At 35.2% G+C, this 141,524-nt stretch overlaps 14 protein-coding genes across 23 annotated transcripts in view; 6 read left to right on the top strand and 8 right to left on the bottom strand.

The window, feature by feature from the left end:
- Positions 1–10,231: 10,231 nt before the first annotated feature.
- Positions 10,232–11,719, bottom strand: LOC113750185 (cysteine proteinase inhibitor 4-like). Its single transcript, XM_027294146.1, has 3 exons — positions 11,607–11,719; positions 11,339–11,463; positions 10,232–10,688 (listed from the first exon to the last, which is right to left on the bottom strand). Exons 1-3 carry the CDS (start codon positions 11,659–11,661, stop codon positions 10,389–10,391), a joined length of 480 nt encoding a protein of 159 aa, XP_027149947.1. The 5' UTR covers positions 11,662–11,719; the 3' UTR covers positions 10,232–10,388.
- Positions 11,720–16,929: 5,210 nt separating this feature from the next.
- LOC113750183 (carboxymethylenebutenolidase homolog) lies at positions 16,930–22,064 on the top strand. 3 transcript variants are annotated; one of them, XM_027294144.1, is made up of 3 exons: positions 16,930–17,083; positions 19,528–19,828; positions 21,333–22,064. In XM_027294144.1, exons 1-3 carry the CDS (start codon positions 17,065–17,067, stop codon positions 21,856–21,858), a joined length of 846 nt encoding a protein of 281 aa, XP_027149945.1. In that variant the 5' UTR covers positions 16,930–17,064; the 3' UTR covers positions 21,859–22,064. The 3 variants fall into 3 exon arrangements, with proteins under 3 accessions (XP_027149945.1, XP_027149943.1, XP_027149944.1); XM_027294142.1 differs by lacking the exon at positions 16,930–17,083 and adding an exon at positions 18,199–18,509 and having other exon boundaries at positions 19,491–19,828; XM_027294143.1 differs by lacking the exon at positions 16,930–17,083 and adding an exon at positions 18,200–18,509 and having other exon boundaries at positions 19,539–19,828.
- Positions 22,065–30,629: 8,565 nt separating this feature from the next.
- On the bottom strand, positions 30,630–31,801 carry LOC113750387. Its single transcript, XM_027294366.1, has 3 exons — positions 31,546–31,801; positions 31,272–31,396; positions 30,630–30,884 (listed from the first exon to the last, which is right to left on the bottom strand). Exons 1-3 carry the CDS (start codon positions 31,598–31,600, stop codon positions 30,630–30,632), a joined length of 435 nt encoding a protein of 144 aa, XP_027150167.1. The 5' UTR covers positions 31,601–31,801.
- An 11,229-nt stretch (positions 31,802–43,030) lies between these two features.
- On the bottom strand, positions 43,031–44,694 carry LOC113750184. The gene is made up of 3 exons (XM_027294145.1): positions 44,548–44,694; positions 44,280–44,404; positions 43,031–43,569 (listed from the first exon to the last, which is right to left on the bottom strand). The coding sequence occupies exons 1-3, from the start codon at positions 44,600–44,602 to the stop codon at positions 43,270–43,272; spliced, it is 480 nt and encodes a 159-aa protein (XP_027149946.1). The 5' UTR covers positions 44,603–44,694; the 3' UTR covers positions 43,031–43,269.
- An 11,502-nt stretch (positions 44,695–56,196) lies between these two features.
- On the top strand, positions 56,197–58,674 carry LOC113748653 (transcription termination factor MTERF4, chloroplastic-like). The gene has a single exon (XM_027292163.1). It carries the CDS (start codon positions 56,353–56,355, stop codon positions 57,529–57,531), a length of 1,179 nt encoding a protein of 392 aa, XP_027147964.1. The 5' UTR covers positions 56,197–56,352; the 3' UTR covers positions 57,532–58,674.
- Positions 58,675–61,356: 2,682 nt separating this feature from the next.
- LOC113750574 (protein KRI1 homolog) lies at positions 61,357–65,315 on the bottom strand. Of its 2 annotated transcripts, none has more exons than XM_027294535.1 (2): positions 63,199–65,315; positions 61,357–61,815 (listed from the first exon to the last, which is right to left on the bottom strand). In XM_027294535.1, exon 1 carries the CDS (start codon positions 65,239–65,241, stop codon positions 63,217–63,219), a length of 2,025 nt encoding a protein of 674 aa, XP_027150336.1. In that variant the 5' UTR covers positions 65,242–65,315; the 3' UTR covers positions 61,357–61,815; positions 63,199–63,216. The 2 variants fall into 2 exon arrangements, with proteins under 2 accessions (XP_027150336.1, XP_027150337.1); XM_027294536.1 differs by having other exon boundaries at positions 61,357–61,744.
- A 2,298-nt stretch (positions 65,316–67,613) lies between these two features.
- Positions 67,614–71,580, bottom strand: LOC113748932 (glycylpeptide N-tetradecanoyltransferase 1-like). Its single transcript, XM_027292531.1, has one exon. It carries the CDS (start codon positions 69,354–69,356, stop codon positions 68,058–68,060), a length of 1,299 nt encoding a protein of 432 aa, XP_027148332.1. The 5' UTR covers positions 69,357–71,580; the 3' UTR covers positions 67,614–68,057.
- A 9,010-nt stretch (positions 71,581–80,590) lies between these two features.
- LOC113749497 (E3 ubiquitin-protein ligase RNF170-like) lies at positions 80,591–86,624 on the top strand. Its single transcript, XM_027293254.1, has 5 exons — positions 80,591–80,857; positions 82,713–82,912; positions 85,707–85,808; positions 86,030–86,081; positions 86,171–86,624. Exons 1-5 carry the CDS (start codon positions 80,767–80,769, stop codon positions 86,281–86,283), a joined length of 558 nt encoding a protein of 185 aa, XP_027149055.1. The 5' UTR covers positions 80,591–80,766; the 3' UTR covers positions 86,284–86,624.
- Positions 86,625–88,686: 2,062 nt separating this feature from the next.
- Positions 88,687–95,374, bottom strand: LOC113748612 (DEAD-box ATP-dependent RNA helicase 42-like). Of its 3 annotated transcripts, none has more exons than XR_003464423.1 (3): positions 95,176–95,374; positions 90,595–94,880; positions 88,687–90,218 (listed from the first exon to the last, which is right to left on the bottom strand). XR_003464423.1 is itself a non-coding variant. In XM_027292091.1 (3 exons), exon 3 carries the CDS (start codon positions 94,617–94,619, stop codon positions 91,137–91,139), a length of 3,483 nt encoding a protein of 1,160 aa, XP_027147892.1. In that variant the 5' UTR covers positions 94,620–94,664; positions 94,747–94,880; positions 95,176–95,374; the 3' UTR covers positions 88,687–91,136. The 3 variants fall into 3 exon arrangements, 2 of the variants coding, with proteins under 2 accessions (XP_027147892.1, XP_027147890.1); XM_027292091.1 differs by having other exon boundaries at positions 88,687–94,664; positions 94,747–94,880; XM_027292089.1 differs by having other exon boundaries at positions 88,687–94,664.
- A 4,122-nt stretch (positions 95,375–99,496) lies between these two features.
- Positions 99,497–103,911, bottom strand: LOC113749283 (superoxide dismutase [Fe] 3, chloroplastic). Of its 3 annotated transcripts, none has more exons than XM_027292968.1 (9): positions 103,818–103,911; positions 103,247–103,391; positions 102,702–102,794; positions 101,828–102,019; positions 101,202–101,373; positions 100,316–100,389; positions 100,194–100,220; positions 100,019–100,042; positions 99,497–99,942 (listed from the first exon to the last, which is right to left on the bottom strand). In XM_027292968.1, exons 2-9 carry the CDS (start codon positions 103,343–103,345, stop codon positions 99,817–99,819), a joined length of 807 nt encoding a protein of 268 aa, XP_027148769.1. In that variant the 5' UTR covers positions 103,346–103,391; positions 103,818–103,911; the 3' UTR covers positions 99,497–99,816. The 3 variants fall into 3 exon arrangements, with proteins under 3 accessions (XP_027148769.1, XP_027148770.1, XP_027148771.1); XM_027292969.1 differs by lacking the exon at positions 103,818–103,911 and adding an exon at positions 103,689–103,761; XM_027292970.1 differs by lacking the exon at positions 103,818–103,911 and adding an exon at positions 103,501–103,519.
- A 2,620-nt stretch (positions 103,912–106,531) lies between these two features.
- Positions 106,532–112,413, top strand: LOC113749702 (nuclear cap-binding protein subunit 2). Its single transcript, XM_027293527.1, has 9 exons — positions 106,532–106,716; positions 106,839–106,901; positions 107,129–107,352; positions 108,456–108,594; positions 108,697–108,730; positions 110,276–110,401; positions 111,017–111,070; positions 111,160–111,266; positions 111,990–112,413. The coding sequence occupies exons 2-9, from the start codon at positions 106,884–106,886 to the stop codon at positions 112,062–112,064; spliced, it is 777 nt and encodes a 258-aa protein (XP_027149328.1). The 5' UTR covers positions 106,532–106,716; positions 106,839–106,883; the 3' UTR covers positions 112,065–112,413.
- A 1,139-nt stretch (positions 112,414–113,552) lies between these two features.
- Positions 113,553–127,492, top strand: LOC113748741 (DNA mismatch repair protein MLH1). 3 transcript variants are annotated; one of them, XR_003464454.1, is made up of 17 exons: positions 113,553–113,894; positions 114,917–115,089; positions 115,239–115,311; positions 115,910–116,044; positions 116,146–116,356; positions 116,879–117,027; positions 118,646–118,744; positions 120,270–120,348; positions 120,466–120,598; positions 121,062–121,156; positions 121,246–121,354; positions 122,382–122,547; positions 124,745–124,906; positions 125,981–126,155; positions 126,549–126,709; positions 126,934–127,144; positions 127,258–127,492. XR_003464454.1 is itself a non-coding variant. In XM_027292289.1 (16 exons), the coding sequence occupies exons 1-16, from the start codon at positions 113,619–113,621 to the stop codon at positions 126,976–126,978; spliced, it is 2,235 nt and encodes a 744-aa protein (XP_027148090.1). In that variant the 5' UTR covers positions 113,553–113,618; the 3' UTR covers positions 126,979–127,492. The 3 variants fall into 3 exon arrangements, 2 of the variants coding, with proteins under 2 accessions (XP_027148090.1, XP_027148089.1); XM_027292289.1 differs by having other exon boundaries at positions 126,549–126,703; positions 126,934–127,492; XM_027292288.1 differs by having other exon boundaries at positions 126,934–127,492.
- Positions 127,493–128,881: 1,389 nt separating this feature from the next.
- Positions 128,882–129,847, bottom strand: LOC113750386. Its single transcript, XM_027294365.1, has one exon. The coding sequence runs from the start codon at positions 129,845–129,847 to the stop codon at positions 128,882–128,884; it is 966 nt and encodes a 321-aa protein (XP_027150166.1).
- A 9,012-nt stretch (positions 129,848–138,859) lies between these two features.
- LOC113749843 (putative methylesterase 12, chloroplastic) overlaps positions 138,860–141,524 on the top strand; it is a 5,254-nt gene continuing 2,589 nt past the window's right edge. Inside the window, exons 1-2 of the mRNA XM_027293710.1 lie at positions 138,860–139,433; positions 141,316–141,524. The exon at positions 141,316–141,524 is cut by the window's right edge and continues 31 nt beyond it. Coding sequence (XP_027149511.1) covers positions 139,164–139,433; positions 141,316–141,524 — 479 coding nt within the window. The 5' untranslated portion in view covers positions 138,860–139,163. The remainder of the gene's footprint in view (positions 139,434–141,315) is intronic.

Below are 141,524 nucleotides of genomic sequence, written 5' to 3'. Positions count from 1 at the left end.
CTAACGGTCGTACCTTAGCTATCGATAAATTAAGGAAGGGTTGGTTGTTTAGCGCGTGCGAGACAACTAGAACCAATCTATTAGTAAAGGTTGGAATTATTTTTGCATCGATGATCAGCGCATGAACCATTTCTGAAGTGTACCCTTGGCTAGAGTTTCTCTTAATTATTTCTTTTATTTATTTTCTGCATTTAATTTATTTAGTTAGCATTTAATCCAAAAATCCCCCCATACTTTGAACTCTAGAAGAAACGAATTATCCCCAGTCCCTGTGGATTCGACCCTGCTTATCACTATCTACAGAAATTATATTTTGTTTGAGCAGGTATTTATTATTGCACAGGCTCGACCCCTGTCAATCATGTCCTTCTGTAAACCCCAGACTTTTTTTTTTTTTTTTTGGTCGTCAGTAAGAGAACCCCAAACAATTGAGTTCCCAAAATCAATTAGAATGTCCTTTCAAACAAACAACAAGAATACCAAATCCAACCAATTAATAAAGCAACTACAATATATACTTGGAAGAGGCTTAATCAAATCAAACAATTCAAGAGACCACCTGCCTAAGTAGTAGACAACTAAAAATATAAGATATTGCTTGAGACAATTCAAGAATGTAGAGATTACTTTCTTTTTAAAATTTTTTTTTCTAATAAAGAAGAGATGGGATTTAAGAAGCAAAAAAGTGGGAGAGGAGATGAGAACTCGGGACTTCTAAATCTTGGAGTTTCAATTTCAATTACTAGACAAAGACCTCATCGATGTAGAGATTACTTTCATTTGCAACTCCTTATACTTTCTCAATGTTTATATACAAGCTGTTTATAAGTTAATTTGAATGTCCTAGCTAGCTAGTATGGCCTGAAAATTCATTTTACTTTTTTTTTGTTTTCATTCTCTTTTGTATTCAAACAAATAATTTCACACTGTATCTTATGTGAACTATCTATATGCCGTTTACCAAATTTTTTTAGTTCGCTAAAACCAGTTACAAAGTTTACCTGTACTTTTTTTGGTACTCAAACGTATGAAAATTATGAATTTCCAGAATCAAAATTGGGAAACAAATTGTCTGCTCCCAAACAATCTGTAAAAAACCGATCGACATGTGTGATTTTTTATTTTTTTTTTCACGTAAATGGCACCTTTAATTGATAAGCAAAGAATGCACACAAGCATTCTAACATAATGCAAAACACGTTCTGGTCAGCACAAATCAAAACTATACAGTAGCAACCTAACTACACTTTGATAAAGATTTCTTGTGCAAAATCCCAACTTAAGCTCAGCATCTAGTTTCCTTTTGTATTACACACGTGCAATTTTAATTTTAAGCATTATAAAAATAGTCGTGGAGAAATAAAATCTATGAATGAATTGAGCGGCAATTATTTGGTGCAGTTTAGCAATATGATTTCCAAAACCTGTCAAAACCACCCGAAAAACACGCAAGAGAAAATTTGACTTGAAAGAAAAACCTGTCTAAACGTCTGAATCATGGAACGATGCCTTTTGTAGTGAAGAACGCTTCCCTCTACTGTTTCTGTAAAGTCTGAAACCATGCATGATTACTTGTAGTTTAGAATTTATGAAGATTTCTATGATCATGTCAGGCATTTAAGCCTCCAAAGCACCAATCCGTCGGCATTCACTACTCCTGTAACTGTTTTAGTGCCATGAATTAACTAATAAAACCCCAGATTTCTCTGGGATCCGTCTACATTACTGTCTTGGGAATAAGCAATTTAGCATTGAGGCAAAAATCAATTGTCCGTGCTGTCCCTGTCAAGTCTTCCTTTTTCTGGCCATATCCGAGTCAGTCCACCGTGCAAGGATACAGCTTGCTTTTGCAGTCATTGTACAACCAAAATTTTGTCAAAATAAGAGAAAATGCTGGATAATGTCTTTGAATACTCATCATGATAAGGAAAATACAGCGATTACTGTATTAGATTCATATGGAACTCGTCACGAAATCAAGATACTTAAATGTTCTACTTTTGCGTTGCTTTGTCTTTGATGCATGTAAGTTCAAATTATTTTGGATATAAAAAACAATCAAAACACATTAACCCTTGAGTTTGAAGGCGACCCTAAGTATTTTGGATACTTTATTTTGGATAAAAAGCAATCAAAACAGATAGTACAAAACCTACTCGCCTTTGCCTAAATATCAATTAAAGGGCGACTCTTGAATTTGAAGCTTCGGTTGTTATTTGGATTGGCAATACAAATTCTTGGTGTTCCTTCATGTCAACTGAATGAACAAAACTACAAAATATATATCAGCCAGCCAAGTCACAGTGGAAGATCTCATAAAGCCTGTGTGTGAACATGAACGAATAATTTTGGTAGACTGAATCCAAAATAATTTCACATCAAACACAGGGAATCCAAAAGAATCCTTCTCCTAGATTTATGTTACCCATCAATGAAATTCGATCTACTTTCTGATCCACTATTGAGTGTGCTTCTTAACATGAGCCAACAATTTTGGTGTTTCTTCCTGGATTTCTCATGCCAGCTGAAAATTATATCCTGTTTGCTTGGAGCCACTTCATTTGCAGACTTGGCCTTAAGTTGTTGTGCTGATCCATGCAAATGAAGGTCGCTTAAAGTCTTATATGGTGATGATTAGCTCACATGCGTAACAATTAATATCACAGTGTCTTGAATTTCCACATTTTAAGGATTTATGTTTAAGTAGCGCACGTTTTCCACATGAAGTTTTTCACTCAATAGTGATTTTGAAATGCATTATTTTCAAATGTATACGTTCGACACATTTAGTCAACGATCCTAGTTGCTAGACTTTTTTGAAATATATTGTAAGCATAAATTTCGTTGCTAAAATAAAAGACTAGAAAACTTGCACAAATATTAAATATATTAAATAAAATAATAAGATGGTTACAATCTTTGAAAATTCTTGAATCAAAGATTAATCTCCTGATTCTCTTCAAAAGACTTCAATCGAAGGGTCGAAAATGCTTGTTCTCCGATCAAGAGAGTGTTTTCTATAATTTGGGCATAGAAAATGTCGCGCCCGATGAAAATGATGTTTACAAAAGATGTGGTTTTTCATTTAAAAATAAGTGAAAAAGGGCTAAAAGGGGACTTTAAAGAATGCGACAGTTTGGATCCAAAATTTAGTCAAAAAAAATTTTTTCAAAAAAATAGGAATCGCCACTTGGTATTGAGTTTGGATGTACCAAGTCACCCAAAATGTTTTTAACAAAATTTAAATAAAATAAAAATGAAACTCTTTTCGACAATTCCAGATTTTTGAAAACAAGAAAAAAAAAAGTTCGGGAGTCACGGTTGAAGAAAGGATAGACAAAGGTTCGATTGACTCAAATCTAAGGCACCCTTTCAATCTAGTCTAAACTAGTTGTGAGGTTTAATAAAAAATTATCCTAACCTAACCCTTAAATTTATCACGTTTGGATGTTTCCTACATGGATGCAAATCTAAATTTATAAAAAATATCGAAAGGGACAAAATGTCCATCTAAGGGTTTAATTGATATCAATTGCATTAATTGCGAATGCCAAAATAATCCCTTGAAGGCGTCACGAGTATGCAAAAATGAAATTCAAAGAAAAGAGAATTATATTATATAAATAGGTATAAGTGATTAAGAAAAAAGGGATGCAATATAATGGGTACGGGAGGTAAAAACTCGTGACATAATTTTCTTTTACAGGGATTAACGGGGTATTTAAACTAAAAAGTTATAATCGTCCATTTTCCATGTTTAAAAAGTAATTCTCCTAACTTAGACAAGCAAATGAACTAACTTATTTTATAATTTCTTAAATGAGATGCAATCCTACATGATGTGATTAACACATATAGAGGGTAGGGGATAAAATAATAGAAAATATCATGCAGATGAGAAAAGATCATAAAATAAATAATAAAAAAATATGTATAAAAATGTAATGAATGTCACAGAAAAGATAAATTTAACGCATGAACGATCTAACGATCTAATGTTGGACTAACCCATTTCTAAAATTCCTTACTAGCGTTGAACTAGCATGTAAGCGGAGGGAGAAATCACAACTAACGTTGGACTAATGTAGTGACGTCATGCATTCATAATACATAGTAAAATAAATAAAGGAAAAATTAAAACAAATAAACACGTAAGAGCACGTAACACGTAACACGTAACACGTAATACATAAGTATAATATCTAGATGTAAAAATTCTAAGAAAAGCGAATAAAGCATATAAACACATAAACCACATAAACACACAAAACCTACCTATTACAGCGGGGAGCCTAACTACAATATAAAATGGAGAAATATAATAAAATAAACTTATCTATTCTACTATTACAATAGTAGACCTCATTACAATCTAAAATGGGAAAATATGATAAAATAAACCTGCCTATCCTATCTATTACATTGGTTTATCTAATTACAATTTTTGCAAAATATTACCTATCTATTACAACTTGAGGTATTTAAATACCTCCCAAATAATTATAAAATTAACTAAACAAACATAAGAAAATTTGAATGAACATTTGAATCAAATTGTTGACCTTGGTCGATCAATCCTTGGTTTTGATGATTAACAAACCAATATGTAGATTTGGGTTAATGTTTTTATGTGAGTAATTTGTTAGAACAGATTCTTGTGGCATAAAAGAAGAAGCAAAAACAGGGCACTCATGTCGGACGTCCGAAAGGATGAAGAACATCAAGAAGGAAACTCTGTCGGACGCTCGTGAGGAAGCATCGGACGTCCGGAAGGATCGGACGCACGCATCGGACGCACATCGATCGCATCGGACGTCCGAGAAATTTCGCAAAGATTTGATGACTCTCTGACGACGTTCGGACGCAGGGTTCGGACGTCCGACAGGTGGTTTGGACGCAGGGTTCGGACGTCCGACAGGTGGTTCGGACGTCCGACAGGCCAACGGCTAGTTTTGACAGCATTTAATATTTGACCGTTAGAGAGCCTTTTGAAGCCATTTCTCACCTTCTATAAATACCCCAAAGCACAAGAAGACAAAAGACTTTTGCCAACACAAAATACAAGCTTACAAGTGAGATTTTTTAGTAGAAAGATTCTTTGTTGGTTGTATAAGGGGTTGGGGAAGTTGGGTTGTGAGGTTGCTCAAGTGAAGGTTTCTCTCTAGGAGAAGTAAAACCTTGGTGAAGGTGAACCTATCACTTGAAGTGGTAAAACCTTGGTGAAGGTTGCCTCATTTGTATAAAATAGTTCTTAATTGGGTGAGTGATCTTTCAAGTGTAGGTTGTTGAGGGTTAACTAGAATAGTTGTAAAACTCCTTGGCTCAACCAAAGTGTGTTTGGGGTGAGGAAGGAGTGAGCCTTCACTTGTACATCTTGGTTAGCATCGCCATCAATTGAAGAGGCTATTGGTTTGATATTTGGTTTGCATTTCTTATCCTTTCTCTTTAATTAAGTTTTCTTTATTGTGCTTAAATTTGATATATCTTTGTGCATCATTGTGAATTTGTTTGTACTCATTGGGTTGCACCGGGCACTTACACAAATAAATAACAAAGCATGTAAAAATCTATAAACACATAGGAGCACATAAAAGTACGTAATTGAAATTTAAATGATAATAGGGGTACCTCCCTTTTGAAGTGTTGACTAAGTGGAGTTAAATTACCCTATTTATACTCAAAATGAACAAAACGATCATGGTACCAATTTAATTGGAAATAATAATAATAATAATAAAAGTACTAAATTCATATTAATATGTCAAAACATAAAGAAACTTAAGGAGATCTAAAAGTTACAAGTTGAAAAATTCAAGAGTAACATAATTAGCTATTAAAGAAAAGAAATAATCATAATAGAGAGAGTCAAAAAGTCACTAGGGATTAAATTACAAAATTAGAAAATTTTTTGGAAAAAATACAATTTTTCAAAAGTTTAGGGTCAAAATGGAATCAAGATAAAATTTAGGGGTCAAGATGCAATTAAATTAAGAATCTAAATGAAAGAAATCTTAAATTTTTTGAGTCACAAAAAAATTACTCAAAAGATCAGGAGCTAAAGTGCCAAATTCATTTCTGATTTGGGCAAAACACAACCAAACGAAATTGGGCCATTTGTTTTTATTTGGGCTGGCCCAAAATAAAAATGCAGGCTATTTTCATTAAAGCAAAAGCAAGCCCGAGCGGAAAAAAACCCCAGAGTCGAAACGAAAGCCCGAAAAAAAACTCTAACCCAACTGAAATTAAAGAAGCAAGCCCACCAGAAAATAAAAAACCACCCCAACATTTCTTTCTCTTTTTTTTTTCTTTCTTTTTTCCTCTCTTCTTCTTTTTTTCTTCTCTCTCTGATGAAACTGAAGCGACCGTCTACAATACGACTATAATCTTAGTTTAACAAGAAAACAACAACAAAATGATGAATTAAAACAAAACAGCCCCCTAATTTTGAAAAACCGTTTCTAGCTTTTTAGGTTAAACAAAACTCAAAATTTGAAGAACCAAACATTTTCCGGGCCTTGTGCTAGTTATAACCATCTATCTGAGCAAAACATACACACCAAATTCACTCCTTTAATTCGGTTTTCAGTTAGAACTTTTTTCAACCATCGAGCGTGCATATCAAAATCTCATACTTTTCTTCATAATGTTTCTTCATGACCCATCCCAGAACTTAGTAACCCAACAACGAAAGAAACCAGCAAAGGCAAAAGGAAATTGAACACTGAAACATGGATATAATGTGCTAAACAAAAACAGGAAAAATACCTCAATGTAGGTCGCAATCCCTTGGTTGAAATTTTTTATGCAATTTCAAGTTTTGACTGTATCTTGTTTGCTCCCTTTTGTGTTTGATTTGTGTGTGGGAGTGTTGTTATTGTGGTGAAATTGAGAGGGGGAAGAAAGAGAGAGCCGAGAGAGTTTTCTTCCTTTTTTTTTTTTGGTGTAGTGTGTGATAGTGTTGTGAGTTGAGAGAAAGGGCCGAGAGGGAGAGAGTGAGGTTGGGAGGAAAAATGGAGTGTTTTTTTCTATTGTGTTGTGTTGTTGAGAGAAAAGAGAGAGCCAAGAAAGTCCAAGAAAATGAGTGGAATTTGGTTGATCCAATGCTGGGTTTCTCACCAAATGGGTTTCTCACCAAATGAAAAGAAAGATGCATGGAAAAATAGGGTGCAAAAATGGGTTAACAGTGTACTTGGTGCATGAAAGAGAAATGATTAGGGGGTGATTTTTATCTTCTCTTTTTTTTCTTTCTTTTCTTTTTATTTATTTTTTCTTATTTTTCTTTTCTTAAAACAAACCTATTTAATCACTTTTGTGTCCCTATTTTTTTTTTTGGTTTGTAACACTTACACAATCATGCATTGGAGCATGTTCTCCACATTCCTAATACGTGGTTAAGTTTTTTGATTCCGTCACCAATTTTACTTAACTGGAACATAATTTGTAGTTTAGGGATTTAAGTGTCCCATTTTGAAGTTCAGGGATTGAAGTGAGATTTCGTGTATAGTTTGAGAGGATAAAATGGAATTAACCCTTCCAACTTCTATACAAATTATGGACAAAATGCAAGTAAAAAGTGACAAAAACCTTATTTAATCACTTAAAAGCCTTTTACATCAATTATAGCCAAAATGATCCGTTTTCTTCCTATAATATTATAAAAGTGACTAAAAATAATATAAAATATCATTCTAAAATAGCTCAAATTAGTCACTTATCAGTTAACACGATCAGTGCCCTAATATTTTGGTCGCTCCAGCATCACTTATTTCTGGAACCGTGAGAAAGATACTACTGTTTTGTTTCCAGAGCATATCAAAGTACTTGTCATTTGCTTGTGATGCATATACAAGAAAAAAAAACGGAGAAATCCTGCATAATGAAATACAAGAACAGCAGAAATCAGTTAATTGCCGATGGAACCCAAAGCCCAAAATTAATGCACAAATTTTTCCTTTGAAAAACGCCATAATGAGATCCTTTTTAGAGTACATCTCTTCTTGTTCTGCCGTCCTTTGTGACCATAATTGGTGAAGTTCTTCCTGTTTCTAATGCGAAAACACGTAATAGTACACATACTGAACCTATGGTTGATAAAGTAGGACGGCAGTAGTCGTTTGCTTTCAGTTTTTGGATCTGTTTGCTATAATTTACGACTAATATGGTGCATGGTGGTATGAGATACTTTTAGGATTCTTAAGTCTCTTTATGAAGTATTGATTCAACAATGAAGACTAACTTGGAGAAGCAAACAAGAGTAAAAATAATACCTGAACTATCTACTTATTTGTGCTAGCTATACAAGAGCCCCTTTTTGCCTCAAAGCATCTTAAATTTGGATTCCCAAAAATGCAGACACAGTACTTGCATTTTTAAAGAATCATGAGAATGATGCTGAGATCTCAACCCTCATAAGCATATACCCAAAAATTATCTTAACCGTCCCTGCAAGTAGTTTTGCCTAAGTTTGCATACATGGGATTCTCAAGCTTTGACGTTTTCATGTTGGCATGTAGATGGCTGACACTACCGGATAGAAGTTCGTAACAGAGTATCCTACCATCTTATAACATCCCTAAGAATTTGGTTCATTCCGATGAATATTCTATTTGCAATTGAGCAATGCCCTGAGATTTTAGGATAAATTTGAACATTACTCTGACTTGAAATATTGGGATTTAATGATAGGGTGGTGTGGTTGAATATTATGTCCCAAGAGATTCAAAGAAATTGTGGAGAGAGTTAAGAGAATAGGTTTTAATTCTCAAAAGAGATCATTTATTGCGGAAGTTTATTTGATGGCATCACCAGGAACAAACATGGAAGCTCAAGAGGGAGTTCTACAAGAGATGCGGTTGGTCTGAAGAAGGGGGGCTGGCAGCTTTAATGACTTACCCACTTGAAATCAGAAATGAAGATCAAAGCAGTTATGGATCTTTTGGTGCAAAATATGGGAATTGATCCTTCAGTTTCAGTGAAAAGGCAGCAGATTATTTCTTTTGGCTTGAAGAAGAGAATTGCTCCAAGGTGTTTAGTCAGGTTCGGCTCTCCAGAAAGTTGGCCAACAAGAAACTTGGCTAGCAAAGATGCTGGAATTTCTGGGAAAACTGTTCCTTAAAGATTTGGCAGCTGCCATAAAGAGAAGCTTCTAAACTCTTTCAAGTTACATCAGAAAAAAAAACTGAAAGTTTCAAAGTGACTAGCTTAGATAGAGCTAGTTTCACAATATGTGACGGTTTTCATTGATCAGTTTCGATGGAGTTTCTACTCACATCGAGTCCCCTCCCCCTCCCCCTTAGAATAGGCTAATTTAGGTTATAGGAATTCTATCGTATCGACAAAAAAAAAAAAAAAAAAAGATTTAGATAGAGCAACTACAAACGTACGAGCTAGCTGACATTCATCTTCAAATCTTCATTGATTACCGGTTTCTATAAACTTGGGATGTCCATTATATATCCTCATTTGGCTGCTTCAAACTATCTCTTACACTTTCACCTTCTGTCTAATTTTGTTGTGATCAAAATATTAGAAACTAATTTTGTACAAGAACTAAACATTGAGGACCAATATTACAAACTTAATTATAGGGCAATCAATTGGGCCGGTTTAGCCCGAGTCCGGCCTGTTCAACCCTAAAATATCCTAATGAGCCTTATGTTTAATAAGGTCGGGTAGAGTTTGAGCCTCAACAATATGCTCAAATTAAATATGAATCGAGTTTGAGTCTAATGCTTAAGATCCAACCCATTCATATATATAATTATACAATATATATATATATAATTGCATATTTAATGATATGTACATATATAACTATACATATTATAACATTAAAATATTAATCATTTATATACAAAATTTATAATTATTTTTAAATATTAATATATTATATATAATTATATAGTTAATTATGAGTTTAGATCAAGCCTGATATGAGCTCAAAACTCAGATTAAATGAGGCGCCGAGGTTGAGCCTTCAAATCTAGGCCCGAAGCTGAAAGTCCAAAAGCCCCACTTATTTTTTAAGTCAAATTTGGGCTTGCCAAAACCCAATTCATAAATCGCGATTGTCATCCCTACTCGATTAGCACGTGATAGGATGATTACAAAATGGGTGGCTCCAGGAAGGAAGTGGAAGATCTCTCATCTCTAACTCAGTAGTATATTTGGATTCACTTTAAAACTAATCACGAACGAACGTAGTACGTAGTCGACATACAAAACACAGAGATTGAAACCTGCATGCAATTAATAGAGAAACAAAATACTCACATGTATACAAACTCAAACACAAACAGCTGCTTTTATTTACTGAATATAAAATGCAGCCGTGGGAAGTGCATCCATCGTTTAAAACATCCTCAATTGATCGGGGCAGTAATGCTTGATTAATGCTTATACCAGAGGAGGTACTTCTGACCCAAACAGGTCTCAAGAAACACTGCATAATCGGTATATGTGCCCTTAGAATCCTGAGTTGTAATGATAAGCATATAGAGAGCGCCAATAAGAAGGTTCCACTGCAGGCCGCCAATCACTTGGATGAAAACCAGGCTTGTCCCGGCATTCTCGTTGTGCTTTTCCACTGCAAGTTTTGCGATCGTGATCACGTGAGGGTCAGTTGGGTTCACTGGCTCAGGAAGAGGAATGCCGAGTTGAGCTCGACCCCCACTGCCCATCATGTTGTTCTGTAAGGTGTAAACCCCAAACATTTCTTTTTTAGATAAAAAAAACACACACACACACACAAAAAGAAAATTCATATTAATATGAAACTACATTACAATTTAAGAAAATATAAGAAAATAATAGTAATAAATTGCATAAGCAATTTAAGAATGTACAAACTAAACTACTTTCAATTGCAACTCCTTATACTTTTTCAAAAGTTTCCACACAAGCTTTTTGTAAGTTATTTAAACGTCCTATTATGGCCTCAAAATTCATTCTGCATTCTCTTTTGTATTCAAATAAAGAATTTCACACTATAGCTACTGTTTATGAAATTTTTTTTTTTTTTTGATTTGTCAAAACTAGTCAATGCAAAATGCAAAGTTTACGTGGTACTTTTTCAGTACTCAAATGTATGAAAATTAAGAACTTGCAGAATCAGCATTGGAAAACAAATTGCCTGCTGCTAACGAATCAATTAAAAACTGAAATGCATGTGCGAATTCAATTGTAAGCATTAAAAAAAAAAAAAAAAACTAATAGAGGCCTAAAATCTATGAATAAATTGGGGGGCAATTATTTGGTGTGATTTAGCAATATGATTCCCAAAACCAGTCAAAAAACCACACTCAAAACTCAAAAACAAAAAGGGTCTAGCAAGGCATACAATCATTTTTTTCTTATTGCTCATGTCCATGCCCTTAAATCGCTCAATTGTATTCCATATCGCATCGTCTGCAGTTGCCTTCAATATAGCTTCCATCTCAGGGGACTGGACTCCCTCCGCTTTCACTAATTTCCATCAAGGAACAAAGCCCGTCTTAATCCAAACACCATAAAAACCACTCTTTTATTTAAAAAGGATTTAAACATGCAATGCAAGCGAACTATAAATCTAATGCGTGAATTTTTAAAGAATATGCATAAAATATTACTGTTGGCTGTGATTTCTGAAATGTTGATGTCGTAGTTGGCAACGACAGCAGCCATTTTTTTCCTTAAGGAGCAATAGATTTTTGTAATTGGTTGCGATTGTCGAAGCTTGGTAGCTCTGATCGAGTTAGCACATGAAATAACAAAATAGGCTTCTTGTATTTATAGGCACTCTTTTTTGCACTTAAATGCCCTATATGCCCTTTGTGGGATGGTGGGAATCTAATGATTAATATGTATTTGATTGAAAAGTCATTGTGCATCAGGAAAGGCATCAAGCACCATGTTCTTCTCTTTCTTTTCTTTTCTCTTTTTTTTTTTTGAAAAAAAAAAGAAGAGATAATGCTACTATCATGATAGAGGAGGAAATAGACGTTGAAATGGACGAAACATTGGATGAATCTTGAGCTAATGCGTGGGTAAAATAATGGATTAATTATCCACTTGAGAGGCAGATCTTACTCTCTACAAAGAATAAATGCAATAATTAAGTACTTGTTATCCATTCTATCAAACTTAACCATAAACTATACTTAGGGGTAGTCCGGGTCAAACTGGCCTACTTGGAAATCATGCCATATGTTTAAAAAGTTGCATGGTCACGGTGAAGTGATATGAATATGGCCATTCTACCTGTTAATTTCCGTTGCCAACAAAATTAACGTAAAGTAATGAACTATTGGCCCTAATAACAAAATTTAGTTTGATTGGAATGTAAAACATCCTTACACCATATAAGATTGAGTTTTGGTTAAAGAGGAAGTTGAATTTCAACCACATGGGCTGAGGTATTTTGGGAATTTGGAAAATATGTTACTTTTTCCAAACTTTTGGTACAACTAATTGCAACATGTGTTTGGAAATTTTTACATTAAAATCCCAATGTTTGTACATTTAAAGCTTGCATTTATAGCCACATCTGGGTATTTGTGGAATATGGGCTTATTTTGCGATCATTTGTGCATTTGGTCCAATTTATATAAGCGTGTGTTTTTGTGCAATTACTAAAATGGGGTTATTATGTAATTAAAATAGAGTCACGTTGTTGATAACCTTAGTAATTGCAGTATAACTCCATTTTAATTGTCTGAAACACTCACAATTATGTCAACACCTGCTTTGTCTGAAGTTCAGCTGTTTGAAACAGCTTCTCTACCAGTAATAAAACATTATTTACATTCCAATGGGTATGATGCTGAGTTATTGTCTGAGTATCAGTTATGGCTCTTTCAATTCTTCCTCTTTCACATTCTTCAGTTTTCTCCCTTTTGGATTCCAGGATTGGATTATTTTTTTAGCCTTTACACTCAGCATTTCATAATAGTTTTTAGCGGAAGCTATATTTCCTTAATATTACTTAATCTGTATTGCTATCTTATTTTTATCTCCATTTGCTTGCTCACCACAGACATCTAAAAAATCCTCTTTAATGCACGCGTCAAACATCCCCGCGATGTGCGTGCATTCTCCTCCTGGTTTTTAATAGAACATTATCTAGATAGTACATAAGTTCCATAAACATTTTTCATGACTTTGACTTAATATCAGTTGGCTAGCAAAGGTGTCATTCTCTTGCCCTTTTTACTCGGATGATGGAAGTAATGCCAATTGGTAATCTCAGTTTGTAATATCAGTTACTAAACTTGTCATGTCGTGAGGTGCCTCACTAGAGAGAATCTAATTCTGCCAAAGTTCCACACTTCGGAAGAATTAGATTCTGCCAAAGTGAGCTTAAAAAAAAATAAAAATTCTGCCAAAGTGCAGGATCCTTATCTTCTCTGTCGAATATAAAGCTTTCATGTTTAATGCTTATCTCGAGTCTCATTGGCAATTTTCGATCAGGACATTTTGACTTCAAAGAAAATATGGATCAAGCTGTTATCGATCATTTCTAAACGTCTGTATCATGGAACGATGCCTTTTGTAGTAAAGAACTCTTCCTTCTCCTTTTTCTGTCAAGTCTCAAGCTATGCATGATCACTCGCATGTTCGTGTCAGCCGCTTAAGCCTCCAAAGCACACGATTACACATGAAGTTTTTCAATCAATGGTAGTTTGAAATGCATTATTTTCAAATGGATATGTTCAACACCTTTAGTTAGCGATCCAAGTTGCTTTATTTTTTTAAATTACATTTTTTATTTTGAGAGCGAGAGTTGTCGGAAATAAAAAATGGGGAAGGGGATGGGGTACTTGGTTGCTAAATTAATCGGATTCATGAAGATATAGTTTCTCGAAGATGTATACTAAACAAGGTAGGAATAGGTTTTATTGGAGTTGAAAAATTATGTTTTCGTACATTTTTTTTATAATGTCCAACCCAATGACCAGCCTAATATCCGACACCGGTCGTTGGGCCAAGTTCAAAATACAAATGAATCCAAAGAAATCCGACGTGAAGTCCAAATTTATGATCGGTGCTCATCATGGATCTGCTCGCAGATCTCCAAGGAAATGTGTATAGATCATATTTGAAGCCCAAAACATCCATCAATAAGGACAAATCAGTTCTTGTATAAAACATGAAAGTTGTAATCCTTTAAATTAATTTCCAATGCCCAAGAATCAAGTCATTTGGAGGTCTGGACATTGAGATACACCTAAAATTTTGAGAACTGGTTGGAAAAACATTGCAACACAAATATACTTCTGTAATTTGAATTTTTGATTATGAAAACATGAGAAGTAGACTCTATTATCTCATAAGAATTGTAGATAATTCTCTTAACTTTAAAATAAATCAAGAATCATCTCAATTCGATTTTGATAGCTCAACTTATCACCAAAATATTAAAACATGTAGTGTTGGCCCAATGTCCTGACAATGTCTGGCACCGGTCATTGGGCCAAACTCAAAATACAAAAGAACTGAAGTAGTCCGACGTGAAATCCAAAATGATGATCGGCGCTGGTCATGGATCCACTTGCGGATCTTCAAGCATCCACATTTGGATCATATTTGAAGCCCAAAAACTCCATCAATAAGATCGAATCAACTTTTGCACAAAACATGGAAGTGAACCCTTTGCTTTAACTTTCTAATGCCATAAGAATCAAGTCATTTAGAGGTATAGACGCTGAGATACACCTAAAATACTGATAACTAGTTGGAAGAACATCGCAGCATAAATATGCTTCAGTAATTTGGATTTTTTACTATGAAAACATGAGAAATGGGCTCTAATGTCCCATAAGAATTGTAGATAATTATCTTAACTTCAAAATAAATTAAGAATCACCTCAATTCGATTTTGGTAACTCAACTTATCACCAAATTACTGAAATATGTAGTGTCGTCCCAATGTCTGGTACCGGTCGTTGGGCCAAGCTCAAAATATAAAAGAATCTGAAGAAGTCCGACGTGAAGTCCAAATTGATGATCAGCACCGGGCATGGATCCGCGTGTGGATCATATTTGAAGCCCAAAAACTTCATCAATAAGGTCAAATCAACTCTTGTACAAAACATGAAAGTTGTAATCCTTTGAATTAATTTTTCAATGCCATAAAAATCACGTCATTTGGAGTCGGGACACTGAGATATACCTAAAATACTAGAACTGGTCAAAAGTACATTGCACTGCAAATATGCTTCAATTATTTGGATTTTTTACTATGAAAACATGAGAAGTGGATTCTAATGTCTCATAAGAATTGTAGATAATTCTCTCAAATTTAAAATAAATCAAGAATCATCTCAATATGATTTTAGTAACTCAACTTATCACCAAACTACTGAAATATGTCAATTCTGTCAAATCTCTTTCTCTTAAATTCTTCTTCTTCCATTACTTCTTTGCATCACATTTTTTATTTATTTTCTCTCCAATTGAACTATTCACCTATTAGAACCATATAAGAACAAAATTAACTAGTTTCTACTCAAGATAAAGTTCAAATAACATAATTAACTAACAACTTATGCATATAAATGCACTACATTTTACGCCCCTATCAACGGGTTAAGCAAGTTGGATCGTGTCAACCTATTAATACGTAGGACACGACTTCAAAATCTAGTAGATTGAGTTAGAGGTGACACTTTTTGACTTGAACACAATAACGATACGACATAATCCGTTGCCACCCCAGTTGTAATATTCTTTTAATAGAATTTGTATCAACTTTCTTTTCCTTGTTTGTTAAATAATCACATGAACACTTTATTTTCCTCGAATTTTGTTTTTTTTTTTAGTTTCTTCTTATCTCTGCTGTTACGAGTGTCTAATTTAGTCCGACCTGGACTTATTCACTCGTAACCACAAAATTAGATAAGAAGAAGCCGGAGAAAATAAAATTAGAGAAAAATAAAATTTTCATGTGATTATTTACCAAACAAGGAAAAGAAAGATGATACAAATTCTACCAAATAGTACCTCACAATTTCGATAAAAGAATATTACAACTAATATTGAAAATTTGAAAAAAACCAGACTTCTGGCGAGGATTGCGTGAGAGGGGGTTGGGTGCACTATCCCACATCGAAAGATCGTGCGGTAGTTACTCTGGATTTAAGGTCCATGGGGAGTCCTTCCTGTCATCAATTGGTTGGATGAGGTTTCTCTATGGGTCCCCCTTAGATTATCCTTTGGACCAGTTCGATGCCTTCTGCGTCGTTTGAGTGAGTGGTGTGTGTGTGTTTTCTCTAACATTTGTGAAAGAAAAAAACTAATATTGAAAATTTGAAGGTATTCAATGAATTATGTAAGTAAATGAATGTAATAGGGAAAAAAATACTCCCTCCGTCCCAAAAACTTTGTCTTGCTTTGGGAGTTGAATTTTTTATGTACAGTACTAAGTTTCAGTTTTGTTTTCCGATTTTGCCACTTCAAAATCACTGTTAGAAACAAGAATGTGTGGTTATTAGTGGTCAAGAAGACATGAATGACATGTGAGCCCAAAGCTACCTACAAGAAGTTCAATCTGTCAACAAGAGTGATATTCACACATCACTTCAAATCTTGTGTGTATCTCATGTCTTGCAACTTTTGTTTACCGCAAATGAAAATCAAGGGACCCACTAATAAAAGTAAAGAATGAGGAAATCTTGAAGGATAAAAATTGAAACGAGAAATTTTGTTTTCCATTTTGGGTATATGACATAGGCTCCGTTTGGATTAGCTGTTTTTGGGTTTGTTTTTCAAAAACACCATATTTTGAGAAAAATAAAAAAGGAAAATATGACACTTTCAATTAGACGGAGGGAATAGTAATTAGCATTTGCCCCGTGACTTTTCTTATGGGTTACGGTTCTAACCAAACCGGAATTAGAACTGCAACTGAAGGTTCGCTACCCAGGTTGGAATTCTCTGTCACGAACCGACCCAGGCACGCCCGCCACCCCCCTACTGCAGGAACTGGGGAAAGTTATACATGTCAAAGCAGCAGCAGGGTTTCTACTTGTTGGCTTAGGGTTTATGAATTGAGAATTTGAACGAAGGTTCTATGCTGCATTGGGATTGATGAATACTTCTCAGACATGTATGTTTCTTGAGGTGAACCTTCTAAAATCATTTTCATGTTGCTGATATTTTCTCAAATATGTTTAATTTTGTATGCAATTGTAGAACATTGGCTTATGCAAGAAATTGCTCAATTGACGCCATTTCAATTTTAATACGAGCCCATAAACAAGAACTGCATTTTCTTCAAACCGACCTGCCATTTTCATCATCTTCCATCATAAGAGCTTCAGAAAAGCAGTCAATGGTAGTTTCTTTGACTAGATTAACTCATGTGGGCTGTCTCCAGAAAGAGCCATTTCGGCCTCAAAATATGTTAACTTCAAAACCCCAGAAAATGTTTATCTTAGCGTTGAGAAAATGGTTGGATGGAATTGTTGAGGTGTAAGCCTGTCCAACATCTTTGTTGTAAGCTTAATCTGTCCATGTTTTCCCAGGTAAAAGAGTCTAACCAGCAAACCACTCTCCATTGTTTATAGTCTCTTCGTATGGAGACTCGAAACCTTGAATGAAGCATGATTGTTGCTTGCTATAATTATCTTAATACTCTAGATATATGGTACAGCTGTGGAAGATATCAGTATTACTTTGAGGTTAAAGCTGAGTTAAAGGCATCAATGACTTTGCCACGAAGTTTGTAATGTTTGCATCTGCAGTTTGTGCTTATAATGATAATATGCTTCCCCTAGCTTTATAGGCCTGAACCATCAAGACAGCCAGCAGCAGGAAGAAGAGCAAGTGTTTTCGGTTGGATTGAGATTGAGAAAAAGAGCAGAGTATTCAGATGTATTTATTGCCTCAATCAGAAACCAAAAATTAGTTTTAGATCAACTGAAGTAGTTTTCAGTCAATTTCTCTTCAACAGTAATTTTTCAAGAATTCCAAGTTAGGAACTTGAACTCTTTTCTTCCAAAATACATTTAAAGTTCGTATAATTTTATGCTCTTGAAATCTTTAATTCTTTGTTTCCATTTCCCGGTTATGAAACCTGGAACTTCAAGCAGAGAGGACAAGATTGGAATTCATTGTTTCCATTTCCCGGTAATGAGACCTGGCACCAAAAAGTGACAATATTGAGATATCTAGCTATTTTCCGGGAAACCACAAAAAAAAAGAAGATAATCTGTGGGTTAACACTTAACAACCTCAAGCCTGGCTGCTGACTGGGGCCAAAACTCGATTAATTTTGCACCATAGGAGTCCGTGACCATATCTTCCAAAACGAGATATTTTCATGCACTCACAGCACAGATTAGGATACTTGGTTTGCCAGTTTTTTGTTGTCAGGGCCAGCAGTGGACTACAAAGTGAGAAAGATAATGGGGTGGTCGGGTTCAATCCCCTTGTCATGGGCTCTTCCAACAACTCTTTGCAGCAGCAACTTCTTGTTCAAACAGTCATGCCTGCCTGTTCCAGCATTTGCATCACATGAGCTCCACTTTCCTGTACGTTTTTGTTTCTTTGAGTTTAATGGCCTTGATTTTGCAAATACCAGTTTATAACTGCTTCGGGTCATTGTTTTTAACTTCTAAGGAGAAGTTACTGATCTAAGAGCTTGATAGTACTTAATTTAAGAAAATTTCCCAGCTAAACGACTAAGATCACTACAAGGCAATCCCTCATGTGTTAGCTAACTAAATCTGATCTTCTTTCAGTTTTTTTAACTTAGTTTCTGTTTATTAGAGTTTGGAGCACTCTATTATCCAACTTCAAGCAGCCATGTCTTTACTATTCTTAGAACTATCAAGTTAAGGGTGGCCTACATTTGTTGTTTAGCTGCGAATGATCAAGCTATAAGCAAACTTAAAAAGTATAAATATAACAGGTGAACCAGAATTATGAACCCCAAATAGTGAGAAACCTGAAGAATGAGCTGGAATTGGATCAGATGTCTGTGTAATGTTAATAAGGTTAGATCGAAGCATTTCAGTTTTGGTCCAAGACGTTGTCCTGTTCTGGTTCTTATCCAGGATACTGACAGTGCTTTAGATACACATAATGTTGCCAGAGACTAACGACAAAGTTGGTCTATCATAGGATAGATTGAGCCAGTTGGCTACTAAATTGATGAGAAAAATAAGTAAAATTGATTTTGGGTACCCATAAAATAAGAACGGTTATATGGAATAACAAGCTGATTCTCATTTGCTTAATTACCCACAATTTAACTAGAGCCTAGAAACTGTCAATAGTTTTATATCAAATTCTCTCCAGATGAAGTGAACTTTCATATGCTTTTACACTTTGTTTGGTAAACTACCTATGCATATCTCTAGTTTTGCTTTTTCCTCTCGAACTCTTAGTCATGCCAGGGTGTCACAAGAGTACTAGTAAACATCATTTTGCTGTATCAATTGACAAAAGCGTTTTTGTTTGCAATTGTAATTGGCATCTGTCTCTGTGATTATGCTGGACCTTTGCATAAGATCAATGAAGAGGCAAATTCTGACTATGAAGTTTCAGTTATCGTCCAGAGGAGCAGTATAAATTGTTTGAGGTCCTTCTGGCTTTCTAGAACGAACAAGAACAGTAGAATATGTGCCAGTCAATTCAAAGTGGAAGATATCACAGAAGATGAGACATGTGAACTTGTGAATGGGGTGGAGCTCTCGATTGGAGAGGGAGATGATGCGATTAATGCTTATCTGTGCACGGCAGTGAAGAATAATAATGGAACTGGCATTTTGCTCTTGTCTGACGTATTTGGTTTTGAAGATTCAGCCACAAGAGATTTTGCGTACCTTGTTGCTTGCAATGGTTACAAGTAAGTTGTATGAACTTTTGGTAATTTTCACTCCTCTCACAAATAATAAGCTTATGTGAAGTTGAGGACAAGACTGTATTACTATACTTCCACTCCCTGCACAAGAGCAAATTTCTGTGGATTCTGCAAGAACATTTGACAATAGGCACTTCTTATAAAGCTACCTCTGCTTGTTTTTTTCGCATCAGTGTTAAGACAGCTATAATCATCTGAGGAACTGAAGCTTCTTCAGTTTCTCTAGAATTTCAATTTTTTAACGTTAAATAAAATAAGCTCAAGGCTATACTTTTCCACTCTTGAATATTGGTAATTACTATAAACAATCTGAGCTGAATATAAACAGACTATTTTAGCTGCAAAATGTATACCTATACTAACAGTTGTAGCATATAATCTGGCCATTCAGTTAAAATATCCATATAAAGGTATGTTGTTCTCTTACTTTAGTGATGTATAATAAGTTTAAATGACAATGGTTTATTGGTTGTGCTTGGAATTGGATTATTGGTTTGCTTGATGCGTGAACTTGGAAGTATTCATGGACGGCTCCAGATCCTTTACATCTATAGGCCAATTGTATCAGTTGTTTATGGTACCCGTTGCATACGTTGACATATTATATTGTGCTTTTCTCAGTTATTTACCCCTTTGAGCTTATGCATTGCTGCTAATTAGTGACTTGACTGAAACTAGATTTTGTCATGGAGTAGTAGTTGACATGGTACTCCCTTCTGTAAGTTGCAGTAACACTACTTCAATTTAACTTCACCCAAAACAAGATCTCACTTGTAAGCATTTCCTCAGTCTAACTCAATGAGTGACAGACCTTCAATACGTGTATGACAGTTTCATACGCCATACGCAAACTTCCCAAGGACACAAGTCATACTGAGTAAGACCCCTTAATCTAGTGTTCGGGTGGCCATGCCAGTTTCCACTCTCTGTAATATACTCCTCTCTAGTGAACCTCAACATATAAAGATGCAAGAGCTGACAGGTTGCTCAAAAAAAATGTTTTGGAAAAGAATAATTGTATCAAACAGTTGATATAGGTAGATGATTCACACTTCAGAAAGTCTGGTAATCATGAAATCATGAACACCTGAAAGCAAAACATGGAATTCTCTGCAGTATTAGTCACATACTGGTTGTTTATATGTATACTCTGTTATAGGTTATTGGTGGAATTAGGCTTATGTGTTCCTTTGTGTTTTTCTTTGAGTTGTTAACTTGGAACCTGCCTTATATGTTGCTACCTCCAGGGCTATTAACGATTTTTTACTTACCCGAAAAAAGAAAAAGAAAATCAAAATAAGAAAAAACAAATACACAAGTAATCAACAATACTACTTGGTAATCATGCCTTCTTGCTTTTTATTGCCAAAAATGTACTTGTACACATCTCTGTAGAAATGTTTGCTTGACATGGTGAGTTCTGTTCTGAGTGCATTTAGATTCCTTTGCTGATAAGATTTTTTGCTGCTGCCTTGTGAACATTTTGCAGTGTTCTGGTACCAGACCTTTTTCGCGGGGATCCATGGACCAAAGAGAGGCCTAAAGCTCTCTTTGAAGAATGGCGTGCTAGACAAAATCCGGAACATATTGCAAAAGACATTTTTATCTCAGCAGATTGGATGGTCAATGAATTTGTTGCTGCAGGAATCACAAAGAAACTGGGCATCATTGGATTCTGTTTTGGAGGTGGCCAAGTGATAGATATTCTTGCACATGACCAGGGTGGCTGCTTTGGCGTTGGGGTCTCATTGTATGGAACAGGAGTTAGTGCCTCAGCTGCAGCTAATATAAGGGTACCAGTGCTGTTTATTGCAGGTGACAATGACCCACTATGTCCAGTGGACAATTTAAAAGATATTGGGAAAGAAATCGAGCACCAAAAAATAGCAGTCTTTCAGGGAAGAGGCCATGGTTTTGTCCACAGGCCTGAGTCTCCTGAAGAAGATGAAGATGCAGAGAAGGCATTTGTCATTATGAGAAATTGGCTGCATGATGGTTTGGCCATAGAAACATAATAAGAGAATGTTTAATTTGTTTCTACTTTTACAATTGTCATATAATGCTTTTAAATAGAATCTATAGTTTGTGCTTACACAAGTGTGTGACAAAAATACATTCTCTCTATAGGTGTAGCTAGGTGAAGCTACACCTCACTGGTGAGGCCTAGCCTTGTAAATATAACTATGCTTTTGAGTTATGTTGGAAGGTGTTGAAGTATGAATCAGTTGCGACTATCAGTGCTAAAGAAATATCAACCATCTGCTTTGATGCATGTAGTAACTGCAGATTCTGTTCGTCCAGTTACTGTTTCAGGAGCTACAAAATGATTTTGGTGGCTGGTGGATCAAAAATGATTGGAGCATGCTTGCACAGCTGCAATGTCACCGTTAGCTGAATAGCTAATTTGAGCTCCAATATCTGGTAAGTAGCTCGTCAGTTAAGGTAAATATTCGAGGAGGATTTGGTCTAATGACTAAAGTTGAGATTCTAAGAATTAACGTCTCTGGGTTTAAATCTCCCTTCCCTCATCTCCCCATCCCGCTTCTTAATTCTCGTTCCTCCCCTTCTTTAACCCCAAAAGAAAAACTAAAATGCTGCTTGGTTAAGGAGTAACAAATACAGGTACTTAATGTAGGATGCAATGCGGGATGGTATTATAGGGTCATGAAATTCTAAACAATCGAGAAAGTCGAAATGACAGAAGTTTCTTACGAGTTCTTTGTAAGTTTCAATTACTGTGGGTTAGTCCTATCTAGGATAAATGAAGGTTTGGACGATATTGTGAAAGTAAATTAAAACAATAATGTTAATTAAGACTGCCATTCGGATTACTTTCTTTAATTAATGTTGATCTTACTAGCGTTATATTGAAACTAAACCCCTTTATTCTTTATCCATTAAATGCCAATGAATACGCTTTACACATCTGTCCTCCATTTCTTCTATTGTAAGGGAGGCAACAATTGAAACTTAGGCAAAATATTACCCAACTATAGGGATGTTTTACAAAATTGAGGCGTAGGGGGCAATTGCCCACCCTCATTATAACATAGCTCCTTATAGCCAACACTTCACGATCATTAACCGGTAATCTTTTTATGGTTACAGTTGGTAGATTCACATATACAATTAATTTGTCCGTGTATTAATTAAATTCATATTAACAGTATTACCAACATGTATAAATGAATTGCATATGTACTTAAAGGGTCTGTCTAACGAGTGTCCTAAGATATATGTCAGGGGTTATATTTTTTGAAAATGTAAGATTAATTAGAAAAAGTAAATAAATATAAAGGAGGATACGTAAGATTAAAGAGAAAAAATATACAAATGTAAGGGAGCCTAATAATTGTTAGTATATGCATATATATATATATATATATGATTGTTAAATGAATATTAGTTGTGTTAACGAGTGTCAATGAACACTCGTAAGAAAAACCCGTACTTAAATTTCAAGAGTTTTTAATCACTATTCATGGCTAGAAAACCGAATGGCGAATGAGTTCAACATATATTTTCCATTAGTATTGACCACAAGATTTTGTTTTCTTCTTGATTGCTTGAACGATTTGTGTATTGTATTTAATCTCATGATCTCTGCTCCACTGTAAATCAAACAAAGCATATAGTAGGAGACAAGTTTTACCATGATCCAATGGGACATAAATGGAGGACTGCCAATAGGATTGCAGTAGCTCAAATATGGCCTGCTTGACCCAAACAAAAGCCGGTTTGCCCTTAGTTGAACTTGGATCTGAAGCCACACCACCTGGGCTTTGTTTTGTTCAGAAGGTCCACCCTGTGTGTAGTATGATGCAATCTATTATAACATAAAATATTAATAATTTAAATATAAATGTATGATAATTTAGCATTATTAAGCATATATCATAATTAAATATGTATTTATTTAGAAGCTTGGACTAAGTCCAATTTGAGCTGAAAACTAGCGTGAAAATGTAAGTTGAGTTTCCCACTTTGACCCAAATTCAAAAGCTCAAAAGTTCAAAAATTTTATTTATCTTGTGAACCGAGTTTAAACTTGTTAAAGTTCAACTTATTAAGCTCAATTGACAGCACTGCTACGAAGATCTATCAATTCCTTTTGTTACAGTTTAAATATAACGGACCATCATTGCTTGCATGTCAGAAGTGCATCCATCGTTTAAAACATCCATGCGTGCATATAATCAAAGCACAGCATAGACACCACATAATTAAAAGTACTTAATAGAGTACATTAGTCATCCTCAATTGATCAGGGTAGTAATGCTTTTTTTTTTTTTTGTCGCAATGATAGAATTTCTATAACCCAATCTAATCTAATATAGGGGGAAGGGGAGGAGGACTCGATGTAAGTAAAGATTCCATCGAAAATGACAAATTAAGGTCGTCACATATTGTGACAATTTTTTGGTAGAAGATAAGAGTCGAACCCTTGACCTCCCACACACCACCGGACCAAAGGCCCAGTGGCAATACTCCAGTAATGCTTGATTAATGCTTATACCAGAAGAGGTACTTCTGACCCAAAAAGGTCTCAAGAAACACTGCATAATCGGTATATGTGCCCTTAGAATCCTGAGTTGTAAGGACAAGGGTATAGAGGAAGCAGCGGATTATAAGTTTGAGTCCTCTCACTATAGTAGAGGCTTTCTCACTCTAAAGTAGTTGTGCTCTCTCTTGGGTTAAGAGCCCTCTCACCTTTTTGGTGGGAAGTCAGCACTTTTCAAAATTTTCAAATTACCACATTCCCGCAAATCTAAATCTAAGAAACCTTTGATCAATAATCACCCATGAGGGTGTTGGATTCAAGGTTGATGAAACGTAGATCAGTTACAGCTAGTCTGTGCATGAAGGGTAGAAGGTCAAGCGCCACAACCCGCTGGTTTGTTTTGCTAATGCCTGGACAAAAGAGAGTCAGTGTTCTTTCTTTCCCTTGTCGTTTGTATGCGGTACAAGTGAGCAGAGATCACTTATCATCTTTATTTGTCTAATCTCATTGTTGGAACCTGTTTTCTGTTTAGCTATTTGGTCCACTCTTCTCTTTTTATTTTTTGGGTCCCATTGCTGTCTGTTTTGCGTTTGGTTTTCCTGAGTGTGGGTGTCTTTTACCACTTGGTATTGCTGGATTTTACCATGGAGGGAGATTTGACAGAGCTCCTACAGAAATTTTCCCTGGAAGGGAATGAGCTGCTAGGACCTACGTTGGAGCTAGAGGACTTTCATACGGGGGTGAGAGCTTGTGAGAATAGCTTCATTGGTAGAGTTATAGGAGAAAAAATTATTAATTTCACTGGAATTAAAAACTTTGTGGCTGTGGCCTGGGGGTACCCCAGGAATCTGTCTGTGGTGGAACTGGGACCTAACGTGTTCCAGTTCAATGTGCAGAATCCTGATGATCAGAAAAGAATTGTAGAGGGAGGGCCTTGGGTTATAGACAATCAGATGTTAGTCTTGAAAAGATGGGTAGAAGGTATAGAAGAGGACTACAAAGCCTTTATGATAGCACCTCTGTGGGTGCAACTCTGGAACTTACCAGTTCACTGGCTTTCTAAGGAGGTTGGAAGAAAGATAGGAGGAGTTTTTCTTGAAGTTAGAGAGGTCTTAGTCCCACAGTCTGGAGGCAAGGAGGGTAGACATTTGAAAGTGCTAGCTTTGGTCGATCTATCTAAACCTCTTCTCAGAGGTACCGTGGTCAGGAATGCAGGAGCTGGAAAATGGATAGCTTTCAAATACGAAAGATGTCCGGATTTCTGCTATAATTGTGGGATTGTAGGACACAGTGAGAGGTCCTGCAAAGAAAAGCGATGCTTAGGAGATAACAATGCTGAGAACCAGTACGGTCCTTGGTTGAGAGCAGGGAACAATAGGTCTTCACCTCAGGGAAAAATGGGGAGGTCGACAGAGGGTAGTGATAAACGCTACTGGACCTTTAGGAATGGGGAATTGGTCGAACAGGAAAATATTAGGTTACAAAATCAGAAGCATCTTGTAGGTGATCTTAAGTCCTCTGGTAATCGAAGTGGTAGTAACCAGGAGCGGGAAACAGAAGGGGCTGATACTAGATCAGAGCTGGATGTAGGAACCTCAACTAGAGAGGAGGTAGATAAGGCAGGGCCACCTGTTAGGATGGAAAGACAAATGAATGTTGATACAGAGGACCTTGTTCTCACCACCTCTATCCAAAGGGGGGAAGGAATCCAGACTTGTAGTGTAGCGGAAAAGATGGAGGAGGATGGAGAGGTGGCAGTGCACATCCAAAACCTGGAACCTGAGGTTAGGGAGAAAGAGTCAGGGGTTTTAGTTCTCCATCAGGATTCTCTAGGAGATGACAAGGCGGGAGGGGTGATAGAAAGGCAATACAGAAGATCTTTCAGGAAATTAAAGCCTCCGGCCAAAACTAGAAAACCTTTACAAGTGTTAAATGGAAATGACTCCTCTCAGGTTAGAGCTGGATAAAGGAAGATGTTGATTAGAGATGAACCGATGGAGGAAGTACAACAGGAAGCAACTCAAAGGAAAAAAACAAAGCCTATGTTGGAGCTATATTCTGAAGAGGCTAGGGGAGAGGAGGAGGGGTCCTTCCTTAATGGGACCCCCAGGTGCAAATGAGAGTTGTGGTGTGGAATTGTCAAGGGGTGGGGAGTCCCTTGACAGTTCCCAGTCTGAGGGAGGTTAACAACCTCTCCTCCCCAAGTCTGATCTTCTTAAGCGAGACTAAGAACAGGAATAATGTGATAAATAGAATAGCTAGAAATCTAAGGTTGGATCATAATGTGACTGTGGAAGCTATGCATAGGGCAGGTGGAATGGCTTTGTTCTGGACTAAGGAAACACAAATTGTTGAGGTAAACACTACAGCTTTCACGATAGAAGCCAAATTGGAAGATAATGAGTCTCGGGCTACTTGGTGGTTTATTGGAGTTTATGCCAGTTGTGACCAGAGAATTAGGAAGGAACAATGGAGAGTGTTAACTGATAGGAGCAGATTGTGGGGATCCAGATTCTTAATCACAGGTGACTTTAATGATATTTTGTCTAATGATGAAAAATGGGGGGGAGCGTATAGGGAGGAGAGAAGTTTTAGGGACTTTAGAGAATTCATAGATTGTAATAGATTAGTGGATATAGGTTTTGATGGTCACCCTTGGACGTGGAGTAACCACTGGGATAACGAAGGTGAAGTCCGACAAAGGCTTGATAGATGTCTAGGTAGTGTGGAGTGGTTTCAAGAGTATGAGAAAGCAAGGTGCCAACACATTGATACTCTAGCTTCTGATCACTCTATCCTTTTGCTAGATACTAATCCAGGGATTGGAAGAAAGAAGAAGAGGTTTTATTTTGATAAGAGATGGCTCCACAAAGAGGGAATTCAAAAAGTGGTGGAGCAGGCTTGGAATAAGGAGGAACAGGGTTCTAAAATGTTCAAAGTAACTAGGAAGATTAGAAATTGCAGAATCGAACTTTTGAAGTGGAAAAATAAAGTCCAATCTAACTCTAGGAGCAATATTAATGATCTTAAGCAAGAACTGGAGAGAGTTAGGAACTCAGATTCTGATAAGAGAAACGGGGAGTTAAAGGTAATTAAGAAGCAGCTGGCCGAAGCTTACAAGGAGGAAGAAATTTTTTGGAGTCAAAAGGCTAGAATCAGTTGGCTGCGGGAAGGGGATAAAAATACTAAGTATTTTCACTCTTATGTCAAGGGGAGGAGAGTGAGTAATAATTTGAGCAAAATACAAAGAGAGGATGGGTCTTGGACTCACAATGAGGATGAGGTAGTGACTGAAATTGCTGATTACTTTAAGGAGCTGTTCACGAGTGGAGGGAGAGGTGAAATGACAGAAATTTTATCTGGTATCCCACACTCAATCACTCAGGAGATGAATGATAATCTGATCAAGGAAGTCCTCGAGGTTGAAATCCATGAGGCACTGTTCTCTATGAATCCAGAAAAAGCACCAGGTCATGATGGAATGACTCCAATGTTTTTTCAGAAATTCTGGAGCTCCATTAAGAAAGATATCATACCAGCAGTCAAAGCTTTTTTCCACTCAGGTCACATGCTTAAATCTGTGAACCATACTGTCATATCTCTCATTCCCAAAACTCTGCATCCAATCAATTTGAAAAATTACAGGCCAATCAGTCTTTGTAGTGTGATCTACAAAATCATATCCAAAATCTTGGCCAATAGATTGAAGACTGTTCTGGATACCTGCATAAGCAAAACTCAATCTGCTTTTATTCCTGATAGACAGATTTTGGATAATGTGATTATTGCTCATGAGTATATGCATTACCTAAAAAACAAAAGACAGGGGAAAGAAGGCTATATGGCAATCAAATTGGACATGGCAAAGGCCTACGATAGGGTGGAGTGGCACTTTCTGCTTGCTATGATGGAACAAATGGGATTCTGTGATACGTGGATTAAATGGATCCATAGCTGCCTGAAGACAGTGAGCTACTCCTTCAATTGTAATGGTGAAGTCAAAGGTTACGTGTCCCCAGAGAGGGGTATCAGGCAGGGGGACCCTTTGTCCCCTTACCTGTTTTTAATCTGTTCAGAAGGCTTTTCTAACCTGTTGAGAAGAGCAGAGGAAAGCAAAAGAATTGAAGGTCTAAAGATCAGCAGGCAAGGTCCAGTTCTTACTCACCTCTTTTTTGCTGATGATTCTATCATCTTTTGTAAAGCAAATAAGGAAGTAGCCGGGGAGATTATGAAAGTCTTGAAAGTATATGAAAACTCCTCAGGGCAGTTAGTTAATCTGGACAAATCTGCTGTGTTCTTTAGCAAAAACATGATCAGCGAGAAGAAGGGAGAAATCTGTCAAGCTCTTGGAGGAATGCGAGAGGCAACACAAGGCAAATATTTGGGGCTCCCAATGGTTGTCTCAAGAACTAAAGAACAAATTTTTGGCTTTGTGAGGGACAATATAAGGAAAAGATTCCAGAACTGGAAAAACAGATTTTTGAGCCCAGCTGGTAAAGAAGTATTGCTGAAGGCAGTTGCAATGGCTATGCCTACGTACGTTATGTCATGTTTTAAGCTGCCAAAAAGATTGTGTAAAGATGTCTGTGCCTTAATGGCCAAGTTTTGGTGGGGAGAATCTAATGGCAAGAACAAAATACACTGGATTTCTTGGGAAAGAATGGCTTTGGAAAAAAAGGCAGGAGGTCTAGGATTCAAGGATCTTGAAGCTTTCAATCAAGCTCTGCTAGGAAAGCAAGTATGGAGGTTAATTACTAGACCAAATCTGTTGGTGACCAAAGTGTTAAAAGCTAAGTATTTTCCAAAGGAGTTTATCTTACATTGCAGTCCCACCAAAAATGCATCCTGGTTTTGGCAAGGCTTAATGGGAGCAAGAAGCCTGATCAATGAAGGACTGATTAGGAGGATAGGGAATGGGCGTAGTACAAACATCTGGGAACATAAGTGGATTCCAGATACAACTACAGGTAGGCCGACTACAGGTCAAAGGAACATTGGTGGGCTGGAAAAGGTGGAAGAGCTCATAAGTCATCAAAGATGGAACAGGAATATCATCTTCAGAAATTTTAACAGCCATGATGCGCACAAAATTCTAGCTATTCCCTTGAGTCTTTCAGAGAGGGAGGATAGCTTTTATTGGCAACCAAAGGCGGGAGGGCAATACACTGTCAACTCGGGCTACAATCTCCTGATGAAGCAAAACAGAAAAAGAAAAACGGGCAGCCCGGATGGAGCTAGCTCCAGTTATGCAGAAGGTAGCCCTCAAGTTATTCAAATGTGGAACACTCTGTGGAATTTAAATATTAAGCACAAGATCAAGTTCTTCATTTGGAAATGCATTCAAGGAGCTCTGCCAGTGAAGGAAGCTGTGAAGAGGAGAACGGGCCAGGGTGATCCTACTTGTACAATTTGTGGAACTTCAGAGGAAACAGTAGAACACCTCCTGTTAACCTGTCCTCATTCGATGAACATTTGGAAGGCAGCTCCTATTCAGTGGGATGGGGCAAAGGATCAACAAGGGAATTTCAAGAGATGGTGGCTAAGGATTTCAGAAGCAAGGCATAGACCAGAGGGGTTGGAACATATTGGTTTAACTGCTAACATCCTGTGGCAGGTGTGGAAAGGAAGAAATAAGAGGGAATTCGAGAAGTCAGATATAGTTACACCTTTCAAAACAATAGCAAGTGCACACAAGGATTGGATGGAACAGCTGCAGGAAGAGGGCACGAAAGGTGGAAAGAGCTCAGAAGAAACAGTCCCTGGACAAGATTTGCAAGATCAGAACTATACAAACGAGGGAGCTGTGATAATGGAAATAGAAACAACAAAGAAAAAAGGACAGCACAATGTTGGGATAGGAGTCACAGTTAAGGAATATGCAAGGAATAGAATGACAGGGTGGATAATGAATGAGATCAGTCTGGGAAACAAAGTCCTAGATGATGCACTAGCTCTGAAATTGGCCTTGTGCAAAGCTGTGCATCGAAACTGGAGTAAGGTTAAGCTGAAGTTCTGTAACAAGGAGCTGTGGCGACAAATCAAACAGCAGAGCCCTGCGAACATTAAGATGGCAACAGTACTGGAAGACATCTCTAAATTACAGAGGTTGTTTTGCATGTGCTCTTTTGACTTGTGTAGACAAGAACATATGTTAGTTAGCAAAAAACTAAGTGATGATGCTTTAGGCGTTATTGTTGATGAGGAAAGACTGTTTCCTCAGTGTTCTTAGAACACTTTCTTGTATAGCTTCTCTCGAGCCGTTGCTCGTATATGTACTCTTTCTCATTAAAGCAATGAAAATATCCTATCGTTTCGGAAAAAACAAAAAAAAAAAAGGACAAGGGTATAGAGAGTGCCAATAACAATTTTCCACTGCAGGCCTCCATTCACTTGGATGAAAACCAGGCTTGTCCCGGCATTCTCGTTTTGCTTTTCCACTGCAAATTTTGCGCTCGTGATCACGTGAGGGTCAGCTGGGTTCACTGGCTCTGGAACAGGAATGCCGAGTTGAGCTAGACCACCACTGGCCATCATGTTGTTCTGTAAAGTGTAAACCCCAAACATTTCTTATTTAGTTAAAAAAAAAAAAACACAAAATTGGATTTCTTTTCAAACAAACAGCCAGAAAACTAAATTCAACCAATTAATATGAAACTACATTACAATTTAAGAAAATAATAGTAATAAATTGCATAAGCAATTTAAGAATGTACAAACTAAACTACTTTCAATTGCAACTCCTTTTACTTTTTCAAAAGTTTCCATACAAGCTTTTTGTAAGGTCCTATTATGGCCTCAAAATTCATTCTGCTTCCTTATTCATTCTTGTTTGTATTCAAATAAAGAATTTGGTGTAGTTTAGTAATATAATTCCCAAAACCACAAGCAAAACTCGAAGAAAAAAAAAATAGGTCTGGCAAGGCATACAATCATTTTCTCCTGAGTGCTCATGTCCATGCCTTTGAATCCCTCGATTGTTTTCCATATCGTGTCGTCTGAAAGTGCCTTCAATATAGCTTCCATCTCAGGGGACTGGACTCCCTCCGCTTTCACTAATTTCCATCAAGGAACAAAGCCCGTCTTAATATCCAAACAGCATAAAAACCACTCTTTTATTTAAAAAGAATATAAACGTACATGCAATGCAAGCGAACTATAAATCTAATGCGTGAATTTGTAAAGAATATGTATAGAATATTACTGTTGGCTGTGATTTCAGAAATGTTGATGTTGTAGTTGGCTCCGACGGCGGCCATTTTTTCCTTAGCACGCGAGCAAGACTGGCAATAGATTTTTGTAATTGGTTGCGACTGTCTGAGTTTAGCACATGAAATAACAAAACAGACTCCTTGTATTTATAGGCACTTAAATGCCCTTTGTGGGAATCTAATGATTAATATGTATTTGATTGAAAAGTCATTGTGCATCGGGAAAGGCATCAAGCACCATGTTCTTCTCTTTCTTTTCTTTTCTCTTTTTTTTTTTTTTTTTTTTTTTTTTGCTACTATCATGATAGAGGAGGAAATAGACGTTGAAAGGGACAAAACATGGGATGAATCTTGAGATAATGCGTGGGGAAAGTAATGGATTAATTAGTCCAGGTCTAACAGGCCTACTTGGAAATCATGCAATATGTTTAAAAAGCTGCATGGTCACGGTGAAGTGATGGCCAGTGATATGAATATGGCCATTCTACAGGTTAATTTTCGTTTCCAACAAAAAATTAACGTAAAGTAATGAACTATTGGCCCTAATAACAAAATTTAGTTTGATAGAACGTTATCTAGAATTCTAGATGGTACATAAGTTCCGTAACATATAGAGCCCGCAAACGCAATTGCTGGTGGAGAAATAGATTTTGGGGTGCAAGGGATTATCTCTCATGGGGATCTGTGTCCGTTGGATTGATTGATGAATCCATCTGAGGGTTGTCAAGCTCTGTGCCTTATCGATTTCTTATCCGGTCGCGGCCATCGATTGCTTTAACTGGTCTTATTGTAGGCCACGTAGGATTATGGCGGACAAACAACTGGGGATTGGGAAAATATCTCTCCCCCTTTCTTCCTTACTCGTATCAGGGACCTTGCTGCCATGAGCAAAGAGGATAGCGCGTGTATTTTTATTATGGCCCATGTTAGGCACGAAAGTAAAATCTTCAATTCTGCTTAGTTTTACACGTTAAACATGTGTATTTACTCTACCACTTGTGTGAAAAGCGGAAAAAGAGAAACCCCACCTTTTCTTGTTTTGCCTATGCAGAACATATTCCGAGTTCCAAAAGCAAATACCTAATCAAAACAATCCCATTCTATTTGCGAATAGGTAACTCACAGCTTTATGTGTTACAATCCACACTTTGTCCGTTTTGTGGTGAAAATTCACAAGTGCGTATAAATTTGATGGGCTCTTATATTCATGACGAGTAAATGTACATTTAGTTGAAAAGCAACGAAATTGTTGGGAGGGTAACTGAGCATCAAGCAACTGGAATGGCATCTGAGTTCCTTTTATAAGGTACCTTGCATTTGACTTCAAAGAAAATATGGATCAAGCTGTTATCGATCATTTCTAAACGTCTGTATCAAGCTGGAACGATGCCTTTTGTAGTAAAGAACTCTTCCATCTCCTGTTTCTGTCAAGTCTCATGCTATGCATGATTACTCGTATGTTCGTGTCAGCCACTTAAGCCTCCAAAGCACACGATTTCACATGAAGTTTTTCAATCAATGGTAGTTTTGAAATGCATTATTTTCAAATGGATGTGTTCAACACCTTTAGTAAGGGATCCAAGTTGCTTTATTTTTTAAAATTACATATTTTATGTTGAGAGCGAGAGTGGTGGGAAATAAGAAATGGGGAAGGGGATGGGGTACTTGGTTGCTAAATTAATCGGATTCATGAAGATATATTTTCTTGAAGATGTATACTAAACAAGGTAAGAATAGATTTTATTGGAGTTGAAAAATTACATTTTCGCACATTTTTTTGATAATGTCCGACCCAATGACCAGCCTAATACCCGACACCAGTCGTTGGGCCAAGTTCAAAATACAAAAGAATATGAAGAAATCCGACGTGAAATCCAAATTTATGATCGGTGCTCATCATGGATCTGCTCACGGATCTCCTAGGAACCACGCATAGATCATATTTGAAGCCCAAAACATCCATCAATAACGCCGAATCAGTTCTTGTATAAAACATAAAAGTTGTAACCCTTTAAATTAGCTTTCCAATGCCCAAGAATCAAGTCATTTGGAGGCTTGGACATTAAGATACACCTAAAATATTGAGAACTGGTCGGAAGAACATTGCAGCACAAATATACTTTAGTAATTTGAATTTTTTACTATGAAAACATGAGAAGTAGACTCTAATATCTCAAAAGAATTGTAGATAATTCTCTTAATTTTAAAATAAATCAAGAATCATCTCAATCCAATTTTGATAACTCAACTTATCACCAAAATACTAAAACATGTAGTGTAGGCCCAATGTCCTAACAATGTCCGGCGCCGGCCATTGAGCCAAACTCAAAATACAAAAGAACTGAAGAAGTCCGACATGAAATCCAAAATTGATGATCGGCGCCGGTCATGGATCCACTTGTGGATCTTCAAGCATCCACATTTGGATCATATTTGAAGCCCAAAAACTCCATCAATAAGATCGAATCAACTTTTGCACAAAACATGAAAGTGAACTCTTTGAATTAACTTTCCAATGCCGCAAGAATCAAGTCATTTAGAGGTCTAGACGTCGAGATACACCTAAAATACTGAGAACTGGTTGGAAGAAAGTCGCAGCATAAATATACTTTAGTAATTTGGATTTTTTACTATGAAAACATGAGAAATTGGCTCTAATGTCTCATAAGAATTGTAGATAATTATCTTAACTTCAAAATAAATTAATAATCATCCCAATTCGATTGTGGGAACTCAAATTATCACCAAAATACTGAAATATGTAGTGTCATCCCAATGTCTGGTACCAGTCATTGGGCCAAGATCAAAATATAAAAGAATCTGAAGAAGTCCGACGTGAAGTCCAAATTGATGGTTGGTGCCGATCATGGATCCGCATGTGGATCATATTTGAAGCCCAAAATCTCCATCAATAAGGACAAATCAGCTCTTGTACAAAACATGAAAGTTAAAATCCTTTGAATTAATTTTTCAATGCCATAAAAATCACGTCATTTGGAGTCGGGACACTGAGATATACCTAAAATACTAAAACTGGTCAAAGGTACATTGCACTGCAAATATGCTTCAATTATTTGGATTTTTTACTATGAAAACATGAGAAGTGGATTCTAATGTCTCATAAGAATTGTAGATAATTCTCTCAAATTTAAAATAAATCAAGAATCGTCTCAATATGATTTTAGTAACTCAACTTATCACCAAAATACTGAAATATGTCAATTCTGTCAAATCTCTTTCTCTTAAATTCTTCTTCTTCCATTACTTCTTTGCATCATGTTTTTTATTTATTTTCTCTCCAATTGAACTATTCACCTATCAGAACCATATAAGAACAAAATTAACTAGTTTCTACTCAAGATAAAGTTCAAATAACATAGTTAACTAACAACTTATACATATAAATGCACTACATTTTACGCCCTATCAACGAGTTAAGCAAGTTGGATCGTGTCAACCTATTAATAAGTAGGACACGACTTCAAAATCTAGTAGATTGAGTTAGAGGTGACACTTTTTGACTTGAACACAATAACGATACGACATAATCCGTTGCCACCCTAGTTGTAATATTCTTTTTATAGAATTTGTATCAACTTTCTTTTCCTTGTTTGTTAAATAATCACGTGAACACTTTATTTTCCTCGAATTTTGTTTTTTTTAGTTTCTTCTTATCTCTGCTGTTACAAGTGTCTAATTTAGTTCGACCTGGACTTATTCACTCGTAACCACAAAATTAGATAAGAAGAAGCTGAAGAAAATAAAATTAGAGAAAAATAAAATTTTCATGTGATTATTTAACAAACAAGGAAAAGAAAGATGATACAAATTCTACCAAATAGCACCTCACAATTTCGATAAAAGAATATTACAACTAATATTGAAAATTTGAAGGTATTCAATGAATTATATAAGTACATGAATGCAATAGGGAAAAAAATAGTAATTAGCATTTGCTCCATGACTTTTCTTGTTTTTTTTGTTGGGGGGGGGGGGGGGGGCGGTGTTGGGTGCGGTTCTAACCAAACCGGAATTAGAACTGCGACTCAAGGTTCGCTACCAGGTTGGAATTCTCTGTCACGAACCAACCCAGGCACGGCCGCCACCCCCCTACTGCAGGAACTGGGGAAAGTTATACATGTCAAAGCTGCAGCAGGGTTTCTACTTGTTGGCTTAGGGTTTATGAATTGAGAATTTGAACGAAGGTTCTATGCTGCATTGGGATTGATGAATACTTCTCAGACATGTATGGTTCTTGAGGTGAACCTTCTAAAATCATTTTCATGTTGCTGATATTTTCTCAAATATGTTTAATTTCGTATGCAACTGTAGGACATTGGCTTATGCAAGAAATTGCTCAATTGACAATTTTAATACGATTCCATAAACAAGAACTGCATTTTCTTCAAACCGACCTGCCATTTTCATCATCTTCCATCATAAGAACTTCAGAAAAGCAGTCAATGGTAGTTTCTTTGACTAGATTAACTCATGTGGGCTGTCTCCAGAAAGAGCCCATTTCGCCTCAAAATATGTTAACTTCAAAACCCCAGAAAATGCAGTCTCAACAGTTGCATTATGATGCTCAAATCTCTACCCTTATTTATGGGCGTCCACAAATTCTCTCAGCCAACCCTGACAAGACATTTTCGCCCAAGTTGGAACTTTTGCAATCTGTTGGATTCTCAAGCTTTGACATTCGTAAGTTGGCATGTGGTTCGCCGAAAATAGTTCATAGAAGCTTGGGAAACCGTCTAATTCCAGTTTATAATTTCCTAAAAAACTCACTCCATTCCGATGAAGATGTTGTGCTTGCTGTTAAGCAATACTCGCAGGTTCTACAGCTTGACGTAGAAAATACTATGGCACCTAATATTCAGATTCTGCGAGGCATTGGTGTGGGCGAATCTCATATTCTCTTTTGTTTGAAATGTGCACCGCGAGTATTAGGCAGTAGGCCTGACAGATTCAAAGAAAATGTAGAATGCATTCCGCGCTGTATGTTGGGCCAGCGTTGGCATCAGAAAGTAAAAACCACATCTCATTTCTGTCAGCTTGAGGAAGACTCTTATTCCCCGTTGTTCAGGTGTTCAAGTTCTGCTGTCGAAATATATTAATTTGTGAAATCTGTACAAAATAATTTTAAACCAATGTAGGAAGTAATTATATTATTGAGAATAGTTGAAACTGATCAACAAATTTCTGCAAACGCACAGAGTTGATTGTAATAATAAAATCATCTAGAGTGTTCCAGGGATTGAACCAACAGGGACGAGTTAATTTTATCTAATTTAATTATTATCGAAAAACAATAAATTTCAAAAGATTTATTTTTTTACTAATTAAAGAAGAAAATAGATAACCAAATCAAATAAATAAAGATGAGAAAACAATTGAAAAAGACTAGGGATCCAGATTTAGATCCAGAATTAGAATAAATTATTTAGTTAATTTCTTAACAAGCCAAAAATATATCACGCAATGGTACATTAGATTATCTCTTGATATATCTAAATTAAATTCCACATCTCTCTCGAGATCATAAGTATTTAATTAAATCCTTAAGATCGTAGGTAATATAATTATATTATACAAACCCTAACCCATTCTAATGATTATACTAAGTATGTTTACCTATCTAGTGCATAATTGTATATCCCTTTTTAGTTCAATACAAATCCTAAGAGAATGTCTATGGTGGACAATTAGAAACATGTAATTAAACCAAAGTAGATAAATTAAGGCAAAAATCAAGAAATTAACTAGAATAAATATTCCAATCTTTTTCATAAAACCCTATCGTAGAATGAAATTAGTTCAACATATTCATAATTAAAACCAAGAATTCAATAAACAACAACAATATAGGAGAATAAATTAAAGAAAACTTCTCAATCGGTCTAGTTTCAATTTCCATGTTGGTTGCTTCTTGAATTTTTTCACCTCTTCTTCTTGATATCTCAAGAAAAATATGTAAAAAAGACGAACTAAAGTTTAGCCTAGCGTTTTTTGTTTTACCTAAAAACGATGTAGAATACCCCTATTGATAGTTCCATGAAGATGCATCCTAAACAAGATAGAATTACGCTTTATTGGAACTGAAAAATCATGTTTTCCTGCATTTTTTCAATGAATACCTGCTCAAAGTCTGGCATCTAGCATTAGGATTAGAGAAACTCCAACATGAAGACCAAATGCACAATCGGCGCCGGTTATTACCGATCTGTGAGCTGATCTCTATGGAACCGCGTGTGAAACCTTTTTGAAGTCCAATACTAAATGAAAGAGGCCGAATCAGTTTTCGCATTAAACATAAAAGTTGTTACTCTTTGAACTACCTTTCCAATGCCATAAGAATCATATAATTTGGAGGTTTGGATGCTGAGATATACCTAAAAAACTGAGAACTGTTAGAAGAGCACCACAGCAAAAATACAGTTTAGTAGTTTGGACTTTTGGCTACGAAAACTTGAGAACTGGACTATAATATAGCATAAGAATTGTAAATCATTCTCTTAGTTTAAAATTGAAGCAAGAATCATCCCAATTTGATTTTTGTAATTCAAGTTATTACCAAACTAATGAAATATCTCATTCCTGTCCATCCCTTTCCTCCTCATTTCTTCTTCTTCCATTACTTCTTCGTGCCACGTTTTTAGTCCATTTTCTATGCCATTAAACTCTTCATCTATTAGAACAATATAAAAGCAAAATTGAGTGGTTTCTATTCAAATAAAACTCAAATAACATGGTTGGCCAGCAACTTATACATAAAAATGTACTAGTACAAATTACATTTTATCAAAAACCAATTAATGCTTAGATCTTGTATATTAATCTTTATGACTATTAAAAATTTAAAATGTAAATGTGAATATCAAACAAAACTGATTCAAAATCTATAATCGAGAAACACAATAAAATGAGAATAGGCTAGTACCAACGCTAGCACTCATACTCTAACATTATGAAAATATTATGAAAATAGCACTCATACTCTAATACAAAGATAAAAGATTGCAAAATGTAACAGAGTAATGCACGATAACTAAATTATGATTTCAAACTACCTTAAAAAGAAAATCGAATTAATGAGATATATATAAGACCATTTACATACATACATACACACAAATATAATACATACATATATACATGCATGCATACATACATACATATATACATATGTATATACATATATATATGTATATATATATATAAGGTAATGCTAATTAAAGGGGTCTCCTCAAAACCTTTTTTGCCCTAGTAAACTTCCGTTATGTTTTTTCTTGCTACGGCGGGAATACATGCCAATCCCCCCCCTTTTTTTAATCCCCAGTGAAAGCTCCTAGCCCAATCCCCCTTTACTCGTTAACCTGGCCAAGCCAACACGAGTTCCTTTCCTTTACCAGTTTTTGGAGAGCACAAAATCACATATTGGATATGAAGACTCGTGTAGCAATACAAAAGTGTGTAAACTATAAAAACGAGTCAAGGTGGATAGGCTTACCCAATGAGAAATTGTCATCCCAGGCAATCTAATTGGGATGCCCCGGGCCTCACATGTCACGGAGCAACTCGATCACTGGATTAGCCAGGTTCCTTCATTCACTTTCCACTCTTCTTGAGACCCTTAGCCCTCGAACTCTAACAGAATTGAAAAGAATCCCTGCCCTTATTGGAAAGACCTGGTTGGAAATGGACATACTAAGAAGTTGTGGTCTGTCTCTCTATTATCCCAAGCTCGATTTCGTGGAAAGACTATATTGATGAAGCTATGGGTTGTGTTCTGGGTCAACGTGATGAATCAGGAAAGAAAGAGCAAGCTATTTATTATCCACTTGTTCAGTCCATCCTCGGTTTTCGTTAGCAGGAGTTCCCCTTTGTTTATTTAGGGATTCCAATTGACAGGGCACTGGAGCCTGAGTTGGTCTTGATGTCCTAGAGTAGCGAAACCACAAGTGAGTGAAGAGGCGCTATCCGGAACCCACGGGGACAATCCGCTTCGATTGGGCCTTGCAGGCAGACAGGCATGGGGCGTATTCTACCCTTGCTGACTGAATTCATTCTATTGAAGCGTCACTCCATTCCCTCGCTTCTGGTCTTCCCACATGCAACTGGTATGCGGTAAGACAAGTCTTCATTCTACGTGGGTTAGAATATGCTCTTCCTTATGTTAGCAAGAAGGATGAATTCTTTCCCTTCACTAGGGTCTGTATGCTAAGTCTAATGTCAGCTCAATGGGTATACAGTCTACTGCTTCTGGCGACGGTATACTCTATAAAACACTATAGGAGTCTAAGAGGAAGAGTAGCTCGGACTAACTCCTTGCTGGTTTGGCGGGGACAAGGTAGGCTTATAGGGCTGGTTACTATCCCAATCCTTCCAAAAGCTCGATCCTGAAATGAAATATCATAAAAGAAGAAAGAGAGCTTTAGAAGCAGCCAATCTTTTCTTTATGCCCAAACAATCCCTTGCCAGTTCGAATCCTCTAACCATGCCGGTACCAACTTTATCTCTTAACTTTCCTTCGGATAGACTAAGGCACCTTCTCTTATTACGGGATGCTGGGTAAAGCTTCTACGAGAACTTCCCCGAAAAAAAAATTGTGTATTAAAATTATAATTCTTCTCTTCTTCCCCTCATTTATATTTTGTACATTATGTGTGCATACTTATTCAAATACAACTAATTTAAGAAATAGTTTCTTTTAGACTCAAGGATGGTATTTTGCTAATTTGAAGTATTTTAGGGTTTTTATACAAGGATTTGGGTACACATTTGCAATAAATATATAATTCAATTCACATTTTATTTCATTTTAAAACCATAACAATGCTTATTTGAAACCTAAGGGACCATATTGATTGAAATTCTAAAAGTATTTAGGGGCCAATAAAAAATTAAATTTTTTTGTCTAACACCAATTTGATTTTAGTGGTTAATTATTGTGATTCATCATGAGATGCCCAAAATTTGCATAAAATCAAAAATTTCAAGGATCAAATTTATTGTGATCAAAATATTAGAAACTATTTTGTTGGCACAAAAAAACATGCATACGCTCAATAGAAGCAATTGACACATATAAAAATATGCGGCAAGATAGAAACAATAAACACACAAACATATACTCAATAATTTTATTAACTCAAAACTCAACAATAAGATTATCAAATCATAGATTTTCGCTTACGACAACTCACAACTTTTAACTTAGAGCATTTCCCTCTATCTCACAACTTAACTCAACTCAACTCTTCAAGTAACAATGTACTAGACTATTAGCATTTATAGACTGCAATACTTCCTAAACAAACACAATTATAAATCGAAACTTATTTGAAAACTAATTTGAGATTTCCTAATATAATATGGACACTAAATAAACAGGACACCAAAACAAAATACTAAAAGAATTAGAAAATAAACAAATAGAATAGCTTAATTTAATTCCATTATTGTATATTTTAAACTAAACTCGCTATTAGCTCAAGTAACATCTCGAACTTGAATCTCCATGAAAAACTCATTGCTGTATAAACAATGTGGAACACCAACTTACAATTCATTTTTAATTTCATCTTCTCCCATGATAGTGGCCGAAACTTATACTTCTAAAACAATTTCTTGGCCTAATCTCCTTTGTCAAAAATTCAAACATATTTACCCACTTCTCATTGCATACTTCATAATTTGATTCCTTTATATCACCAAGAAAATCTCCCAACACCACAAAATCAAGAATTTCACCAACAAAATTTTCAACACCACCACAATCTTACTTTGTTTGGTTCACATTGAAAACGACATCAATTTTAGCACTATCACAATTTTCAACTAAATCATCCAGTCCATAATTGATCTCAACCAATTCCAACGTTTGATTTTCTTTTTCAAATAATTCATCAACGCCCACAAAATTAAGAATTTCTTCATTGCCATAATTTTCAATCACATCTTTGATCTAACAAATGATCTCTATATGCACTTAAAATTTTTGCAACTTCTTTTTCCCTGCCTCATCAAAACAATTCTTTTTCTTCTTTATTGTCACAAATTTCTTCTCTACCATAACCACAACAAGATTTCATCAAAAATTTTCAAGCCTCACTTTTCATCTTTGTATGTATGAATTTTTTAACTACATGCAATTGGACTTTTGTAGTGAGATAATGGAATGCCTTGTGATCCAACTGTTTATTTCTCTCTAATTTTTTAACTACTATTCCATCCCTTCTGCGGTTCCGTGAATCCTATCTGGACAATATGCTAAATTCCGATAGCTTGAAAAAAAAAATCTTCATCATCCAATTCCAAACCTCAAATTCATTTTTACTATCAAAGATAAAAATTGCACAATGTTGTAAATAACATAGATTTATATTTGAGTTTCACGAACAAGCCCTAGAATCAAAGTCTAGGAAACTAATACCACTTTGTTGGCATAAAAAACACACACACCGGAAGCAATTTTGACACATAATAATATGTCGGAATAGGAGGAGACATACAAACAAATACTCAATAATTTTATCAACTCAAAACCAACAATAAGAATATCAAATCATAGTTTTTCACTTATAACAACTCACAACTCTCAACTAGAGCCTTTTGCTATATCTCACAACTTGACACAACTCAACTCTTCAAGTAAAATTGTACTAGACTATTAGTATGTATAGACTACAAAACTTTCTAAACAAATACAATTGTAAATCAAAATTTATTTGGAAACTGATGTGAGATTTCTAACTGATACGGAAACTAAATAAACAGGACACCAAAACAAGAAACTAAAAGCATTAGGAAATAAACCAATAGAATAACTTAGTTTCATTCCATCATATTTTTGTACAGGAACTAAATGTTGAGGGCCAATATTACGCTTCTACCCTATTTATAATACAATCAATTTGTCTGTGTATACAACTGAATTCATACTACCATCATTACCAGTATCGCCAACATCTATAAATGAGTTGCATATGCGTTTGACTTCAAGAGTTCTTAGTCGCTATTCAGTATTCACAGTTGAAAAACCGAAAGGTGAATGAATTCCGACATATACTTTTCCTTAATATTGACCATAGCATTTTGTTTTCTTCTTGATTGCTTGAACGATTTGTGTGGACTCTCAAAATCTCTACTCCATTGAAAATCAAATAAAAATTAGGAAATAAGTATTATAATCCAATGGTACGTAGAGCTATCAATTTTATTGTCACATCTTAAAGATAACGGACCATTATTTGCTCATATCTATCAATTTTAAGCTTAATTAGCACATGATAGGATGATGACAAAAGGAATGGTTTTAGGATGTAGAAGATAAGTCAACCTTTCATTTTGTTTTCTGTAAGTAACATTTACTTAGAAGACTTTAAAAGTAATCATGAGCATAGTACGTTTCGACGTGCAAAAGACAGAGATTGTAACCTGCATGCAATTAATGGAGGAACAAGATACTCACATGTATACAAACTGAAACATAAATGGCTGTTTTTATTTATTGAATATGGTGCATTTTTGCTGGTACAAGTGCACCTTTTAACATAGTAGTACAGCCGTGGGGGAGATGCATGCTTGTCAGCAATACATCCATAGTTTTAAACGTCCATACACATACTCAAACCACACCATAGACACCATATAATTAAAAGTACTTAACAGAGTACATTGGTCATCCTCAGCTGAAGAGTGGCAGCGAAGCTTGATTAATGCTTATACCAGAAGAGGTACTTCTGACCCAAAAAGGTCTCAAAAACCACTGCATAATCGGTATATGTGCCCTTAGAATCCTGAGTTGCAAGGACAAGGATATAGAGAGTGCCAATAACAATTTTCCACTGCAGGCCGCCATTCACGCGGTTGAAAACCAGTTTTGTCCCATGCTTGTCGTTGTACTTTGCCACTGCAAATTTTGCGACCGAGATCACGTGAGGGTCAGTTGGGTTCACTGGCGTTGGAAGAGGAACACCGACTTGAGGTAGGTGACCACCGGCCACCATGTTGTTCTGTACAGTGTAAACCCCAAACATTTTCTTTTTTAGTTACAAAAAAGATTGAGTTTATAAAATTAATTGGAATCCTTTTCAAACAAACAACCAGAAAACTAAATTTAATCAATTAATATGAAACTACATTGCGCGAAAGAAACTTAATCAATCAATTCAAGAGACCGCCTACCTTTGTAGACAACTAGAAATATAAATAATAATAATAATAATATAATAATAATAAATTCGTACAAAATTCGTTCGACTTAAAATTCATTCCAAACAAGTTTTTTTGTAAGTTATTTAATCGTCCTGTTATGGCCTCAAAATTCATTCTACTTCCTTATTCATTCTTTTTTGTATTCAAATAAAGAATTTAGCACTATCGCTACTGTATATGAATTTTTTTTTTTTGATTTGTCAAAACTAGTCAATGCAAAATGCAAAGTTTACGTGGTACTTTTTCAGTACTCAAATGTATGAAAATTAAGAATTTACAGAATGGTTATTGCGAAACAAATTGCCTGCTCCTAAAGAATGAATTAAAAACCGATATGCATGTGCGATTTTAATTGTAAGCATTCAAAATAAATACCAGTAATAATAGATATAAAACCTATGAATAAATTGAAGGGCAATTATTTGGTGTAGTTTAGTAATATAATTCCCAAAACCAGTCAAAACCACATGCAAAACTCGAAGGAAAAAATAGGTCTAACTAGTCATACAATCATTTTCTCCTGAGTGCTCATGTCCTTGCCCTTGAATCCCTCGATTGTTTTCCATATCGTGTCGTCTGAAAGTGCCTTCACTATAGCTTCTATCTCAGGGGACTGGACTCCCTCCGCTTTCACTAATTTCCATCAAGGAACAAAGCCCGTTTTAATCCAAACAGCATAAAAACCACTCTTTCATTTAAAAAGGATATAAACATGCGATGCAATCGAACTATAAATCTAATGCGTGAATTTTTAAAGAATATGTATAGAATATTACTGTTGGCTGTGATTTCAGTAATGTTGATGTGGGGGTTGGCAACGACGGCGGCCATTTTTTCCTTAAGGAGCTAGGACGCGAGCAAGACTGGCAATAGATTTTGTAATTGGTTGCGACTGTCGAAGCTTGGTAGCTCTGAGTTTAGCACATGAAATAACAAAACAGACTCCTTGTATTTATAGGCACTCTTTTTTGCACTTAAATGCCCTATATGCCCTTTGTGGGATGGTGGGAATCTCATTATGAATATGTATTTGATTGAAAAGTCATTGTGCATCAGGAAAGGTATCAAGCACTATGTTCTTCTCTTTCTTCTTCTTTTTTTTTTGGAAAACCCAAAAAAAAAAAAGGATAATGCTACTATCATGATAGAGGAGGAAAGAGACGTCGAAATGGACGAATCAAGGAGATGAATTTTGAGCTAATACGTGGGGAAAATAATGAATTGATTAGCCGCTTGAGAGGCAGCTCTTACTCTCAACAAAGAATAAATGCAATAATTAAGTACTTGTTATCCATTCTATCAAACTTAACCATAAAATATACTTGAGGGGTAGTCCATGTCTAACAGGCCTACTTGGAAATCATTTATAGTAGAACATTAATTGTCTAGCAGGTATATGAATTCCAAAAAGACTTTTCATGTCTTTGAATTAATATCAGTTAGTACTTAGTAGAGGTGTCTTTCTCTGCCCTTTTTACTCGGATGATGGAAGTAATCAAGTAATGCCAATTACTAATCTCAGTTGGCAATATCAGTTACCAAACTTGTCATTTCTTAAGGTTGAGAATCTAATTCTGCCAAAGTGCAGGATCCTTATCTTCCCTGTCGAATCAAAAGCTTTCACGTTTAACGCTTATCTCGACTCTCCTTGGCAATTTTCGATCTGTAGGGCATAAACTTGATAAGATACCGTTCCCTTTTGACTTGAAAGAAAATGCGGATCAACTGTTATCCATCATTTCTGAACCTCTGTACCATGGAACGATGCCTTTGTAGTAAAGAACGCTTCCCTCTCCTGTTTCTGTGAAGTCTCAAGCCATGCATGATTACTTCTGATTTTGAATATATGGAAATTTCTATGTCCTTGTGAGCCATTTAAGCCTCCAAAGCACCTACCCATCGGCATTCACTGCCCCTGTAACTGTTTTAGTGCCATGAATTAACTAATAAGACCCCAGGTTTCTCTGGGATCCGTCTAACATTATTGTCTTGGGAATAAGCAAGTAAGCATTGAGGCAAAAATCAGCAAAGTATCCGTGTGTCCCTGTTAGGTCTTCCTTTTTTCTAGCCATATCCGAGTCAGTCCACCGTGCAGGGATGCAGCTTGCTTTTGCAGTCATTGTACAACCAAAATTTTGTAAAAATAAGAGAAAATGCTGGATAATGTCGTTGGATACTCATCATGATAAAGAAAATACAGAGATTACTGCATTAGATTCATATTGAACTCGTCAAGAAAACAAGATACTTTAATGTTCTACTTTTGCGTTGCTTTGTCCTTGATGCACGTATCTACAAAGTATTTTGGATATAAAAACAAGGGATAATTTCAGAAAACTCCCCTGATGTTTCTAAAGTTACATTGATCTCCCCTGACAGTGTGTTGGGGCTCATCACTTACCTAAAATACGGTGAATTTACTTGTATACCTTGAGCCATTAAGGTTGTTAACAAATGAATTTAGGGACAAAATAACATTAGATCAACAAATTTGAGAGTAACTAATTAAACTAGATTAAAAGATGAAGGTAAATAGATGGAGTAACTAATTAAACTTGAACATGATGTTGTTTGTGATACTAATTCTATCCTCATCTTCTACAACGCTACCCAAAATTGCGAAACATTTCTTTAGTTGATGCTCAAATCTCAGATCCAAGGAAATTAGACTTTCAAAAGATGACAATAAAAATTTCTATATTGATGAAAATTTAGAACAAATTATTGTACAGGCGTCATAGCAAGTTGTAATATAAGTGTTTTTCTATCAAGGAAAAAGTTCAAATTTGACATGAAAAGTGAGGATTCTTCGTTAAGATAAATAGTTTAATAAGTAGGAGAGAATGTATTAAACAGAGAAGTATTTAACAATCAAAAACCATTTATAATTGTCATCAGCATAAGGAACAAATTAAATATAGTACTAGTATCCAATTTTCATCTACAAAATGCATATTTTGTGCAACTTTTGGCATTGAGTTTAAAGGATTTGACTCCTACTTAAATTCTTTGAATTATAATATATAATGAAGATCAAATTTATTCATGAACCATTTCTCATTCTAAGTTGTATGCAAGAACCTCAATATAAATACACGAACTTTTTTCTATTTGATTAATATTTTAGTCTCATAATTTTGAATTTTTTGTACCATTATTCACAAAAAATTTTCAGATTAACTTACTTTCATGGATATAATATCAATTGTACACTCATAGTGATTCATTGGTTTAATCGCCTAAACATATATGCAACTATGTATAACCAATTGATATTATCAAATTGCTGCTCCAGTATTGAATATGCTAGCCTATATCTCAGGCAATTCTCTTTGCACTCATCTGAAATATTATAGACAATGTAGTATACATTATTCTAACTATTGATAGTACATAATTTTAACTAAAATTACACTTTATGTGATTATAATTATAAAAGGATTGTATTATGTGATGGCATACCAAGAAATTGTATTTTCAACTTTGTACTCTTTTTTATCTGATTTTATTTGTAATCATCCAATAATTTATATTTACTATTTAATTATTTGAGGTGCTATTAATATATGATTAAACAACTAATATCAACTCAGACACCCAACATTACCTCACATCCTGTTATAGGATAACATTCCTTTCTTTTAGTAATACAACTTCATGAAAAGCACTTTTTTATAAAATTATCATCTTTCCACTCAAAACACTTTTTTGATGCCACTTTTTCTGACATAGGCTAAATCTCTTACCAAAACACTAAGCTTAGGGGAGGTTAGAGTAATTTTAGAAATCTTAGGGGAGGCCAGTGAGACTGTTAGAAATCACATGGTTGGTTTCCGAAACTATCCCTAAAAACAATCAAAAAAACATTGGACGACCTAGGGTTTGAAGGGCGAGCCTAAGTACTTTGGATACTTTTATTTTGGATAAAAATCAATCAGAACAGATAGAAGACAATCTACTTGCCCTTTGCCTAAATATCAATTGAATGGCGATTCTTGAACTTGAAACTTCGGTTGTTATTTAGATGGCAACACAAATTCTTGGTGTTCCTTCATGTCCACTGAATGAGCAAAAGTACAATATCAGCAAGTCACAGTGGAAGATGTCATAAAGCCTGTGTTTGAACATGAGCGAATAATTTTGGTAGATTGAATCCAAAATAATTTCATATCAAACACAGGGAATCCAAAAGCGTCCTTCTTCTAGATTTATGTTACCTATCGATGGGAATCAATCTACTTTCTGATCCTCCATTGAGTGTGCTTTTGAACACGAGCCAATAATTTGGTTGTTTCTTCCTCCATTTCTCATCCAAGCTGAAAATTGGATCTTGTTCGCTTGAAGCTATTTCATTTGCAGATTTGACCTTATGTTTTTGCGGTGATCTGTGCAAATGAAGGTGGCTTAAAGTCTTGTGCAGCGATGATCAGCTCACATGCGTACCAATTAATATTACAATGTCGTGAATTTCCACATTTTAGGGACTTGTAGTTAAGTAGCAGACGATTCCACATGAAGTTTTTCACTCAATAATAAATTTCAATTGCATTACTTTCAAATGGATATGCTCAACACTTTCAGTAACGATCCTAGTAGCTTTGATTTGTTTTGAAGTACATTTTTTTAGAGAAAGAGGGGGGGAAGTAAGAGATGGGGAAGGGAATGGGGCAGTTGGTTGCTAGTTTAACATTTAACAGGATTCGTGAACTTGAATGAGTGAACTATCAAGTTGAACATGAGCTGATCATGGGCAAGTATCATTTTGGTTGTGCTACGTCAATTTTTTGTGGAGGTAAACAGTAAACATTGTGACTTCTGCTTTTTTATCAGAACCTGCTGCTAATCAAAGCTATACTACAGGGACCAGTTACTCTCATTTTACACTATATTATTCTTAGTATCGTCAAAGGAAGATAATAAAATAGCCAACTATGCATACCAATCTGGAAAACACTGGATAACCTGTATTAGAAAATATATAAAACAGAAACAGACATGGCAATTGGCAACGAAGTGCTAGAAAATTCATCTAGGAGACCAAGAGTCCACTGATTATTTTCCTATTCGGTGTCCCATCACGGTCCTAGATTTCGCCAGACTTGTGACTAACTGCACCTTATACGTAGCACGATTTGCCCATCTGTTTCCTGTAGTCACTCAATAAAGGCCTTCCATGTAGGAGTTCATGATGAATTGCAGATGTTTTCCCAAATCCCAACACCTTTAGTCTTCCGACTGCTAGGGGATTCTACCCTCCCCAGTGCTGTGTGATCTACGCTTTTCGGCCCTTAACATGAAGACTTGAAGACACATGACATATTAGCTGCATCAGAGAATAGAAATTAGCCAAAAAGAAACAATTGATAGAATTACAATTGTGCAGTTTTATTTATGGTTCACCTATCTATTTGACAGGCAAACACAAAATTGTGAAGTTATGCACGACAATTGCTATATTGGATAAACTATCTCTGCCTTGAACTTGGTAACATGAAGAAGTCGAACCAAATGAATGAGAAATCAACTAGACTACTTGATTATCACACTTTTTGTAAGCTGATGAATGTTCTTGCAGGTGTCATATTTTCCCGAGATTACTGCAACTCTTTTGCTTAACCTTACTGGACCACTTGATTATCTCAGTTACTAAAAGCTTTTCCTGTTTTGAGATTCCTCACTAACGAGAATCTAATTCTGCGGGATGACAAATGCATGCCAAAGTGCGGGATTCCCTGGCGAATCTTAATCTTTCATGTTGAATGCTTATCCCGAGTCTCCTTGGCAATTTTCGGTTAGGGCATAAACTTGATAAGATGCCCACTTTGACTTGAAAGTTGATATGGTCATTTCTAAATGTCTGCATAGTGAAACGATGCCTTTTGTAGTAAAAGAACCCTTCCCTCTCCTCCTGTCAATTACTAGTTGCAATTTTGAATCTATTATTATTTCTATGATCGCGTCTGCCGTTTAGGCCTCCAAAGCAAAGACCCACACGCATTCAGTGCTTCGGTAATGGGAGAGGGACAGTATACCAAATAACAATGGTCAATGTAGAGGTGTCAAAATGGGTGATTTGCGAGTAATCGGTATAAGTGAATCAATTCATTTATATCCATTTAAATAGATTGGTATAAATGTGTAAATAAAAAAATGAATTGGGTAACCCAATTATCCATTTATAACCTATTTATTTTAACTTTTTATAAACTCGTTTAAATTCATTTTTGCAAACTAAATTATCAATTGATACCACCTTTTGCACGCATCATTAGTTTTAAATATTTATTTATAATGTTCAATAAGCCTAATTATCAATTTTTTTCCATCTGTACTCTATATCGTAAAATTACATATTATTTAATAATTGAACAATAAGAATATAAATATTTGAAGTAAGTACTATAAAAGTTAACATAAAAACTTAATCCAAAAATTTTGAACCCCTAGCATTTTTTCGTATGTAAATTTAAATTTTCATTTTGAAAAGGTAGGAAAAGAGGCTAAAATTTGTCATAAATTGGTAATGCTAAAAAATGAACAATTTAACAAACTAAGAAAAAATAAAATGATAAGATAAAACCAACAAATAATAATAATAATGAAACAAAAGTATTTAATATCATGACAAAATGAAGAATTTGAAAAAAAAAGGTGGGGGAAGAGAGGAGACTTGGAGGAAAACAATTCTAAATGGGTTAATTGGGTTTGATGGGTTACCCAATAAGCTAAAAAATGAACAATTTAACAAACTAAGATAAAATAAAATGATAAGATAAAACCAACAAATAATAATAATAATGAACGACACATGTGTAAATTTTAAATTTTAAATTTGAATTCTGATTAATTATAATGGATTTAATGATGATAGCGTATATACTTATATAGAAAATTAATTCTTATAATTTACCATGCACTTTGTACAACTTTGTAAAAAAGATGTTATATTCAAGTACAAATTTTACAATTTGAATTTTGATATTGTTGGTAAATTATTGGTCTTCCATTAATGGTTACTGACAAAAAATCTCCTTAAGGTTTGGTCAAAGTTGCAGTTTATCCCTCAACATTTATTTCTTCTCATTTTACCCCTTATTTTATTCCAAACCATGAAGTTGACCATTTAAATATTTGAATGGATAGAAATGCCTTTTTACGTAGTTTATAAGGAAAGACCCCCATAAGATTATTTGGATGTTCAAATTAAAATATCTTATTTTTACCATTAAATATTTTTTTAATTTGTTGGATAAAATAAATTGAAATGTTAATATTCTTTTTTTGGCCTAGAATCGTCTTGTATGTGATTCCTTTAAGTGAGTAGTTATAAGTATTTATTTTATATATTTTTAATGTATTTTATTACTTGATTTTGGATATGTTTTAATCATTATAAGAACTAAAAAAATTAGGTTTCTAGTTGAATTTTGTATTTTGTATTTAATTCGTATGTTTTAATGACTCAATCATCAATTGGAGTGAAACAAAAAAAAATTAGATAATTCTTGATAATTTGAAATAGTTTCCAAATAAAAATAAAGTGTACAAGTGAAGAATTACAATGCACACAAAGAAAAGAGCCAAATAAGAATCCGGCACTGGTTCCGTAGTGGAGCCTCACTAATCCATGGCAGGCAACTTTTCAAGAGAAGAACGGAGGATCAACCTAGCTCAGCACGGTACAGCCGAATCGTCGTCAGAAAGTGCGGTTCAACTTGTACAATTTGCTCCATAATTTCTTTTAGCTGAAGAATTGAAGCTCTAAAATGCTCTTTTAGGACCAATTTTCTCTCCACATAAACACATCTAAGCAAGAATCAAGAGAACATGGGGAGCGAAAGAATAACACTACTAAATGTAGAACTCAATTAGTTTCTCAGTCTTTAGTTTAGGCTAGTGTAGAATAATTTAAGTTTAGTTAGTTCATCCTCTCTTGTGTATTAACTAAATAAGGATGAAGTTGGAGGATGAAAAAGCCAATGAAGGAGCTCATGTGACAAAGATTTTTTCCCTTCCTAACTCTTTATATTTTGTAATTGATTCCAAGTTTAGTTATTATATAAGTTTGGATTTTGTATTCATTATGTATTTCTATATTTATGTCTGGAGTTATGGATGAATTTTCTATAATTAGTTATAATATTTTACTTGATTATTTGATACTATTATTTTGAATAAGTTATTTAACATTTTTATTTTTATGATCATGATTAATTAGCTATTAATAGTTGTAATTTCAAGATGTTAAGTTTGCAATAAAAATTGAAATTTAACATTAGTTCAAGAAAGTGATAAATCTACCGAATATACTCACGAAAAAAAGGGATGTACCTTTATGATCTTAATAATTTGTTCCATGTAATTTTATATAATTTAATAAACTTTAACTAGTTATACTTGTACACGTATGGACCAAGTTATACTTGTACATTCAATTAGTGTGCACAAAAAAAACTTGCGCATGTAACGTAAAATCGCATCAGGAAAATATTATTTGAACTCCACTTTTTATTAATTGCACTCCCATTATTTGTTTTGTTATAAAATCTAGCAAATAAAAATTATATAATAAAAATGATATTGGGAGTGTGATTAACAAAAAGTGGAATGCAACAACATTTCCCAAATACTAATTGTACCTACCTTTGGTCCTGTCTGAAAGCTTTTGGATAGCTGAAATAGTTCCAAATGCAATTATCATTAGTGTTCATGTAGCGTTGGCTCTTTCCCGCAATGGTTGTGCCGTTTGATTTCATTTTCATTCCATTGTTAGCAAATTAAATCAATGTCCAAATGGATTAACTCTTGCTTAGGGCAACAAACAAATTGTGCCGCTCACGAGCTGCTCGAGTTCGGTCTAGTCGAGTTCGAGGTCAAAAATACTCAATTCGTTAACTCGCAAGTCGACTCAATTATATTTTTTTAATATTAAAATTATATATATATCCCTAATTTTTTATTATTTGTTAAGAATAATTATTATTTTATTCATTTTTAAAAATAAAATAATTATTTTTTTTAATCTCAATCTCGTACCATTGAGAGCTCGTCGAATTCGAGTTTCATAAAACTAAATTGAGACTCTACTCGATCAGGCCAAAGTTCGACTCGATTCGACTTATTTACACCCCTACTCTTGCTTTAGGCACCGTTTGTTTTGAGGGAATGGGGAGAAAAGGAAAGAAAGAAAATGGAGGGATAAGATTTTTTTATGTTCGGGTTGGTTTTTGGGAAGGGAAAGGAAAGGATTGGGAGGGAAAGAGAGGGATAAAATTTAGTTATTTTTTTATCATCTTGCTTTCTGTCTAAAAATGGGTCGAAACTGAGGGAAATGACACCAAAATTAATGAAAATTTTTGAAATTTTCTTAAAAACTTATTATGTATTTATAAATTAGACTTTTAAATTGTAGATAAAAACATAACTAACGTGCGATAATTTCTTATCCTTTCCTTTCGTAATCCAAACGAGATGATGGATTCAACTTTCTACTACTCTCCTTTTTTTTTTCTTTTTCACTAGAGTCCTCTCATTTACCTTCCTTCAATCCAAACGGTGTCTTAATGTTTCTAGAATTACTTGCGTTGGTATGCTATGACGCATAAAACCTAAAATAAATACCTTCCATTAGCTTATTCTTCAAAGTGATTTGTTTGGGATGTAGTTGACATAGCATTTGGAACTCACGAGTATGTGTGAGACATTGGAAATTTTCCCAAAATGAGGCAAAGCTAACAAGTGTTTGCATGTTCTCCATCTGGATTGTGGGAATCTAAGGAGAAAGAAAAGAAAGAAATTTGAGGGATTAATTTTTTTTGGTTTGGAATGATTTTTGAGGAGGGGAAGGGATAAAAGTTATTTTGTTGAATTATGGCTCTGCTTGGATTTGATTATATTTTAAAAACTGAGTTTTCAAATAAAATATCACAGTAATACACAAATAAAAATAACTCCAAAAACACCAATCCACATGAAAACGACTCAAAAATAAAAATAAAATAAAATAAAATGAAAATAAAAAAATAATTTTACTACTTTTTTTTCTTCCACCACACAATACCACCCATCACCGCCATCCCCTCGCTCCTCTTCTCTTCTCTCTTTTTTCTCTCTCTTTCTCTCCCTCCCTCTTTCTCCCTCTTTCTCCCTTTCCCTCCTCTCACATCTCGTCCCCTCCCCTCCCCATCCTTCCCTTCCCCTATGTCAAAAACCCCCTCCCCTCCCCCTCCACTTTCAATTGCAACAAACTTCTGATCAAACTAGTCACAACTAGAGGCAACCAGATTCAAATCTGGTTGCAATTGGTCAGAAACTGGTCACAGCCCTTTGGTCATGATTGGTCATGGAAGGGAAGAAGGAGGAGGAAGGTGCTGACAGGAGAGGATAGATAGGGGAGAGGAGGAGGAAAGAAGGGAAGAAGAGAAGAAAGATGGAGAGAAAGGAGAGACAAGGAAGGAGGGGATGGTGGCGGTGGTAGCGTGGGTGGTGGTTGATAGTGGTTGTGAGTGGTGTAAATTTTTAAAATTATCTAAAAAGTTTTATATTCTAAAAATACCCCCAACATACATCCCAAAAACACTTCCATTAACATCCTAATACATTTACAGTAAAAGTTGTTCAAATACAATGTTACAGTAAAATTTTTGAAAAATAGCTAATCCATATTTCCCTCCAAAAGTAGATAGAAACAAAAAGAAAGGGTGCCAAATCTAATAAATAATTTTAATTTTTTAAAAATTAAAATTTTTTCCCATCCTTTTTGGTTAACTAACACTTCATCTTTTCCTCCTTAACCCAAACAAAATTTCAACATTTCTTTTATTTTCTTTCCATATGTAATCCAAATAGAATGGATGGAAATTACTTTTCTCAGCTCTCCTTTCCTTTCATTTTTTTTTTTTTTTGCTATCCTTTCCTTTCCTTTCCCTTCCTTTCCTTCAATCCAAACAATAGGGAATTGATTTATTCCCTGGATGAAAAATCTAATATAAATTAATCTAATCTAATCTAACAACTAGCCGAATCTAATTTAATAATATTGTCAAGGTGTGAATAAGTTGTTACTCTGGTGTTTCATCATTTTTGCATTTTATCGCTAACTAAGAGTCTACAACTTACACATAGCTTACATATATGTGTTTATGATTGGACAATGATGTAAAATATTGCACGCCCCCTGATGAGATACAAGAAGAAACCAAAGAAAATAAAATTAGAAGAAAAATAAAATTTTCATGTCATTATTAACCAATGAGGAAAAATGATGGTATAAATCCTATCAAAGAGTACCCTGCAATTAATATTAAAGAATATTGCAAGGTACTCTTTGAATTATTATTAGGGTAATGTTATTTGCACTTTCCATATGTTATTTGCGCTCTCAGTATTTTATTTTTATTTTGATAAGACCATATTACCCCCTCCCTAATTTCATCTCCTTGTCTATGAGTTAATTTTACTAGATTTTCTCTTACATTCTAAAGCCAATTAATTATTCCATTACACATTAAAATGACTAATTTAAAATTGTCACTAATATGTATTATGTATTTTTCTACAAAACTTCACAAAATTATATGCTGCCAAAGATCAATCTAACAATGTAATATGAACAGACTCCAAACTTCAAATCAAAAAAATAAATATAAAAAAAAATCCCTTGCGTCCAAGATGACCAGAAATTGAGTGTAACTACAATATCTCATAAATAGAACACTAATACTTCAAAAAGTCTACTAAGAATAACTCATATAGCCATCATAGAGGGAGTGAAACTTTCTAATATATTTCAACTAAAACATAACAGCATCTAGTATCCAAATGATGCAATGGAACCTCAATTGTGCTCATCAAAAATCTGCAAAATTGAAATTGAAATAAGAATATGAAAAATATTTAAAAAAACAATTACAAAGATTTAGAAAAGGAGAAGCAAAAGTTAAATTTTTTTAACCTTTTGAACACATACGACAATTGTGTCCAACTTTCTTGCATATGAACACAAGATAGGATAGGAAAAGAAATTAGGGTAGGAGTAACATGGTTTCATCAAGATAAAAATGAGTTAGTGAGAGTGTAAATAATATAAGAGGAGTGTAAATAACATTATCCTTACTATTAAAGAATTAATATCAAAGAGTACCCTGCAATATAAAGAATATTGCAACTAATATTAAAAATTTTAGGGTACTCAATGAATTATGTTAAGTAAATGAATGCAATAGGAGCAAATATAGTAGTAATTGGCACTTGCCGGGCCCCATGACTTTTTTTATTTTTTATTTTTTTGGTTATGGTTCGAACCAAACCGGAATTAGAACTGCGACTCAACCCGGTTGGAATTCTGCGTCACGAACCGACCACCTCCAGACCCGCCAAACCACCCATTTGCAGGATTTGGGCAAAGTTACACGTCAAAGCAGAAGCAGGGTTTTTACTTGTTGGCTTAGGATTGATGAGTTGAGTATTTGAACGAAGGTTCTCTGCTGGATTGGAATTGACGAAATACTTCTCAGGGATATATATGTTTCTTGAGGTGAGCCTTCCGAAATCATTTTCATCTTGTTGGTATTTTCTTAACTATGTTCAATTTTGTATGCTATTGTAGAATATTGGCTTATGCAAGAAATTGCTCAATTGATGCCGTTTCAAGTTTAATACGAGCCCATAAACAAGAACTGCATTTTCTTCAAACCCACCAGCCATTTTCATCATCTTCCATCGTAAAAACTTCAGAAAAGCGGTCAACAGTAGTTTCTTACTTGATTAACTCTTGTGGGCTGTCTCCAGAAAGAGCCATTTCGGCCTCAAAATATGTTAACTTCAAAGCCCCAGAAAATGCAGACTCAGTAGTTGCATTTTTCAAGAAGCACCATTTTACTGATGTTCAAATCTCAACTCTTATTTATGGCCGCCCACAAATTCTCTCAGCCAACCCTGACAAGACCATTTTGCCCAAGTTGGAATTTTTGCAATCTGTTGGGTTCTCAAGCTTTGACATTCCCAAGTTGGTATGTGCATCGCCGAGAATACTTCATAGAAGCTTGAGAAATCGTCTAATCCCAGTTTATAATTTCCTCAAAAACCTGCTCCATTCCAGTGAAGATGTTGTGGTTGCTGTTAAGCAATACCCAGAGGTTCTACAGCTTGACATAGAGAATACTGTGGCACCTAATATTCAGATTCTGCGAGACATTGGTGTGGGCAAATCTCATATTCTGTTTTGTTTAAAATGTGCACCGCGTGTATTAGGCAGTAGTCCTGACAGATTCAAGGAAATTGTAGAGAGAGTTAAGAAAATGGGTTTTAATCCTCAAAGACAAAGCTTTGTTCAGGGAGTTAATGTGATAGGGAGAACAGCTTCTTCAACTTGGAAACGCAAAGTTGAGGTCTATAAGAAATGTGGTTGGACTGAGGAAGAGGTGCTGGTAGCTTTCAGGAAGTTTCCGCGTTGTATGTTGGCATCAGAAAGTAAGATCTTAGGAGCAATGGACTTTTTGGTACGAGAAATGGGATTCAATCCTTCAATTTTTGCAAATAGACCACATCTCATTTCTGTCAGCTTGAGGAAGACACTTATTCCCAGGTGTTCAGTTGTTCAAGTTCTGCTCTCAAAAGGTTTGGTAGACAAGAACTTTAGCCTGCAACTGTTGCTGGAATGCCCAGAAAATCAATTTCTTAAGAGGTTTATCATACCCCACAAAGAGGGAGCTCCTGAGCTGTTGAACTTATATCAGGAAAAACTGAAAATTCCAAATTGACTGGCGTAAAGCGTGCAAGTAGACTGGGCAAGAGAGGTAACATGATTAATCATCTTTAGTCATTGGTTGATTCTTAAACTTGTCATGCTGACTGTACGTGTGACCTCTTTCAACAGTTTCTAGTCACACGTGGTCAATTTCATCTATTTGCTTTTTTGCAACTGATCCAAATTTTGAGGTGTTTTTGATGTCTGCTATGATCCATTATAGGTTCTTCTTGATAGTTCATTTCACCCCTTATGCGTATGAACAAGATATCTCGGCTTCTGTTTTTTATCGTCATATATTAGTCTTTGGCTTTCTGGTTTGCTTAGAAGGGATTGTACTAATATGTCAAATAAGCAAACTGAAGACTTGGATATTTTGCAGCTGTCTTGAATCTGTCCTGTCTCTCCTATGTTGTGCCAAGCAGATGCTTCTATTAAAACAGTTTTCTTATATACGTATGATCACGCAAAATAGGAATTTCTGATTCATTGATCAAACATCAATATTTATATTAGCAGAAATATCTCTTTTCAGCTTCTAAAAGGATATCATTTGCTCTGTTGAGAAAGTTAAGACGATTATTGCCCGAATATTTGGTTAGTCCTGCATCACTTATTTCTGGAACCATGAGAAGGACCTACATTTTTGTATGAAGAGCATACCAAAATAGTTGTGAGGAGCTTATGATATGATGCATATACAAGTAAAAAGAGTGGAAAAATCTTGCATAATGAAAATGAAATACCAGTACAGCAGAAATCAGTTAAATGCAGATGGAACCCAAGCCCATAGTTAATGCACAAACTTATCCTCACGAAGAATGCTGTAATGAAATCTTTTTTAGAGTACATCTCTTCTTGTTCCACTGTCCTTTGTGACCATAATTGGTAAAGTTCTAATTTTCCTGTTTATGATGCAAAAAACACTTAATAGTACACATACCGAGCCTGTGGTTGATAAAAGAGGATGGCAGTAATTGTTTGCTTTCTGTTTTTGGATCTGTTTGCTATAATTTAAGACTAATATACTGCATGACAGTATGAGACGCTTTTAGGATTTAAGTCTTTTTGAGGTATTGATTGAACAATGAAAACTGACTTGAAAAAGTAAACAAGAATGTCAAAATAATACGTGAACTATATATTTATTTGTGCTAGCTGCGCAAAATCATTCTAAACCATTATAGGAAGTAAATATAGGGAATAATTATCAGCTAGAGCTGATGTTTGGTAGAACCTATATTTTATTTTTTTTTTAACTATTAAAAATCTAAATTCTAAATGCAAGAGCAAACTAGAATATCACACAAAATTGATTGTCCAAAATCACATAGATTCAGAATCTATAATTGGGTAAATAATCAAACAGAACAGACTAGCACCCTGATACTAACACTGTAAGTGCTATAAAGGCACTAGGTAAGAGATTCGTTATAAAACAAACCACACTCTTATCGGCTATGCCGACAAGAAGGGGTCACAGAAGCAGGGTTTTAGTTCTTCTGTGAACAAAGGTTGTTGAGAACTCAGACGAATGTTCTATTTTGGATGGAGATTCAGGTCAGAATTTTTCTTGAATTTTATCTTTGGTGAATACAACATCTTTTGTTAGCTATGTTTGGTTTTTTGTGCAATAAAGCATTGAATTAAGCAAGAAACTGCTCTGCTCGCAAGATTAATCACTGCTGCAATTTTTTGAAATCCACTGGTCATTTTCATCATCATGTTTAAAGAATACTCCGAATAACCCCTCAATGGTAGCTTCTTACTTGATAAAGTCATGTGGGCTCTCGCCAGAAAGAGTCCTTTTCACCTCAAAGCATCTCAAATTTGGAATTCTCAAAGATGCAGATGCAATACTTGCATTTTTAAAGAATCATGAAATTAGTGATGCTGAGATCTCAAACCCTGTAAGGACATACCGAGAAATTCTCTTAACCAACCCTGCAATTACTTTTTACCCCAGTTTGCATCTATGGGATTCTCAAGCTTTGACAATTTCAAGTTGGCCTGTAGATAGCTGACACTACCACATAGTAGTTTGTAACAATGTATCCTACCAGCTCATAACATCCTTAAGAATTTGGTTCATTCCGATGAATATTCTATTAGCAATTAAGCAATGCCCTGAGGTTTTAGGATAAATTTGAACATTATTCTGGCACGAAACATTTGGATGATAGTGGTGTGATTGAATATTATGTCCCAAGAGATTCAAAAAAAATTGTGGAGAGAATCAAGAGAATAGGTTTTAATCCTCAAAAGAGAACATTTCTTGAGGGAGTTTATTTGATGGCATCACCAGCAACAAGAACATGGAAACACAAGATGGAGCGGTTGGTCTGAGGAAGAAGGGCTGGCAGCTTTAATGACTTATCCACTTGAAATCAGAAATGAAGATCAAAGCAGTTATGGATCTTCTGGTGCAAAAGATGGGATTTGATCCTTCCGTTTCAGTGAAAAAGCTGCAGATTATTTCTTTTAGCTTGAAGAAGAGAATTATCCCAAGGTGTTTAGTGAGGTTCTTTTAGCAAAGATGCTGGAACTTCTGGAAAAATTGTTCCTTGAAGATTTTTGCTGCGCTGCCATAAGGAGGAAGCTTCTGAACTCTTTCAAGCTGTATCAGGAAAAACTGAAAGTTTCAAAGTGACTAGCATAGATAGAACAACTAAAACGTGTGAATAAGCTGAAATCCATCTTCAGATCTTCATTGATTACTGGTTTCTATAATCTTGGGATGTCCATTATATATCTTCATTTGGCTGCTTCAAACTGTCTTCGACACTTTCATCTTCTGCTCTTTTCTTGCGTCCACGTTCTCTGGACTATATCCTCAACTAGTGTGTATTCTGCAAATTTACTGGCAGATAAATTTAGTGATCATTGTACCCCTTTACTTTGGTATCTGGTACTAGTTTGGGTAAAGAAGTATGTTCCTACGCATTTTATATTTTATTGTCGGCCTCTAATTAAAAATGACTAAATGCTATGAAAATGAAGACGAAGAAGAAGATGAAGAAGAAGACTAAACACTAAAGATAGATTTAAGTTCTACGGAGATTAATTGTGTTGTGCTTCTTGTTAAACGGCAAATGGAAGCTTAGATCATTTGCTATGGTGCTGTTGTTTTATTGCAATGACTTGAGGACTGGCTTAGCATGCATGCCTTAGTCGGTTAGTCCTAGGAAAGCCACTGCACTGCAGGGGGGGATGCGTAAATGCACTTGACAGGTCATCACTGTTTGCAGGAATCAATTGTTGGATTTTTTTTCAAAGGGTAGCATTTGCAGCCATGGCTCATGTATCTCGTCTGTCAGAAATCAGATGGTTAGTTCTCTTAGTGCTGGCACAGGTTACAAATGCGTATCAAGAAAACGTAGTCAAATAAGGAAAAATGAATTTGGAATCATTCCTGTTGCGGAATCAAGTCGGCTATGCTATCTTCATACTAAAGAAACCTCTTGATTGCATATGTCCCATGGTTCTAAAATCTAGATCGTGTGAGTTGGTAGTTTTGAATACTTTGTAACAGCTTCTCATTCTCCTAGAGCACGATGACACGGGAAGAGGGTAGACAAGTTTCTCTTAATCCAACTTTGCTTTAGTCCTTTCTCGGTTCATTAACGTCCTCTGGTTTAGGACGGAAGTTAGTGCAAACAACTTCCAATAATTCTGTTGTGAGAATTTAATCTTCTACCACTTAATCAAGAGCTATCTTTGTGCTAAAAACGTGTCTTCTTTTTTCCCACTTCTTGTAAAACGAATGAATCGAACTGCAGATTCTTGGCTCATTTTACCGAGTTGGGCTCATCGGTTGACCTACATTCATTAAATCCAATTATAAAAAGATTTTGTCTTTGAAAGTACAAAATATGATCGTGCAAACCAGACTCGATGTAGAAAACAGCACAAAACCGGATAATGTAATAAGAGAAAAGTATATATGATACAATTAACAACTAGTCAAAACTCCTGCCAATCTCCCTAATAAATTTTTAAAAAATAAAATAAAATCGATTAGCTCATTGGATTGCCTCGCAGATCAAGATTAATTAGCAGTTTTCAGCTCTTCTAACCAAAAGATTGACCATTGATGAAGGAGAAGAAAAGAAGTCAAGCATTTCACTCCCCTCAGGGTCACATCTCACTGCCTGTCTTCTCATAACATCCTTGTTTCGGCGGAAGCAGTTCCATGCCTACACCAATCCAAAACTCAAATCCAAGGCCTGCAAAATCAGCGTATGTTGCCAATTTCTTACCATCCTGGGGCAAAATTCATCTAGGAGACAATAAGTGCCTGCATATATTAAAGCTCAATTTCATTCAATGAAAACCAACTGCTCAGTACTATTTTGACTAGTTAGAACATTTAAAAAATTCTCCGACAGACTTGTACGTAACAGAATTAATAAATCAACAGACAAGAAGGCAACCTGAATCTTAACAACATAGTGTAATCTAACCTTGGGCTGCTTCCTGCATGTATATGTAATATATGTAACATCCATAGGACAAGCAAACTTAAGAACCAAAATATAATATTATTTAGGAGGCCCCTTCGTTGCAGAGAGTAAATTTCTTCTTTTTTTCAGCAGCTGGACAAAAAATTTTCAACATGGTAAATCTAAAACACATCTCTAAGCCATTCTCTGGGGCAATTATCCACATTTCCTCTCTCTTGGCATGTCAAAACCAGCTTAAACATCAGCGGGTTTCCTTTTTCAATACATATCCTGATAAAAGTTTATTGAGATATGCACTTCTCTACTAAGACGAACATAACACTAGTAAAACAATTGTCTGAAACACATCACATCTAGTATACAATGTCTAAGAAGGTTCTTTAGTGAAATTTTGGTAAAACAGTACAGGAACAACAAGCTGAAATGGAAACTCATCACAAGATTCATTCCTCAAAAGAAATCACGTACAACTAACTATTTTATCATTAAGGAAATGGAAACCACGTTAAAGCATCAGAAAGGTTGAAAGAAAGGTCAAAGGCCCAAGAGCTAAGCTATCCATTTGAAATTTGACAGGGCGAGGATACAAGGATATACATATAACTGATAAAGTTCAAGAGATACCCAAGAGGTACTGCTGCAAATTCACAAAAACAAGCGTAGAGAAAGGTTGAATTGTACTATTGACCACAGTAATATTTTCTTTCCCACTTCATATATTGCTTCTATCACACAACACAGTTCCAGCTTATAAGGAAAAGTACAATCTTTTCCTCCTATCTGGAGTTAACATCTTCTAAATATCTGGGTGAAAGTTTGGGTTGGAACTATGACACCTTTCCATGTCATGAAGGAAAGGAAAATTTGCAGCAGAAAAGCAAATTTGAACCTGTCTTGCTTTGTCCCAGTTTACAAAGACAAATACTCCTATCTGGATTTTACATCTTCTAAATTTTTAGGTAGAAGTTGGAAGCATTGGAACTATGGCACTTTTCCAAGTCAAGAAAGAAAGGAAAATTTGCAGCAAAAAGCAAATTTGACGTAACTGTCGTTTTTATATTCACTACTTTAAAAGACAAAAAATAGAAACTGACAGCAAACAGGTTAAATCTATCATGTCAAGAAATGAATGAAGAATTACAAGAAGTTGACTGCAAGCAGCACGATATACGGGTCAAAAGAAAAATAAATAATTCAATAAACAATAGTCTCATTACCTCCTTAATAAAAACTGCCTAAGCTACATCCTGCACGCTGGACTTCTTTTTACTTTTTGTTTTCGAGGGGATTTTCCCATATGCCATAAGCCTTGAGTGAGACAATTTCAGTTCAGCTTGACGATGCCTTCTCTTACTACGACGTGACAGTTTGCTTGTATCACCATTGGATTCTGCAGGCCATGGTTTCTCACTCTCAGCAGAACTCAACGCAGAATTTACGTTTCTACTGTCACTCAACAACTTATGATTTTTTGGTACAGTTGATACATTTGCTTTAACTTCCTTGATCCTCTGCCTCTGCTGATATGCCTTAATTCGAGGAACCTTCCATTCCTTTTCACGGTATGGAGCCAGCTTCTTAATAGGAACGTACTGATTCAGCTCCTTATTATCCATTATAAGAATTTCCTCCGGATTAAGTCCATATCTATTAGGAGGAACCTCTCTATAATGGAATTTAGTCTTCAAATCACCTATTGTGTCTTCATAGTCCAACTTATAATACTCCTCCAAAAACTCATCTCTCAATGCCTTTTCCACCTCAGAGGCATGACGCTTCCGTTTTTTCTTCCGCTTTCCATCTTCAGGCCTTACATCTTCTTCATCACTTTGCTCATGATTGTCTCCACTTTCTGTCTTGAGCTGTAAAATTCTTTCCCTGGTAGATAAGAAGCCATTGCAGGCATTTCTTATATCATCCCAACCTTCGGGAAGTCCAAGCAACTCATCTTCTTTGGCAAAATCTGGCTTTTCAAACTCATTATTATCTTCACCATGATCACTTCCAAACTCAGGGTCAACATCATCTGCTTTATAATAGCCATCATCAAATGCTTCTTTCATCTTTTTATCATACTCATCCGGATTAAATTCCTCCTCCAAGTCATCCTCATCCAACAACCAAGCCCCATCGTCCCCAATACCAGCAGCCTCCCTTAACTTCCTAAGCTTCTCCATCATCTCCTTCTTCTTGACATTCTTCAGGTGCTTCAACTCCTCTCTCCTCTCAAACTCTGCCTGTGCCATCCTCTCCTCCTTCCTCAATCTTTGCACCTTCCTTGCATTCGTCTTTTTTCTCACTGACCCCTCCACTACTCTCGAATGACCCATCACCCTATCCCCTGCATTTTCCTCGAACCTAAAATTATAATCCCTCTCATAGTCCTCTTGCCTCTCAATCTCCTCTTCATCCTCTGAAACACCCAACCCCTCCTCATCACCCACCCCCTTCTTATGATCACCATTCCCAACCCACATCCTATTCCTAAAATAATCCTTCAAAAACATCATATCCTCGTCCAACTTCTCATCCCCACCAAAATACTCGTCCAACTTCTCTCCAAACCCAACATCCTCCTCACTCTCCTCGTCTTCACCATCCCTTTTCCTCTTCTCAATCAAAAACTCTTCTCCATCATCCCCCTCCTCAGCCTCTGCGTCCTCCACTGCCTGCAAAAACGCCTTCCTCAGCTCCTCTTGCTCCTCCGCATAGCTCTTGACCACCTTCTTATCCACATTATCCTTTTCCTCATCATCATCATCATCAAACTCCGGCCCCTCCTCAATCAACTGCTTCGACGCCACATCTTTCAAATACATTGGCTTCTTTTTCTCCTTCCTTTTACCATCTTTTTTCAACTTATTTCCCTTTTCTTCACTTCCACTATTTCCATTTCCATCATTATCATTATCATCATCTTCCTCATTTTCAGAATCCAATTCAGATTGAAATAATTTAGCTTCTTTATCTTTCAAAATAGGGTCTTTATTTCTAACTCGAATTAAAGCATCAAAAAATTCTAAATCTTTTTTCTTACTCAGGTTAGCATTCTCCTCCTCCTCCTCTTGTTCAGATGAAGACTCTTCGGAATCTGACTCCGAATCAATGACCCCTTTCTTCTTGAGCTCCTCGAGTCGCTGCAAATCCTCCCGCTTCTTATTATGCTCATAACGCCGGGCGAACTCCTGGTTGATTTCGATTCTGTTTAGCTTCTCATCGTCCTCGCTGGAGCTGTCGCTGTCGAATAATTTCAACCCCATTTGTTCCCTCGGAATATTAGGGGTTTGATTTCTGAATGTCAGCTGCTGGTGCTTATGAATTAGGGTTTTGGGAAATCAATACTAGTACTAGTATAAAAAAGGGCAGTTGGCTTATGAGCAGTCATGGTGCCCATAGGGGACCATAGGGGACCATGACTAGGTGGCTAAATTTGGAATTTCACCTTAACATTGTATAGTTTGAGTTGGGCTTGTGATACGTTACTTTTGTTGCCTTATTACATGGAAGCAATTGGAGGCTTACCCATTTATTTTAATTTTTTGTAAACTCATTTAAATTCATTTTTACAAACTAAGTTATCAATTTATACTACTCTTTGCATTCATTATTAGTTTTAAATATTTACTTATAATGTTCAATAAGCCTGATTATCAATTTTTTTCATCTGTACTCTATGTCGCAAAATTACATACTATTTGATAATTGAACAATAAGTATATAAAAATTTGAACTAAGTACTATAAAAAGTTAAGATAAAAATTTAATTCAAAAATTTTGAACTCCTAGCATTTTTTTCATGTGTAAATTTAAAATTTCATTTTGAAAAGGTAGGAAAATAGGCTAAAACTTTGTCATAAATTGGTAATGCTAAAAAATGAGCAAGTTAACAAACTAAGAGAAAATAAAATGATAAAATAAAATCAACAAATAATAATAATAATAATGAAACAAAGTAGTTAATATCATGAGAAAATGAAGAATCTGAAAAAAAAAAAAAGAGGTGGAGGAAGAGAGGAGGCTTGGGAGAAGACAATTCTAAATGATTTAATTGGATTTGACAAGTTATCCGATAAAATTAAATGGGTATTATTGGGTAACTCATTTTATACTCATATGCAAAAACTTAAGATACCCATATCCATCTATTCATAGTCGGTTATGGGTAAATTTAGTTAAATAGGTTTGTTTGTCATCTATAGTTTTGCAATAGTTGTTGACATTAGTTTTCTACCATGCAACCACCTATTTTTATTAATGTAAATAGTGCTTTTGTCTACAGCTCTTTGTATAAGTTTTCTATCCTGTAATGACCAATTTTTTGTAATGTACAGATTGCTACAAAATAATGTACCTACGTATCCTGTACTACAACACTTTCATCATCAAATTCGCACACACCCACTCTTAACTCCACACACACAACTAACAACTTCACAAAAAACTAGGCACCTTTATGCATTGCATGAGACACAAATAAACTAGTAGAAAACAAAAGACGGACTTGTCGAACTATTGGAGTCGGGTCATTGTATCTAGGAGACGAGGGAAGTCACGGAGAGTGTTTGGATATCTTATTTTTTCAAATAATATTTTGCCTATATTATAAACATATTTTTTAATCCATCTTTTAATTATTTTTTTATTTTATATACATCACATCACAAAAAGTGATACAGTAATCATTTCAAATAATAATCTATCCAAACATTTTTCGTGTCAAGGACAACGATTCTAGAAGCGATTATTGCTGCTGTTTAGAACTCAAGAATCACGTCTACTAAAATATACAACCAAATTTTGACTTGCGAGTCTTCATTTGAAATTTTGGATTCATATTCGAATTCGAACTTCAATCTTATACACGAACTTAAAATTTTTGCTCGATTTCGATTTAATATAGTATTCGATAGGTTCGAACTTGAATCGAAAGGTCAAAAAATTTTATTTTTATATTAATTTATTAATAATACATGTATAATCCTTATATAACAAAATAATAAATCTATATATTTGTATAAAACATAAATATATATATTTAAAATATTTTAAAAAATTATTTGACCCTTGACAATTCTAAACAAGCCAAATATGCATAAATTCGAATTCGATTCAAAACTTTAGTCAAATTTTAATTCTTGTTCGAGTTTGAATTCGAGCTCGTCAAGAATCGAATTTATATTGAGCTCTTAACAAATCAAGCCCTAACTACTTATTAAAGATTCGATTCGTTTACGTCCCACCTCCCCCAAATCTATTTTCTATTTGCTTTTAAAGGTTAGCTCCTTAATTACTTGATGTACAACACCATAGGACTATCTATTTAAAATTTGTTTAGAACTGATCCTTCTAGGAGCATTAACCTTTAAAAAATGTTTTAAGAATAATTGTGAAATGAATACAATTTCCTCTCTTTCTTGGAGTTAGATATCAGGTGCTTCATGCCCAGAACCACCTCAAGACCGCGAAAATTGTATAAACTTGTCATCATCTCGAAATGCCAAAGTGCCCATGCATGTGAAGCAGGTAAAGCTCGACAGAGTTATGAGCCATTCCGAGTTCGAACTTGGAATAACTTGTCAAAAAGTACAATCATTAGGTGTATCACTTGCCTCAACAGCAACTAGGAGCTATCTTATACCGTAACTCTTTTATCATATCTGAGCAGTTCTTCATTGGCCCAATTTTAAGGTCTAAAACTCAGCACAAACAGAAGCAGAAACTCTACGTTTCGGGATCTTAAAGTAGTTGATCACAAGAAAATTGCTGCTCATGAATGGACTCAAACAACAAAAAAGCTTGAGCAACAGAAATCCAATGTCAAATTGGTAACTTAAAAGCCAAGAATGCAGCCTCTTTCCACAGTTCCAACAGGCACAAGATACAAAAATATCCAGAAAACTTGGGCACCATGACGCTGAGTCCAAAATTTAACTCTCCTACTTCCAAATCAATTTTCCTTTCCATGCAAAAACAGGATTTAAAAGCACATTGATGCAGCCTAAGAAATAGAAAAACCGACACTCGGTAACAAGAATGCTTCGTCTGAGAATGATAGAAGCAAACATGCATGCTCAAACTACAAGAGCACTAGCCCAAGTTCTGACGGTCGCAGCACACGTCTTATTCGGTAGTTGTACAGATAGTAATGCAGTTTCCCGTCACCTGGGCCAAATTTCAGTTCCTTCAAGAAAGTCTCATTATGCATGACATCCAAAGCATTGAAAACATCAAAATCTTTCTGCTTAGCCACAATGAGAGCATCGTTCATCAGCTGGGTTAACGGAGTCTTTGTAGACACATTGTAATAAGAATAAGCAGCCTTTAGTGCAGTGTAATTCTGGCTACCTAATATAGAAGAGGGAAGAGTGTAAAAGCTGCAGAAGTCAGTGATCTCGTGAGTCTCTGGGCTTTCAACCAGGAAACTATCCACAACATTCTCCTTTGGAAGAAGCCAGTGCTCTACATCGTTTTCATCAAAGTCTGGCGAAACAACAAATTGCCTCAAGTAATTTCGAAGTAAACGAGTAACTGCAGGAACATCATGAGGCTCCATCTTCCTGAAACCAGGTGTGGCTGTTTGATCCGGCAACTTGTACAACTTAATAGTGCGGCTCATTGTCATCCTTGCACCAAGCCTAGAAAATCCTACATCAATAAGCTTCTTTGGGTTCAAAGATCTATGCCAATATTGGCAAATTGTTATGGGCGTAGGAATAACCACACCAGCAGTATAGGCTGCCTGCCAGATATTCTCCAAGTGAACCCTCCTTGTTACTTCTTTGATCATTACAGGAGCAAGCCTTTTCGACCTAAGTTTCTTATGGACGCAAAGAAAATTGATTTCTGCCATGTTTACAATAGTTTCACGAACCCGGATCCTTGCAGGAACCCCAGTTATAAAAGCAACCATCCTTTTTGAACTCTTCGCTCTCACTCCAATGTGCCAGCTCCTGAAATAACCTGGAGGGCGAAGTGCCCATTGAAGAAACTCTTTTGAGTAGTTGAACCTGAACATGTTCTCATCATCCTCAACATAGTTAGAAGTTAAGAGATTATACACCTCATTACACATCTCTTCAGAGTCCATATCGCAGGTAATCCACTCATATTGACTTGGAAGATTATAAGGCTCTTGTTTGACCTCAGACAGGGGAGTTGGAGCCTCAATTGGGCCTTCAGGAAGGTTTGTATCCCCAAGATCTTTGAGTTGCCCCACTGGTTGCGTTTCCCAAAACTTATGCCTCTTTGCAAGGGAAAGGGATTCTTGGACTTTTCGTGCCAGGGAATCCATTGATATCTCTAACTCATTCTTAGGAGTTATATTTGCATCAGAAGTAGGTTTAGGGTTCTCAGTTGGCTTATCATTGTCATCCATTTCAACGAACTTCAATGAGGTTCTGAAAAGGAAATGTAGTTTAAAAAAAAAAATCAAACACGGTCAAACTTTAAAAAACAAGTGAATTCATCCAGTGTTAATGGTTAATAGCACCCTCATAACAATTTAAATTTTGGTCATTGTTTTCTTCCATGTTACCTGGACTTGGAATTCACCCCAAGCGCACCCGTGTCGACACGATATGACAGGGGCACATGTACGGAATCCGTACCCGATATGGTCAAAAATTTTTGGATACATTGACTGTTGCGAGATTTGTGAGATCCAATGTTGATGGCAGAGGAGGAGGAGAGATGGACAAGAAGTCTCGTGAGATGGGAAGAGAGTGGAAGAGGAAGAATGGTTGCTCTGCGGAGGAGAAAGAAAGGAGAAAGCTGCTATAAATTTGAAAAGAAAAATACTCATGAAACCTGCTGTATTTTCACTTCATCTGTACAGGCTGCTGATTCTCTCTCACTGAAGGAAGATACGGAATTGTGGTAAAGATGGTGTTTAAGAGTAAAAGTGGCTCTGTTAATTTGAGAAGAGATGTTCTGTTTTGATTCGTTTGAACCCACTGTAAATGAGGTGATGACAGCTCTAAATGAGGGATGAGGAAGATAGGGTTTGACAATGATAGTTATTTTGCAACTAAAACGCTGTATTTTGACTTTACTATCCTTTTGAACAAGTGACTTAATTTCTTTACAATTTTACCCTTTTTAATATAAATTCAGCCCCTCACACTTAAAAAATTTTACCCTTCTCTAACCAAGCTTATGGTTCTTTTCAAACTAGTTGCACACTTCATTGAAATTTTTATTAAAATACGCTTTATATATCATTGTACATAAATTTTAGAATGATTTATTTCTAAAGATCTTATCCATCTACAAGTTTAAGAAGCGCACCCCTGCACCCATACCTAAAATTGGTCACATATCCCTGGATCCTATAATTTTTAAATATGCGAATCCGACACTTCAGCATGCACCAGTATCTGACACCAATACCCAAGTCCATATAACATAGATTTTCTTTTGAATAGATGTATATAATGCAGAGCCAAATTTTAGAAAAGGAAAGCAAGTCTTAATTTGTTCACAACCATATTGATTCATTAGCATGCTTAATAATGCATCCATCACCAAAATGTCTAACACAGAAATGAGTAATGACTATTCATATGAACTAGTCAACAGAAACCACATCTCCAGATTCCTTGTCCAGGCTACTCGCTCAATACTTCAAGGTATAATCATGTAATCCATGATTGCATTTGACAAGACGCATCCCTCTCTTTCCCTTTTATCTCTTCTTTTTCTCTTTGTTTGGGGTGGAGTGCTCTAGGCAGTAGGGCTCCTTTGAAATTAAGGCACTTAGGCATAAATAATGCATTAGATACAACATATAGTCATCAAACAAATTTTAGCTGATTAAGCTTTGCTAACCTATCATATGAACAACTAATTCTGTAAGTCTCAAAAAATAAGTAGTACCAGCTATTTGTCTAGAGCTGTACTAAAAAGGCTACCACGTAAGATGAACACCAACAAGATAGGCATCTTTCACCTTTATCTCCCTAGAAGGTAAATCACATACTGATACCACAAGCAAACTCTACTCCAACCAATTGTCAAGTTTATGGTCAATGGCAGAAAAGGAGAAGTATCTTAACCAGCAAACAGAACTGATTAAATATCAGAAATGTAATAGAGAGTATGTACTCCTATTTCTTATCATAGCAATTAAAGAATCTAGGCACAGTAAATTGCAAAGGCCTTATGGAGCTTAATGCAATGCTTAAAGTGGAGTGCTGGTCAGTTGAAACAAAGCGCAGAGTTGCTTATGCCGTAAATTATTTTCAACTAATGCCATAATGCACCAGTATGCTGTGAATTTGTAATTACATAGCCCTACATGAAAGCTTATATCTTCAAAGGAATAAAACACTACATCAAAGTACTTTCAACCCAAAAAAATCTTATTTATTTTATCATGCCTTCAATGACAATTCCACAATTTCTATAAAATCATACGCCTCACATACGGAATAACATTAAAAATGAGGACCAGCAAAAGTTTGACAAAGATCTTTCTTTTCATCATATCTTTAATAAAGCAACAACGAGAACATGAACCTTGTTATTGATATCTTAAAGCATTACACACAGCAAATCACAACCTCCATTGCAGTTATCATGATGTTCAGAAATTTTGAATCGAAAAGACTCTTAAAAAGGAATTATATATATATATAGTAAAATTTGAGATATCCAATATTGCAAAACTGGGAAGCACAAGAAAATAAACATAAAATAAAATTTTCACATTATTTCCTTTATTGAAAACCATTTGAACATCAACTTTTAGAGGTAAGAACTTCTGTATCTAAAAGAAATCTATTCAGGACATCTGGAAATCTAATGAAGTTTGTAGGTCTACTAAAATCAAGAATAGATGTACATAAATGTAGTCAATCCACAAATAGAAATATAATAACACCACATAAACACTTGGAGTAGGCAGCCATTAATACTTACATCTCATAAATGAATAACTGACGCTCTCATATCCCAAAATCACTTTACTACAAGAATGTTCCACATGATCTGCTAACCTTACACAAATTCCATGGTACAAAAGCACTTTCTACCAGCTCAGATTGTGAGCATCAATAGCATAACACACATTTCATAGCATAACTTCAACAAATCCAAGGAAATGTTAATCTTACTAATATATATGCTAAATCCCAGTCTTTAAGTTAGCAACTGACTTCATTCAAATAAGAGCTAAATGCCGCGACTGAATTGCAACTGAACAGTTTCTCAAAAAATCTTTGAACCATCTTTAGACTTTCAGCATTAGACCTCAAAATAAAGCAATATAAATTCAATCCTAGTAAAGTATATGACATCTAAAATCATGAACAGCGAAATCTGGTAGAAATTGAATCCAATACCGGATTAAAGAACAAATTACCTCCAATTCAATATACAATTTAAAATTTGAGGAAATTAGGTGATTAAACAATTTATCTATCGCAAAATCAGAAATTTTACCTTCTCCCGGGCTTCAGCTGACAACTCCACTCCCCAAATCACAATCGACTCTGAGATTTAAATCAAGAGAGGTTTTAAATGGAATTACGCAATTTCGGAGAAAGTGTTAACAGAAAATGCCACGAGTTTTAATAATAGCTATGCTTAAGCCGGAAATTAGGCCTTAATTAGGGTAAGAGATAGAAGAAGGCAGGAATAGGGACAGTTAAAGACGGCGAATTTTGGCCAAGGGGCTTACCGGCGCCGGCGAGGTGATCGATCTCTCTCCGAACCAAGTTGACGGCAATGACGAGGATCGAGAGTTTAGGGTTGTTCTTTATTTTATTTTATTACTCCCAACCGCTCAGTCTCACACTCTTTCTCCCAGCCCTCTTAGTTTGGATTTCTAGGTCAAAGGAGAGTCAAAAATATATCCAGCATTGACCCTTTTCTTTTCTTTTTTTTTTTTGGATAGCAAAGTCAATAAAAAAAAAAAGGGATAATTTCAGAAACCTCCCCTGAGGTTTCTAACGATTTCACTAAGCTCCCTCAAGGTTTTTAATATTACACTTACTTCCCTTGATGATAGAAAATGACTATAATAACCTTCATAATTTTTCGAAAGACAAGCCATTGATAAAAAAAGGAAAAGATAACAGAAAAATGAAAAAAGGAAAACAATTCTTCTTGCTAGGCTATATATTGTTGCCAAACTGTTTCAGTCATGACCATTAAATTGTAACCTTCTATCACTCAAACATGCTAATCAAGGTAGATGTCTCCTTCCTTATTGTTATCCTGCGGGCTATCACCATCCCTATCACCTTTTTGAAAGTGTCTCTTGAATTCTTGATCTCCAAATGCTAATTTAAAACTTGTAATTCTTTTTTATTTTGCCACCCTACTCATTAAAACCTTAATAATTCTATTTGTAAATTGAAATAGAATGGAAATCTAAAATTTTCACACAGAAAACCCATTAAAAGTGGAGATCTAAAATTTTCACATAGAAAACCCATTAAAAGCCGTTACCTCACTAATCTTATTGCCATGCTACTGTTGTTGATGATGATGGAAGCAATCATCACTGCCAACAATCTAATTGTTCATATCATAGAGCACAAAAAAGTTACTGGATTACGAGAAAGTATAATTTGGTAGACTATACTAAACTACTACCCCAAACTTGCACTTTGTTGATATTTTTCTTGGTTCCTCTTAATAGACATCAAACTTGTTCTCAATAAAATTGTGTTAATTTTGAGAAAAAAAATGTGGGCTGATTTAGATGACCAACCCAAATGCTGAGAGTAGAGGTTAGAAGAATTTTTGAAACCGAGAGCTTGGCCGTTTGAGTGGGGAAAAGGTAAGGATTGTGAGTTTGATGATTAATGACTTGGTAGATAATATATGGAAGAAATCTATAGAGAGGTAAAAATTGTAAAGGTAAAAATCACGACAGTAGATTTTGGCATCTAAAACAGAGTTTGTTCAGAAGAAAAAGAAGTGACAAGTGTTTGAAAGTTTGGGTGGATGTAGAAAACCATTGGGATGAAAAACATCAAAACATTGGCTAAACAATAAAACTCATAATTTTGGTAGTGTACAAGTGCATTCTTGACTTTTAAAAATTTTTAATGATTATTCATATTAAGAAAATTTAGCTGAGGGCAAATTTGGGCATTCATATAACTTTTTTGGTATTACATCATGAAGGTGAAACCCAAACCTACGTTTTAGGGGAGGTATATGTAATTTTCAAAATATGAGGGGAACTGTCTGAAATCATTAGAAACCTCAAGGAAGGTTTCTAAAATTATCCCATAAAAAAATATAAGTGACAGGTGTCAACTTCAATTAATTATATAATTCAAGCTTTTAAAGAGTCAAATTAAACCGAATGTCTTTTATAGTTACCGGTTATCCCTACTCATGCATTTGCATAGGCACTTTTTCATGCTCGAAAATTTTTACTTTTTTGAACAAAAATTGTTATAAAAGAACCAAAAATGCTATTTTATAAAATTTAATATAATTATTGTAATGCAAATATTGAAATTAAATAGATTAAAATTAGTTAATTTATAACAATTTAATAATTAGTTTAGGGTAGAGGGATGAATGGGGTGAAATCCAAACATATGTTCTAGGGGAGGTATGTGTAATTTTCAAAATGTGAGAGGAACTGTCTGAAATCATTAGAAACCTCAAGGGAGGTTTCTAAAATTATCCCATAAAAAATATATAAGTGACAGGTGTCAACTTCAATTAATTATATAATTCAAGCTTTTAATGAGTCAAATTAAACCCAATGTATTTTATAGTTTTCCGGTTATCCCTACTCATGCATTTGTATAGGCACTTTTCATGCTCGAAAATTTTTACTTTTTTGAACAAAAATTATTATAAAAGAACCAAAAGTGCTATTTTATAAAATTTAATATAATTATTGTAATGCAAATATTGAAATTAAATAGATTAAAAATAGTTAATTTATAACAATTTAATAATTTGTTTAGGGTAGAGGGGTGAAGGGGGTAATATGAGAGAGGGAGTGTAAATAAGAGATCTCGATTATACCAAAAAAAAACTTAACAATTAGTTTTTTTTCTCATTGATAGGTTTAAGAAACAAATCCTATGCTTGGCAGTTAGCAGTTTGGGATAGAATCTTATATTGTAATTCAATTATGTTTGTTATAATTAATGGTGGTAAGTCAACTATGAGTGAAGGAGATATATTAGAAAATAAGTGTAATTAAATATTTGATTCTTTTACTACTAAAAAGAATTTTGGAAAGCAAACTAATAGATGATGAACTTATTATTTTCTAAAATTATTGAAAACTAAAATATAAAGGAAAAATAATTTGGGAGAACTTTTACAACCCCATGTTTATATGATATTACTTTGGCCTAAATAGAATTTAAATGGAGAGAGCATAAAAATTAATAGAAAATTTTAGGAAAGAATTATTGTTTATACAATTTTAATGGACTTGATATATATGTATATGAATTTTTTGAAGGTGAAGGTCATTCTTTGTCTAAATTTTAGTAATGGCAATAAATACTCAAATAAATAATAGGAATAGAGAACGTGGTTGAAGATGATTAGAAAAGAAAAGATATGAGTTGATTGATAAAAAAAAGAAATTATATTTAATACAAGGATTAATTACATTTACTTCCCCTGAAGTTCGATCATATTACCAATCAAGCCCTATTGTTTAGCCAAATAATAATGAGTAAATCTTATACACACTTACAATGTATACACTTTAACTATTGAATCCATGACACGTATGCAAAAAGTTGGATTTGAAATTTAATTTTTGCATAATTTCTACACAATGTATACACTAGTGTAGAAAAGATTAATCCAATAACAAATACCTCCCTATGAATAACTTCCGCTAGAAATTTAAAACGGTGCCACTGAAATGACCAATGGCCCAAAAGTGAAAACGATGTAGATTGCATATAGCATCATCTACTACTTATCTTCTAGTTTCTCTTCTATTTTTAGTTTTCATCTTTTTTGGGAAGCATTCAACCATGGCGTCAACCAACGTCCAGGCCGCAATGCTCCACTATCACGTGACTTCGTCGGCAACTACTGTGTCTGCCACCAGCTGCCACTGATCAGTAGCGGAATATATAGTAAAATTTATACTTTGGATCTAAATTTTTGCTTAGATTACAACTTGAATTTTGCTTGTGCCTTACCACGGTCTATTTTTATTTATTGTGAATTCACACAAATATGAGTAATTTAAATATGAAAATTAACAACAATCCTACATGTTCATTCATATTAACTTTAAAAAATTAATGTATTCTAAATGTTCAATTATTCTAAATTAATGTTATATATCAAATAACGTATCCCATATCAAAAACTTGGTAGATATTATTCTTTTATAAATATTATTTTAGATAATTTAAATTTTTATAATGATCATAAATCTAGAACTATATATTCATATTTAATTAAGTAGAAAGATCCAGCAAATATTTAATTTCCAACAATATTGGTAATTCCGTCTGTGTAACAGTTAATTTTCTTTTTTACACTAAATTATTTCAAAATTAAGGGAAGAAATGATGAATAATTTGTATACTAATCAACGATATGGTAGTGAAAGAAAGTAATTTATAGAATATGTAAGATTTTAATAATTGTGATTTGAAAAAGGTTTTACTATAATTATATGTGATAATTTGATAGAAAGCAGATATCATTAAAATAAGATTAGTTATTTTTTAAATTTATTTTAAAATTAGGGATAATTTTTAAACATATAATATAATATTCAATATGAGTAAAATCCAAATGACCCATAACCCGTTAATTATTGCAAAACAATCCTGATGAAACTGGGAACACAGAAAACCCAACAAACTAGTAAGAAACTGTCAAAGACTCAAAAAATCAGGAGCCAAAGATTTGAAAAATCAAAACCCATTTCATCAATTTAGGGTCCATAAATTCCTAAGATTTCCAGTTAGAAAATTGTCATAGTGCCTGTAGCATCTAGAATGAACTGCCAAATAGTTGGAAAAGCAAAGTTAGAAACATTTCTAGAATTGAACTGAAAAAAAAAAAGAAAAAAACTCTTGTACAAGCAAAAGCCATTTATGAGCTCTTTTAAGTATATATTTCCCAGTGAACTTTGACAAGAAAATATTATAAGGTATAAAGCTATCATGATCCTCAACTAGAATTTAGAATAAACAATTAAAATATCGAAAATAAAACTAGTGAACCTCAAACCAAACTAGAGCATAACAAGGCGCACCATGAGGACTCAAAGGTCTTGAATCTTTTTAAAGCCACAAGATGAATTTTCCCATTTAAATTGTAAAGGATTTTATTATCTTGAATTATTAACTGGGAAGAAAGAGCAAAAGGAACAAATGGTCTCCACACCATATTCAATTAAATTGGGTTTCTAATTGCATGAGAAAGAAGGATTAATATGCGGGGATTTTCACAAGGTTTAGCTTCTTTTCAAATTATTTTTTTCCTAGTTGATAAAGGCTGGCTCAATTAAGTCAACGTTCATGTTTGTCTAATTGGTGCATAATAGCCAATGGTTAAAAAATTCCGAGTGCTAGTTTTTCTAAGAAGTGAAGTTCAATTTTTTTTTAAAAAAAGGGTCTAATTAATGGGGGAGCAACAAATATAAGTGTGTCGATATTATAAATTGTTTTTTTTTAAATAAAATATCATAATTTCATTAAAATCTGCACTAATGGCTGAATTACATTATCAAGCATAGTCAGATATTAAATAACAGATCTAAAAAAAGGATACTCCGGATCTGAAGAATAATAAAAATTACATTATAAAACTCTAAATTTAAAAAATGAGATAAAATAATTCTAACTCCATGAACATTTGTGCATGCTTTCAATCGTCAGATCTGCTGATTAACTGCTTCAAGTCCCGATATTATGATGAGATCTGCCGAATAGATCGAAAAAATTCCAAATATAATAATCAAAATATGAAAAAATTTAGATCTAATAAAAGAAAATTAAAAAAAATTATTAAAAAATCTTACTAGGATTCCCGAGGAGAGAATAAAACTTTCACTAAAAAATTTAAGAGAGAAGAAAACTCTCATTAGATAACCCTAAGAAAAGAAAAAAACTCTCACTAAAAAACTCTAAAAAAGATTTTATTTATACAAATGAAAAAAAAAACTTATAAAGAGGGCTCCTCCCATGGAGAAAGATAGAAAAATCTGATTCTAATCTCTTTCCCATGAGAGAGTTGAAAGGAGTTTTAGTTAGAAAAATTTTTCTAGAGAGGAGGAAGAAAAATAGGAGGAGAAACTTATATAAATTGTTCATACTAACAAGTGTTTCGTATACACCGATTCAAATAATATATATGTTTATTATTATCTAAGTCCATATCTATATCTAAATATATTGTATATAAACTATGAACACCTTTATGGCATTAAAATTTTATGCCATTTTATGCAATGTAAAATTGTAAATGTTCTTCTTCCAATTAGAATTTAACTTCTCTAATACTCCCGTCCTCTTCTTTCTCTCAATGACATTTAATATAAATGAATTCCTTCAAACTTGTACTACTACTATGCACATTGTGTAAAAATATATTCACACACTTAGTTTATGCCAAAAGCGCACTAATATGGAGTAATTTGTGACTAAAGGTATAGTTATTTCATTCTTGATGCAAATGTATTATACTTGTCATCACTATATATTAAATTGTGAAATCCAATTTCACAAAGAACTTAGGAAACAAAAACTTATTCGGGATAGAGATAGAATCCATTATACTAAAAGATCAAAAGGATGGGCTTCAGTAAGGGGGGGTCGAGATTGAGCTTCAACCTAAGACTATAATTTCATAAACATATTTCTCAATCACATATTTAGTGCTTAGCTCACATACATTAAATATATTAAATTCCTGCTGCAGTATGCTTTTTTATTTATAAAAACTCCAAAAAAAAAAAGCAATTCAAACAATTTTTTTTTGATAAATCTTTTATGTACTGTCTACATTAGCAGGTCTAAATGCATAACATATATACAAATTTTATAAATTTGATGTTCAAATTCAAATTCAAATGACTTCGTTTTTATCTAACCCTATCAATATACACACTGACGAAATAGGAAAGATTAATCATTTTTTTTAATAAAAACTCTAAAAACAAGTTTTTGGATTGTAATTTTTTGCCAAAAACTTATTTGCTTGTATTACAAACAGATTTTTTAACTCACTTTTTTATTTTCTTAATCACCTTTTTATCTTATATAGGGCTGTATACGAGTCGAGTCGTTCGCGAGCAACTTGATCAATATTGATCTCGAGTCGAATTCGAGTTAACCAAGTCGAACTTGAATTCAAAGATACTCAACTCGTTAGCTCACGAACCGACTCGGTTATATATATATACATATATATATATTAATAGTGAAATTACATATGTATTCCTAATATTTTGTTATTTATTAAGAAAAATATTATTTATTCATTTTTTTAAAAATAAAAATTTTGTTAGTTTTTTAACTTCAAACTAGAGGTCGAACTTGATAAAATTAAATCGATACTCGAGTTGATTAGGCCAAAGTTCAACATCATATCATAAAAAGTACTTCAATACTTATTTCAAATAGTATTCCAAATAATCTCCTATCCAAACAGCCTCTATTTAGGACCTAAAATTCTAGACTAGACCCACTAATTAATATAAAGGGATAATTTCAGAAACCTCCCCTGATTTTTTTGACTATTTCACTAACCTCCTTCCAAATTTTAAAAATTACACTAACCTCCCTTGAGGTTTATTATCTGGAAACATTTAGGTCCAACCAACAATTAAAAAGTGATATTATGAGAGAGAAAATAATATAATTTTACCATTGCCTCTCTTCTACTAAATTGTTTAATTAATGTAACACTAGCCTAAACATTAAAGAAAACATTAAAATTTGCTATTTATTATCAGGGATTAAATCACATATGGCATCAAAAATAGTATATCATTCTATATATTTCACTTAATGTAAGATCCAAAATGCTATTTTTAGTTACAAACTCATTATCAAATATGATCAACAAGAAATTATCAAAAAAATATGTAGTCAAAATATTACAAAGAGTGAACTTTAATATCATAGAAATCTCAGCAATTAATCTTAATATGCTGACAAGGATATTTATGACGTTAAAATTTGTTCTCTGTAATATTTTGATTGCAAATTTTTTTGATTATTTATTGTTGATCATATTTGGCAATGGGTATGCAATTGAAAAGAGTAATTTGGATCTTGTATTAAGTGAAAAATATTAAAAAAACTATATATATATATATGATTTGATTCCTAATGATAAACAAAAAATTTTAGTGTGTTTTAATATGTGGTTTGGTATTAAATTAATTAAATAATGTAATAGATGAGGGCTATGATGTAATCATATTATTTTCTCTCTCGCAATATCACATTTTAATTTTTGATTTGACCTTAATGTTACAAAATAATTAACTTCAAGGGAGGGTAGTGCAATTTTCAAAATTTGTAGGGAAGCTAGTGAAATAGTTAAAAATTTCAAGGGAGATTTCTGAAATTATCCCTTATATAAATTCTTATGAACGAAGTAAAGTGCCTGAAAAAAAAAACAAATAAAAGAAGTGAAGTCTCCCAGAAAAGGACATTGGCAGTCTTGCGGGAAAACAAAAGTCACCAGAGAAAACTGAATTCTTGTTAGCTCAGCAGTTAAGCATGTTTATGAAAATACAGACATTATTCAATAAGAAATAGAGAGATCAGATTTTTGTATAGTAGTAATAGTTGTCAAAAGAAAGATTGATGGACGGGCCGCCGGAGAATGATTTCTGCTCAATATGTCACGGCAATTTCCATCTCCCTTCCCAAGCTAATTGCTCTCACTGGTTTTGCAGTAAGTGAGACCAACCCTTTTCTTGGTTTTCCTTTTTCTCAAATGGGTTCGGCTTATTTTTCCTTTTTCGTCAGGGAAAGTAGAAATGGAGATTAATGGGAAAAAGAATGGATTTTGCATGGAGATTTTCTTGATTGATGAATTAGTAGTCATGATTAATGATTGTGATGGATGTTGTTCTTTCTTTCTTTTGTACAAGTGTTTTATTTGATAATTTGGTTATGTATGGGATAGTCCATTAACCGATTAAGGTTGGCCTCAGAAGGATTCTGAAAGTGGAGGTGACCTAAACTAGTGGATTATGTAGTCGTATTTTGCATAGAAAGATTGTTGTCCTTAGGATCCCACATGGGTGCTGCCACCTTAATTGCGAATTGAGTAGCGTATCTGGTTCTATAATCCACATGTTGAGGGAAGGCTTTTTTAGAGCCTTCTTGTACTTCTCCATTTGGTGTAATATTGGTTTGGTTGAATATTATGGTGACATTGCCTAAGTAATTTTCCCGACAGTCATGTCTTGGAGATATGAGAACTATGCCACTCGCCCAACACAGTTGTAGGTAAAGACTCAAAGGTAATACATCCTGGGGCTGCATAATATCAAAATGAATTTTGCTTTTGGGATATCTAGGGCTGAAGCATAGAACAATATTGACCATATACCCAGCGGCAACTTACTTGGTGCCAGTAGAAGATGAAAGGTCAATAGAATGAACCTTGTGAGAATGATTTGTGTTCAATCTGCATATTTCCACATGTATAGATGCATATATGTTGTACATCTCTTCATATATCCACCTTTCCAATTTCTTATAATCTGAAAATGTTTATATTGTGCATAGATGCATTTTAAGAAAATAAGTATATCAATTGCTGAATTGAATTTGGTTTGGAGTACAAATCATATGATACACATAAAGTTCTCATATCATTTGATGGGAACAATTGATAGCTAACCTCAATGACAGAAAGATTATCTGTATTATGTACATTTTAGGTTTCCGGCATGCCTACATACCAAAATAGTACTTTGAAACTCATCATACAGCTGATATAGCAACCGTGGCCCTGGCATTTGCTGGACCTAGAAGTGCAAAATTTAAGGGTGGCTACCTAATTGGGGATTATTTGAACAAGTAAATTGACCACTAGATAATTCCAGTTATAAGAAGACTTTTCAATGGCAATTCTCCTTTTAAACCTTTCCTCCTTCTACTCTTCTGCTAGTCTTATCCTTGATTTATATCTTGCCCCAGCATTTGACCATTTCAGAAATAGAGGCAAGTTTCTTGCAGTTAAAAAATAAGCTGCTGTCTTTGTAATACTCAGGTTGTGGGGGTAAAAATGATATAAAATTTCACAAGTAATTATATGAAACATTCTAAATTCTTTTGGATGCAGTAATATCTTCATGCTACATGGCTATGTTAAGGACTGCATTTTAATGTACATGCATTCTAAAGAAAGTTTCTGTATGGATCTTAAAAAGATATTAACTGGTTTTTTCTTACTCTAAGAATTACGTGGTCTAGACTAACATCAGAAACTTTTCAGTGTTAGCTTTCTTTTCATTTGGTTAATTCTTTCATGTTGGTATTATAATTTAAGGTCATTAGTACTGTTAATCTTCTAATGGGATAGGAACTACATTCCCATTGGGTTTTGTGTTTGGATTATCATCAAACGTGCTAGCAATATTTGGGTCATGTCTTTATGAAGTCAGGTGAAAAATGAAATGTACCAGACCCTTGTGGTCTAACATGGTTAGGGAGACTTGATGCAAATTCCACTTAAGCCCTTTTGTTAAATAGTTAAGTATAATGTGATATGTTGAAAAATGCACTCTTTTTCTCAGCGAATTGCATATTACAAGTTTGGAATCATGGACCTGCTCTTCAGCCATGCAAATGTCCTTTATGTCGCCGTCAGATTACATTGTTGATTCCTAGTGAGGCATCATCAAGGCTGCGGCACAATGCTGAGGTATCAGAGATTCTGCAAAAGGTGGAAACTTATAACCGTCTATTTAGTGAGCGCTCAAATGATCTCGTCCAGGTATGTGTTTGTGTTCAGTGCATTCCTGAAGCCTGCAATTTGAAACTTTGAGCTACTTCTAGAAGATGGAAACTTTTTTATTTCAGTACAAGAACACATCCATATGTTATATTTTTTTGCCTGATGTTTTCTTATTCTTTGGATGCGTTCATGCAATTGTATTTACTTTCTGCTAGCATTCTGGATGGTAAACCTTGGTATTTCATTCTTGTGTGCTGCCAATCCTTTTCTTACTGGGAACTGATGTACGGTACTGCTAAAAAAAGGTTTTTTTTTAATCTGTTTTGAATCACTTTACACTTCCATTGCCTTTGCTTCCAAGTGTGGAATATTAATTTCTTTTAACATTGTTTTACCAGATCTTGTATGAGTACATTTGTGCACAATATTTGAATTGTGCATTTTGTTTCTTTATTTCTTTTCTGTTATCCATGGATGGCTGCATTTTGCATGGTTTGCTTTAGTAGTTAAAATGGTTAAGAGAGCTACTGCTGCTGTTGTTAATCAGCAATGAGATTCAAGTTATTTTGTTTGCTCTCTCTCTCTCTCTCTCTCTCTCTCTTTGTGTGTGGCAGAAGTGTAGCATAATTTTCCGCATTCGCAAAAAATTACGCTCTTGGTGATATTTTAGATCTGATTGGCTGGATGCTTTTTTGAGATTTTGTTCAATCCCTTAAGTTATTACCTCTTATAGACTATTGAGGTCAAAAAATTGCAAAACCCACTCCAATTGACTTTGGCTTCTTCCTTTGTACAAGAACCTAAATGAACTTCTACATGCACACACAGAATGAGACATCGTCAGGCATACGTGTATGAGTTCTTTTTATTATGTTATCACTGTTTATCTTTCTGAATTGATTTTCTTACTTATATGGATAGAAAATTGAAGTTGAACTTTAGAACATGTTTTTAAATCTTTTCTGACAAACACCTGTAAGTTTACCGATCGAATGTTAAGTTTGGGTGACTTGCTTGATTGGTTCATGCCTCGTAGGAAAACCACTAGTTATGGAAGCAGTCATGGGAAAATGTTGCTTAATTGTACATCGTCCTTGAGAGCATATAAAGATGACTTATGACCTAAGAATGTAAGGCTAATTTGTTATGAAGGGGAGATAGACCTTATGAGCTTTTGTGTCAATTAGGAGGCGAAACTGTTGGGTATAGGACAAGCAGCTGAACCTTTTGCATGCTTAAGGTTCCTAATAAGCCAGCGATTTGACATGGTGTAAAGTGGCAAACTATGGGTCCTAATCTCACCATCACTCATGATTCTGCTGCCATGCTTGCCCCACTTAGAGATAGATGGATTTATAGACGTATGGGGTAACGAATATGTTAAAATGTCATTGGAAAGAAAATCAAATTATACTCCTGAGGCTGAGCTTCCAAGTAGCTTTGTCAATAACTAAACCAGATTGTACATGTTATCAAGCCTTTCCTAACTGTCTGATTATCCTTTTTCTCTTGGGATTTGAGTTCACATCAAGCATTCTGAATCTAAACTTATATTTTAAGGCATTTTTTTTTAGAGTGAAACAGCTTTAGGGGAATTTTGGTAAAGTCTTCCACATATCTATAGAAGTTAGAATGGACACCATAGACATGGAAACTTGTATAAAAGTTTATTAGATTTCTAAAGACTCCATTAATGTGATAAATAGGGTTGAACTGGGCCACCTACGGGTGCTTATTAGCTAAAATTTGAATTAAATGCTTTTTTTATGGTAATAAATTTGGATATTAAGCTGCATGAATCTGGTTTTTGCATCTGTTCATGCTGTATGAAAACAGTAGACAATTGCATTATGCATCTTTGTCTGAATGCATTTCTTTCAAGTTATTTTATTCTCACCTTTTCAGAATATGTTTTAACCTTTCTGCTTTATTCTGTCAACTTTCTAACACTTTCAATCTGTAACTCTTGTCTATCACCAACTAGTTGCTTTTTGCTTCCATAGTTATTGTATTTTGTTCAAAGGGGAAGTATCAAGCATGTCATATGCAATGAGATAGCCTACTAGACATATTTTAGGGAATGCGTGGCCCTTAGAGATTCAATTGTAGAAAGAGGATTTATGTATTTCATCTTAGATAATGTGATAAAAATTTAGCTAAGTTGCATTTCATTACCCACTTTGGCTGGGGCTTTAGTTCTCTTGTTTGAAAAGATAAAGTTTTAGGTGAGTTGCATTATTGTGTATGGGATTTCGATTCTCTTGCTTCGAAATAATTAAATTGTCCATTTCTAAAATTTGACCTCAGTTTTGTTTTTATCCATGTTCCCAATTTTCCTTTATAGACCATCTTGTGACTACTGGGTGATATCTGCATAAATAGCTTTTGATCTGTAATTAATAATTTCTTATTAATTGTTATTCAAATGCTTTGAAAAGTCAACTAAATTCTGTAGTACCAAAAATTGAGATAGGAGTAGATGTGATGCTCCTGCAATGCTGAACTTTGGCATCACCTTATACATGCTGTGTTTGTCATTCCTTCTCCACGAGGACTCCTTTTACAGGTCTTATAATCTGTTGACCTGTATTCTTTTTTGTAAAAGGTCTTGTAGTTTAGGACTTGAAAGTGATATTTTGGTAGTTTCCCTGAAATTATTTGTTCATCTTTTTCCCCTAAAAACATTCGCAGTATTTCTGAACATAACATGAGAAAGTCTTATCTTTAAGCCTGGTTCATCTAAAGTGATATCGTTTGGATTTATATAAGAGATGTAAAAGACAATTAACCTTGTGGTGAAAGTTGATGGATGATCCCTTTTTTTTTTTGGCAGAGAATGCAAGACTTACCTTTCCTTCTAAGGAGGTTGTTACGAGATATAATGGATCCTCAAAGATCTCTTCCACTAGTCATCAGGGCACGGGTCTATTTGGCAGTTAAGTCAGATAACACACACACACACACATCCTGTTTCCTGTAGTATGAATGCTACTTACCTGCAAATGCAGCCCACACACCCACACACAAGCATATTATCTTGTAACTATATTTCTTGGTCTAGGCCACGTGATTGCCCGCAGAATCCTAGATTTTTTATGGATTTTGAATGAAAATCTTCTGTCATGGACAATTTATTATAGTTTTCTGTATATGCAGGCCGTGCTAAGTACTATCTATGTTCTAAGTCCAGTGGATATTATCCCAGAAGGTATTTTGCAATCTTGATTTTGTTTTGCTTACCGTTGAGTAATATTTGGTTTATCACACGTTGCTTCAACATATTTACTCTCTTCACAGGGGTTTTGGGTATAATAGGGCTTCTGGATGATCTTATCATATTGTTCATCTGTTTTCTGCATGTTGCTGCCCTTTACCGCTCTGTCCTGGTTAACCGCCACGGGGGTTCTTAAGTTTTATCCCAGTTGGAATGGAAGTATTTGTGGAATGATACAGTCAGGCAAAAAATCATGTAGTGTAAATTATTCCTTGCAATTCATTGTTGCATTTGCTGTTTCTTCTGGTGGATCAAATTGTCAAGCATGAGAGGAAAATAGTTTGATTAGAAGTTTTTCTAAAGTTCTTATCTCAAAATCTCATCTAAGCAGCATCTATTTTCTGACTTTTTCCCTTGAAATTGGGAGCTGGGAAAAAGTGTGTTATATGGTACGTTCTAGTACTGGTTGTCTCTGTAGGCATTGATAATATTCTTTTTCATCTTTTTTGGCTCTATTTAGAGTGGCTGATTCCCTTCTTTTTTTTTTAAATTTTCTATTATATATTGCTATTTTGAGACTGTTGGATTTAATTTTTTTACTCAGTTAATAGTTACTAAATCTTAAGGAAACAAAAAGAACTAAAACATGATATTTATAAAGGAGAAATAATAATATAATAAAATGTGGGATAGAGAGTTGCACAGAAGATCCGTTGCGCTTTTAACCCCTAGTATTTTTTGTGTGTAAATTTAAAATTTCATTTTGAAAACGTAGAAAAGGAGACTAAAATTTATCATAAATTGGTAATGCTGAAAAATGAGCAAGTTTACAAACAACGAGAAAATAAAATGATAAGATAAAATCAATAAATTAAAATAATAATTAAAATAAAAGTAGTTAACATCATGGCAAAATGAAGAATTTGAGGAAAAAAATTAAGTAGGACATCATGACAAAATGACTATATTCTCTTTTATTAAGAGAATAATTGAGGTGAAAAAAAAAGAAAAGCACCAAATAATTCTTGTCTCTTCCACCAAGAATGATGATAATTTTCAGCAGCACCTTTTGACAAATCTAGGTATGTTTTTTGCTGTGCATAGGGAAAGGAGAGATTAAATAATGATTGACTAACTTATGAACTTGAAATTGGATACCAAGAAAATACAAATGAAAATATGACAGAAAAATCTCTAAATGTATAGTCATTCTTTATCTTTAAATTGAAAACTAGCCAACAGATTTTCCTACCTTTTTATGAGGTTCTCCACTTTTTGTTGATGTTACGTTTGGTCAAAGGTAGTGAAGAAATTAGGATACAACTGTTGAAAACAATTTTAAATGGATTAATTAAATTTGATAAGTTATCCGATTATATCAATTTATTAAATAAATATTATTGAATAACCCATTTATACTAATATTTCAATAATATTCATAAACTTAAGGTATTCATACCCAATTATTCATAGACGGATGCGAGTAAATTTAGTTCAATAGATTTGTTTGACACCGATTTGGGAAACATTCAAAACCACCAATTTGCAAGCAAACTGCAATGGAGAGGGGTAGGAACGGTTCTTGAACTGTGTAAGAGTTTTTCAACAGATTGTAATTCATTATTCATTGCTTGTATATTTTTGTGATAGATATGTTATATTTAACTACTGTTCATATGAGTTTACACGTGCTAGTTGCGTAACTTGTGTTAGAGTGGTGGCTTGCACATGTTAGTTGTGTTAGAGTTACATACATGATATGTTTTTTCAACTGTTTGCATTGTTCGCAAAATTTGATCTGTGAATGTTTCTTTCTGGACGGTTGTCAGTGCCGCTTGTCCAATCAGCAAACCCATCCTCCTGGCACCTTTTATGGCTGACATCCATAGAGGATTATGTGGACTCAGCCCATCCCCAAACTACTGTGGACTCAGCCCATCCCCAACGTTTTATTTTAAGAAGATAATTGGTGACCCGCCTCCCCTTTCCAAAAGGAACAGACTGAATCCATGGCTGAGAGAGAGGAAAGACGAAGCACAGCTTCTCCAGAAGCAATTATATGATCAAAGCGGACAAAAAACGCAGCACTCAACATCATCAAAGCTTCATAGCATGCTCAAATATTTTCATCATCCGGGTTCCGTACAAACCCGTTTGACTAGCGGAATTGGGATTAGGACCGGTGGAGGAGGGAAACGCATCCTCTACCAGTTGCCCGGCAATAGGATTGTGTCAAATACTTCAAAAATAAAAAGGAACACGAAAAATTACCTTCCACGAGTACTTAAAAACAGAAAAATTTGCGCACACATGCATATTTATATCGAAATACTTCTCACGTAAACTGACGACATTTCCGCTGAGAGATTATGGCATCGTCACAACCTTTTGCTTCCCGTAGGAAAAGCAATGAATTTTCTATGTTCTGACAAGGTAAGCCCCTAGCCATAGCTTTTTATGTTTTTCACTAGCACCTTTGATGCATATATCAGAATTACTTCGATGCGTTCGTTATTCCTTGACCAAGTGACTACTCCAGGTTATCTACGAAAAAACATTGCAAAGTAATTCTAACAAACAATAAGGAAGAAGTTGCACGTTCATCAGTAAAACTATTTAAAAAGCAGTAATTTCTTAGTGCGAGTAAATAAACAAAGCACAAATGAATGAATAACAGCAATCTGTAAATTCCTTTTGCCTCCAGCAACCCTAATCATTGATTTTTAGAGGCAGCAATTTTTTTTTTTTTTTGGTAAATCTAAGCCCTTCTAAGCTTCTTGTGCTTTTCTGACTGAATCAGCTCCTTGACGTCCTACTGAGCCATCCTTCAAACCTCCTAGTGCTTTTCTGAATGAATCAGCTCCCTTGGTGCCTATTGAGCCATCCTAACCCGATAATCTGCACTTAGCTCCACCTTCTCGCCCAGCACTTCCCTTTGCTTTGTCCGGATGCAAAACTATTTACCCTTAGCAATATTGTTCAACCAGCTGACAAGACGAACATCAGCAAATACAATATACAAAATACCTAAAGAATCTCTTGATCATAGATCACAGCTCATATTGATCAAAACAGATAGCTACATAAAGAAAAATTCAGATACATGTCAGAAAATCATGGCACAATGGAGAAAAGGTTATTTGTTGGTCATCCATAAATAGTAGCAACAGAGACCAATTTCACCAAGAAACATCAAGAGACCACTCCACTCCCTTGAATTCCAATTCTATTAAGCCCTTTGTCCTTTTCAGCTTGTCACAAAAACAATTGTCCAATTAAGAATCAGAGGTCATTCATCACCAAATTTCTCCTTACTCCAATAAACATCAAGAGAACACTACCTTGAATACCAATTTTATTTAGGCCTTCTCCTTTTCAACTTATCACAAATATTCCATAAAGAATCCTAGATTATTCATCACTACACTCTACAAATACCCTCCTTTTGCTTCTTTTCCGAAGTTGTCTCGCATACTTGCATCTCCAAGAAATAACAAGACGTTCAAATCATAGGTTGTTATACGTTGACACAAAGTACCTGTGTAAAATGCATTTCTTCTAGTCAACGAGACTAATAATCATGTGATGTAGAAGTCACAAACTGTACAAGAAAAAAGGGAAAAAATGACAGAGTGTTAAAGATCATAGAACTATCAAGACGAAAAGTGCTACTACAAAACAACAATAAAATGTTAGAAAAGGACTCCACTTTTTGATCTGGCTGCATAAAACTTAGCATCAAGTTGCCAGCCTAGTCTTTCCTCGAATTGACTCTAGCCAAGCTTTAATCAATAACTCCTCATGAAATTGCTACTCTTGTCATAAAAGTCTATGATTCACCAACACGTCTATCACTCTCAAAAAGCTCTCAAGATTGAAAGCCTAGAAATCAAGAATTTATTCAAACAAAGCTCCTCCTATTGCTGAAAACCATATAGCTACAAAATAGAAGTCAAAATATGGAGATATATTCCTTTTCAACAACAACAAGCATATTCTCCCATCATCAAAGCTTGAAAACGTTTCCAATTATCATTCAGCAGCAATGCTCATATCTTTTTCCTATTACACTACAAGCAAAGGCTTGGCTATACGTGAGAGGGGAAAAAGTTCCACTTGCAATAGAGGTTCCTGTTTCAAATAATTGAAAATGTTAGCAGAGAGGAATAAATTAATATCCATGTCACAAAAGAAGAATAGACAAATTGATGCGGTTGCCGAAATTTGGTAAAAAGATTCCTTCACAGCATAACTTTAAACACAATCATAACAAAAGCATTGGTAATGTACAACCTTAAGCCTGCACAAGAGTCAAGAATTCAAGAAAGTCAACACAAAGTTAATGAAAAGACAGAAGTTAACCGAAAAGTTAAAAAAGAAGACGAAGAAGAAGAAGATAACTGAAGAAGCAGTAAATTTGGCATAAAACTAAATTTGAAAAAGAGATGTAAAATTCAAACTTATAAATAGAAAGGCTGTGCACAAACTGATTGCTCCATATACAGACCTAAAAGGCTCATAGAATCTTCAACTGTCACTTAATTTTAACTGCCATCTTGCACATTTGTCATGATCCCAGATCATCCCAATCTTGATCCTTGCAGCTTCCCAAATTAATAGCGTAACACCATTTACCTGTTGATAATTCTTAATCTTTCCTTGCTGTGCCAGCATAAAGTGAAACCAACAGAAGGATCACGAATAATTTTTGAATGTCAATAAATAAAGCAATTGTATAATTGACAGAACCAAGATTTTAAGTGCAAGCTCATTTAACAATAAAATGCAGAACATTGTTATAAGTGCAAGTCAAATTTCTGATTCTACCCCCTTTAACCTGCATTTTCCTTCCACAAATAAGAACGGAAACAACACATTGTGAGGTCTTATAAGAAATGTCTGAAAGCAAATGATTAAACAACAAATATACCCCATAAAAAAATTAAGAAGTGTTTCACATATTAGATCAATTATGCAGCCAAAGAAATATTTTGCACCCATAACTGTGGACAGATAAGAAAAAAATTCAGCATCCCGAGACTAACTTCATCAGACAACCGAGTATTTTCCTGGTTGGGCTGAACCAGGAAGGGAAGATGCTTGCATTGTGATCTCCTCCAAGACATGTTTCAGTTCAGCTTTTGCCCTTTTGACAGATTGCTCAGTAGGGCCTTCAATGAAAAGAAACAGTTTCCTTTCGCCTGGACCTGGTGTCTTGCCAGGCGGGAAGAATTGCCCCCTAGTTGTGATGGCAGCTCCAGTCCAATCAGAAATTGGGGACAAAGTTTCCTTGTGTGTCACCTTCCAACGAGCATTTTGGGGGAAGTCATTTATCTCCAGCTCAGCTTCATAATGTTCAGGCATGGCATCAGCTTGAATCTTTGCAAAGGTATGCTTCAAGTTCATAGCAGCAGCCAGTGCTGCGGCCCTGGCTGCACCATCATTGGGCCCACTCCCAGGGACTACTGAAGTAACAGATGGAATGTTTGCGAGGATGCTAGGAAGAGAAACAGGTAATCCACCAATCTGGGAAGTTGGGATCGGTGTTGGCACACTTGTCTTAGTCGCAGCAGCAAGGGCAGCAGCTTGGGCGAGGACAGCTTGCTGAGAGATGTCACCACCTGCCTTTCGAACACCTTCTTCATCATCTGAATCAGATTTATCTTCATCAAACCCGTATTCTTTTGCCTGTGCTTTCTTGGCAGCTTTCCTGACTTCATCTTCCTCTTCATTAAACTTAAATCCACTACCCCCATAACCTGTTCCATGGGCTTGCTCAAGTCCCTGATTCACCTTTGCCATGAAACCATCAGCAAGAGCTTTCAAATCATCAGGTACAACTTGCTCAGAAAGTTCCAAAGCTTTGACAAGATCTGGTGCATATCTTGCATCGTCTTCTGATATAAATGTTATAGCACAGCCTTTTCGACCAGCTCGACCAGTTCGCCCAACACGATGAACATAATCCTCATAATGGTTTGGAACATCAAAATTAATCACCAGTTCAAGCTCCTTTACATCTAAACCCCTAGCAGCAACACTTGTTGCAATCAACAAGTTGCATACATTACTCTTGAAATCTGCTATGGTGGATTCACGATCTGTTTGATCCTTTGCCCCATGAAGAGATAAGCAAGGGTAACCATGCTTGAGCAAGTCTCTAAACAATGCATCACATTTCTCCTGTGAGTGGACAAAAATCAAAATCTTTCCTTTCTCATACCATTCACCTAGAATTTCTAGAAGTCGAAGGAACCTATCACTTTCAGGTCTCACCTCCACCAGTTGAGCTATATCTTTGTTGACAACACTTCTCCCACCGACCTGGATTTCAACAGGTTTGTTCAATACTTTACGAGCCAGTATTTCCACTTGGCGGGGAAAAGTAGCAGAAAAAAGTACTGTTTGTCGATCTGGTCGTGTATTTTGGACGATCTTTGAAATTTGAGGTTCAAAGCCCATATCAAACATCCTGTCAGCTTCATCCATGACCAAATAAGTGACCCGACGCAGATTCGTTATTTTACCGGCACTTGTACAAAGAATGTCAATCATCCTACCTGGAGTGCAAACAACAATCTCTGCCCCTCGTTTCAATTGGCTAATCTGTTGGGCAACACCAGAACCACCATAAACAGGTACACAACTGAGCCCCAATCCCTTAGAAAACTTCTTGATGTCACTATGAATTTGTTGGACAAGCTCTCTGGTTGGTGCCAATACGAGTCCAATAGGCCCATCTCCTGAATTCAGTGGAGGCTGATCCTTAATATGCCTCAACATTGGCAGCACAAATGCTAAAGTTTTGCCAGATCCCGTCTTCGCTATGCCGATGCAGTCTCTGCCACTCATAATGATGGGCAGTGCTTGAGCCTGAATAGGCATGGGCTTTTCATAGTTCAGCTTTTTTATTGTTTCCAAGATTTTATTTCCTAACCCAGTCTGATGCCAGGTTTTAACAGGCTTGGGAACATCCTTTCCGTGTATCTTCAATTCCAGCTCTTTCCTGTAAGTAGCTACTTCCTCAAAAGTCATTTTTGCAATCTCCTTCACCTCAATATAGAAGTTCTTTCGAAATGAAGCATAGTTAATTTTAGAATGATCGACAACTCCAAGTTTCTCTGCTTTAGTTTTCTTTACCCTTTTCATGAATTCTGCATCATCTTCATCCTCCAGGGGATCCTCCTCATTTTCAATAACGCCGTAATCTGAATCAGAATCTTCGCCTGAAATGATCCTTCCCATAGACTTATTCACACCTTTGTTAGGCTGTTCTCCGTTGCCTCTGCCATTTTTCTCCTTCAAACCGGTATCCATGTCTTCAGATGCAGGAGGCTCAGAATGAAGCCTCTCAACTTCAGGCAAGACCATAGAGTTCATAAAAGCATCCAAGGGATCAATCTCTTCATCATCCATGCTACCTCCAACACCATTCTCAGCTGCAGATATGACATGCTCATTCTCAGAATCAACAGCCATGCTACCTCCATCCCCATCCATGGTCTTGCCACCTCCATCCACACTCATATCAGCATCTTCTTTTCCCTCAGATGGAGCTTCTTCATCATCAGATTCCCCTTCCAGGGTCCAAGCCTTGCCAGACTTGGGTTCTTCTACATTAGCTGCAACTCCCAGTACTTCTCTCTCAGATTCCTCCCTTTTTCTTCTTAATTCTTGCCATTCCTGAACTCTCCTCCTCCGCTTTTCCATCTCCTCATCCAATTTCCTCTGTTCTTCAGCAAGATCTTCTTCTCGTGTGTTCTCTTTCTTATCCACAAAGTCTTCCTCCTCCATTTTCTGGGGACTACTAACTTCAACCTCATCCCTGTGCTTGCTGCTTTTGCTACTCTGTTCACGATCCCTGTCCTTATGGTCATCATCTCTTCTCCGCCTCTTTCTGTCACGGTCCCTGACACCATTTTCATCACTACTATAATCCCTATCTGCTTCACGACGCTTCTCCTTTTCTCTGATTCTCTCCCTCTCCTTCTCCCTCTCTCTCTCCTTCCTATCCTTCTCTCTTTCTCGATCCCTCTCCCTTCTCTCCCTCTCCCTCTCCCTTTCCCTATCTCTTTCTCTCTCCCTCTCTCTTTCTTCACGCTCTCTCTCCCTCTCCTTTGCCCTTTCTCGCTCCCTTTCCTTTGCTCTCTCTCGCTCCTTTTCTTCCTTCTCCCTGTCAACTTCTCTGTCTTCCTTGTCTCTACCCTTGTCTCTAGCTCTTTCAGCATCCCGACCAGTAGTCCTCTCCTTTTCCCTGTCCTTCTCTTTGTGCCGATCCTTGTGTCTCTCCCTGTCCCTATCCCTATCCCTATATTTGTCATCACTACTCCTCTCCCTCTCAGAGTGACGGCTCTCCCGCTCCTTTTTTTCCTTTCTATCAGAAGATGAACGGTGGAGGTCCCTGACCCTGTCCTTGGACCTCTCCCCATTCCTCTCTTTGTCACGGTCCCTATCCTCTCTGTCACGGTGACTCCTCTTCAGTGACTCCTTCTCTGAACCTTCCTTCCTTGATTTCTGCTTAACATCATCCATGATGACACCAACACCAATTCGTAGCAAAATCCTAATTTCTCAAAACTGTCCACAGAAAATAGACTCATTAGATAACTTGAAACAAGAATATTCACCGTAAACATCTTAATTATCACAGCAGGGCTACCAGATAATCTGGAAGCCATTATGTAGAAAATTTCTTTAAAAATAAAAGTAAATAATATTCCAATCAAATCCAGTTCCATAAGGCGTTCGACAGAATGCCCAAAAAAGTTCTATTGGGAACATTATTCAGAAATCCTGTCAAAGAAGAAAAAAACATTAATCAGATACCTATACAAGTTCTCTGTTCAGCACAAACCCTAATTCTATATAAATCCCTAATTCCCAATAAATCCAAAACAGACAGTAATCAAAAAATAAACCCTAGCTCTGAATCAAATAACTTACTATATAAATCAGCAAACCTCAAATAAGTATATATATACATACACATGCGTCAAATCAGAATACATACATAAGCATGCGTCAAATCGAAAATCCTAATGCGAAATTTAGATAAAATGGAAATAGAAAAGGGGAAAATTAGGCATACCTTAGATTGGAGAGCGAAAAAATGGATTAGTACAAAATCTGAAACCAGGGCGGCTTTTTTAATATCTAAATTCGGTAAAGAAGCTAGAATCCGAGAAGAATATGGGATTTAATTGAAAAAAATGCCGAATTTTCGAATTGTAGAAACGAGTGGAAGGCAGCAGCGAGGGCAATTAATTCTTAAGAGGAAAAACAAAGAGCGATAGCTGTATTATGTTTTCGGGCAGGCGGGCGACGGCCTACCCGGGTGAACGAGCGCGTGGTGTTTTATTCTGTCATTTTTTCTTTTTTCCAAAAGTTTTTTTTTTATTATTATTTTTAAATGGCCCAACGTAACTTAACCCTTACAAAAAAAAAAAGAAGTTAAACATTATTGGCCAAACAAATAGTAGTAGATAAAATTATCTCGTATATTTTTTGAAAAATTTTCTTTTTTTTTTTGTTTTCTCATTTTGTTGCTTGTCTAGGAACCTATGTCGACAACGCTGAACTAGAAAAAAAAAGAAAATAGGATTTTGGCAGCTCCAAAAGTGAAAGTAACAAACAAAATGACACTTTTGGTATTACATAAAGTATAATAATAATAATAATAATTCATACTTTATTTATATATAGTTAGATGTATTTTAGGGAGCTGTGTGTTCTAGACTTTTCATTTTTCTCATTATAAATGTTTGCAAGTCTCTCTATTATGTGAATTTTTGCAAACAAAAAAAAAATATATTCTCTATTTAATAAGATTCTAGGAAATGGACACTGTCTTTCTTGAGTTCCCATATGAGGTTAATAGAAATTCGCCCTTTATAAGTTGAAATAAGAGTTGTATGATTTTGATTAAATACACCTACTACATGTTGAAAAGTTTTAGTATGTTGAGAAAAAAAAATGAAATTATTATGTTCTACATACTACTAATTCATAAAACATTTAAAAAGATGTTATATGATTAATCAAAAATGTAAAAGGATTTGGTGAGGTAGAATATTATATGGATGTTTAAATCATACAAATAGGTGTAAAATAAGGAGTGAAGTGGGAATATCATTATTGGCTTATACAATTCATGCTGTTAAATCTTGGCAAAATATTTAGAGATAACTATTATGGACAAAGAAACTATTATGCTGTTAAATCTTGATTTTTGTATTTATATGACTTTAAACCTAGTGAACGGCTTTTGAAAATGAGATTATTTTGTATGAGATGTTGGGACTGATTTGAGGAAAATAATGAAGCCATTAATGGCTGGAAAATAGGTAAACACAAGGGATATGCTGCCCGAAACTTTACTTGAAGGCTAGTTGGATTTACTTGTGACTTGAGCGAAGGGTTTTAGGGTTATTCATATCTTTGATACCAACCGCTACCTTTTACTCCAAAATCACATTTGTTATTTCTTTGCACTGGTAGCTAATTTGATCAGGCACACGACTTATAGTTAAGTCTTATTTATGCATTTCGTGTACTGGATTCGTGAAAGTGGGAACCATAATTGTTTCACCTTGGTTATTTTAGGGTTTCTTGGTGATTAAAGCTCTATTTTGGGGCAAAAACTTTTGAAGTATCTGTACTGAAACCGGTGAGTGTACCACTCCCCTCACTTGTTGTTTAACTCGGTTTCTATACATGCAATATGTGATATGAACGTCTGAACTATCTGTTTATTTTGTTTGAGACGAGGGTGTACTTTATCACACTCGTTCTCTTGTCTGTTCATATGCTAATTTTTGGTGCAAATCGGAATCTGTTGTCTGTTTCTGTATCTGTTATCTGTATCTGTATCCGTTCTGATGTTGTTTGGAAGCTGGTATCCAATGACTTTTCTGTGACCTCTGAGCTCAACACCTGTGGCTAGTTACTCGAGTCGGGCCGGCAAGGGTCTGGTCGATTAGATAACGAACCACGGTAGTCTGTTTTGGGATCTTTGGGTATTGAGACCCTTGATTCTGGTATACTCGAATATTACCATTTCTGTACTGTTTGGATTTCGGGCCCGGTAGGTGTATGTTTGGTGGACGGAAATTGGTGTAAAGTGGGATCTACGGATATGTTGGTTCTATTTACGTTGACGGAGAGTCAACGGGTTTGGATCAAGTACTGCAGATGGAAATTGGCTCCTGAGAGCCACCCGTATCCTTTCTATTTAAGATGTTTGTTCATATCCTTATTTGATATGCATATGTGACTAATTGAATATGAAATGTCATGTTTTAAATTGCTATTATTTTGGTACCTCATTGAGCGTAAGTTCACCCCCTTCCCGTTATTTTGTTTTCCTTACAGGATTCCATGTTTTGAAACCAAGATTTTGGGAGAAAAGAGTTGAGCTAGTTGTAGGACTTCTCTTGTTATTTGCTTATGCTCCTCTGTAACTGAAATCCTAATTGTACTTTGTGTAGCGTGAATACTTTGACTTGTATTTTGGTTTATTTGTTCAAGACTTCAATGTAAATATATGTATAAGTATTTAATCGACGTCCCGTACTTCCGTATGGTTTGGTAAGCTCTGTTTTAACTTTTGGTGGTCTCCGGTGGTTTGTTTTCGTTGGGTTCCCGCGCGTACTATTGGATTTGTGTGTATCGACTCCGTAGTCCTGGCGAGAGTTGGGCAGGCGGTCCGCCGAACCCTTTGGTTCGCTTTAGGGTAAGATGGGGCTGTCACACAAACGAGTCAAGTTTAATTAAGTAACTCGCGAGCTTGTTCGGTCAAAACTCGAGTTCGAGTTCATATTAACCAAATTTGAGTTCAACCTATTTGACAAGTCGAGTTCAAGTAGCTCGAGTTAATTGACAAGTCGAGTTCGAGTTTAATATGTGAAATTCGAAAGCTCGTCGAGTTTAATCGAACTTCAAATATATATGTTTTTAAAAAAAATTTATTTATTAGCATGATATATCTATTTTATCCCTTATTTAAAATTATATAAAATATAAATTTATATTTCTTAAATTCGATTAGCCTTGATTAAGTTCGATTGGCTCGATAAACATGAGGTCGAGTACTGTAAAATAAAATCGAGTTCGAGCTTACGTTTAATTTTCAAGAGCTCGACGAGTTTAAACTTGAGTTCGAAGTCAAGTTTTTTAACTCGAGTCCAACTACTCGAATTCGACTCGACTCGATTACACTCCTAAATTTAATATTATCATAATCACAAAGGCAATAAAATAGATCAGAAACAGACAACACTTCGTTGCCAAAAGAAAAAAAACCCAAGCTGAAATAGTGAAGCTACATAACCATATATTTATCGAGCAAAACTGCATTCCCTTTTCAAAGAAATAGGTGAATAACTAAGAGAAATGTGCAATTCAAGGCATTTCAAGCATTAAAGATAACAAAACACAATTTTACATATCTTCCGTACAGCAAGCCTATGAACATTTCCTGTCCTACCGTACAACATCTTACAACCAATGAAAATATACGGAAAAGTGAAATTGCCAACTGAATGCACATTAGACTACAACATTCTTTCCCACTCAATAATACATACAGTACACGCAGATATTTTTTTTATCTAAAGCTGAGAAACTCAGACTTTTGAATTAATAAACCTAAATCCCCAAACAACCTTCAAAAGCCGGCAACTTTTGAAGGCGTCCAGGGGACTTATTAATCCAGAAACCCAACCCCCCCATTACGATGTGGGATAGGAAACCTCACAGGGTGCCCCGCTGCTAAGAAAAAACCCCCACAGTACACGCAGATATTAGGTAAGGAAGAATCTAAAAGCTCTTAATGTATACTGTAGAGTATCTGTTCATACCAAGCCCGGTGGATGCTAGCTGACACATTTGCCGTCACAAGAAGCGTGTGGAATGAAGGGCTTGTTATTGGTCTTGTCTATAATTTGCACTTTTGAACACATTGCTGCACTTGTCATTGAAGCTCCTAACTAAATTCAAGAAGTGATATACTCATGAAATACCAATAATAAGTGCAAATTTCCATGCACTGCATCTTCAAATTTTACATAGAACAAAGACTATTAAACAAAGTTAATCGGTCCATATGCAAAATTTTCACGCATTGCATTTTGGAATCAACTTCTTCATGCTTCTTGGGGGGCGGGGTCTCGGGTGCAGTGGGAATTAGTCAGGGTGAATCCCGGATACCCCACTGTATTGACAAAAAAAAAAAAAAAACTTCTTCATGCTTCTTCTTTTGCCATTGTTACTGCCTCTGTTGTTTTTTTTTTTTTTTTAAACCTTCATTCCTCTAGAGAAAGTTTGGAAGAAAAAAAGGAGCTTGTTTCATGATGCAAAACCAACATCTTGGAACAGTCTAATGATGCATAAGATGAAACTGCTATATGTAATAAGAGAAGCAAAGAATAAATGGGATACAGAATAAGAAAAATGAATTCTTATGGAACATCACCACATCAGAGCATCTATTACTCAACAGAAGGACTACAACGCTTTTATCTAAGCAAAGCAAAATCTGAAAATGCTCGTCAAAAGGGTCATTTTCCCCTTGGCGACTTTTCAGGAAGCCCAGATTGTCGCTTGGTTGTGACTATCTTCGTGTGATCAAACAATCCAGTGCATATAGAGAATTGCCAAAACCACTTGTTCCAATATCCTCCTTATAGCATATGAGAGCAGTTAAGACTCGTTCAAAGATATGTGAAGAATCTCATGCAACAGGAATCTTCGGTTCGCCTAAATTTACAAAGGCTTGTGCACGAGCCATGCGAGCCATTGCCGCATTCCAAGATACAAGGTGGTTCATAAATACATTCGCATATTTGGCTTTGTCATTCTGCCAGAAGGAAATCCTGGAAGATTAATTGATTGCAAATACTCTTAATTAACGGTCAGACTGAAGCATGGCATACCTTATAATCCAAATAATAAGCATGCTGCAAAATAGGAAAAGATCTCATCAGTCTTTTTAGTAATGCTAAAAATATTTAACACTTCTCATGTTTAACCTTGTCTACTCAGCTGTGCATGTGCACCAATGCTGTATGTGTGTGCTTGATTTGAGACAAAGAGTCATTATCAGCTTACCTCCCACATGTCCAAATTGAGGATAGGCTGCAAAATAAAAGGCAAATAAAACATTAAGGCCAAGACTATACCCCTGCATACAAAAGAATAGACAATGTACACAGAAGTTCAATTTTTCTTACAATATCATTCCACACAAGAGGGTTGACAGCATTTGATGTTTTGACAATTGCAAGGCGTTTCTCTTCTCTTTTCACTAGAAAAACAGAAGGAAAAGAATTAGAAAATCCAATAGAAATTATGCCTATATATACAATAGCTATCACTCTTTGGTTTACGTTCACATATTCCATGTTCCATGACAACACTAATCATTCAAAAGATTCAAGAGAAAATTGGGGCAACAAGCAGGGAATGAATAGTTATTGGTCCATCTTTTTGATGGATTTTGAGTCTATTTCTTTTTCAAAAATAGGGAGTACAACTTAAGAGCATAATAGGAGTTAAGACGACATGATTGTATCTTGACTTGAAAACTATCAAATCATTACTAGTGGGGGTTTACGACAGAGTATAGTTGATATTGATGCATCTATATAACCCAGATTTTCTACATTTACTTGTCGGACCATCCACTGGTGTTCAACTAATCACAAGAAGAATTTAAGAGTTTCTATGCAGTAAATTAAAAAACAAGAGACAACATCGGTGACAATTTAATTACACAAGATCCAGGAACCAGAGATAGGACTTTTAGATACCCTTTTATCTTTCTACATAATGCACCGCAAAGTGTTCGTATCAACATGAGCAGCAAGATGCGGTCAAAGTCAAGTTTTTTTTTTTTATGAGCTTGTTAAACAACACATGGCATAGCAATCAAAAGCTTTAAAATGTTCATCCCAGGATAATGATTGTAAATTAAAAACAGAGGATGCAAAATCAAAGTGTGAGTGAAACTGTTGCAGAATTTGTCAAGTCACTGCCCTGTGGTTGATAAACACTTGGTAAAGTAACTCAAATCTCAAACTACAATATGCCTTTCAATCTACTCTAGAAAGAACTTACAAACAAGCCAAACCCAGCCAGATCCAAATAACTTTAGAGCTGCATCTATAAACTTCTCTCTGAAATTGGTAAAAGAACCGAAATCTTTTTCAATCTGCTGAAGTAGACCCAATATTGGAGAGCTAACTCCACCTGGTTGCATGGATTCCCAAAAGAAATCGTGATTCCAGACCTGAAAGTGAGGGTCAAAAACATGGATGTCACAACTCATTTTGTTAAATCAAATTATAAGAATAGATGGATGTGAAAAATAAAATGGCCAAACAAGATAGTACTCAAACCAGGAAAATCAAATTTATTAGCGAAAATAATTTTGACTAGAAGGGATGTTGGAATTCTTGGGGGTAGCCTATCCTAATAATACTCTCAATCAAGCATTCTAAACTTTAGAGTCTTGACAGGCAGCATCTTGTGCATTCATCCTGGTATAATTGCACCGAATGGAAAAAAGGAAAAAGAAAACCCTAATTTCTCACATTAGGAACAAACATATGGAGAAACAAAGAGACATGGGAGGGGTGAATGCACATTGTTCTCCAAGGGTAAGATTTAAGTGAGCAAGAGGAGCAAAAGAAGAAAAAAAATGTTTGAACACCGCTGCAGGAGACTCTTGCTGTCTTCCATACCTGGGCAGCATTGTTGAATTCAGGCAATGGGTTTCCGTTATTGTAAGTCACTTTAACAAGTTCTTCCAAAGTACAACCATACAATAAATCATTCTTCGCAAGCTGTTTATTCAAAGCATCGACGTAACCACCATGATGCTCTCCCCAATGCATCTCAAGTGTTCTTTGGCTCATATATGGTTCTAGTGCATCCTAAACCAAAAATTGGAAAATAATTCTCAATATTTAAGTCAAAATGCTGAATGAAATCATTTAACAACATCAAAAATCAAAATATCCTTTACAAATAAATGAAGAACATGACCAAGTAACATCTCAATGAGTTCAGTATGGTGTGACCAAAGACCACTTGAAGATCACATTGACCACTCATAGACCTTTTAATTTTATTTTATTTTGAGCAATCACACGTGGACTTATTCTTGTTCTTCAATTCATGATACTTCCATTTCAAAAAACAAAAGGATATAGTAGGCAGCAAGAAGGAAGAAGCCAAGATATCAACTGGCCTAAAAATTGCTGGCAGGATGTATTTAAAATTCACTGATGTGCATCCAATTCAGTGCAAACAAAAGAGTCATTACTGGGATCTAGTGTTTCCCCAAGAGCATGAGTAGAACAGTTATCTACCAATAATTATATGGAGTAACTTTCGAAAGAGTGATTATTAGGCCTATAAGTATACAACATGACAATTACTGTGTCAAAAAATTATTGAACAAACTATAGAAAATTAATGAAAAGTGTCACACACCTTCCAAGAAAAGAAATATAAGCATATTGACCGATTTTATCTTTCATAATCAATGCGAAGAACGGAGAAAGCTTGTGATACCATCTTTCATAATCAATGCAAAGAACACAGAAAGCTCACAAGCTTGTAGGGCGGGCTTCTTAACCCATAATAAGCAAGAACTTTTGATGCTCTATGATTCTTCTGATACAAGTTCGTCCTCTGCCTCCCATTCTGTATGAGGAAACACAATCAGCTTGACATGTTTGCCCTCAAAGAATCTGTCAAGAACACTATAAACTGCGCAACAAATTGTGAAAAAGTGAACATAACTTCTTCAACCAATTCATGGCTGTAAAAGCCTCTCTTTTCTTCAGTAGTTGCATAAAGAATAAATACTTGTCAAGCACATGGGATAAAAAACTTTGAATCTATCGCATGTATGTAATCATTCTACTTGGACAAATTTGCCCATATGCTGTCAGATAAAGGGGGCAAATGAAACCATTCTACTCCACATCATATAGATTTCCTTGCTCCTGAATCTTAATGAATTTTAATGGATATTCTTTTGATACTGGCCTTGATTGAGCAACCATTTTTTTTCTCCAATACTAAAATGTTAACAAAAGAAACTATTCAAGATTAAAAAGAGAACCAATGCCCAGAACAGAGACGAGACCTACCAGATAATGATGCTTGTTGGGCCTATTTAAAGGATTCAATGCCTCAGTAGTTTTTGGAACGAGATTAGAGCCTGAGCTGCAAAAGGCAGACCAACTCATTTCGACCAGCAGCAATTTCCTCTGGCACCCTCTCAACAAATCATCACTGCAAACACAAACCAAATTAAGAAATCAATCAATCACGAGCAATAAGAAAGCAAAAAGAAAAACTAAGCTGAATTTTTAACTTCTCTACTAGACATTTTATCAAATACCTTGTAAGCTAACACAAGCACATAAACATGCGTCAAGTCAGAGTACATGCATAAACAAACTTCAAATAAATATATATACATACGCATGCGTCAAATCATAATACATAGAAGAAGATAAGCATGCGTCAAATCGAAAACCAAATGCGAAATTTAGATAAAAGAAAAAACAAAGGGAAAATTAGGCATACCGAGATTGGAGAGCATAATCAAACACAAACCAAACTAAGAAATCAATCAATCACAAGATATAAGAAAGTACAAAAAAGAAAAGCTAAGCAGAATTTTTAACATTCTTTGCTTGACATTTTATCAAATACCTTGTAAGCTAACACAAAATTCAATGTAAATGTGTACTTGAATGTGGAGCCAAGATAATTATCTCTATCATCTTATCTTTTTATCGACTTTCATTTCTTTATTCAAATTTTCACTTATTAACTGCAGTTACTTTTCTTAACCGATTTAACCAAATGTGGTGTTGGTGGAATTGAGAGCATTAAATTGGGTTGAAAAGACATTTAGGTCCCCATAGCGTAACAAGATCGAAACATTTCTCCTTTTTTCCCCTTTGACAATGCATAACATAAGCCGACACTTAAATTTCCTTCATCTTTCCTTGAATTCTATAATCTATCTTTCCAACTTCATACTTGGAATCAAACTCGGGGATTAAACCCATCTTATCTTTTTTTTTTTTCTTTTTAGTTTAGAAGCTCCAAATTTATAAAAGGAAAGAGGAAAGGGGAGGGCATGAGAGTCAAATTATGAACCTTACAATCACTTTAATATTCCTACCAATTAACTTGGATCTTGAGGATAATCTTGTCTTTAGATCTAAGGACCTATATTCCTATGTCTTTTAACATGCCAGGTCATCTAGGTTGGCTTTCAGAAAATCACTTTTACAAAATGCATCACTCATGTGTAGGGATGCATTCGAGTCGAGTCGAACTCAAGTAATACACTACTCAAGTTCGACTCAAGATAAAATAACTAAACTCAAGATCGAGTTCGAGCTTGTCAAACTTTTAGAATTCAAGTTTGAGTTTGAACTCGACTTCAATTTACATTACGCGAGCTCGAATTCAAACTCGACTTCAATTTACATTACTCGAGTTCGAATTCGAACTCGAATTTAATTAAATATAACCAATTTAAATCAAGCTCAATCGAGTCTATTGGAGCTTAATCAAGTCTAATCAAGTTCACGTAATAAAAATTAATTATTTTACATATAATTTTAAATAAAGGATATTATTGACATTTCACATTAATAAATATAAAAATATATATTATAAAAAGTTGGATTAGACTCGTTGAGCCTTCGAGTGCAAAGTATTGAAGTTCGAACTCGATTCGCTACTTTTATCAAGTAGCTCGAACTCGAACCAAGCTGCTGACTGAGTGGCTTGCGAGCTCGAATCAAGTCACTCGATCCAGCATCAACCCTACTCATATAGTGGTGCTCCCCTAACTGGAGTTGGTTTTTAAAGATCATGTGAGTAAAATATTCAGTATTCACTAATTAATATCTGAATTTAGAATTTGAGATCTTGTCCATATAACATTTTCCCAAATATTTATCGATATTATTCTTGATTGTTGGATATTTTCTCTTCAGTATCAAAGATATTTCTAGTTTGATTTTTTTTTTCTGAATTTTTTAATTCTTTTTTCACTTCCAGAGAAAGAAAATTTTGTTTAAGCAATTTTCTCAACACAACTCTTCCACTTTTGTTGATTCGAGATTAACTTTGTCATTGTATTTATCTAGTACGCGAAAAGGGAGGTCTTTGCAATTAACAAGACCTTAGGCTTAGTTTTGGAGTTTAGGATAGAAAAGAAAAGAAGAGAAACTTAAGTTATTATGAGATAAGAGAAAAGATTGATACGTTGTTTGAGAGTTTTGAGAATTAGTAAAATAATTTTAGAAATGAAAGTCATTAAATATTTGTTTAAAACCTTTTTATGACAAAATATATTGACTAGATTTCTCAAAGTTTTCTTCCATTTCCGTCCAATTTGGAAGGAAAAGTTTTGACTACATTTCATTGGGTTAATCACATTTAATCCCCTTTTCTCAGTTTACCCCACAACCTTTAATTTTGCTCACTTAATCCCCTAGAGGACAAAATTATCCTTGCATTATTTTGACTTTTTATTTACCTTGTTTTCCTTTCTTTTTCTCTTTCTTCTTTATTTAATTCTTCATCTTTCCCACAAAAATCTCCATTTTAATGATTGAAATTAAAAAAGAAAAATTACAGAGATCTATCTTCTTCTTAAATGATTAAAAAAAATATTCAAATCACTTTTCTAAAATAATTTTTTTTTCAATTCTTTTAATTTTGGATTTTCCTCTTTCCTTTATAGTTTTTCATTTTATTCTCAAAAAAATATCATAAGATTAAATTGTTTTCCTTTCTTTTATTTCTTTTTTTTTTCTTCTCTCTTTCATCATTCCCAATAGAAAATTCCATTTCAACGAAAATTTTTGTTTTGAGTTTGTAATTGCATATTTCTGGGTGAAGGTTTAAAAGCCATCAAAAACTAATTTTGATTTTTTGTATGATGCCACGTGTCACAAATTTCAATTGATGATTATTAATCAGGTCACAATTTTATCTTAAGATATTTTCTTGGGAATAAAATGAGAAACTAGAAAGGAAAGAGGAAAACCTAAAATTAAAAGAATTGAAAGGCTAAAAAAATTGTATTTTAGGAAAGTGATTTGAATATTTTTTTAATCATTTAAGGAGAAGATAGATCTCTGCAATTTTTCTTTTTTAATTTCAATCATTAAAGTGAAAATTTTTGTGGAAAAGAGGAAGAATTAAATAAAGAAGAAAGAGAAAAAGAAATAAAAGAAAAGAAAACAAGGTGAATAAAAATTCAAAATTATGCAAGGACAATTTTGTCCTATAGGGTTAAGTGAGCAAAATTAAAGGCTAGATGGTAAATTGAGAAATGGGGTATACTTGAGGGGATTAAATGTGATTAACCCCATTTCATTCTCTTGAATCCGCCCATTTCCTTTCTTTTCTTTCTGCTAAAAACTACTTTCTGCTAACAAACAAAGAAAACTACTTTCTCTTCTTTCCCTTTGTTTTCTGTCCAAATCCTCAACTCCCAAGCGAAGCGACGTCAGTCAGAAGAACTACTGCAAAACCCTTTTCTTTCGTTTGACCTCAGGGCTCCAAACCGACTAACTCCCAAGTACGTTTGATCTCTGCTTTACTTTTCATTTTTCAATCTTTTCCTTTCGATTTCGACGAGAAAAGCGTTGAAATTTTGTAATTTCTGAGTGGAAAAATGTTAATTTCATGATAATATTCCAGCGTCGAGGTTGATTCTCGTTGATTCCTTCATCGACGGCCCGGAACATGGCTTCTCTCTTCAAGGTAAAAATCAATCTCTAATTAGTTATCGTAATTAAAGGGTTTTTATCCAAGCATTATCAGCTGTAATTAGTTATGCGAATTAAATTGATTTTGTGCAGTTTTAGGTTCTCTTTAGTATGTTTTTTCTGCTTGTGGTTTGAATTATTTTTAGTACTACAATGGATAGTTGTGGTTGAGGTTTGTTGTTAAAGCTGGTTTCTGTTTTTGGGGGTTTGATTGTTGTTTAGGATCTTAGCAAGCTTTCGCAGTACAGAGACCGGAGGTTTACGGGGTCACAGGAAGAATTCGAGCAAGCATTGCTGAAGTCGACCACGGTTTATATTGGGAACATGTCGTTTTACACGACTGAGGAGCAGGTTTATGAGTTGTTCTCACGTGCAGGAGAAATTAAGAGGATAGTCATGGGTTTGGATAAGAATTCTAAAACTCCATGTGGTTTCTGCTTTGTCATGTACGGTCCAATATTTTGCATTGCATTTCCTTATGCATGGTTTTGTTGTAATTTTCTTGTTTGGTTGATTTATGCTTGTAATTTCCTGCTTCTTGTTGAAATAAAGGTGGCATTTTGATGCTTATAATTGTATACCCCTGAGATTCATAATTTTTTGGATGCCTTGTGTTGAGCTTTATCTTGCTTGAGTTTACATTATGGTTACCAGATTCCATTTTTTTCCCTAATTGAGCTTTTGAAATTATTGTCTTCTATTTATTAAAATTCAAGCAATGTTGTTTTTCCTTTCTGCGGCAAAATTATTTTCTCTTTTCCTTGGCTTTATAGAAAAGGATGTTAGGGATAGAGAAGCCAAGAAAATGAGGGGTATTGCTTCTAGGTGGCCTAATTAATGTGCGATAGAGGAAGGAATGCTTCTAATTTGGGGACTATTGGTTGAGGTCAGACTTCCAAGTCATCAAAAGGGCTATACATTGTTTTCTTCTCCGTTAATTATTTTCACCTTTTTCCGGCAATGTGTTTTGTCGAGAATTTATGGTCTTACCATAATTCTGGAGATACAATGGTTAATGCTGTTTTCACTTCAATTGCTTACTGTTTCTAAATAAACGAAAATAAATGAAACAAAGTATGATTCATGAGAAGCAAGAGGACAAGTGCTTAATTATAGATGAGTAGTCAAATTGGTGCTTTTGGATTATTCATTGCTATAAATGTGTCTCTGTTTATGACACTTGGAATTATTGATTTGATAGTTGATGGTTGAAGCCTGGTAGACTATGCATTCGGCAAAGCAAGTACAATACTAAATTTACCCACACAACAGTCAGTTCTTTGATTCTGTCCATAAGGTTATGTTCATTGATGGTGATGTTTGGAATTGGTAATGCTAATTTTGAACTTGTAGTTCATTCACATTGGTTTGGTGTCTGTGCCTCCATTGAAATACAGTTTATTTGGATTTTTGAAAACTTTATCTCTTTTTAAGATGTGAACATTGTAGTTTTGATTATCTTTGGTCAGCAATAATGTTCCCCCGGTGCAAGGAAAAAGAAAAGATTAATGTGGTCATATTCTAAATACCCAAAACTTGCACTCTCCAGGTTCTACTCCAGAGAAGATGCTGAAGACTCTGTTAAATACATAAGTGGGACAATTCTTGATGATCGACCTATTCGTGTAGATTTTGATTGGGGTTTTCAAGAAGGAAGGCAGTGGGGCCGTGGCCGAAGTGGTGGGCAAGTAATATGCTGCCCGCCTCTTCTCCTATGTGCTTCTTTAAACTCTTTTATTTGATGAGATTCCTTGAATCTGCGTTAATGTCATTATTATTCTCTTTCTCAGGTACGGGATGAATATCGTACTGATTATGATCCAGATATCCTTTCAATTTTCCTTTATCCTTATTTATTTTTTGTCCCAATAGGTTTAACTATTGTAAGCCTGGCATGCTGAAGGTACGTTGTGTGCTTTTACCTTGAATTTTTCTTTTCTGCTGTAATCCAGTTTACCTGTCAATCATGTCTTGGAAAGCTACAGATTTGTCTGGAATAGATCAAGTATTACCTCTCCATCAAAAAAGAAAGCTAATACAGAAAAAGGAAGAAGAGAAGGAAAGAGTTCAAAATTGTACAAGTTATGACTCATTGCCAGGATAGTCTCATGATCCCTGGATTGGTGCTTTCTGGTTAAAGTCTAGGACACCAAATCTGGAGTCTCTTCTCTTGAACCTAATAATAACAAGTTTTTAATTTCCCCTGGTGTCATGTCATAGTGTGAAGGCACTCTGTAGAGTTGCAAAGAATCAATTGATCATATCCTTGGAAAAATTATGAAGAATCTAAATTAGCATGTTTATTAGTAATAAAAACTGTCTATTGAGGTAAGAAGGTATTTTTAAGTACTTTTCCCCTTTTTTTCCTTTGAGATACTGCAACTTATTAGACTGAAGGAAAGTTATTCAGACATGTATAGAGGAAAAGTTGAACAGGCTTCAAGTTCTAAGATATGGCCGAAATATTCATATAAGGGTTATCGTTTGGTATTTCTTATTGTGAGTGGGCCAGCATTGCCGATTTTGCTAATTTCATTGAAGGTTTTATCTGTCTATGTCAAGGATGATAATGTTTTTGCAATCATCCCCCGAGTTTGTGGTCCTCTTTGATCTCTACATATTTACTTTTGTTTCCAGTCTCTTGGTATTGAAGGGTCACTTTCGAGGTGGACAAATGGTTGATAAGTTCAATAGCCTGGCCTTTTTCTGGCTGGAGATCATGTACATATGTTGTTTTTTTCTGCCCTTCTATCTTAGGTGAGATTCTAATGTTTTCAGTGGACAAACAATTGCAAAACTTGCCTTGATAAGTTTGACTAGCACTTCAGTATCATAAATGTGAAGCAATGTAGCTGTGACGTGGTTTATCTCTGGCTCCTTTTGTGTGCTTATAAAATTCGTATCATATACCTTATGGAGAGACACTTGTTTTGTGCCGTTTTTGATTAGAATGTCTTGATGGGAAACATTCATTGTGCTTTTACCTTCAGATTTAAAATATATGCATATTCTGGCTCGTTGATTTGGTGATTTTTGTTAGATGTTGTGATTTAAAATTGCCTACCACGCAAATAATGTCTTTGCTTATTCTAAAGCAACGCTGGCCTTTTAATTATTAGTCATTTATTCTATTCATTCCATCGCTGAGGCTTCTCCTTTTGTCTCCGTTAACTTCCCATTAACTGGTAATGCAGTCATAATGCATTTATTGATGTCTATGAAGTCTGTAGCCTTATGTGGATTTAGCTGAATCATAATAATTGTGGTGTTTTATATATAGTATTGCAGCTCAGTGTACTTTGATTAGGTAAACCCTCTCATTTGACAAGCCTATTTTTTGCATATCCAAATACCCTTAACTAGCAGTACCTAGAGGCGGTTATGGAAAATTGGTTCAGAGAGAGTTGGAGGCACAAAGACAGCTGGTGGACTACAATGCAGGATCGATAGGCGCAGGATCGCTAAGCTCTTTTCCACCTGTCATGCCACCTCAATGTAAGTTAGGAGTAATTTACATGCTTTGCTTTTCTCTTTCAGCTGGTAGATACCTGATCTATGTTGGTTTGTTATACAGAACTGATTCATATGACATGTTCAATCTACAAGAGTTCTCTTGATTGTGGAATTCATCCATTCAGTAATCATCTCAAATCTGAACTAAAAAGCAAGCAAGTATACTTGAAAGGTTTTTCTTTGAAGATGATATAATTCAGTTGAAGAGCTATTAATTCTAAATGAGTTCTTTAGTGTATAAAGATTTCGTAATAAGTAGTGCCTATTATCTATGGCATTTTGAATTTCATTTAAGACATTTAATTATGACGTTCCCTTGTTCTTCTTTGGTATCTAGTGAAATTGCTTCTGAATTTATTTTATTGTTTAGTCATAAGCATTCATCTTTTCTAAGCAAAATGGGAGGCTGGATTTAACTATGAAATTAGTGCTAATACAAAACTTTCGTTGATCTGATATCAGAAAGAAAGCCCTTTATCTTCTAATATATGAAGTATGAATGCACTTGATTCCTAATAGCTTGACCAATGAGAATTTTGTTGATTTCCCTGTCCGTTTCCTGTAATTGTATTGTTGCTAACCTTTTAACTCCTGTAGATGGTAGGCATGGTGGACACCAGGGTTATGGGGGTTCTCATCGACATGGTCGAGGTAGCATTCTTGGACAATAGTTTTTGCTTCCTGCTAAGATCGATAGCTATATTCGTAATGATTTTTGTCTTTGTTTTTTTCTGGAGAAGATTACCATCGCAAGCGATATCGTGAAGATGACCGTCGTGGACCAGAGTTTTCAAAGAGAAATTTTGACCATGAATCTAGGAGAGGTTCTGATCATGACTCTAGACCGGTAAACTTTTCTTTTCTTTTTATTTTTCCTATTGTTATTTTCAATTTTAGATTTTTAATCACTTTGTTTCTTTAAGAATGAAGACATTCTACAAATACGTGTGGAATGTGTGCTCAAATATTATGATAAGAGGAGGTCATCCTTTGTATCAAAACAACCAGCAGTTTTAATTATCTAAGTTACTAGCGTATCCTGCAGAAGATCTAACCAAATGGTGTTGAACTTCATAACCTTGATCCTTATTGTTCTGGTTATAGGACATTTTTCAACAAGTAGTGTGGTTTTTCCTCTCGAATCTCAGTGGTTAAAGCAGACTTCTACGTTTTCTTATGCTTTTAGTGCTTAAACATTAGGCACTGCGCCCCACATTATCAGTTGGCTTTTGTTTTAGGCTTTGTTTTCTCTTCCGTGCTTTCACACTTGTAAGTTTTATTCTTGGATTGGTAAGATTTAGGAAGATTAGAACCAAATCAGTAAGTTACGCTATACCGTGATCACTTTAGCGGCATTAGATCAGTGTTTAGATAAATAACTTTCAGCATCATAGATCCTCTGGAAGTAGAGAGGCCAAGTCTACTGGAGCTTTAATTGCTTTTGATGTGTGATATCAGTGGGGTCTTATGGGTGGAGCAGATATCGTCGTTGTAACTTCGTCTTCAGTTGAACATTTGCTCCTGTAAGTATCCTTTCTATGAAACATCTGATGTTCATCTACTGCTGCAGGAAAAGAATCCCCGGTTTCGTGAGAGTGGTGATTCCGATGATGATGAGGATGAAGATCGAAAGCGACGGCATTAATTAGTTCAAGTCAGAAATGTAAAATCTGGTTGCTCTTAAAACTTTGTACTGCAATCATACAATTCTGAAGTAGATGAATAGCTAAATAGGACATTTCTCTTGTTATCTTATCTTGTGAGGGGTAACCTGGAAGAAATTGCTAGCGTGTAGCTCCAACTGTACACTCTTTAGCGTGCGTTCATTCCTACCTGCAGATAGAGAACGATGAAAGAAGGAAAAAGAGAGAGCCCTTGTATTCCTACCCTCTTCCTTTGCTTTTTTGATTGCCTTGTGATTTCGTACTGGAAAAAAAACAACTATTTATAGCTCAAACAGGAACGGCCACGTCCAGTTTAAATTGGATCTGCTATTGATAGTTGCTTCCAACTGAAAGTTAACAGCAATGTTCCAGATCAGTGCAACCATACTAAGGAAAGCGACTGCCAACTTTTCTAAACTCCTACAGCACTCAAAAGGGCCAAAACTCCCAACGGAGAAGGGATGTAGAGCCTTGACTCCTGACTTTAAAGAGTCGCCTTCTGGATTTCAAACACTGAAATAAATCGATCATCCCCAGTGTTTATGTTTATTGAGTCCAAAGTGTCTTGCAAAGTAGCTGTAACGAGAAATTTTGTTAATATTTGACAAATGAGTCTTGAAAATCCTTAATGGACTGTATTACCTATCTCTCGTAAATCCTATTATTGTGCAATTCCTCCTTGAAACCTTTGGAATGCATAATCTGCTTGATATGATTGCATTCCTAAATCAAACACAAATTATTATTTAAACTAGATTTGCATAATACATGTCTACTTGTAGGTCACAAATTTCAGTAACTAATAACCGCAGCATAAAAGTGACATTGAGTAATTTTATAACCGTCACTTTGTCAACATGAGTAATCTATTAACTCTCACTTCGTCGACAATATTTTTATACGAGTAAATTTTTATTTTTATACGAGTAAATTTTATATACACTGTCAGTGTATACATTATTACGATTGGATGGATGACATATCAGCAAATTTTAATTTTAAATTTCAAATTCAAATTTTATACATGTGTCATATATTTAATGGTAATGCAAACAGAAATGACTGTAAAGCCTGTATTGGGGAGGAGGTTCAGTTTAATAAGAAAGAAGAGAGAATTCGGTATATCACCATCTTAATTATGACTGAATCTTCTCGCGATAAATGAAGCCGTGTCCAAGCGACAGCAGAAGGGTAACTCACAATTGACCCGAATCCTGCTATCCAGGCGACAGCAGAAGGGTAACTCACAATTGCAAGCTCACAATGTATATAAAATTAATCCAATATTAACGAAACAGTAATTGTCTATGAACTGAATAGAAATGCTACGAATTATGTAGTCGGGCCTTGCAAACAACCCCGGCCCCGTCCACGCACTGTATAAAAGCCGCAAGGCCGATATAACAGCTCCAAAGCCTTTGGCTCCAAAGCCTTTGGCGCCAACTTTACCAAACTCCAAACTAAGGATAGTCCCCAAAAAAAAAAAAATTCACGGGGGAAGCTATTGACGAATTCTTCAGTCCTCGGAGGAGGCCATGGAAGCGGGAAGCGCTGAAACCGAACAACCTCTAGAAATGGAAGTTGAAGAAGAAGAGGTTGCTCCAATTTATAAAGAGCCGCCGAAAATTAAGCTACTGGAGGAGTCGGTAGTTAACAGAATCGCCGCCGGAGAGGTTGTTCAGAGGCCGGTGTCCGCCGTGAAAGAGCTCGTCGAGAATAGCTTGGATGCTGACTCCACATCTATCTCCGTCGTCGTCAAGGACGGTGGACTCAAACTCATTCAAGTTTCCGATGACGGACACGGCATCCGAGTAAATTCCAGCTCCTTCATTATTAAGCCCTAATAGCTGTAATTGTATTTAAAGATGCTTTCTATTCAGACGTAGGAAGTTTCTTTCATTTGATTAACTTGGCTATAATTGTAGTAAGTGTTTTAACGATTGCTGCTTAGAACACCAAAGAACAGAAATTATGAAGGGAAAGGTGTGGTATGGATGTTCGTGAAAAGTTTGTGAGGGTAAAAATGGCCAACTTTGATCAATTATCAGAAGAAGAAGTCAATGAAATGGAAAAGGACTGGTTGCATTGGGTTTGGGCCAAGTTTTGAAGGTCCGTCTGACACAAATTTGTATAAGGTGCCGTTGATACAATGTTAAAGAGTGTATCGTACAAGTCTTGGTGAATGGTGAATTGTTTCAAAAGAAATGATTTTGTGTGTAATACTTTCTGTCTACAATTTTGTGCATCTTCAATGGGGTTGCAATAAACAAAAAGAAGAAAATTTTATAGGGTGGATTCTTTTGGTTGATCTGATGATCTTATGTCTACCCAAATTTTTTTTATGTTGATTTGTTAGCTACAGCTAAACAAACAACACATGGTTGTTTCTGTCCATGAAGAGTTCTAGTCAACTTTTGTAGAAAAAGATGAAAATGCAGGATTTTGGTGTGGCTTTTGGCCAGTGCATGAATGATGCTCATTCATAAAAAGGCAAGTTATATGAATACAAATATTAAATGCCATAAATACTGTAACTACCAGACGATCTTTTGGAAAGAAAAAAAAAGAAGAAAGAGTAGGAAATGTGGCATTCTCCCAATACTAGGAAAGACTAATATTGCATTCTGAGGGAATGCAGTCCATTAAAAGTACTAGTTAACTGCAATTTTGTTTCTACTATTTCAAATAATCCCGGTAAATTTTCAAACCTGACCACTGTTGAAACATTGGCTCTACTATCTTCATCTTAAATCTTCTGTTGCATTATCAGACACACAATCATGTACCTCTATAATTTTGTTGACATTCGCTTTGTGTTTTTTTGCATGTTTAGTATGAGGATTTGCCAATATTATGTGAAAGGCATACAACTTCCAAGTTGAGCCATTTTGAAGATTTACAGACCATACAGTCAATGGGGTTTAGAGGTGAGGCCTTAGCTAGCATGACTTATGTGGGTCACGTGACGGTCACTACCATTATGAAGGGTCAGTTGCATGGCTACAGGTAATAATAGCAAGTAATATATGACATGCAGCATGTCCATTCATATTTTTTCAATTGCAGCTGTTTAATTTATTCCTTCTACTTAAACTCATTGACTTGAGGATGGTAACCTATTCCATCCTCTTTTTCCCTTTCTTTCTCCTTCTCAGGGCGACTTACAGAGATGGTGTCATGGAGCAAGAACCAAAACCATGTGCAGCTGTGAAGGGGACTCAAATAATGGTAGGTTTCATAGTTTTAAGATGCTTTACTGCCCAAGCACACTACTTTTAATTTGGCATTGTAATTAGTTTGCTTGAGCTAAGTGAAAGAACAAATACGAAAATGTAATGTTATAGTCAAGTAGCTAGAGTTAAAGGAGGCAAGCACATGCAAATTATCCTGATATAATCATTTTGGAGCCAATATCTACCACTTGTTCTTATAGATGAGGAACTTTTCAGATGTTATTTTGAGTTGTTTCTCCTATTGTTTCATTGTGTGAGGAACTGTATTTCTTTGGCAGGAAAAATTTGATACTTCCTATGAAGAATTTGAATACGAAACTAATCACTTATATCCTATTCTTTTGACTTGTTCAGTTACTTGAATATACTAGGAACCATATTGATGCAAAAGGAAACATTGACAACTTTGGAACTTAGTATAATATATAACTTAATATGAAGTATTGCTTAATGGCTTCTCTCTTTCTTGATTTTCACAACGAAAAATTTTGTGAGAGAAGAAAGCTAGATGATTGAAAATTGTGTGTTGCACTTTAAGTATAATCCATGCAATATGAGACTATTTTGTCCAATGTTCCGCGTATCTCTCTCAGGTTGAGAATTTATTTTATAACATGATTGCTCGTCGGAAAACACTTCAAAATTCAGCTGATGACTATCCAAAAATTGTGGATTTGCTGAGTCGGTTTGCTATTCATCACATCAATGTGAGCTTTTCTTGCAGAAAGGTTAGTCTTTTGGCAGTTTGTAGTTTTTCTTACTGTCTTTTTTTCCTTTTTCTGAAGATAATAAGATGTATTTACCTTGCACTATTACATCCTTGATGCAGCATGGAGCTGCTAGAGCAGATGTTCACTCTGTGGCAACATCTTCTAGGCTTGATGCGATCAGATCTGTTTATGGAGTTTCTGTTGCTAGGAATCTGATAAAAATAGAAGCTTTTGATGATGAGTCGTCTAGTTCAGTTTTCAAAATGGAAGGTTTCATCTCAAATTCGAACTACATTGGAAAGAAGATAACAATGGTGCTTTTCATCAATAGTATGTATTCCTTTGTTATTGCCTGTGGGAAAAGAATATCCGTATCTGACTTAACGTAAATGGGCACCTGATCCATTAAACATCATACTTGTGCTATCTGATCCTGATTATGTGATTGACAGTATTGGAATATAGGGTGAATCGATTAAAAACAGCAATTAACACATTAAAAAATTTCCTTCATGATTACCAAACCTTTCTCTGACAATCTCTACTCATCATACCTGTCCAAATATGTCTTCAATTATTACAGGTGGCGTGTATTAGTTGTTTTACACTTTCTTATCAACAAATTCACAGGATTTGTCGTAACATTTCAAACTTCAACCTGTTAACCACAACATACCTGTATCCCATGTTTTTATTTTCCTGTCTTGGTAGGATAACTTTCTTAATACTTTGATTCATCCAGAAACATTTCTGCCTTTGTTTCTCTTTAGAAGTCATTGAAAAACCATTGGAAAGCATTACAATCTTGGGCTCTGACAGCCTCAGTTATTTCTTTGTTTGCTTTCTTCCCAGATAGACTGGTGGAGTGTGGTGCTCTAAAGAGGGCAGTTGAAATTGTTTATTCTGCTACATTGCCTAAAGCATCAAAACCTTTTATATACATGTCAATCATATTGCCTTCTGAGCATGTTGATGTGAATGTACACCCGACAAAGAGAGAGGTACATATTTATTCACTTAAACTTCATTGGTAAGACATAATACTAACTTGGTTCCTTGCAGATTCTTCTTGATTGCTTTTGCTGCAAGATAGAAGTTGTTTTCTCTGATGATCTAAATTTAATTATTATATGAAAAATCTGGGGGTCTGGAGTATATAGCCTTCTAGATTGTGTGATTACTGATTTAGCATTTCATATGCATGGTAGGAAATTCCTTTGGCTAACAAGCTATAACTTGTTGCTGAAGAACTTCTCTTTCTCTTTATTTTCTACTTCATGAATGATTATCTGGAGTTCAGAATGCTGCCTCTGAAGAATGACAAGATGGCTTGCACAACATACAGTTTTAAGTGTTGGCTAAGTTAACTTTGCAGATTTAGTGACAATAGTTGTCAATAAAGAGCTATATTAGTGAGCATGAGAAGGATGTGTACAGTGATTTTCCAACTTATCATTTTACTAAATATCAGAAAATGTCCATGTCAAAAGAAGTTAACATCATTTGAATTGGGTTAGCATGCTCAAACTCACATAATTTTGAACACTTTGAAACCATATCGTGTCAGTCTCGAACCCTTCTGGATCATCGAAAGGGTTGGTGCATGGCTGTTGTCTGGTCGTGCTGCAAGTTGTTTCCACCACTCTTTGGATGCTTTTGAGCATGTTCTACCATTTTTAGCTCTGTTACTTGAAAGAAAAGGAAAGTAGTAAGTTTAGATTTTTTTCAAACAATTAGAGAACGAGCTAGAGAGTACAAGATCCTGGGGACAAGTATATGAGATTTACTATGATGGCCTAAATTTTCCTGTACTGTAAATGCAGCTATTATGCAATCTTTTTATTATGGCATCCATCAATAACAATTTTATGATCTGGAAAACATCTAAAAAATGTCTTTTATCAGTAAGTTTCTTAGTCGCCTTCTAGAATGAGTTTCATTCTGCTTTCTCGGCTATTTTCTCATTTCTTGTTGGTTACATTCATGGTCAGCAATATGTCCTCTTTTCATTTGTAATGAAGAAGGCACAAAAGCAGTCCACCTATTACTTTTTAAGAGAAAAAGATCAATTTACAGAAATCCTCTTTTGATTCTTATAGTGGCTGCACAACTTTATGACGTTCCTGATGTAGTTTCTTCTGAAAGAGCAAATTTGTTAACGAAGGTTTCATTTTGTTGCCACTTGTTATTTGTTCATTTCCTTGAATTCTGTTGTCCACTTGTATTCCGAGTAGGTCTAGGTGTTATGTTGTGCGGACATTGGCATTTGTCTGTAAAATGCTAATTTTTTTGAGGGAGCAACTTCTGAAATAATTCAATTGATAATCCATCATGTTTTAAAAACAAAAAAAAAAATCAGGTGAAAATTAACATTTTTGTTAGCTTGCACTAGCTTAACTTGGAAGTTTATGAGCAGAGTATGGAGAAGCAACCTTTTGCTTGTTATATATAAGATTATGCACATTCTCTATGGTTGGCTTTCTTTGCTGTATTGCCATGAAGCTTTCTTTCTTCTTGTTCTTATTGTCTGTTACTATTGGAATTCATCCTTTCAGATCTCTCTCCATCAAATCTTTTTTTTTTTTTTTCACATTATAAGGCAATTCATTTTCAATGCAGGTAAGTCTGTTACATCAAGAAATAATCATTGAAAAGATACAGTCTGCAGTTGAATCAAGACTGAGGAACTCTAATGAGTGCAGGACATTCCAAGAACAGGTAATTCCAGTTACTATAAGAACTCCAAAAACAGAAAGGAAATGCATTGTCATCTAGTTTCTCGCTTAGGCTTAATAAGTGTCTTGTGCATGGTGGGGAACTTTTCAATGATAAGTTATCTGACTATTTGTCTCTGGATAAATAATAGTTGACAAATAAAAGTTGCGCACAAATATCATATAAAGGATTTTAAATTTGCCAATAATTTTTTGGTTTCGTTCTATTTTTCAGCCCTTTATATATCATGCAAGTTTTGCTTGATTATGTGGTGGATTTGTCTTACTTGATAGTTGAAAGTAGCCCATAACCAGCTATAGATTTTGCTCTTGTATTAACTAATCATATTTTCATGCGGAGCCAAGCTTCAAACATAATAAACCTTGCACTGGAATTATTCAGTTACTCGTGGATATATTTCCAGATGATTGCTTAAATCAGTTGATTCCTAAACAGATACAACCAGGGAAGAAACAACTGATAATGCTGACCTTATTAGTTCTGCTTGTTTTATGATGCAACTTGGGCTTGCCAATCTTTGCTAAGCTCTCAAAATAAGAATGAACTATTCTCAGTCTACTTCGCCTCAAAACTTTTTTATTAACTTGGTTATTGTCACTTTTTTCTTTATCAGATTGGAAATGTGTAAAGGACTGATTATGAACTGTCTATTTGAACCAGGGATCTATTAATGGGAGAATTGGAAAGGTTCAAGAGCTTCTATTCTAAGTGCATCAGCAGTACAGTAGTGTAGCATAAAACATTATTAAAAAAGAAAAGAAAAGAAAAAACAACAACAACAGCAAACAAATTTAACATTTCAGTTTCCAAACCCTTTGTCATGTTTAAATTCGTATTTAGTCATGGGAGGGAATGGATGTTTGTTGCACTGGAAATGCATCTCAGGAAGCACGTATAAAAACTTCAAGTACTTTTGTCAATTTTATGACATGTAGCTAAATCTGGGCCCTCAGAGTTCTGCTGTTTCACTTCTTTCGAATTATTTGACTCCCATGGTTTGATTTTTTGAGGGTAGTTTGGTCCAGGATAGTTTTAACGTTAGAAAGTATTCCTTTGGATCTGAATAAATTTAAGATTTACCAATGTCATTAGGAATTGGAACAATTATATCACAACTTGGTTATGTAATACTACTAGTAATATATGCTTTTTGCTGAAATCTGGTCAATTTTATATATCTTCATGTTCGATTACTAGTTTCCGTCAGGAGATTGTGAAAGAATGGATATCTGGATGTTAACAGTGAAATTAGAAGGGTAGATTAGGAAGTCTAGCAGTACAATTTTGCTCTATCAAAGAGAGTGAACATTTCGGGACACATCAACTCAAAGAAGCATGCTACATAGAATGCATGGCATGGAGTAGAGTAACAAGTTGGCGTGCATTTTAACTTTTCTGATGTATTTATTCTCTGGGAATGCTTATATTTTCCCTACCTGCAATGCTTCTCAGCATGTGAGCTTGTTCACTCATTGGCCTTTTCTTCTTCATTTCACACATGAGGCAGACAGTGGATGCATCTACATCTAGTTTTCTGGCTACACAGAAAGACTCCCCCAAGAATCCCACTCCTCCTAGTTCACAGAGTATGTTTTGTATTTGTTCCTGCTGGAAAGTGAATGTTATTGGATCTACTTTTTTCACCTCTTCTATTTCTGATTCTGCTTTTGAAGTATCCTTTTTTGGTCTTTTTTTGCTCATAGCACCAAAATCAGAAAAAGTTCCAGTACATAAAATGGTGCGCATAGATTCGCTAGATCCTGCTGGCAGGCTGCATGCTTACTTGCAAGCAACACCTTCAAGTCAGGCAGATAAAAGTTCCTTGGCCTCTATAAGGTAGAACATTCTCTTCCATGGCCACCCACTAACCGTGCCAAAACTGAAGCTAAGGAGCTGGCTAGGTGATGTTCTTTAAAAAGTTCCATGCAATACTAATTTATTAATTTTTTTTTAGTTTTCATTTTTTTCTTCTTCTTTTGTCTTTGAAGTTTCAACCTAGCTTGAGACCTGGTTGGCTTTACGATAAGCCGTTCTACTACTTTCCCTAAGGCTGCTTTTCTAAGAATGATTTGGAATTAGCTTTAGTAGGGGTTATTCTCCTTGCACCAGAGCCATTATCTCTTTTTTCATATATGTTGTGTGTTTTTCTGGACATTTTCATACCTTTTTTTTCTTCACCTCTTAAATGTGTGTCAATGTTGATCTTTTAGAAATTCATGAAAATGGAACAGTAGAATACAAAAGTTTCTTTTCATTGTTTCTTCTTTTCGTTGTCTTTATATGACCGTTGTTATTGCAGGTCTGCCATTAGACAAAGGAGGAATCCTAGGGAAACTGCTGATCTTACAAGTGTTCAGGAGCTTGTCAACATTATTGACAGTAATTATCACTCAGGTATTAGGTTTCCTCCTTGTTGCTAGTTCTTGGATGTTCCTTTATATGGCTAATGGCATGTTCTTTCCAATGACGACAATATTTGGCAGGTCTCCTGGACACTATCAGGAACTGCACATATATCGGGATGGCAGATGAGGTTTTTGCACTGATTCAGCACAATACTCACCTTTATCTTGCAAATGTTGTTAACTTGAGGTAAAATTTTATTTTTTCTTGTTTTCCTGTATGTTTTGGTGTACGATATTCTCTCTGTCTGTCTGTCTGTCTCTGTGTGTTTGTGTGCATCTATTTAAAGAAAATGGGGAAATCACCACCCTTAAGATTTAAGGGTTGGCAAAGTCCCTATGTGTTTGTTTACTACTTGAGGAACATAAAGTTGCAAATAGTGTGGTTTAACCTTTTCAGCAAGCGAAGAAAACCAAACAAAGGAACAGGCAAGAACATGACCTCCTGTTACAATCCTTTTCTAGTACAGGATATGCTTGCACGTAACCTTTGTTTCTCTTAGGTCAAGAAAGGAGATTTTATTTTACGACCTATATCCATAGTTTTTAATATACAATTTGCCATTTGAGCATTAACTTTTTCTACTTTATTTAAAGTGCAAAATTTCAACTTAAATTTTCTACATCCAAATCCTAAGACCTTGATCAATAAATTAGGTTAAACACTTCGTCTAACTAACAATTTTCTTCCGTGTAGATTTCATGCCAAAAGCAGTTCAGAGTTAAAAATTTTAAATATCTTTTTTATTTGTTTGAGAGTCACACACTATTTATTTGTAGATTTTGCTCAAAAGTCTAATGTGCAAGATAGTTTAGTGCCATTACTTATCCAAATCTCAAGTTATTCGGTAAGTTGTTAAGATTTAGATGGAGATGGCAAATTGACTCTAATTGTTATGCTTATATGACAATAAATGACTCATGATTACAGATGGATAATTGCAAAGTCAGAAATGTTTGAACTACTAAGTGACTTTTGCCTGAATATGTGTTGTCTTTCATAATTTTTCTAGCAGATTATTTTCACACTTTTGCTTCTTTTTGGTGTTCTTTTTGAAATACTTCTCTGTAACTTATATATTTTTTGAATAAACAATTTATTTACAGGAAATAAAACTTGACATCAATTCCTCATCTTGTTTGTGTCATTCCCAGTCTAGTTTTACACCATCAATCAGTTCTCTTGAACCATTCTTTTGGTTTCAACCCTTTGACAGCAAAGAACTCATGTATCAGCAAGTCTTGCGACGATTCGCCCATTTTAATGCAATACAGTTGAGTGATCCGGCTCCTCTAGCTGATCTCTTAATGCTGGCTCTGAAAGAGGAGGACTTAGATGCAGAAGGGGAAGAGAACTATGATCTGAAAGAAAAGATTGCTGAAGTAAGTTTATCCTAATTCAAATTAAATTGATGACTAAAGCATCCCGTTTCTAATTAGTTTAGTTTATTGTGCAGCACAAATTTGTCCTCCGATTTCTGCTCATCTATTTCACTGCTAATGTTACTGATACTGCTAATCAGATTAAATAGTTTTTTTTCTCCTCATTGTTGCTAATGATGCTTATACTGCTAAATAATATATTCATGTAGCTTAGGGCCATTTAGCCTATAGTTTGTTGCATATGTTGCTGTTTCAAATTTTGAAAATGATTCTTCAGTGATTCCTCTGTCGCTGACACTTTGCACAGTAGTATTGGAGACTAGATTGATGTCTTTGCTGCAAATCTTGTAATCTTTAGAATAGAAGTAATGAAAATTTGTCACTGTGAACTGTGAAGTAATATTGGTTAGAACTATGTCCTTTTTATTTTTCATTATCAAATGGCAAGACTGAAAATTTTAGAAATGGAAAAGGTGATGCTTCCATCTTACAGGCACTTGGCATAAAAACAAAATTGTTCTGTGTACCTAGTTTTGCAAAACAATCTTGTTGAGTGGTTTATCAGCAGATTATACACAAAAAGTAATCAAGTGTCTTTTTGTGCAGAATACTCACTTTTCTAATTTTTCTTGTGATTTATTTGGAACTCCTTTTCTGATTTGCTTATATATGCTCATTGATTCCTTTGTGGATTGCTTGACACTCTGGCTTTGTCTCTTCCCTGTAATGATGATGGATACACTTGATTTGATCCATGAGGCTGGGGCTTTGACTGCTGTTGAGGAACATTAGCATTGTTTCAGTTGAGAGTGATGACACATGATCCAATTGAGGGAATCCGAGTATGCTAAATTTTGTGGGGAATAGAGTTGCTTCAAACTGTCATAAAACCTTGGCATGGTTTCATTAGGAAATTGTGGCTAATACTATGCCATTTTTTATATTGAAAGAAAAAGTCGTGATATGAGAGAGTAGATTAGTCTGCTCTAGTGTCATTTAAAAGGTAAAGAGCCAGCCGTTGATTGTTTCCACTCTTGAAGGGTTCTGGCAAATTATAAACTCTAGATCTGGGTCAAAAAGTAATTCTTGTGTCTTTCTTTTCGAGCCTGTTCCCAAAGTTCTGAACTCTGATCCTTTCCTAGTTGATGGATTGGAATTTTTTAGGTATTTTTGACAAATCTAGATCTGTATAAGCAACATGGTAGATTCTGTTGTGATAGAGATAATAGGTTTTGGAAGGTATAGAATGTATAATTTCTACACATGGCACACTTAGTTTATATTGTGGAATTTAAATCCTGACTGATTCATGCTCATGAAGTTGCTTAGTATTTTTTGGTTTCTTGCATCTGGTCTTTTTCGCAGATATTCATGTTAGAAAATGTTATACAGAGGCAATCTTTCAGAAAAAATAATTTACTTATCCAAAACCTAACGAGAAAAAGGATGTTATGAAGACTAAGAGAAACAAAATGCTGACTCAGGAAACATGTATTTTAAATTTGTTTGTGGACATCTTGGTAAATCCAAGGAGAGTCAAGTATAGAAGTTACCAATGACATCCATTAAATGAAGATCTCTGATGTATAGTGAAGATCTCTCCATTTACAAAGTCATTATAGGAATGATGGAATTGACTATTTCTTTATCCATCTATTCACTTTATTTATTACACTACAGAGAATACATTTTCTTATTTTTTTTCTTATCTGTGGACATCTATCTATAATTTTTGGCAGTGCTTGAACTTACCATTGCTTCAAGGCCTGGATAGTGTATCTTGAGACAAACTGAAAACAATTTTTTTGGGTTTTTTTTTGTTTTCGGCGGCGGCCCCCGGGGGGGGGGACGGGGTGTTATACACTTATACTAGCATGGATGAGAAAACAGAAGTGCTGCCCAGGCAGTCACTTAACATTAAGTTGAGACAATCATCACATTGCACACTTTGGTTCCTGACTGCTGAAGCAGATACCATGTTCTTGTACTTCTTTTGTGATTGACAAATGGATATATATACAACATATATTTTGGTTCTTCTCTAGTGCCTGAGCAGATCCCATGTGCTTCTTTATCTTTTCCGATCTGCAAATGGATATGTCTATTCAATATGTATTTTGACTTCTCTGGTGCTTTGATTTTCTTTGATGGAAAGCAGTTATTGAACTACGTTGGCTTTTTTGTTTGAATATTTCAGATGAATATCCAGTTGCTCAAGCAAAAAGCTGAAATGCTACAGGAGTATTTCGGCATTCATATTGACACAAATGGTAACTTGTCTAGGCTTCCTGTCATACTAGATCAGTACACGCCTGACATGGACCGTGTCCCTGAATTTGTGCTTTGTTTGGGAAATGACGTAAGTTCTAAGTCATTGATCTCTCCTCTATCTTTGCATCCATGTGTATGTGTGTGTCCGCATTTGTCTGTTGGGTGCTTTTTTTTTTTTTGGGAGAAGGGGGGGGGGGTGGTGGGGGGATGAATCACTGCAACAGAAAAAGAATCGATCTCAGTCGCATAAAACACCAAATGTTCTTCTAATCTACCAAAGCTATCTTTTAGGTTGGAGGACTATATGTTGCAGAACTTCTACCTTAAAAGTGCAATTTTTTGGCTACTGTGCGCATGTGGCTAAGGTTTTACTCATTATGTAAAGCACAGATATTTATTATCAGGAAATATTTGGATTTTGAAGGATTACGTAAAGTACAGTAATCGTGATATGTATTGGCACCTGACCTGTGTTATGACAATTTTGGTTTTTAATTTTTCAAATTTTTAGGCTTTTGTCAGAAGACCGTGTGTAATTAATGTGGCAATAATGCGATCAATCAAGTCTGAAGAATGTTGTAACGGGGTTCTGCAAACTAATGGATATTTTTGTAGGTCAATCAGTTAAAAATCTTTCATGCATCAGGTGAATGACACATGAAAGGAGACTGCAATATAGCAATCGAAAGTCCTTCTGCACCATATCATAACATAAGCCATACATAAGACAACCTACAATATAAAAACATTTAGCCAGTCTGCCTTGCAGCGAAACAGCACCAGTCAACGGAAAGATAAGTACACTGCAATGCCCCTTTCCTTGCCCAACCAATTAGGTATCTTATATTCCAACAATTAAATTCACCTTACTCCCTTTTCCGCAAGCTAAAGAGACAGGTAATTGATGAACTGTTATTGGTCCTTTGTTGATGTGCTTTGGCCATATGATATCAGTATCTATCTATAACAATTATTTGACTAAGTTATGATGAAATGATGTCAAATTAAGGTTCTATTTAAGGATAAAATTTAGCATTTTATGAGATCAGCTAATTGCTCTTTTCTTTTCTTTGTTTTCTTTCTTTACAAGCCACGTATTATCTGCCAGTCCACATTTTCTTCAATTAACTAAAGTTGAACTTCACTTTGGTTAATATTGTAGGTTGACTGGGATGATGAGAAAATATGTTTCCAAACAATTGCTGCTGCTCTTGGGAACTTCTATGCCATGCATCCTCCTTTGTTGCCTAATCCATCGGGTGAAGGACTGCAGTTTTACAAAAGAAGAGTTTCTTCAAACTGTCATCAAGCAGGAAGAGGATCCTCGAAAGATGCAGGTATGATCAGTTTAGCAGATTTATTTTGTATGGAGTCCTGGCAGTTTGGAAAAAAACTGATGATTTGTACTAGTTCATAAAGAACCAAACATGACCCCTCCCCCGTTTTGCCCCTTCAACCAAATGATATAGAAGATGAAGATATGAGATTTATAATAATAAGCTGTTAAGACAACAAAAATATAACATATAGCCCCGTGGAAGTGTGCTTCTTTCTTCTTTTTTTTTTAATAAATTTGGGACAAAGTTCGTTTCTCACACACTCCATTCTTCCTTCCTGCTTTGCACTTCCCATCTTTTTAATCATGTTTAAAGGTCTATCAACAAAATCACCCTGCATAAATTTAAAGAGGCCACTTATGTATCTCAAAAGAAAATGGTATTGTTGTGCAGATGATGCTGCCGTGGAATCAGAATATGATGATGAGCTACTTGCAGATGCTGAGAATGCTTGGGCTCATCGTGAATGGTCAATACAACACATTTTATTTCCATCCATGAGACTGTTTTTTAAGCCGCTGACTTCAATGGCTTCAAATGGAACTTTTGTACGGGTACTAAATTTGATTCTATCTCGTTCGCTTCAAAGGCTTTTTATGTTTGAAACAACATTCTTTTTGATGCTCTTCTGCACTTGTTTGTACTTAACTTTCACATACAGAAGCTCATACTCCCTTTCTATCTCTCTCTCTCACACATACATGTACATGCACAGAGACAAATGCATGCATCTCATCTTTGTTTACCGATGGTGTTGTTTGCTTCCTATTTTCTTTAGGTTGCTTCACTTGAGAAACTTTACAAGATCTTCGAAAGGTGTTGACAAACAGCTGAGTCTTCTGTGCGGTAGTGACATACATGGGAGTTTTGTTACTGAAGTTTGGGATTTCGTTGGGGGGTTCAAATAGGAACCTTTGGTACCGGTGCAAGTTTGGGATCAGGCTTCTTGTGCCCTGCCTGGGGTCGGTATCATTGCATTGCTTGTACAGGTAGAATTGTTGACTTGTTTTGTTAGCCCGCGTTTCTCTTTTGAAACCTTGTATATAGTTTTTGTCTTTATATTCAGTCTTAGCTTAATCTTTTGATGATCTCGACATCTCAGATGGTATATAAGTGCGAAATTTTGATGACCTCGTCTCTCACAAAATGGACATTCTTTCCACAGCTGCCCACCCCTTTCCTTTTCCTGGTTCCCTACCATGGTCCGGGGTCAAAGGCAAAATTTGAAACCGAAATATGAGGGGCGGAAACTGTTGCAAGTGAAATTTGATGGAGTAAAGGTTAATACAGAACTTAGGACGGACATTTGACTTGTCCTATATGCTAATGACAATTCATAAACTTATTGTCATACTTGCGGTCAATGGTTGGTTGCATCTGGTAGACTGCTAGTGTCGACTTTTGACAAATTGGATGGGACTTAGGAGTCAGTTTTTTTGCTGTTAAAACTTGAGAAAAATGGTGCGATTAGTGTTTTATTATTCAAAGCACCGAATGGATTCGATTCTTGATGTCCTATAATTCATTGAGCTTAAAGAATCCTGTTTATTCCAACTTTGTAATCTTTCTAAATGGTTTTAAAATTTCATTTCAAAAGCATCAAAAATATAAATTCCATTCCCAAGACAATTGAGCACAGCTCTGAAATTCTTTTGTTTTTTGTGAATATGAATGTTTCAAAAGATTTCAAATGGTATAAGTAGAGGTGGCAAACAAATTTATTTAACTAAGTTTACTTATATCTACTCATGAATAGATGGATATGAATATCTTAAGTTTTTGTATATGGATATAATTTTTTTTTTCCCAAACAGTATAAATGGATTACTCAATAATATCCATTTATTGGATATTATTGAGTAACTTACTAAATCCAGTTAATCCATTTAAAATTGTCTTTTTCAAGTCTCTTCTCTTCTCGCACCGATTTAGAAGAATTTAAGGCCTGCGCTTGATTATTGAACTCATTGTTGGAGACTTTCATGCATTAATATTGTTCAAGCTTTGTATATAATGGAATGTTTTATTTTTCAACCTTAACAAACATTTGATGCATTTTTTACGCAGATACATAACCTTCGTAATTTTTTTTTTAGATTTTTCATTTTGTCATGATATTAACTACTTTTGTTTTATTATTATTACTATTTGTTGGTTTTATTTTATCATTTTATTTTCTTTTAGTTTGTTAATTTGTTCATTTTTCAGCATTATCAATTTATGACAAGTTTTAGCCTCTTTTCCTACCTTTTAAAAATGAAAATTTAAATTTACACACGAGAAAATGTTAGAGGTTCAAAATTTTTGGATTAAAATTTTATGTTAACTTTTATAGTACTTAGTTCAAATTTTTATATTCTTATTATTCAATTATTAAATGGAATGTAATTTTGCGACATAGAGCATAGATGGGAAAAAATTGATAGTTAGACTTATTGAGCATTATAAGTAAATATTTAAAATTAATGATGTGTGCAAAGGGTGGTATCAATTGATTTTTTTTTTGTCAAAATGTCATCATTTAATATATATGTGAGAAAGGTTACAATATTCCTAGCATATACAAACTACTGGCACACGGCCAGGACATATTTGTGGGCTTCAATCCTAAGCCACACAGGGAAGTCTAGCTCCCACCTTGTTTCATCAATTAGGTTGATGGCAAATTTTGTCAAACCATGACTAGTGCGATTATATTCCCTTCCAATAAATATGAAGGAACATCGTCAAAAGGATCGACTAAGATGTACGATATCATCTACCAACACATCTAACAGAGATAACCCAATACATCTGTGATTAAATCTATCCACTAGACACTTACAATCTGAATGTATGAGTAGAGATGTCCACCCTTCTTCCAGAGCTTTGAGCATGGCTGATCTGATTGCTTCTGCTTCTAGTATGGCAGCATCCTTCATCATTCCAGTAGGGATTGCCCATGTTTTGACAAGTTTTCCATTATGGTCCTTTGTCGCGATGCCCAATCCCCCTCTACTTCTCTTTTTGTCCATTGTTGCATCCGTGAACATTAGAATGACATGTTGATCCTGAAGTTCTTCTGTGATGGTCATCGTTGGTACTTCTGGATCATCCTTTTTGCTTTCCCTTTTCTCCAAGTCCCACATCTGTTTGTACTCTAGCCATTCTTCTAGAGCTCTACTTGAGATCAGGTTACCTTTTGTGCTTTCCTTGTTGAAATTGCAGACATTCCTTGCTTTCCACAATTGCCACAAGAAGTTTGTCGTGGCTTCTATGTGACTGATGCCGTTAACTCTGCATCTAGCACTTTGCAACGCTTCCCACCACTTCCAGAAATTCCACGAGCTTTCTTGAATACCGTCCCATTTGATAGGGAATGTCTTCCAAGCCTCTTCTCTAGCTTTACAGTTGAAAAAAAGATGCTCTAATGTTTCTACCTCTTCACCACAGCATTTGCACCACTTATCCCCTTTACAAGTTCTTCTATGCACTTCTTCATTTGTAGGCAGGATGTTATGAAGACATTTCCATAGGAAGTGCTTTAGTTTATGTTTTATGTTTAGATCCCAAACTTGATGCCATAGTGTAGGATCATCATTCCTTGCGCTGGATCTCTCATTTGCTTGCATCTTATTGGCCTTTTTGCTTAATTTCAATCTGGCTTGAGCATATCCTGACTTGGTGGTGTAATCTCCACTACTGTTATGCATCCAAACGAACCTGTCCTGCTTTTCCTAGATACTGAGAGAGATCATTAGTATTTGTTCCGCCGCTTCTCTTGAGAAAATGGACTGAATAAGATTGATGTTCCATCTCTTGTTACTGATCAACTCACAGACTTTATCTGTTGCAATTTTGAGGTCTAGCTGATCTTATTAGTCCATTCATACCATTGGGAATCCATCTATCCTTCCAAATTGCAGTTGATCTACCATTCCCTATCTGTCTCCTAATTCCATCTTCTAGCAAAGGGATTGCACTTTGAATGCTCTGCCATATCAACGAGGAACCTGACTTTGCTTTGGCTTGCAAGATAGAGGAGTTCGAAAAATATTTCCATTTCATTACCTTACTAACCAGCAACTCAAGTTTTGTTAGTAGTCTCCATGCTTGCTTGGCAAGTAAGGCTTCATTGAAGCACTTTATATCACGAAATCCAAGTCTTCCTTTACCTTTGATTTCTGTCAGGTCCCACCATTTTTTCCAGTGCATTTTCTTCTCGCCTTGGTCATTTTCCCACCAAAACTTCGCTATCATGCTACTTAATGCTTTGCATAGTCCATCTGAAAGCTTGAAAACTGACATGGTATACGATGGTAGAGCTAATGCCACGGATTTGAGAAGAACCTCCTTGCCCGCATTACTTAGCATATTTCCCTTCCATCCTTGCAGCTTGCTAGTCATCTTGTCTTTCAGGAACCTGAATGTGCTGTTTTTAGATCTTCTTATAACCATAGGGAGACCCAGATACTTTGCTTGAGAAACATGCTGGATGTTGCCAAGAGTTTGGAGGACATCTTGCTTATTTGCTTGTGAGGTGTTTCTGCTGAAAAGAACTGCTGATTTCTCAATGTTGATCTTTTGCCCTGAAGCTAGTTCATAGATTTGAAGAATTCTGGTGATCTCACTTGCCTTCTTAGAGTTAGCTTTACAAAAAATTAACGAATCATCTGCGAAAAACAAGTGGGAGATGGCAGGGCCATTCCTGGAGATTTTAATTCCTGTTAACAGATTGTTCCTGCAAGTAGATGTCAAAAGATTTGCAAGGTCTTGAGCACAAAAAAGAAACAAATATGGGGACAGTGGATCCCCCTGCCTAATGCCTCTAGAAGGACACACATAGCCTGTTTTGTTCCCATTGATATTAAAAGAGTAGAAACAGGAAGATATGCACCCTTTGATCCAATTGATCCACAAGGGGCAGAACCCCATTTTACTAAGGACACAAAGCAAAAACTTCCATTCTACTCTATCATAGGCTTTTGACCTGTCTAGTTTAAGAGCCTTATATCCCTCTTTCTCGCCCTCCTATGATTAAGCCAATGAATGTATTCATGTGCTATCATAACATTATCCAAAATTTGTCTCCCTGATACAAAAGCAGCTTGACCATTACTTATGCAATCATTCAAAAAAGGCTTCATTCTATTTACAAGAACTTTGGAAATAATTTTATAAACAACATTGCATAAGCTGATTGGCCTATATTGAGAAAGATTCAATGGCGTATCAATCTTAGGAATTAGTGTGACTAAAGTTTCATTCAGAGCTTTGCACATATGGCCCAGCTGAAAGTAACTCTTGATAGTCTTCACTAGGTTCTTTTTAATGATACCCCAGAATCTTTGAAAAAAATAAGGGTGACATACCATTTGGTCCAGGGGCTTTATTGGGATGCATGGAAAATAAAGCCAGCTTAATTTCCTTCTCTGTTACAGGTCTAGTGATCTGAAGGTTCATCTGTTCTGTAATTGTTCTAGGAATACCCTGAAGGATCTCATCGAAATTTGTGGGCCATGAGCTTTTTAACAATTCCTAGTAGTATCTTGCCACTTCTTCACCTATCTGCTCATCTGTTTCACACTAGCCACCTTGTTCCTTCTCCAATCTGGATATCCTATTTCTCCTTCTTCTACTGGCAACTCTCATATGAAAGTAAGCTGTGTTTTTGTCCCCCTCTTTTAGCCATTTGCATCTAGATTTTTGGGCCCAAAATGCTTCTTCCTTAGCATACTCAGCACTCAATTTCTTTTTGAGGTCCATAATCAGAGATTGTTTGTTCTGTGCATTGCTTTCCTGTGCCTTCTCAATTAGGTCTTTGATAGCCTGAATGTTGGCTTTACTATTTGACTGAAGTCCCTTGTTCCACACCTTGAGTGCTAGTCTGCATTCCTTAATTTTCCTAGTTATTCTATATCCTCTGGATCCCAATTGTTGTTTCTCCCATGTAGAATCCACCACCTTTTCTACTTCAGGATACTGCAGCCATCTTGCATCAAATTGAAACCGTCTTCTCCATCTTTTCCTTACTGGTCTAGTATCCATTAGCAGCATAGCATGGTCAGAAGCAACAGTTTGTATGTGCATCAAATTTGCTCCACTATTGTTCCTGCACCACTCTACACTTGTTAGAGCTCTATCTAATCTCTCCTTTATCTTTTCCCCAGAGTTCCAATTATTGTTCCAGGTCCAAGGCAAACCTTCAAAGCCAAGGTCAACGAGCTCATTTCTGGCAATGAAATTCTTGAACTTACTAAAAGATCAACTTTCTCTTGTCTTACCATCCCACTTTTCATCATTGAAAACTATATCATTAAAATCACCAATGAGCACAATTTTATTGTTCCACAACCTTCTTCTCTCAGATAAGATTTCCCACTATTTCTGCCTAATAGATGTCACTGAGTTTGCATATGTACATATACACCACCAGCTGTCTGATTCCTGATTAGCAGTAATCTTAACCTCAATGGTGAAATCCGTAAACAAAATTTTATCAATCTTTAGTTCTTTGTTCCAAAAGATAGCTAAATCACCTGCCCTACCAATCGGGTTAACCACAAAAATATTATCATAGTTGACTCTTTTTTTTATTTTTTCCATGATGTTTTTTTGATTTTTAGTTTCACTAAGAAACACCAGATTTGGGGAGTGAAGGTTACAAACCTCCTTGAGACTGGGAACCGTCAAGGAGCTCCCGGCACCTTGGCAGTTCCACGCCAGGACTTTCATATTGCACCGGGAGACCACTCCAGGCTGGTCTCCATCACCTTCAGCTCATTTTGCATTTCTGTTTCACCTTCATTTTTGCTTCTTTTTGGGTTCATCTCCTCCTCTTTCATCATATCCACTTCCATTGGCGGGGACATTTTCCTTTTTCCACCCACTTCCTCTATTACCGAACACCCATTCTGGCAGATTTCCATTAGTGGTTCCCTGTTCATCATGTTGCTGTTATTCCTTCTTCTGATTTTGACCTCTCTCATCTTGCTAACCTTCTTATTTCCTTTGTTTTCCTTCTTCTGTGAATAGCTATTGTCTGGAGTTTCCATTTCCAGTTCCATTGAGCTTGCCATGACTTTAGCTGGATCCGATACCTCTGTTTTTTCAACATCTTTGGCCACAGTCATCCTTACAGCCTTTTCCTCAGAAGCCCCCTTGGGCTCCTCCATCAGTTTCTTGATTTGACCTTCGGTCATTTCCTGTCCATCCACTTTTTGTTGGGTTATTTTTTTTTGTGGCTTAATATTCAGAACCAAACTTTTGTTGTGGGCCGTGTTCAAGGGTGGCCCACTGTCTTTAGTTGCTTTTGAAATTTGAGTTTGAACTCTTGCGTCATTTGTCCCACCACTTCTCTCACCTGGCCTCTCGTCTGAATATCCCTGATGGTAGTTCCGTTCTTCCTGCATCTTCATTCTTTTGTGAGGGTTGATTATGTATTCACCTTCAAAGGGCAGCTTATGAGCGGTTGAATTTTTTGGGATTTTTCCTATAGCCTTTGGGATTGGTTTGGGATCCACCTTTTTCTTCGGTGAAAGTCTCATGACCTGAGTTCTCATCCACGGCCTATATTGTTGCTTTCCTGTAACAGCCTGGTTTTCCTTTCTGAGCTTGCATGATTTGTCACTATGTCCAATGATTCCACATGAGTAACAAAAATCCGGGGATTTTTCATACCTAAACTCAACCCATCTTGACACCCTATTCATTTTTGCTGCCGTTCCTCTTAGTAATGGAGCTATGATATCCACCTCAGCTTTGATTCTGAGATGTCTCCCTTCCTTGCTTCCTCCCCCCAGGATGATCACGTCTTCAACTTTGTTAAAGACCCTTCCAATTTTCCTTCCAATTTCCTTGGTTAGCCAGTAAATATGCATATTCCAAATTTGTATCCACATATGTGAGAGATTAAAGGCATCAGGGTTGTGATCAATATCTTCTTCCCACTGCTTTATATTGAGAAGTTGGTTGTCAATGACATAAGGTCTTCCCGCTAGGATTCTGTCAATATCCTTTTGGTCTGAGAAGGTAAATTGATACAGATTAAATCCTACCTCCGTTGCAATCATGTTCCTGGGAAAGCCCCACATGTGATTCACAAAGTTGTTGATCCCCGTAAAGTTGGCTGATCTTTCTCCCATAACTTTACCAACTAAACACTTCCTGCATTCTTCCCTTCCATCCTCTGCATCTTCATTGTCCACTTCCACTCCCTCGTACTCCTTGTTTGATAATTCAAATTTTTCCAACACAAAAGCAAGTTCATTCGCCATGGCCGAGATCACTTTGAGGGCATTCCAAAACAAAACCCAGATGACTCCAGTACTCTAGTTCTGGACAAGAAGAGGAAATTAAGAGTTAGAAAAACAGTAAATAAGAACTAGATGTGCTCACGAAAAAAAAACGCTTATCAACTGAATTTTTTTTTTTTTTTTTTATATATTAGAACTATGAAAGCTTAAAGCTTCAAGATCTGAACAATCAGCTTTAAAAAACATGAGCAAATAAAAGGATGAGAAAGACAGTGAACACATGGGCAAGATTGGGACAATGGCTCAAACTAGTGTTTGAGTCTCCTATTGTAAGAGGAGCCAGAACTCTCAAGTGAAGAGGAAGGACTCTAATTTTTAGAGAGAGGAGCTCTCAAGAAGAGAGAGAGATACTGTATAAATTGATAATTTAGTTTGCAAAAATGAATTTAAATGAGTTTACAAAAAGTTAAAATAAATAGATAATTGGATTACTCAAATCATTTTTTGATTTATCCATTTATACTCATTTAATTAGATGAGTATAAATGTGTTGAGTCACTTAAACCCATTATCCATTTTAATCCGTTTAACCCGCTCAAATTACTCATTTTGATACCTCTAGCTGTAAGTGACATTTTTCTTTATAAATATCATGTCTCCAAGTCCTTCTGTTCTTTAGGCATTACATAGAAAATTAGTTCACATTGTACGTGCACGTTGTAAATGTTCTTGAAGATTAGTTCGCAGAGAATTATTCTTGATCCAATTTGGGTTCATCGAGTTCTTCTTTATTTTGAATTTTCATTTGAGCAACAAAAGGATATAACATTTGTATCTAGATCCTGAAATCTATAGAAATTTGGACTCCCTCACCGACTGAGCATTTTACTGCAAATTACTTTGTTGAAACCAAGTTTAAGAATCGGGAAAATGAGTGGAAAAACACCATTAAGAATTTCATAATTCTCATGAAAAATTGTGAGTGAATTTAAGCCAATCTAAATAAATTCTCGGTTGAAAACCGAGTTTAAAAGGTAATAGGCAAAAAGAACATATCAAGAATGAGTGAAAAAAACAACTATTAAGAAACATAATGAATAAATTTAATCCAATCTAAATAAATACTTGGTTGAAAACCAAGTTTAAAGGGTAATAGGTAGAAAGAAGCATATCAATAATCGGGAAGATAAGTGAAAAAACAACAAGGGTTAATTATAGTTTTCTCCCTTGAATTTGACCCTTTATAACACTTTGCTCCCTTAAACTTTAAATATATAGACTTTACCCCCCTTCATTGACTAGTCAAACATTAATCATAAATTCTCCAACCAAAATTTTAACAAAATAGCATTAATGCCCATACATATTAGTTCTCGAATAATGCTATACTTTTAATCATAATATGAAACATCTTATTAAAAAAAACACGAAGTCACGTGATTTAAAAAAATTAAAAAGATAAAAGATGGAATAATACCAAAGAATTGAAAATTTATATTGTGGAGAAAAAAAGAATTTATAAAACATCTGCACAAGTTTTCCATCGCTTGTCTTTCTTCCTTTAAATTGGAAACAGATTGGTTTTGATAATTTTCATTTATCTTGCAACTTTCACAAGATTTTCACAAGTCAATAAGATGCTATTTTATAATTTTATACCACATTCATACCTTGCTTCGTATTTTGTTTGAATTCTATGCTTTTAAAAAAACTAAAAATTCTCTAAATATGTTTTTCAATACATTTTTATTTGTAATCACATTTTTATCTCATATAAAACAAATTTAAAAGTGCTACAATAAAAAAAATATAAGCAAATAATTGTCATTCCACATGCACTACTAATTTTATTTTATTTAAAATAAGTATTGCTATTGGCATTGAGATAATTACATTGAGTTGTTTATACTTCTTTTTTTGCGAATCATCTAATTCATTTTAGTTTTAAACGATCGAAATACATAGCATAATTGTGTTTAGATGCATTTAGCAACTATTAAAGAAACAGGTATTTATTACGTTACAATTATTATGTGTGTTTAAGAATTAGCTAGGGATATTTTGGTCATAAAAAATATAACTTTATTTTAACCCGGCCAAAAAAGTTGACTACTTAGGGTAAAGTGTATATATTTGAAATTTAGGGGGACAAAGTGTTACAAGAGCCAGGTTCAAGGGGACACAGTGTAATTAACCCCAAACAACTATTAAGAATTTGGTAACTCTCACGAAACATGGTGACTAAATTTAAGCCAATCAAAATAAAGTAGGCCTTAATTTCAGAACCAAACCGCATAATGACCTTCTAAGTTCTAAGACCATGTAACATTTTGGTTTTTTTTTTTCCTTCTCAGAACAAGATAGATGTGGCAAATTACCAACAATGAAATGGATGGTGCATCTGCCTACGAGAATTGCACCAGTCACTTACATTAGAGAGAGAGAGAGAGAGAAGAGAGAGAGAGCTTTGTAAAGTCTATTTAGATTGTTTTATCTAACAAAGGATCTTCAATTTTTACTCATGATCTTTTGTCAATATTATGACGTTATCACTGATCAGATAAAGGCTATACTAAGGAATATTTCATCAACTGAAAACCAAATATTTGTTCACTCGAAACCCATTGTTCTTTGAATCCAGAAAGATCATTTTTTTTTTTCATAATTATATGCAAGCGTTTTAAACAACTTGAAATTGGAGGGGCAAGTAATCCCATATCCAGTCTTGATAAGAATTTCGTTCCTTTGGTTTTCCCTGTAATAAGACAAGAAAACTTTTGCATATTTTATTATTTTTTTTTAAAAAAAAGAGGAAAAAAGAAAAGAGGAAAACGCCTGGCACTGTCAAAAATTTTGACTAGATATGGTAATATGCATTCATGAATTGTTTTTTCAGCTTGAAAGTGCTCTTTGCTTAACGTATGATTGATTAAGTTGAATACCAATTTATTTATTTATTACAATATATAAAGAGTATCCAATTTCGCCCTTAATCAAATACTCCTTGTTCAAGGATTGGGAAAAATGGTCAAAATACCCTTGCTGCTAAACCAATGGTTCTATGTCATGCAACTCATATAAAATTGGTTTACAAGTAAATAATATATATGGAAAAGAAGATGGTACTGAACTCATACTGGGCGAATTAATAGATCCTATCCATCCCAGATGCATGTTAATTAAGGATCAACATGTTTTATAATCCGATTCAGCACTTAAATTTAATATATTCGGATCTTAATATGTTTTAGACGCGTTTGATAACTAAAAATAGAACATTTGATTAATTAAGTAGTACTGAATTTTTTAAACAAAACTTGCTTCCAAGAATAAGTGATAAGTTTTTCACTTACCACTTAATGTTATATACACTGAAATAATTCAATACCTTAATAGATTTAGATTTTAAATTTCAAACTTTAATTTTATTAAATACACCCTAAGTTTATTGGAATCCATTTTGTACCAATGGAGTCTTATCATCCCTATACAACGATGGTATAACATACTCGTAATATATCCGCAGCAAGACAACTAATGTCAACATGGCAACTACTCCTATGACTATTTGATAAAAGTTACTAGTTATTGTGTGATGAATTATTAATCGCACTTCACATTTTATTAATTAATTGTACTTCTATTATCATTTTTATCATATCATTTTCATACTAAGAGCGTGATTAACAAAAAAATAGAGTGCGATTAATATTTTTCTTGTGACTTTGAAAAACGGTAGATGATTTTATAGTATCTAACGGAAAGGGAGTGGCAATAGTATCATTTCTCGAGATTTAGCAAATCAACTAATCAACCAACAAGACTTCAGAAATGCACCTTAAAGATAATTAGAAAACAGTAACTTTCAAATTCAATTGTATGGTTTTTTCATACGGCTTGGACAATGACAAGGCGTACCTGATTCATAAACAACTTGACGCTGAATACAACTGATGATGCAGTCACAATTAAAACAAGTTCAGTCAGACTATTCATTATCAAGCTCAGCTCACCAAATTTAGCACCCCAGCCATCAATACTTATCAATGTGATTTACATACCATATAATGACCATCTTATTTCTACATCTTGCTGACCACATTCGACCTTCTGTTTCTTTTAGTCAAATTCCCACAAACAAAAGAACAAAAAAGAAGGAAAAAATTCTCCAACAAACCTTTTGACTTTAAAACTCTTTGATAATTGGTAAAGAAAGACACAAAACTTCAACAATTTACCAAACCAAGGGACCAAAAGAGTAGAAAAAAATAATATCAGACCAAATTTACATATCATATCAGACCAAATTGATTGAGAGTTTGAGACAAAAGTGTGAATACATTTGTCGAAAAAAAAAAGTGAATACATTTTCTTATAGCAGTACTCTATTTCCTTTTCTTTAATTAATGTTGAGTATTGACACATTACACCGAAGACCAACACTGCAGAGGTTGAGAAGGAAAGCATTAAATGCCTCCTTATTCTGTTGAGTTGGCTCTTCAGTTATTAACACAATTTCCCCCTTTTCTTAATTGAATTTTGATTTGTTGTCATATAAAGATTCACGGCACGTTTCCACCATTAGCAGCACAAAACCAGGAGGATACACCTGCTCCCAGTCTCCTCAGTTCAGGAAAACGCTGCCGTTTTCAAGGAACTGTCTGAAAATTCACTCTTTTGAGTTGAACTCCACACTCCTTGTTCTTCCTCTAGGCCACTCTTTTTGGCAAAATAAAATCCGGGTTTTTCTGGGAGTTTCGAATAATTTGAAGAAATGGGGAACAAATTGATTTGTATGGCCAAAAGAAATAGTATTAAAGAAAATAACGTTGGATCAAGAAGCAAGAGAAATGGTGAGAAATCATCTAAGAGGAGGAGTTTAATGGAGGAAGAATTGCTGCACAGGCAAGCCCTTTCGATGGCAATTCAGCAGCATCAGTTGTCTCAGAGGTTTGAAGGTTCCATGTCTAGGCGTATTGGATCCACTAGCTCTCGCCGCCGCAATAACAATTTTTCTGATTCTTTCTCTACATCCACTAAACAGGTACATTTCCCTTTTTTTCCTAAAGAATTTGCTGCTTTACTTTTGTTTTTCACTTTTGTACTGTTACCATATCTGTTCCAAGATTGAATTTTTCTAGGATATTCTGTATTTTTGTTTTTATTTGTATTTGTGAAGGTGGGGTAGGCAGAGGATAAAATTTAAATGATTGGGGATTTGGGATCTAGGCAGGGAGAGAAAGATTGGATTTTATTGTTTGGATGATGCTGAGAAGGAAAGTTTTCAATGTGTCTAAAGAGATAATGGATATCATGTAGTTCAATGATAGTGCCAAAAAGTAAGGAGGAAAAGTAGGGGATGAGGGACTTTTTGTCTGGAAAAGTTGAGGAATGGTGAACCCTACCTTTTTGTTTCTTTGGTCTGGGGAGTATTTTGGAAATTGGGAGGTTTTCTGTTTTCTCTTCTTTTTCTTTTTACTTTATGCCAAGCTTCTGCTTTATCTTTCATATGTAAAAAGTTTATCATTTTGCTTAAACATATATCTTGCATTAGATATGCATGGGACTTGTTGATTAAGTAAATTAAAGTTGTATCAATACGTGATAATTGTCCCCGGACCCCCCATTTCATCAAAAGTAAAAAGATTTTTTAGTTGCAATGAAAGAGAAATCATTGTCTTAATTTTGCTCTTGTCACTAGATTTGGTATGAGGCCGTGTGGTTCTTTTTCTTTTCTTTTATTTGTTTTCTCTAATTTTGTATTCAGCAGTGCATTTGTTGCTGGGGTTTCTATGGAAGAATTAGCATTAGGGATTACTTGATAGTATATTCATCGTTTTCTCATGGATCTTTATGTAAGCATCAGCTCATTTGTTCGGTCAGGATTCAGGATAGTGACGCTTGATCAAATATCACTTGCTGGCATACAGGAATGGCTTTTACATAGTAAACCATATCTAAGTGATGGGTACAAGTTTCAGACGAGTTTCTGCAAAAATGAGACCTTGGGTTCAAAACTATGTGGAAAATTCATACAGAAAAGTAAAGAATGACTAAGTTTGAAAACTGAAGGCCCCTTTTTTTTTGGGGGGGGGGGGGGGGGGGGGGGTGGTGATAATTTAATGTGGCTCCTGTTAACGTAATTGAGAATACGAGTTTAATTCTTGGGAAAATGGACTGCTTGAAGGATCCCCAACTTGATGCATAGAACTCATATTTCACAGAATGAACTATAACAGGCAAACTAAGTTGGAAAATCTGTACCATATCCGGTTTTTGGCTTCATACGATTTGCATTGATTTGCTCTATGCTTGTCTTGAGAGGATATCATTGAATTTCATTAATCCTCAATCTTCAGTTGACTCATCTATTACATCAGATTAGCAACAAGCATAATAAGATTAGATGCCCTTAGGCAAAGATGAACAAGTACTCATTACATAGGCAAATAGAAATAATAGAAAGAACCCTCCTGATATATATAGTATTTCAACCTGTCTAATGTGTTTTAGTTGTATTTTGTATATTTGCATACAAGCAACTAGATTAAAAGCTAATTCCTGGCAAACAAAAATGTACTAGGTGATGTAAATGATTCTTCCTGTATCTCTTTCGTCCTTGAACCCTGCTGTTATCTGCTACAATTAAATGGGTTTGAGGTTGAATCATATCATTGTGAAATCCATTCTTTCAATGCAAAGGACAAAGAGGAAAAAAGAAATATTCTTTGTCCAAATTTTTTTTAAAAAATTGCAATTTCCTGAGAGAGACAGGGCAAGACAATTTCTGTTTATTGAACATTATTCAGATGAGAAAAATGTTACTATAGAATATATGTTTCATGGACCACATGTCATGGATACACCATTATGCATGTATGGACAAATTTTTTGTTACACTGCTAATCCAAAAAAATACCGTCTAGTTACCAGAATTTTTGGAGAATATCAAAACAAAGAAAATTGTTCTGATCCATGGAGAAGGATTTGGAGCTTGGTGTTGGTATAAAACTATTGCTCTGTTGGAAGAGACAGGATTAAATCCTGTTGCGTTAGATCTTACAGGATCTGGCATTGATCTAACTGACACTAAGGATGTTACATCGCTGGCAGACTACTCAAAACCATTGGTTGA

Source organism: Coffea eugenioides, chromosome 10 (genome assembly GCF_003713205.1).
Source record: "Coffea eugenioides isolate CCC68of chromosome 10, Ceug_1.0, whole genome shotgun sequence".
Classification (NCBI taxonomy): domain Eukaryota; kingdom Viridiplantae; phylum Streptophyta; class Magnoliopsida; order Gentianales; family Rubiaceae; genus Coffea; species Coffea eugenioides.
This window is presented reverse-complemented; position numbering and strand designations above follow the sequence as displayed.

Bases quoted from the DNA above. Each gene is read 5' to 3' on its own strand.
- LOC113750185 (XM_027294146.1), bottom strand. From the start codon at position 11,661: ATGGCTGCTGTCGTTGCCAACTACGACATCAACATTTCAGAAATCACA. The intron at 11,464-11,606 runs GTAATATTTTAT...GATGGAAATTAG, and splicing joins TTCAGAAATCACAGCCAACA to TGAAAGCGGAGGGAGTCCAG. The intron at 10,689-11,338 runs GTATGCCTTGCT...TACACCTTACAG, and splicing joins GCAATAAGAAAAAAATGATT to AACAACATGATGGGCAGTGG.
- LOC113750183 (XM_027294142.1), top strand. From the start codon at position 18,384: ATGGGGTGGTCGGGTTCAATCCCCTTGTCATGGGCTCTTCCAACAACT. The intron at 18,510-19,490 runs GTACGTTTTTGT...CCTTTGCATAAG, and splicing joins CACATGAGCTCCACTTTCCT to ATCAATGAAGAGGCAAATTC. The intron at 19,829-21,332 runs GTAAGTTGTATG...AACATTTTGCAG, and splicing joins GTTGCTTGCAATGGTTACAA to TGTTCTGGTACCAGACCTTT.
- LOC113750387 (XM_027294366.1), bottom strand. From the start codon at position 31,600: ATGGCCGCCGTCGGAGCCAACTACAACATCAACATTTCTGAAATCACA. The intron at 31,397-31,545 runs GTAATATTCTAT...GATGGAAATTAG, and splicing joins TTCTGAAATCACAGCCAACA to TGAAAGCGGAGGGAGTCCAG. The intron at 30,885-31,271 runs GTATGCCTTGCC...TACACTTTACAG, and splicing joins GCACTCAGGAGAAAATGATT to AACAACATGATGGCCAGTGG.
- LOC113750184 (XM_027294145.1), bottom strand. From the start codon at position 44,602: ATGGCCGCCGTCGTTGCCAACCCCCACATCAACATTACTGAAATCACA. The intron at 44,405-44,547 runs GTAATATTCTAT...GATGGAAATTAG, and splicing joins TACTGAAATCACAGCCAACA to TGAAAGCGGAGGGAGTCCAG. The intron at 43,570-44,279 runs GTATGACTAGTT...TACACTGTACAG, and splicing joins GCACTCAGGAGAAAATGATT to AACAACATGGTGGCCGGTGG.
- LOC113748653 (XM_027292163.1), top strand. From the start codon at position 56,353: ATGTTCAATTTTGTATGCTATTGTAGAATATTGGCTTATGCAAGAAAT.
- LOC113750574 (XM_027294535.1), bottom strand. From the start codon at position 65,241: ATGGGGTTGAAATTATTCGACAGCGACAGCTCCAGCGAGGACGATGAG.
- LOC113748932 (XM_027292531.1), bottom strand. From the start codon at position 69,356: ATGGATGACAATGATAAGCCAACTGAGAACCCTAAACCTACTTCTGAT.
- LOC113749497 (XM_027293254.1), top strand. From the start codon at position 80,767: ATGGACGGGCCGCCGGAGAATGATTTCTGCTCAATATGTCACGGCAAT. The intron at 82,913-85,706 runs GTATGTGTTTGT...TTTTTTTGGCAG, and splicing joins GCTCAAATGATCTCGTCCAG to AGAATGCAAGACTTACCTTT. The intron at 85,809-86,029 runs GTTAAGTCAGAT...CTGTATATGCAG, and splicing joins GGGCACGGGTCTATTTGGCA to GCCGTGCTAAGTACTATCTA.
- LOC113748612 (XM_027292091.1), bottom strand. From the start codon at position 94,619: ATGGATGATGTTAAGCAGAAATCAAGGAAGGAAGGTTCAGAGAAGGAG.
- LOC113749283 (XM_027292968.1), bottom strand. From the start codon at position 103,345: ATGAGTTGGTCTGCCTTTTGCAGCTCAGGCTCTAATCTCGTTCCAAAA. The intron at 102,795-103,246 runs GTAGGTCTCGTC...TTCCTCATACAG, and splicing joins CCAACAAGCATCATTATCTG to AATGGGAGGCAGAGGACGAA. The intron at 99,943-100,018 runs GTATGCCATGCT...TCCTTCTGGCAG, and splicing joins CTTATTATTTGGATTATAAG to AATGACAAAGCCAAATATGC.
- LOC113749702 (XM_027293527.1), top strand. The intron at 107,353-108,455 runs GTACGGTCCAAT...TGCACTCTCCAG, and splicing joins TGTGGTTTCTGCTTTGTCAT to GTTCTACTCCAGAGAAGATG. The intron at 110,402-111,016 runs GTAAGTTAGGAG...TAACTCCTGTAG, and splicing joins ACCTGTCATGCCACCTCAAT to ATGGTAGGCATGGTGGACAC.
- LOC113748741 (XM_027292288.1), top strand. From the start codon at position 113,619: ATGGAAGCGGGAAGCGCTGAAACCGAACAACCTCTAGAAATGGAAGTT. The intron at 116,045-116,145 runs GTTAGTCTTTTG...TCCTTGATGCAG, and splicing joins TGAGCTTTTCTTGCAGAAAG to CATGGAGCTGCTAGAGCAGA. The intron at 122,548-124,744 runs GTAAGTTTATCC...TGAATATTTCAG, and splicing joins TGAAAGAAAAGATTGCTGAA to ATGAATATCCAGTTGCTCAA.
- LOC113750386 (XM_027294365.1), bottom strand. From the start codon at position 129,847: ATGCATAACAGTAGTGGAGATTACACCACCAAGTCAGGATATGCTCAA.